At 39.9% G+C, this 121,896-nt stretch overlaps 1 protein-coding gene across 1 annotated transcript; it reads left to right on the top strand.

Annotated features, from left to right (window-relative positions):
- The first annotated feature begins 2,430 nt into the window (after positions 1-2,430).
- Positions 2,431-110,976, top strand: ntrk2a (neurotrophic tyrosine kinase, receptor, type 2a). The gene is made up of 19 exons (XM_063488961.1): positions 2,431-3,037; positions 6,031-6,105; positions 7,358-7,429; positions 7,867-7,935; positions 8,848-8,996; positions 20,380-20,513; positions 21,494-21,626; positions 21,872-21,943; positions 22,136-22,363; positions 24,358-24,384; positions 28,717-28,754; positions 29,094-29,193; positions 74,184-74,372; positions 83,175-83,305; positions 87,797-87,969; positions 88,205-88,360; positions 88,698-88,782; positions 107,872-108,030; positions 110,427-110,976. Exons 1-19 carry the CDS (start codon positions 2,778-2,780, stop codon positions 110,610-110,612), a joined length of 2,436 nt encoding a protein of 811 aa, XP_063345031.1. The 5' UTR covers positions 2,431-2,777; the 3' UTR covers positions 110,613-110,976.
- The last annotated feature ends 10,920 nt before the right edge of the window (positions 110,977-121,896 follow it).

The raw sequence follows: 121,896 nt of genomic DNA, 5'->3' as shown, positions 1-121,896 counted from the left end.
GAAGCAGGGACCAAAGCAATTATGACTCAACAACGAATGACTGTGACGATAAAATAGGCGATTGGGATTCAACAACATCTGATCTGAAAGGAACACAGGGGAGACTGTGATGATTGTATACTCGACTGTCATCACCTCGAAGTTTTACAGCATTTGATGGATATTTCCACGAGCAATCTAATCCTGTATCTAAATGGACCCATCAAGAGATTAATTGAATATTATTTGTAGCCCCAGTTTGATGGTTATTTGCAAATACTTGTAAAGATACGAAATAGTTGTGAGCATAATGAATGAAAACAGATGCAATTCACCAGTCTCCACACAGCCAGAGGCAAAGATCTTTACATTATGATGCCATGCTGCTATGGGGGGAGCTGGATGACATCATGAGAATGCGCACATACATCAGCCTCAAACAGAGTTCATCGTTTATTAATAAACAGATTTATATATTTAAATACCATCTCTGATTTTTTTTCTAGAGCTGATTCATTTATGACTCACCTACTAACATTTTGCAAATGGATGTGTTTTTTTCTTTTTTGTGAGGCAGAACTCATCCAAAAGAAAGTACTTTAAAGGAATGTCCCATCTAATTTCAATAATTAAAGTCTGACTCTAGATAAGCTGCTTATTTTATTCAAAGAAGCTCATTTTTGGCAAAGGGTTATCAAGATATGACATGGATTAAACCCTATACTAACTGCCAGAGGGGTATGGCTGCCAAATGAAACGTCCAAAGAGACACCTTTAACATATTTGAATGTCAATTTATGCGTGGACAGTTTAAATACGTTGAAAGTGGGGATTTAAACCATGAAACATGCTGATTCACAAGAAGCCAAATGTAATGTGTGCTGTGGTAGTCGCACAGTGCTGTATGGAAAACCCATTCTGAGGATGACAGACGGTTCGCCTGGTGTTATTAATATATCACAGACCTGTAACACAGGTTGCATCCTCTAAAGGAGCAGAGAGGAATCTGAATATTCTGTTTTTGTCAGACACAATATTTTTTTAATTGGTACACCCACGCTGCTCTGTGCAGAGTGCGTACACCCCAGTTTGTGAGGCAGACACCCACCAGATTGGTTTGCACACAAACAGGGCTCCATAATTACGCTCCTCTATTCAGCAGCACTGCCTGTGCGTCAGCACAAACGTCATATTAGAGCTGCACATGGGGGACGGAACATTGGAGAGGAGAGGAGAGGAGAGGAGAGGAGAGGAGAGGAGAGGAGAGGAGAGGAGAGGAGAGGAGAGGAGAGGGAGCCTCTCAGATGTGGCGTGCTGGGGCTGCTGCTGCTTGCAGGCAGATGTTCTGTCATCCTCTGTCTCTCACTTATAAGGTGAACGACTGTGGAGGAGTAGCTCTGTTCTCCAGTTGTAGAGAGCAGGGAGAGACCAACTCTTATGTTAGCAATGCATCCAGCTGAAGGAGATCTCGCCTATAGCAACAGGGTGACTGGCATACAGCCGTATAACCTGCACTCTAAGATGACATGTTATTGATTCAGGTCTGGTTTGGCTGAGAGCCTCTGATCATTATGAAATATGGCCTAATGATTTAATATGGTGACGCCAGGTGAAGTACATGCCAGCTAAAGACCTGATGATCAGTGATTGCTCACTCTTTCTCTGTACATATTACATCCAGCCTGCATCTTTAAGCATCTCTCAGCTCAGTTAGAAATAAAGCTCCGGGATATTTAAACACAGTCAGCTATTCTAACATGTCGAATGAGGATTAAATGGGAAGCGACTGCGAAAAACAGCTTTGTTTTTCATTGATTAGCTGTGTACAGTTCCAGAAGTATTACAGCCAGATGATAATCATAATGACGATGGCAACAGTGTTGATGAGAATGATTACGACAATTAGAGCCTCTAAATTGATAGCCCCTTGTATCTCATTTAGTCAACGATCTGAAGCCAGGTAGCGGATAAATTAAGTAAGCTGTTCAGAGCACAAATCTTTTCAACCCCTCTGTCTTTCTCTTTATGTCAGATAAGGACGCTCACATCTTGCTACAAGGAAACTTCAACTAAACCAAATGAGGATAAATTATTAACCAGAAAACACGCGTGGAGAGCGAGCACAGGCTTAGGTGAGGTGCCCCTTGAGCAAGAAACAGTTGTGCTCTTCCCCTGACCCTTCCCCCGGACCATCCTGAGAGCAGGGTACGAGGACCGGTTCTCTAAGAGGGCATCGGTGATGTTTATTCACGGCGTGCATTGATGCTCCTTCATCCTCTTCATTCCGGCGAAGCGCGCGGAAACAGCGGTGAGGTGCGGTGCTCACCTTCTGACTGTCATTTTGTACACCTACATCATCACCACCACTAACAACAACCGAAAATTACCCTCCACACACGACAACTCTGTCGGGAGGAGGTTCCGGTGCTTGTCAGCTGAGAGAGAGAGGGAGAGAGAGAGAGCGAGAGAGAGCGATCCTCCTTGGCACACATTGCCAGTGTGGCAGTGAGATTTTGACTAACTGGCTGACTGACTGGGGGATTCTGGAGGAATCACACGGGGAAGGGACGACACGCTCTCCGGTTTTCTCTTTTTCCCACCCCTTTCTCTCCTTCTAGTCTGTCATCGCCGGAGAGGTCGATGGTTTTCTAGCTGCGAAGCCTGCATCCATCTCAGCGGCGGATTTTGTTTTATTTCTCCTCTCCTCGATTGGCCGAACCGGGGCTGATCCCAGCCAACCTGGGCCGGGCCGTGGAGCTGTTCAGCGAGCCTTATAGCTGAAGTTGGCGGCACCCGAGATGAGCGCCTTGAGACCCGGGAGCGGGACTCTCTCCTCGCCGGGGAGACGGTTTGGGTCGTGGCGGTGCTGCTGCTGGTGGTGGTGGGTGTTGGTAGTCGGGGTGGCGGTAGGTTCGGGTGATCCGTGGATGTCCGCCGAGGCATGCCCCTCTTCTTGTTCCTGCAGCAGCACCAGGATCTCTTGCGTGGACCCGGAGCGGGGTATCAATGCCTTCCCCGTCCTGCAGACCGAGGCAGAGATGGAGAACATCACCGACATGTGAGTTTCCCTCATAAGCACCGGTTCACGGAGAGATGTGAAGCTAATGCGTCAGGGGCAAATCAGCATATTTTTCACGACTTTATCCTTTTCCAGCGGCCCACATTTCCCAGAACTTCCCAAATAAAGAAACGGCATCCTTCACCCCTATTCTGCCACTTGTATGGGGAGCTGACAGATACACAGTCAGCAAAGAAAGTGGCTCAAATGTTGTTTATTTCTGCATTGAATTTTAACCCGATGAATGAATTTTAAAGCGAATTCGCAAATCCATATCACTTCAGGTAGGATTTTAAGTAGCCGACAGCCTACACTTCTTTCCTCGTTGGCAAGGGTTTGCCTCAGAAAGGCATCAAGTGCAACACACATTGCATAACAGACTCTTTGGCATCACGGGGCACATCAGTCTTTCGGCACCAGCGAGGAAACAAGCTCATTTAGAAATGAAATGCAACTGAAGCTGATGGGCTTTATTCTGACAAATAGACAGCTCAGTCTGCGCGCGTACGTGCTCGTGTTTGTGTGGAGACGCCAGACACTACAGTCCAAATATTAGCACAGACACTTCCCAAGATGGCTTATATGAGTGTAGGCTATCTAAATGAACCACACAGGCGGAGAGAATCGATGCTGAAGAAAGGAAAAAAAAGAAAAGTGACGTTTTTCTTGTCAGACTCAACATTTTGCTGGCAGTCTCTCTAAGGCTGGTCGGGCGCAAGATGCCATAAATCTCAGTGTGTGTTTAGATGTACTGTATCCTCTCCTCTCCGGGCTGTATTTGAGCTTTTTCCACTCACATTTAATGAAACGTCACTTGGCCTGAAAATGAGCTGAGGCACCTCTGCAGCCGAGACAAATTAAACGGGAGATTAAGGTTTTTAATTGCGCCAGCATATTTCTTGGCAAAGATAAACGGCCTTGTTGGTAATGACTTATGTCGGAGACAAACAGTTTTTATCGGCGGCCTTGGAGCAGCCTTGGAAGCTCTTTGAATGAGCCAGTGTGGTGAAAAGCACTGACTGAGTGCTTGGCTAATGTAAACAGACAAATTACTGATGACCGTGTAACTGCTAATTCCGAACGACCTTGCCAAAAAAAAAAAAAAAACCCTACGCAGGGGGAGATACTGTAGGTCATCGTGCGCCCTGTCCTATGTGCCGTTTTTGGTTGGACTTAGTTTATGACAGCTGATCTGAATCCTCAACAACTGGTCAGAAATTGATGTGCTGTATGGGTGTAACAGCTCACACAGTCTGCGGTGATGTCTCTTTTGTGCCCTAACGTGTAGCCTGCAGTATGTATATGCTCAGAATCCCAAACAAATCATACTTAGTCACCATCTGTTAAGAAAATATCCTTTAGGGGGGATTCAGGGAGGTGGCTGTGGTAATGACTGGATAATACAGACAATCATAAATGGCAATATGTTTTGTTACGCACAGAAAATGCCCTCCTGAATAAATACTGAAAACATAACCACGCGTACAGAAATTTCCCAGAGTTTGTATATTCACGCGTGTACCCCTACACCGACTGACAAAGGAGGCTAACGCACATATGTGGGTATAATAATGGTTATTTAAAAGCTCAGTTAAATTCCTCACAGCTCACTAAAACAGACATTCAGCGACGGCTTCGTCAAACATGTGCACACTTGTGTTATTTGACAGCAGCGTTATTATTCATCAAGACTGCCTGCTGTTCTCCTTTAGACTCTTTTGCAGGTGTTTATTTTATTTTATTTTATTTTAAGCGCAGACACCGAGTGACTAATTGGTGATTTATTTCCGATCGCAAACGAGTTCGTTCCACTAAAATCATTTTGTCACATTGTCCATGCATCACTGCTGTCAGGCTTTAGTAGTACAGTGTGCTCCTTATTGAGAGATACATTTCATTATCACCAGATTTTTTTTCCCCTACTTTTTTTTCTAGTGGATTGTGATGGGAAATGAGGGGAAGGAAAGGATAGGTGTTGTGCAAAAAAGGTTCCCTGCAACACCCCAGACATGCAGATTGCATGGTGTACTTTTTTAAGGAATTCTATTCTTATTTAACCACTTGTATCTATGTTACTTCCCCCCCCCCCCCCCCGCGCCTTTTTTTTCAAAGGGCCAGCAAACAGGCAGCAAGACACTAAGTAATCGGAAGTAAACACAACATCCACTTTATATGCAAGCCAAACCAACTGCATTGCAATTTAGAGCAATCACACTGACCAGTGCTACTATGGTAGCAACCCCCTAAATTCACCAGGACCCCCCTGCTAAACAGGCCATGTGCTGTCCCTTCAGTCCTAACTCATTTATTTTTTCACTTGCATCAACTAAAATGTAATTATTATGGCATACATTGAGAAACATGAACTAAAAGTTACACCTGATAAATTTGCAATATTTCCCAAAAGAATTGCTCCTTCATTTCTACAGCCTTCAACAAATCAATCAATAGAGATGGTTTTTCTCACTCACTGCTTGTCTACCCCCTTGGAAAAAAACACATTATTTACTGACCTTGTGATTTAGCAAGGGAGTATGTGCAATAAGTGTGGAGGTTTGTGCAGGACAAAGGGCGGTGCTGTGACTGTTACAGTGTGTTCCCTTGATGGGAAAGACTGTCCAGAGCTTTTGTTTAGCTCTAAATGTTCTCAGAAATCCGATCCCGAAGCTGTGATATTCAAAGATCGCATATACTGCTTTCCAGCACACATTCACACTGCTAAATTCATTCACCCAAGGGAGTTGCCCACAATCATCTCCTGCTGCCTCTAGAATCAAGTGCCATGCACAAGTGCTGCTGAGGAAAAGAGGCGAGAACTGTTCCTTTTTCACTGCCCCCCCCCAATCTCCTACGTACCACCTGCACGCTTTCCAGAGTCCTTTTTTTTTCATTATTATTTTATTTTGGTCCCTCTGACTTTTTGAAATGCTTCTGTTTATGCTTCCACCTGTTAACAAATGAGCCGTCTCACCAACGCTTGGTTCTCTTGACAGTTACATCGCAAACCAGAGCAGCTTCTCCTCCATCAGCGACAAAGACCTGCACTACTACAAGAATCTCAGGAACCTGTGAGTCTTTAATGGCTTATATTACCCTTGTACCCTTTGAGGTCTGTCTGCATTATTTTAAAGTGTTCTTGTCCAATGTTGGACCCAAACAAAGTAGGCAGCATTTCTATGCACGTTCACTTATATGACCTCTGTTTACTAGTCTTATTCATTTATTTCAGCCTTGTTGTGTTTATCACTGCATCACACAGCGTTTTGTCCAATTCTACACTTCTTTATCTTAATTTGCCTCTTTAAAAGAAAAAAAAAACCTATAACCACTAGCAACCACTTTCTTGTACCCTGAAGATAAAATCTGTTAGGAAAACGCTACCTAATTTCTCAACCAGTATCCCATTTGCCAAGCAAATTAGCACAAAGCACATATCCACAGTGAGTGTGCTGTATGGTTTTAATTGTGGCTGGACTCATGGGAAAACAGCTATATATGCAGGAAGTCTTAAATGCTGTCTTTAAGCTTCTATCTGAAACAAATGTCCCGTGTGTCTAAGACATGCTGCACAAACACTTACACTCTGTGCTGTGTTAATGTAATAGTGTGTGATCTGACTAGTCATACAACAATATTTTGTTATGATTCACACTTTTAATGACTAAATGCTCAGCTCAAGTGATGCCACACCATCAGCTGCAGGAGATAACATCGCACAAAACGGCAATATTGTCTTACAGTCTCACCTTAACTGATAAAGGGCAAAGACTTTATGCATCCCGTTATAGCAGCGTTGTGTAATGCCTGTTATGTATTAATATTAATTTTTTATGTACATAAAAGCATTTCTATTGGGGTACCATTTACACTATGCCCAGCGGATCCAGTGTATTAGCTTCGATTAGCTCTGATGGATGCAGTTTTTATTGGCGTTGTTTATATAAACGTCATTTTAACAGAAAGGGAGACTGATATATCATTTTAATATGAAAAACAACCTTTGTTTGTCTCTGTCAGTTTGCATCACAGACATCCCTATATTGGACAGCCAATAACAGAGAGCATGTCCTCTTTAAAAGCCCTAAATGTTCATCATTAGATTAGTTCTTTGGACCTAAAGTGTTCTACTTTCTAAAAAAAGTGTTGTGTTAATATATATATCCTCGTTATGGTTTGTAGGTCATATAAGACAATAAGGAGAGCAGAATATGGGTTACCAGGTTCTTATTGCTGGTACATATCCTCGTCTTGGCTGGCTTGTGATGTGAGACATATGTTCATGAAGATACTGATGATGTTCTTGCTTTTGTTTTGTGCCAGAACGGTGACCAACAGCAGGCTAACATATGTATCAAAGCTGGCCTTTCAGAACAACTTTAAACTGCAGTACTTGTGAGTAAAAAGTCATGCTGTTTATTCCTTCCCTTCGATTGAAAATATGTACCTTTGCAACGCAATGTGAACAAGTCACACTCTGAAGAGAAAATTAATGAGTAAGTAAGAAGAAAAGCCAGTGAAGGCAGTGAGACTGATGAAAAACGAAGTCCGCTACAGGTTAACAAGATTTATAATTGATAGTCAAACCGTGATGCAGAGTCAATATAATTAAAGTTTAGTTTGATACTTATTATATTTAATTAATGTGACACTTAAGGTTAATTGTGACAGTCTGTGACAATGTGTGGGGGAAACTTTAAACGAGAAAAATAATACAGGCTTATTAGTGTAGATAGAAGCAGACATGTGCTATTACTCCTAACAACAATCTCCTACTTTGCTTTGGTGCTGCAAACGCAGTCTTCTTCCCTAATGTTTGATTTAATTTCTAGGAATCTGAAAGATAACAACCTGTCATCCCTGTCCTGGAGGATATTCAAACACCTCAACATCTCTTATCTGTGAGTTCAGAGGAACCTTTTCTATCAGTCTTTCTATCCGTGTGTGTCTTTGTCTGTTGGTTTACCTCCTAGTTACTATGAGAGTCTTTAGATAAACACAAATATATACAGTAGCATCTGTAATAGCATCTTGTGTTTTTAATCTCATCGGTTTATAGTTCCATTTAGTCTGTAATTTTCCTCGAGCAAGAAAATGGTTTTTAAATTTAGATGTAGCAAAGTTCTTGATTAAAGACGAGCTGACTTTTTAGTTGCATTCAGAGTCCAGTCAGAACCTAAATTGAAACAGAGATTCAGAAATAGTGACATAGTTGTTGCGGGATAGTGATTCAACTACAAACTTAGGTTTATATTGGAACGCAACGGGTTGGTTGTATAGTAAGACAAAGACCCTACAATAACCGAGTTGCCTGTTGCAAAGAAACATGTTGCAGAGCAGTCAGATTGATTGCAACTTGCTGTCAATCTGACTGTGTTTATAAATTGCATGGAAGTTATCTTTAACCCTTTGGCAATCTGTCTGAGAGTGATTGCAGTGAGTCTGAGTCAGACTGTGATTGTTTGGAGACAGGTTGGCCCCCACCAGACAACCTGTCCAGTCACTTTGCAATCAAAAGTGTTCACCCAGGAGGTTGAGGTTGTATTTTATTCTTAGATTTTTTTCCCTGTTTCTATTTTCCCCCCTGATTTTAAAGCTAAATAACAGCACAGAGAGCATGCAGAGATGTTAGTAGGATAAACCTTGTAATGTGACAAAAAAAGAAAAAACCAAATCCCAGAAACACTTAACACTAGTGGTGTCAAACAGTTACAATTCCCCTCTTTCTTAAATCTTCCAAAATGTCTGTTACTCTTTCGTGCTTTGCTACGCTCTGCTTCTCACAGATCTTCAATGTGTGTGTGTGCTTCTAGGATCCTGTCTGGAAACCCTCTCCACTGCTCCTGTGAGAACATGTGGATCAAACTGTGGTTAGGAGAGGAAGCAGACATTCAGGAGCTACGCTGCATTGAGGATGGAGGAGCACGCAAACTGCTGTCCAGACTGACATTACCTAACTGTGGTAAGGGCGTGCACACACACACACACACACACACACACACACACACACACACACACACACACACACACACACACACACACACACACACACACACACACATACACACACATAGGGCAAGGACCTGGAAAAAACATTCACAAGCTGTTGCAGAGTGTAAAGCGTTGAAGCACCTGGAGGGAAAAAAAATCAATCCTAATAGTTTCCTGTGCAAATATTTTTCCAAGCGCTTGCTTAGATTTTTTCCTGTTCTTATGTATTTTTCATATGTCTGACACATCTGTTTTTATGTGCACAGTTTGTATAAATGTGTATGTACACGTGTGCGGTATGAAACTTGATATTTGAAGACAAATGTGCTAAGTGTTTTGCCAATTCTCAGGAGGTGTGGGGGTTGAATGAATAGAGACACTGAAGTTTGCTGTTAACACCTAAGAGGATAACTGTACAAAGAGTACAATTCATGCACTGACTACAGCCTCTGCAGTAATCAGTAATATATACCTACTGGTATGTGAGTGGGTGCTGCATGGACAGCATTGCACTTACACAGAGTGTCGCTTAGCCTGTATATTGTAATTTCCCAAGACACTGTGAAGTGCAGAAAGCTACAATGTCTTATGCATGAGCAAGCAAACAAATGACCAAATAAAAGCAAGCACGCACACTTAGAGCCTCACTTTCACAGGGCTTGAACATGTTGTTTGCTCTCTGTTGTGTGTCACCAAAATGCCATCAGCGCTGCACAGACTGATTTATCTTTGTCCAGTTGGGATTTTTCCTCATGCGATGCATAGATTAGCTGCTAGATGGAGTAAAGTGAAATGACCGACACACAGGTTATGCATGTGTGTGCCGTTTGTGAGTGTGTGAGGGTTGTGTTGTCCTATAATACTAGGCGGGGTAGGCTTAGCCTTTCTGGACAGGTGTCCAGCCATCCAATCAAAAGTTACGAGTGTTCATCTTCCTGTTTGCTCTAAATTTCATACATTTATGATGTGTCATAGCGCTCTATTTCACTCCTCTGGTCAACCCAGCATGTTTAATGTGATGATGGGTTTTAAAAAATGGCTGCAAGTTCTGTTAAACCTGTCAGAGATTTTCTCTCATCAGAAGGGCAATGGGAGAGAGGCCACCACTGTGTTCATGTATTAAAATTCTAATTTGGGGAGGCTCTGTGGTCCAGGTCCTTCAGCCTGCAAGTCCAAGTATTCTTGGGCAAAAAACCAACCCCCAAATTGGTCCTGATGTATCCACCGTAGGGTGAGTGCATCCATTATAGAAAACCCTTGGCTTGTAGCAAAAAGCTCTTCAAGTACCAGTCCATCTACCAATTAGATATGCGTTAGATGGGTTCAGTATTCTTGTGTAGTTTTATAAAAGTACATGCTTGTATATTGTATCAATTAATGATCCCACGTGCATCATGAGCCTGTCGCTGGTTCACCACAGTTCCTTTTGATAGATACATACTACTGCATGCTGGGAACATTGCGCAAGAGCTGCAGTTTTGTAGATGCAGCCACAATTTGGCCCTTATTAAACTCGCTCAAATCCAGGCGCCACAATGAAGAGGTAATCAGTGTTATTCGCTTCACCTGTCAGTGGTCATAACGTTATGCCTGATCGGTGTATCCTTGTAGTAAAAAGGTCTATAAGTACCAGTCCATTTACCAATTAGATGTGTGTTATTTCCAGTATTCTTGTGTACTTCTGTGTAGGTACATGCTTGTATGGTGTATCACTGAAAGCTCTGTCATTACATTGAATGTGCTAGATTAACCAAAGGAGAGAGAGAGAGCATCACGATGTATTGTACAGTACATGCTTGTATGCTTGTAGTAAAAAGGTCCATTTACCAATTAGATGTGTGCAATGTTTAATATTCTTGTGTACTTCTGGGGAAGCATTGTATTGAACGAGCAGGTGAACAACATGAAAACAAGGCTTTTATATTTATTATTATATTTATATGTACATGTGTAACCTAGGGGAGGAGATGTTTAATGAAGCTATTACATTATGTCTCAGTGAGCCGTCCCTATTGATTATTTTCCCTTTTGCTTTTACTACAGAAACTACGAGGGTATTGATTGTAGAAGTATTCGTCCTAAGTATTTTCACACACACGTACTCACAAAACAATCTGGCCTGCTTTTATTCTGGAGGTTTGCAGAGAGCCTGACAATGTGTGCGTGTGTGTATTTGTGTATTAGCTGTGCTGCTATTTTAGAGAATAAATGCACAGATCTTGATCGTTGCCTGTAGAAACCATCATATGTCTGCTACGTATGTCAGTCGTACGCAGAGCTTACTTAGAGATTTTGTGTTGTGTTCCTTCCCTGTTCTTTTCCTCGCCACATGCAGAAAACAAAGAAACATTAGTTTAGTCAGGATTTAGTTTATTGCGCTTATCGTTATCAGAGATCATACAAAACCTGCCAAATTTGTGCATCGCCTTGCCTAAGTTGCTCATCTCTTCCTTCTTGCTGCTCACCTGCAACAGCAGCATGCTAGAACTATATGATGCTTTGTGTAATTCAGCACATAGATGACATCATTGACTCTGAAAGTTGCTGACTGTATGTATTGCAGTAAAATGAAGTGTTATAAAGACCATCTGCACTGTGTCCCATAGCACCGGTGACCTGCTGTCACGCAGCAGATTTCATTTCCTTTTCCACTGAATCATCATGTTTTGTTCTCTAGGAATAAAAAGAAGAAAAAAAACTTTTCTAGATTTATGGAAAGCTCCAATAAAATAAGCAAACCCCACAAAGATGATCACATTTTAAAAGCAAGAAAAGACGCTTTCCACAGATTTAATCAAGAAACGTTTCTTTGACCTGCCAAGAAACACAGTTAATATTATAATAAAGAATTATGTCTTTACAGTCCTCCACATGCAATTACTTACCACACAAGTGTAATGTCAGTTTAAGTACACTTCCAGGACAGGCTTCTACAAACCACAAGGCTTTTATGCTTATGGGAGTGTTTATGAAGCATGAATGTATAAATGTCAGCAGTTATCTGACACTTTATTCTTCCCTTCTTTATATCATCTGTATGAATTTTTCATGAATCATTCTATTTCGGACACTCTTCTGTTCATAAGATGTGTCAAATTACAGCTTGACCTGTCTCAGAGTCTGACCTGCTCTCATTCTCTGGATTTGTTGATTTTTTTTCCAATCGTGTGCACTGTATCTGACTCAAACTGGCATTTAGAGCTTGAGTTTGACCAGAGTAAGCAAATAAAACTTGTTTTCGCCTTTCGGATGGCGAGTGCACCCCAGTTTATTTTAGTAATGTGGCATTATAAAGGAATTTTCATGTCAGACTTAAATTTATAAGAAAAAAAACATCAGTCAAATCCGCTTTATGAGCCTAATCATGTTTTGGGGTTTTGTTTTAGCATCTTTGTTGTTCACAGAGGAATCAATCTGGTGAAAAATAGCTCTGGGCAATCCGGACGCTCAGGGCACAAACAATAAGTTAGCTTGCAGGAAGCTAACAATGTCATTGATAACTCCTATTGATCTGTCCCCTCTACCTTCCCTCCATTAGCAGAGGATATTTTTGGCATTAGCACAGTTACAGCAGGGCCTCTGGAGAGGTGGGCGGGGGACCCCCTGGCAGAGTGACATATGAGTAGGAGGACATGGTGGGGCAGGGGTGCCAAATAATGCCCCAGGGCTAACAGTGATACACCAAAAAAGACCTTTCAGTCTGGCCAAACTGCTGGCCTCGCGCTCCATGCTCATAGTTCTTCCTCTTTATTTGGCATTTTCCATCTGCCTGTCTGCTTTATGTAAAACCTTTCTGTCTGTGGGCCTGAACATTTCTGAGCGACATTATGAAGAAGGCACAAAGAGGAAATGCCCATCGATGCCCTCGGGCCGACACTGATCTCACAGGCGAGCCTCATATGATTCTCCGTCTGTGTTTCCCCATGGACTGTTTATGGTCGGAGCTCCGCCCCGAAAGGATTACAAACACAGAGCCTGTTCAATGTGCAAAATAAAAACATCAGCTGTGTCACTCAGCAAAAATGTTGGCAACGGCAGGTGTTTAACACTCCCGCTGTTTCTTAATAACGGGGTAATTAAAACAAAACAAAAGAGCCATATTTAACTCTTTATAAAGTCTTTCATTTTGCGTCCTTCCCTCAATTCCTTCTCCCTTTAATGCCACGCTTGTTAATGGTAAGAAGGGCAAGTTTAAGCTTTTTCCACCATCGCTCTTATAACACCTTTAGCTTCTGCTAAATGAATCAAATTCCATTAAAGTGAATAACTGAAACCAGCTGTCCTGAGCAAAGGGTGCTTTTTCCCGGCGCTGTAGAAATTATAGCAGATGTATTACCAGATTCCCGCTGGGCACATCACAGCACAGGTGCACTCTGCCTTCATCTGTGTCTCTCTCAGTTAGTCATTCCAGTCAAACACGCAAAATGATAGACAGTCAGTCGTTGCCCTTAATCATCTATTTTTTTGATTGCTGTTCAAAGAATTTTTGCCTCTGTCCCCGTCATTTCCTTTCTGACTTAATTGGCTTTACCATCCAATCTGTGCATAGGCTTTTGAATAGTTGTATAGTAGATAAAACTAAAATTCAGCAGCACAGACAAACTCAAAACAGACCAGATGGCCTCTGTAAGAGTTTGTGGACAGGAAATGCTAATTACATATGTGAACTTTCTTACATGTTAAATAGTAAGGAATAAAGCAAGACAAAAGATTTAGTAAGTAAATTAAGTCAGTAAAGCAGTTGGGAGGCACAACACAAAAACACATGACAGATAAGGCAGATTGTTGTATTTGTAGCTTGTAATCTTGTTTTACGAGGTAGCTGAAGTTAAAGTAACAGGCCTGTGAAGTTCAATTCAATTAAATTGTATTTATCTTTATAATGTAAGATAAAGACAATCAACAACCGCTTGTGAGCAAACTTGACACTTGGCAACAGTGGCAAGGAAAAACTTCCTTTTAACAGGAAGAAACCTTCAGCAGAACCAAGCTAGGGGTAGCCATCTGCCACGACTACTTGGGGTGAAGGGGAAAAAAAGAAAACAGAGGGAAACAAGAACCACTCAGTGCATTGTGGGAAGCCCTCTGCTGTCTAGGCCTATTGTATCGTAACTTAGAGCGGGCTCAGGGTCATCTGATTCAGCCCTAACTCAATATATTTAAAATTTTAAGCTTAATTTTAAAAGTAGAGATCGTGTCTGCCTCCCAAATCCAAACTGAAAGCTGGTTCCACAGAAGACGGGCCTGAAAGCTGAAGGCTCTGCCTCCCATTCTACTTTTAAATAGGAACCACCAGTAAGCCTGCAGTCTGAGAGCAAAGAGCTCTAATGGGGTCCCACATAGCAATATTGGTATGGCCCGGATCTGGCCCACACAATGTGCTTACACATGGCCCACATACCGCAAAGAATGACGGCCCTTTGGTGGCCCAGATCTGGTTTGCCAGAGGTAATCCACACATGGGCCAGCACAAGGCCAGTTGCAGACACACTGGTGGCCCTGTGCTGGCCCAGAACAGTTTCAGCTCTGGCCCCAGATGTCAGCCTAATGTGTACATTAATCAAGCCATGTAATAACAACATGTGCCGGAGCATAATAGTGCAAAAGTAACATGACGTAACTCTGTTCAGACAGTGAATGGACTGATTCTTATGTAGCATGCCACATTCAACTATCACACACTTACTCTAAACTGAGTGTTTCCTAACTACATTCATACACATTCACTCTCGACATTCAGACTGGAGGGGCCAGGGATCGAACCACTAACCTTTCAATCAGTAGGTGACTTGCTCTACCTCCTGAGCTACAATCACTCGGTGGCAAATATGAGTACACCGTCACTAGGTTTTGGATAAAGTGTACACTCACAAACCTGCTAAACCTGCATTTGAAACGTTGGCTACCATAGCAGTATAGTATTGCAACATGGCATTTGGGTCTTCTAACTAAAATGGGAAAATAGGAACATAAATAGTGCCATCATTGCCAGATCTGGCCCACATCTGGTTGACCTACACCCTGCCATGACACCAGTCAGTCAGAAGTGCCAGCTTGATGCCAGATCCAGTCCAGACCTGTTTTCTATGGGCCTGGGCCACATAAACCAAACCACAATCGAGCCAGATATGGCATGACAGTGCCATCTATGCCAGGCCTGGCCCATATCTGGATGACATACGTCTTGTCATGCCAGAAGTCAGCCAGCAGTGCCAGCTTGATACCACATCTGGGCCAGACCTGTCTGCTATGTGGGGTGATGTGGTACTATGAGCCCTTTAAGATAAGATGCAGCCTGATTATTCAAGACCTTGTATGTGAGGAGAAAAATTTTAAGTTTGATTCTGGATTTAACAGGGAGGCAATGAAGCGATACAAATATAGGAGAAATGTGCTCTCTCTTTCTAGTCCCTGTCAGTACTCTTGCTGCAGCATTTTGGATTAGCTGAAGGCTTTTCAGGGAGTTTTTAGGACATCCTGATAATAATGAATTACAGTAGTCCAGCCAAGAAGTAATAATGCATGAATTACATTTTCAGCATTACTCTGAGACAGGATATTTCTAATTTCAGAGATATTGAGCATATGCAAGAAAGCAGTCCTACATATATGTCCTGGTCTAAAACGACTGCAAGAGTCCTCACAGAGTTACTGGAGGCCAAGGTAATGCCATCCAGAGTAAGCATCTGGTTAGACATCATGTTTCTAACATTTTTAAGGGTCAAGCACTATAACTGCAGCCTTATCTTAATTAAGAAGCAGGAACATAGAGGTCATCCAGGCCTTAATGTCTTAAGACATGGGTCTCCTGCTTTCCTTTTAAGGACATGCTGCTGTCATTTTAAAGTTTTCATAACTGAAGGATTCAAGAGAGATTAAGAAAGACAGTTTGTGGGAAAGAGGACAGGCGGTCAAAACAATTCAATAAACAATCTTTACTAGAAATGGAAGAAAGTAAGTTCTAAGATTTTGAAATGAGCCAGAAGGATGTCTTTTTACATAGCTTAACCCTTTTATGTGGAAAGGAATTACAGCCATTTACGTCTCAGTGATTGTGTCTCGTTCCCATACAGAAGACTGTGTAGAGAGGATCTTTCTCAAAGCTAAGATGACTTTTCAACGCTATTTAACCCAAACCGCAACTTAGCCTTAATTTAATTGCCATAATAATATTCCCCTAAGAATAGTGACTGCTTTGTATTTTAATGCACAGCATTTATGGTGTGAAAAAATACATATAAAATCTTTAAACCTTTCAGAAAGGCAGTAGGACCCCTAAAAGTCTGGACCTAATCAAACAGTGCTCAAAATGGGAACAACAACTTTAAACACTGAAAACTGTGACATATAGAACATAAATCTGATTCTCCTGGTTTAAAGTTGTGTTTTCATTCTCAGTTAGATATTTTATTCTTTACACTACTGCAATTTTCTTCCTTCCTGGCAGAGAGAGCTTTTACCATCACAGAGGAAGCAGACTATGTTTGCAGGTGGTACGTGTCTAAGTAGCATCCACATGAAATACAGGACCTGTGGTTTCCCAGCAGAACATCGCCAAGAGCATAGCACTGCCTCTGTTGGCTTGAGTTCTTTCGATAGCGTATCCTGCTGTCATCTCTCCTCCAGGAAGATGATGTGCACACAACCCGATGTCCATGTGAAAATAAAAGAAAATGTGATTTGTCGACTCAGATGCTCGGATGCCCGATGTAGATGTATTCAGTAGTGGATATATGGGTCAGCATGTCTACTCTCAGCGTTCTGCAGCAAGCTGTGATGCACTGTGTTCTGACACCTTTATATCAAAGGCAGCATTAAGGTTTTTAGCCACACACCACACACAGGCCAAGCATAATGACCTTGTGACCATGTCTTTGCTGCCAGTTCACCAGTTGTCCTTCCTTGGACTCATTTGGCCAAGAATACTGAGGAACTCGGTACAATAATTTAAATGTGGCCTAATTGAAATAAAAAAAAAAAGTGTAGAGAGATTCAAAACTTTCGAATGATCTGATGCTGGAGTTAAGTGTCAGCCTGATTGACTGTAATCTCAGACAAGAGATCAGCAATCATTAACACATCCTCCTCCTCCCTTTGTCTCTGCATCATTTGTGAATCCTTCACAGTGCATGAACAGCAGAACATTCACAGGCAAACTTATGGACAGACTCTCCAGTGCTTTCCTCACCTCTCTCTGCTATACATTTTGTCAGAAAACTCTCTTTCTGCCTCTGCAGCTCCTCAAAAAACACATCATTATGATGGAGCAGAAGGAAGGTTACATAATAAATGCTAACATTTCTCTAAACATCAATACAAACATGCCTATTGTGGCCTGTAGCAAAAGCTAGCAACAATGACACTGAGAAATGCTGTCGCTGATGCCGTACTTGTAATTCATCACCCATTCATTGAACATAATCCTGGAAAATGAATGCAATATGGATTCAAGGTGTCAAGGAGTGTCAAGAGCTAGTATATGCATAGGTAATGTCATGCATCCAGGGGTCATTTGTGAAGTTTTCCCCACTTCTCTACCTGAGAGGTTGTCGTTTACAGAAAAGAAAGCTCTTTTGTGACACTAAAATATAGTCTTTAAGCAAAATTTACCAGAGCAATATCACAGTTTCTACTTAAATTGATCATTCTTGCTTATTCCAGTGCACCCTAGTAGTCAAATGATGATGCACAGTATCAGATGCACTGAACTTTGCCTCTTAACTTTTGCAAGATTCAGTCTGAATTAGTGGTAAAGTGATGCATTTTCTTTTTATCTGACCCGTCTGACGTGGGCTTTGTGACCCTTGGCTTAAAAGTCAGCTGTGCGATCCAGTTATTCAATTCGGAGTCATGGAACGGTCGGAGACAGTCCCAGCTGTCACAGGGTAAGATCCAGGTTACACCCTGGACAGATGTAATCTGTTGCAGGGTTAACACAGAGAGACAGACAACCATTCACACTCACACCTACAGTCAATCTAGATTGATCTAATTAACCTAATCCCATGCATATCTCCATACAGAGCCCCAAGATTAGAAAAATTTTTTTTTGTTGTGGAATCGTTAGACATAATTAATATTCAGTAATTTCCAAAAGACCAATCTTGATGGTACAACCACGTTATTTCCAAGGTTTTATGTGTCAATATAAGATTAATATAAAACAAGGACACGTCACGACATAGACGCTACCACTTGGATGCATGTTGGAGACGGAATAACTCCGACAGCCTGAGTGGATGAGTGAATAATGAGCTGCTTTCCAAATAAAACACCTCTATACAAGTGTGAAGGCTAGAGCAGTGTGGAAAAGACAAAAGAAAAAAATATTCAGCTGACCTTTCAGTACAAATCTAAACCCTGTTGTTACAGTGAGCGTGTGAACTTCAAGTACAGACAAGTGAGAAATTAAAAGCAGCACCTGAATGTGGAACATGGAAAACCATCGCAGTTCCAGATGCTTCTGTTGAGAGGTCAAGGGGTTTCACGAGTCCAAGATGATGTGAATCAAATGCCGTGGACACCAGCATCAGTTTTGAGCCCAGCTAAGCATCCGTGGGATATCATGTTTCAGCACTGCACTGCACTTATTTGAAAAATATCATCAAATCACAAATTGAGGCAATATAAGTACAGTAATCTATTTATATTTCTACTCATAATAGAAGAATACTTGAAATTCTGCAATGCATAACAGGAAATAACCTTAAAAATAAGAAGAAAACAAGCTGTTTGACCATATCACTCAGATTTTTGTGCTCCTTAACCTTTATTCTTCCTTAGCTCTTATTGCATGTCGTCTTTATTTGTTTAAAAGTATGTTTTGGAAAGCATTAGCTTAAACGGTGACTCTGAATTGGCCATGGTTTGAGTGGTTTGAGTGTGAGTGTGAATGGTTTTCTGCCTTTGTGTGACAGACTGTCACAATGTAAACGTCTACATCTCTCACAAGTAAACAGAGCAACCTCACTGACCACCGCAAAGTTCAGCCATGCCTTCACAAAAGAAATGGATTAACACTAGTAACAGAAACACAGCCGGGATTTTTTAGTCAAAAGACTGAATGAAAATCCACTTAGCTAGTGTCTGACTCTCTTGCATGAATATAAATGTCGTGCTTCCCTTGCAGACACCCGACTGCCAGAATTTCCTCACAAGTGGCTGCAGGTGAACTATAGCACGGGCTCAGCGCTGATACACGACACTGTTCCGTATAATTGCTGGTGTTGTCACAATTGCAGGGCGATCTACCGTCCATAATTACAATAAAACCCTTTTCAATCCCACTTGTTGATTCTGAAAACATCTAAGCAGCTAAAGATTCAGGATCACACACTGGCATGGATGATTTAACTACCATAATTGAACATGAGGTCATAACGATCCTGCTGCACTTACATCAAAATCACGGTGGTTTGCAGAGGTTTTATGCTAATTTGTTGGCTTCAGTGGGAGATGTGTGTGTGCATGTGTGTGTGTGTGTGTGTAATGTGCAGCCTGCAGATGGCTGTAGTGGCAGTAGAAAGCTGATTTACTGAGAGCCTGTTAAGATATGTCGTTCTGATATAGTAGCTGGGCTGCCACCAGTGAAATGACTGGTTTTTACGGCGTCTCACAGTGATTGAGTGGGTTGCCGTAGTGATAAGTGGGTTGCCCTGGTGATAAGCATTCTGCCGACGGACAGAAGAGGTTGGAAACGGGTGGGGAGAGGATGGGGTTTGATAAGAAATCTGTCCAGTTTTTATCTGCAGTAGCTGTCGACACTCTTCTCTTCTCTTCTCTTCTCTTCTCTCCAATGATGTTATTGGACAGGGGACAAAAGTGGCAAGACTCTGATTGAGTCTGATTGGTCATGCTCAGGTCACATCCTGGTCAGCTATGTAGACACACACACACACACATATATGCACACACACACAGTGACCAGTGTCTTTGCTTTGACAGGGGCTTTAGACTGTGTCCAATCAATTTAGTAGTTGGGCTGCTGGAGACATGCACTAGTAATCAGTGTAACCATCACTGTGTTTGAACTCTGTCTCTTTGTCTGACTGTTTGATTGGGGTGAGTGTGCTTAAATGAAAGTGAGAGAAAGAGAGCGGGAGATTGAATTCGAGCTCTTTCTTTGTGTGTCTCTGTGGTTGTGTGTGTGTGTTTGCCTGCTCTTCTCTTGTTGTTGAGGTTCTTACGTGATTTGTATTTCAACTGAGAAGAAAAAAAAACAGTGGCCTTAAACAGGCCTTAAATCCTAAGTTTGCTTCCTTTCCTACCACTTCCTGTCCTTTCCTCTCGCCATCTCCAAACTTTAAGTTCTCCTCACCCTTCTCTCCTCCTTTCTGCCCCCTTCCTGTATGCAGAAGTTCCCACGGCAACGTTAACCCCATCCAATTTGACCAAAATGGAGGGAGAGAATATGGAGCTGTTGTGTACGACCTCTGGTGTCCCATCTCCTGAGCTGTTCTGGGATATGATACGTGTCGCCAACTATGAGGTTAGGACACACACAGACAAACGCACACACACACACATTTAAGAGATTTCCCTTTACATTTTAGGTTTATAGTTTTACTGTTATTTTACAGTGTACCAGCACTGCTGTCCTACTGTTACAGAAATTATGATATTGTGCTCTATGAGCTTTACATTTCAGCATTTCAGTATTCAGACCATTTGTTGCTATGATACTGTTATTTTAATGTTCCTACTCTGATTTCCAATAAAAGGCTTATTACCATTAAATATAACTGCATTTTGGTTGTATGTGTTGAAGACTTTGTCTCTTGCAATCCCCCAAAATCAGGGAACAGGTTCCACGAAAATGTAAAGACAGACACTAGCCTGGCATTTTTGCCCACATGGCTGCCCATTACTAGCTACCTCACAAGTCTACAACAATCAAAGCCTTACATGTAAAAGATTGTAGTAGCTTGCCGTTAGAATTTCTTCCCCCAAAGACAAAAGCATGTACACTGATTGATCCCCTGCTGAATTTGTAAGCTTGCTCACTTACAAAGAAATGAACAGTCTCTGATCTTTCTGTTAGTTTCATTTTAATGGAGAGAGACAGAATATCAAAACAAAACAAATTACTAAAAAAGTTTGACATTGATTTGCATGTCCATGAGGGAAATAAGTATTTGATTTCCCCACAACCCAAGAAGAAATCTGGCTACCACAGACTGGCTGTGTCATCATAAAAACAATTAGCAATTTAGAGTATATTACTGTCAACACATATTTTTCCCTCTTGTTTAAAGTGCTATGAATGACATAACCCAGCGTTTCTAGTGTTTTATGCACATATCATGAACATTTAACAGCTTGAGCGTTATCGAGGTCCACTCTGATTTAAAAGTCAATTTTTACTTAATGTGGCTCTTGGACCTCTTAACATCACGATCTGACGTTGAAGACATTGTCTTCTACTAAGCAATCAGTTTTTGTTTGTGCGGCTGCTCTTTTCTCACGCAGATAGCGACATCGGGCCAGACTTCCAAGCTGCAACTGTTTAACCTGTCTTCCACGGATCACAACAGCAAGATCAGCTGCACAGCTGAAAACATTGTAGGAGACAAAGAGTCCTCCGTGGTGCTGAATATACTATGTAAGTTTATCCTCTGGCAAACTGCCCCAATTTAGTGAAGATTAATTTGTCAAAGCATCCCTCGATGCAGAGTAGTCTTTAAATCAGAGAATTAAAAGCTTGAGAAGACAACGGTTCTTCTCATCTTTTAATCTGTGTTCTTGCACGCTTCGCTAGTTTTTACCTTTGCCTTATCTTAGTTCTGTGTCTTCTGTTGAATTTCACACTGTTGCTCTTAAACTCTCTTTTCTCTCCGCTGCAATCAGTTCCTCCCAAAATCACAAAGCTGAGTGACGCAATTCCAGATCATCATTGGTGTATTCCCTTCAGCGTGACAGGTACGAGAGATGTCCACATGATCGTATTTAGTCATATTCTGATGTTTGATTTCTGAGATTTCACAAGGTCCCAACACAAAAGACTTTCCCTAAGTCACACCAGTACCTGTGTAAATAGGGTAATGACATCTTTTAACGTTAACTAGTTAACGTTACTGGTTCTTTTGTATTGTTTTCACTACCTCTCTTTAGGAAACCCTAAGCCAACTTTCAAGTGGTCACAGAATGGTAAGCCAGTGAAGGAGGGGCAGTACATCTTCACCAGGATCCACGACTACGCTGAGAGAGAGTACCATGGCTGCTTGCAGTTGGACAGCCCTACACACATCAACAATGGGCGTTACAAACTAGAGGTTGCAAACCCCTATGGCACAGACGAAAAAGAAGTTGATGCTCATTTCATGCACATGCCTTCCGATGGTAAGATACAACATTATTGGATGTTTTATTTTCTGTTTCTACACCACTATCATCATGATGTCTGATCTAGTTATTAAAAAATTATCAGCAAGTTCATTTTTACTATTTTTTTCAAGAACATATGATATACCACTTCTTTTTTAACTAAATTATTAATTGAGGAAAAATATTCTTCATAATTAATAATCACGAGAACTAGACTATGCAATTTCTGGAGAAACAGTAGAGTGATTAGTGCTACTGCTGGACTCGCTATGTTGTTAAGAAGTTGAAGCTAAGTAGGCTGCCCCAAAATACTTTTGATAGTTGAAACTCTGGCACCTGAAACCATTCTGATAAATTCATGTCTAGCTAAGTTTTATTTGAAATATATTATTTATTTATAAACATCCTGTTAATTTTGTAATTTTACTTTGAAAATCTCACATTATTAAAGCATCTTGACAATGTCCAATACACAATTGGAGGCTCTGATTTTGATGAACTCTGACGAATTCTTTTGAAAATCAGACAGCTTTGGTCAACCGAATAGCTTTCTGTATTTAATTAATGGCTTTTATGTTGAAAGATCTACATGTTTTAAAGCTTACTGGTCTTCCATTAACAAGCTGGAGGATTTTGTTTTGAAAATCTTACAGCAACACAGTCCCTGTTGTTAGCTGCTGGTGGGGTTTTTGGACTATTTTGTGTTTTTCATGTGTGCATATGAGAAAGAGGCACACAGGAGAAGCTTTGACTCTGAGTAACACCGTAACATATGTAAAGCCATGACTCCGTATCTGTATGGCTATGGATACAAACAGTCAGGAACACTGACAGACAAATAAATAAATTGTATGTAAATTTATTGAGCGGCCCCAAAAATTATATATATATATTTTTTCTTTTTGTTTTACTTGTGTAGACCCAGAAAAAGACGTATTTTCAGCTTTTCTCAAAAAGTCCTAGATCAAAATATAATGGATCTGTTTTGGCCAGATAGATGACACTGCTCTCATTAAGATGCCTCCAGGTCAAAGAGTGCAGATCAACTGGCATTGAGAAAAACATTGTTTGAAATGTTTGAGAAATGTTCCTACTTTGTAGTCATGCAATGATGCCTGTAAATTGAAAACCATGAGCCTAGCAACAGGTTAGAGTTAAAAATTTCAGAAGAATATTTTTCCTTTCCCTGTTTGACAGTTAATTAATGTACTCTAGTACCACACATTCCACCCACTGAGATTAATGTGTTTTTTGTGCATTAATTGTAATAGTTTGGAAGAACATCAACCAGAAGAGTGGATAAACGAGCTGCTTATTTTGGTCTTTGAACTATACTTCTGTGACAAATGGTGCAGGACTAGTTGGGTGCAAAACTTTTTTGTCCCTTTGCACCATAAATGGGATTTTTTCCTTCGCAACAATCCCACCAAATACTGCATTTTGGCATTTTTAAGCACTGTATTTGAAGCAATGCCCAAACTTTTCTAGTCTGTTTAGCCCGTACTGAATATTTTTAATTTGATCATTTTATAGCCCTTTAATCTCAAGGCAAAACCTAAGAAATCTTTCCTATCTTTGTACAATTACAATCAAATATTTCTGTTTAGTATATAGGAAATGCATGTAATTATTACCACAAATAGACTCTTTCATATACTTCTCAGTCACCATCCTGATTCATCATGACTCTGTTTCACACTTTAAATATTGCTGCAGACTGTGTATATTTTGCCATCTGGGTTATGCTCATCGATTTATAATGAGGGGTAGTTGCTGGCATGAAATCAGATAAAGGGATGGCAAACTGGCAGTGTTCTGTTTTAAATCTGCCTTTATTGATAGCAAAGGTGGAGCTGCTGAAAGAAAGAAAAAATCTTGCTGATGCTTTTATGTTATACTAGACTATATATGTACAGGTATAGCTACATACAGTGAAATAGTTTGTGTTGATGCACAAAGTTGGCTTGGTGAAACAAATGTCATCAATGTAAATGTTCTTTTTTTTGCAGCAACAGATCCGGAGCCTTACTATTATGGTAAGTGAGTATGTTTTGTGTTTTTTAAGTGCAAAATTCTTAAAAGAGGCACATCTAGTTTCCGTTTACAGGCACTGTTTTTAGATCAGTGTTTTGTTTTTATGTTTAACATCAGCATCGTGCAGGGGTTAAAGTGGGATTTGGCAGGTGGGGGTATTCAAGGTTCAAGTGTAGCAGGGCAGTGAGGGAACAACTATATTCTACAATATGTAGGCTCACATTATATTTGCCACTATGGCTGCTTTCCAACCCCCAGCCAGTAGAAAGCTGCAATTTGGCAACTGTTACTAATGAACACGAAAAGCTTAAATAAGCTTAAATTAAAATCAGTGACATTGTCTACTTAGCAGCCATATTGGAAACCCGAGCGCATAGATTTACTGTTATTTTGAAGCATTATCTAAATTATCTTTCATTTCAAACATCAACAGGACATAAAAACTTACAGGCACGTACAAAATATTTAGTAAAATCTGATACAGATCAGTTCAAAGTTTGCATGCAGTTCTAATTCGACCACTATCTAAATATCTTTTAAATTTCAATTCAGAATTGAAGGGCATATAATGTTTCTGGAGATACCGAGGACCCACCGAGCATTGAGCCAGGACACCACAGTCTGCCCTTTACAACTCCAACATAGTTCATCACTGTAAACTGACCCACAATACAGACTGCACGTGTATAGACTTTGGATAACATGAATTAATATCAATTAATTTGCTTTCAAAAACATTTTATGATGTGAAACATCCAGACAACTTTAGAAACATGTCATATAGCGATCCAATCTGATTACCAAGCTGTACACTGAACTAGAACATTACGTGTAAGCTTGAAATTTCTACCTTTATTAGAGTATTTTTCTCTGAAGTCTTCCCTCTGTTCTCCATCTCACGCATTTGCATTTTTTCTTCCCTGGGAAACACAGTCACTCTGCCCTCAGCTAGCAGACAAATTATGTGTCAAACTGCAAAGAAACTGTTTTTGTGTCATACATATTGAGCTGTTTGAAATGCTGAATTTTCAAGTACTCTCCACTTCAAAAAAGTTACTCCGATTATGCTCACTGCACTTCTGTAGCACTAGCTAGATGAAGCATCTCAAACACAGCTTTACATCTGAACTGTGGTGACTTAACTGTCTCTGCAGCCCATAAAGACTGAAATCACTTAAAAATATTGTGTATTAAACTGCCAACCTGATTTAATTACTCATTAACTGAAAGTGCCGGAAAGTTCAGGCTCACTTTTACAACTGGTGTCGTCAACAAACACAAATTACATTTCAGCAATCTTACTCTCACAAACTCTTTTGTTTTTCTTAAGATGTTGAGGGGTTACGTACCCGTACATCCCTGCAGCTAGAACGTGTGCATGTTTAGCACGTGCTGTTTGCATGTCGTGCTTGTGTAATGACTATGTTTTTGAAACAAGCTCAGAAAACAGAGTGCTTGTCTTACAGTTGAAATATGTGTGAGAACTAATTTGTTTCTGTCTGTGTCTTTCTCCAATACGCCCTCCAACCAGCAGATCAAACCACAGGTACAGCCATATCTTTTAGTTGCTCACTCTTATCCACAAGTAACACAGACAATGAATTATTTAGTTTTGTTTTCTATTTTTGCACATCTGCCACCAGATTTAAGAGACAGAAAAAAACTGCAAAAACAAAAAAAAAGCATCCATCAGTTTGTGATATACGCTCAGGTAGCTTGTTAATTAGGCTAACTTTACGTCCACAAGTTGTTGAGTTTGTATAAAGTCAGTAATTAAGGAAAACGCCACATGCTTTGCTTACATGGACAAGCAATTTGAGCTTAATTGTTTGTAATGTTAAGGTAATTTTCTCTATTTAAACAAAAAAAAGGCTTTGGGGAAGAGGTCAGATCAATATGACCGGTGTAAACCACCTAGGGTGATGAGGCTATGCTGTGAAGTTCTTTTAGTCTAACCTCTAAATCTGACCTCTTGTTGGAGCAGCTTCCACATGGTGGGATACTTCTGTATAATGATACTCTTGGTGTGCTTTTTGAAAAGAACAGATGAGTTTAAATACCTGAGGTCAACCATCAACCCTCCAGTGGGTGGAGAATAATGTCAGGGATGATTTGTGACAGAAGGATAGCAGAAAGAGTGAATGAGAAGTTTCACAAGATGTTAGTAAGACCTGCTGTGCTGTACAGTTTGGAGACTCTGGCACTGACAAAAAAGACAGAAGGCCGACCTGGAGGTGCCAAAGTTAAAGATGTTAAGATTTTCATTGGGAGTGACCAGAATGGACATGAAGGTATAGAGGATATATTGGACAAAGGATGCTGAAGATGGAGCCACCAGGAAGGAGGAACCACGAGGTTGATGGATGTAATGAAGAAGCACATGTGGAGGGTTGGTGTGACAGAAGAGGATGGTAAGGGGTAGGATGAGATGGAGGCAGATCATCTGGTGTAGCAACCTCTAAAGTGAGAAGCCAAAAGAAGAAGAAAATTTAATATTTTAGCTTATTTTGTTAGAACAACAATTTTATGCTTCAGATGAACAGTAAATCTTATTGTATCTGTTGAAAACATACAGTCAGGTCCATAAATATTGGGACATCGACACAATTCTAACATTTTTGGCTCTATACACAACCACAATGGATTCCAAATGAAACGAACAAGATGTGCTTTAACTGCAGACTGCCAGCTTTTATTTGAGGGTATTTACATCCAAATCAGGTGAACAGTATAGGAATTATGACAGTTTGTATATGTGCCTCCCACTTCTTAAGGGACCAAAAGTAATGGGACAATTGGCTTCTCAGCTGTTCCATGGCCAGGTGTGTGTTATTCCCTCATTACCCCAATTACAATGAACAAATAAAAGGTCCAGAGTTCATTTCAAGTGTGCTGTTTGCTTTTTGAACCTGTTGCTGTCAACTGCCAGGATGAGATCCAAAGAGCTGTCACTACCAGTGAAGCAAGCCATCATTAGGCTGAAAAAACAAAACAAACCCATCAGAAAGATTGCAAAAACATCAGGCGTGGCCAAAACAACTGTTTAGAACATTCCCAAAAAGAAGGAACGCACTGGTGAGCTCAGCAACACCAAAAGACCCGGAAGACCACGGAACACAACTGTGGTGGATGACCAAAGAATCCTTTCCCTGGTGAAGAAAACACCCTTCACAACAGTTGGCCAGATCAAGAACACTCTCTAGGAGGCAGGTGTATGTGCGTCAGAGTCAACAATCAAGAGAAGACTCCACCAGTGTGAATACAGAGGGTTCACCACAAGATGTAAACCTTTGGTGAGCCCCAAAAACAGGCAGGCCAGTTTAGAGTTTGCCAAACGACATCTGAAAAAGCCGTCGCAGTTCTGGAACAACATCCTATGGACAGATGAGACCAACATCAACTTGTACCAGAGTGATGGGAAGAGAAGAGTATGGAGAAGGAAAGGAACTGCTCATGATCCTAAGCATACCACCTCATCAGTGAAGCACTGGGGTGGAAGTGTCATGGCGTGGGCATGTATGGCTGCCAGTGGAACTGGTTCTCTTGTATTTATTGATGAAGTGACTGCTGACAAAAGCAGCACAATGAATTCTGAAGTGTTTCGGGCAATATTATCTGCTCATATTCAGACAAATGCTTCAAAACTCATTGGACGGCGCTTCACAGTGCAGGTGGACAACGACCCAAAGCATACTGCAAAAGCAACCAAAGAGTTTTTGAAGGGAAAGAAGTGGACTGTTTTGCAATGGCCAAGTCAATCACCTGACCTGAATCCGTTTGAGCATGTATTTCACTTGCTGAAGACAAAACTGAAGGGAAAATGCCCCAAGAACAAGCAGGAACTGAAGACTGTTGCAGTAGAGGCCTGGCAGAGCATCACCAGGGATGAAACCCGGCGTCTGGTGATGTCTATGTGTTCCAGACTTCAGGCTGTGATTGACTGTAAAGGATTTGCAACCAAGTATTAAAAAATGAATGTTTGATTTATGGTTCTTATTCTGTCCCATTACTTTTGGTCCCTCAAGAAGTGGGAGGCACATTTGCAAACTGTTGTAATTCCTACACCGTTCACCTGATTTGGATGTAAATACCCTCAAATAAAAGCTGACAGTCTGCAGTTAAAGCATGTCTTGTTCGTTTCATTTGGAATCCATTGTGGTGGTGTATGGAGCCAAAAATGTTAGAATTGTGTCGATGTCCCAATATTTATGGACCTGACTGTATCTTTGTTTGACAGTGAGTAAAAAACACTCCTTGTCCTTAAATCACATCTTGAGTTTCTCCTCTTCTCTGATTTCTCTCTCTCTCTCTCTCTTTCTCTCTTGCATCAATAGACACCCCTCCTCTGAATCCACGCGAGGACAGAGTCGCTGTAAGTCACTTCTCACTATTTTCCTACAGCTCTACGGTTTTGCTGTTTGCCACTGCAAGTTATTTATGGTTTGTGCCTGTTTCTCTTTCATTTATTTGTGTTTCCTGTCTAGAAACACCTGAGCTGGCTCTATTTTTATGTAATGCGTAATTGAATGAACCCAACACATTGAAGATAAAGCAGTCCTTAAGAAAATCTGCCTTTCTTGAGCAGTGATATAAACACAGCCTGTGGCCTATACCTTTTGTTGTGGTGGGTTTGGCATTTGGCTTTGTGTAGCTGTCAGTGTGTTTGCTCACCTCTCCAGGAGATTTATAACCCCGATTTCTCATTGTACAGGTGTACGTGGTGGTGGGCATCGCTGCTGTAGCCTTCACTGGTTTCCTTCTAATGTTGGTCATTCTCAAGTTTGGAGGAAACTCCAAGTTTGGCATCAAAGGTAAGACTTCTTGCTCTAATCTTGAGTTGTGGTATCTGAGCTCTGTGGGAGAATGAACCGGTGATTTTAGTTTGACGTGGACGGCTTCATGGATACATGAAAACATTAAAGCCTGTTATTAATTAGAGGGAGAGAAACTATGTTATGTGGTCAAAGATATTTCACTGTATGAATTAACCAAAGAACAACAACATATACTGTTGTTGTTCTTTGGTTCATATATATATATACATGATAGGATAGGTAAGGAACACCAAGCCTTAATACTAAAAGTAGGCCAAAATGCTGGACTGGATAATTTGAAGTTTAGATGTAGATTAGGTGCAGTGCTGTTACCCCACAGTAAGAAGGTTGAGGGTTTAAATCCACCTGCCGGCTTGAACCGGAGTTTCAGTGCTCTCCCAATGCCTGTGGGGTACTACAGTTTCCTCCCCACAGTCCAAAGACATGCATGTTAAGTTAACTGGTGAGCCTAAATTTGCCAGAGTGAGGGACTGCACAGCTAAACTCTGCTATATGTTGGCCGTTTGGCAGACTGGCGATTTCTTCAAGGTGTACCCAACCTCTGTCACGGCTGAGTAAGACTCCAGATTCCTTGTAACCTTGTAATATGTGGATGTATCAAACATTAATATGCCAACATCAAAAGCATACGGGCCAATCAGTGTTCGTCACTGACCACTAAAGCGTTGATTTGTGGTTCCACTTTTGAGGAGGCAAAATATACAGACATATAAAGAATACAGAGCCGAAATCTGAGTCAAAGGCAGGATGGTGGCAAATTAAAGCAATCAGAACCTGAAAATCTTTGATCATCATGATCCTAATTTAATTTGCAGGCCCTCATGTATCCACGAATTCACCCGGTTCGGATGGAAGCAGCTGCTGTTGTGATTAAGTTTCTCTGGGTCTCAGTTCTGCTGGTGCATAACATGCATGTGGACTAAAATGAACTGTAGTCTTTGTCATGTTGATGTGAAATTGCTTTGGTACTGTAGCCACTGTTGAAGCCTCCACACACACATGCTTGCACACACGCCATCTATCTTTTATGCCACATAGTTTCCCTCTTAAGTATGTTTGAAACAACTGCTTCTGCATTGGCTACAAGTGTCACTAATCTGTTTCCCTCATCTGGTATTTACTATTGACTTACTACAGCAGATTTGTCTTTTCTCATTTTTATGCTTCGCTCAGATTCTGTCCTCCTTGTAAACTAACAATAATCACTGAACCACGGTCCTTCCATTTTGCACATCGTACATGCAAAAATGGTCATGCTTCATTTTAATGCTCACATATTCCGTGTGTAGCTATAGAACTATAGGTGAACACATTAATCTTTAATTTTGAAATGATACCTTTCAGTCTTTCATTCAGTTTGGTTGAGAAAAGAAATACGCAAAATTTACATTCAGGGCAGACGGTCCATGAACTCCTCGTCTTGAGGAAGTCGTTTTTTGCTTTTTAAAGATACGTTTGTTTTTAGGAATAAAACATTTCTTGGCACCGCTTGAGCCATCACCGTTTGATGCAGCGTAGGTCCATATTTCACATTCAAATTAGCGAACCAAAAAGTGAATGCAAATGTAGTCAGAGTTACTCGATGTGCGTTGCCAAGTGTGTGCGCCTTTATGTGTGTGACTCTCAGTTACACTGTAGAAGTGCAGTATTTTGACAGTGATTGATTTATGGGCCCCCGGAGAAGGAAGGATGTGGGACAGAAGGAGCAAAAGGATACACATTGTGTTTGTGTGTGTGTGATTCCTTAGATGTCTTAGTATCATATATACAGTATATATTTGTGTGTGTGTGTATTTCTTGAACATCTAAGCATTTTTGCATCCTGTGCAGGAGGTTAGGTCACATTACAGTTTTGCCCTCTGATTGCTTCCCTTGACTCTTCACCTTCCTTCCTTTCCCCCCTTCCACCTTCCTCTTTCTGTTCACATTCCCCACACATGTAGAAATACAGTTGCATGTGCCCTGCAGCAAGTTTACGCTTCAGTAAGTTTATGGAGAGAGAAATTTGGAGAGGCCTGCATCAGTATGACCACAGATCTAGACAGGGGGTTCAACAGCTGCGAGTAATCCACAGCAGCACTGAGCCCACTGAAATTAATCTCAACAAGAGGAACACAACTGCTGATGGCAGCTCCTCACCAGTCCTAATCTAAAACAAAAACTATTTTGTCATTGCAAAATAACTAAATCACCCCCACATGATGATGGGAAACTTGTGATCAGAAAGTGTGAAGAGTGCGTGTCAGGCCTTGTACCATATTGAGCAGGTGTGCAGTGAAAAATCGTCACTCGCCTCACTGAGCTGAGGATGATTTGCTGACCGCCTCTTTTTGATAGCTGAGTAAAAAGCTGTAGCTGGTTTACATTATTTATGCCGACTGCATTATTCTGCTCCTCTCTCATCAATAACACATGGACAACGTTTGGTACAGGTTTCCTTGCATGATCTCCTCGCTGCTTCTTGACACTAGAAGGATGATTTCATTTAGTGTGTATAGTTGTTTTCTCGTGTTGGCACAAAGGAGTAGGTAATATTTAACGTAAAGTCTGCAGTAGGTTCACATGTGTGCATGCATTAGCAGCGGTGACATGTTGCAGTGTTTACTGTTGTAATCTGATCGAGCCCATCTTCATGTTGGGGATAATTTATGATCCAATGGTAATCTAATAATTGGAGCTTTGCTTGTTTTAGCTTTGGAGACACTCATGTGGAGCCTGCTGCTGTATGAAAGCTATATGCAATAATCTCAAAGCATCAGATTTAGGTTTTATAATTTTTATTGGTCACTGCTGATGCTGACATATGGAAAAAATGCAGACTACGTCCTGAGTGCAGAAACATGCATAGCAGAAGCCTAATGATTAGGGTTGTCACATTACCAGAATTTGAAACTTGAAAGCGATAGGCTGGAAAATAATTGATATGTGTTAGGATTTTCATTATTATATGGGGAAAGGGTGACAAAAATAAAGATCATATCTTATGATACAAACAACATTACAGTCATAAAGCTGTATTTGTGAATGCATGTGTGTGTGAGTGTATACAGTGCTTAACAAATATATAAATTACCTGTAAAAACAAGAAAAGGAACTATTTTAGAAATCAGTCTAAAGCTTGTTTAAAACTTTTTTTTTTGAGGCAAATAACAAACTGCAATTCACATTTTTTAATCAAAACTTGAACCAGCACAATGGACTAATCAGAGAAGTCAGAAATTAATCACACATAACATTCAGTCACTAAAACAAATTTTTCTGTTCAAGAATGCAAGTAAATAACTATAATTTAGCATCTTAATAAAAAAAAAATTGCTTTTCTATTTTTTCTGCTTTTTTGCAAAACAGTAAATTTGAAAACTCATGGATAACAACAATAATTATATTTTAGCAATAAAAACATAACTTCGATTAAACAGATTTTTTTTTTTTTTTTGCACACCGGTGGATTAACCATTACAGAAACATTTTTTTAAAATGACTTTGGTAAGTAACAAATCTTTCAAAAGACAATTTTTTAAAGTTGTGTGGTAGTGCTGTACCTCTGTTTACACTAGCGGTGTGCGGATCGATATTGAAATGTATCCATTCCTCCAATACCAGTTATTTATGTTCTAGAATCGATTCTCATATTAAAATATCAATATTTTAGTAATTTGGGGTAAATTTGTAGTTTATCATTAACAGGAACAGAGTGGAAGGAAACTATATTATTGAGATCGTCTAAATTGGAACTACTCAGAATTAGGGAGACATTCAAAAGGGCTGTTGGGGGGGGAGTGGTATACATATATATATATATATATATATACAAAAAACTTGAATTTTACAATGTTTATTTATCGGATAAAATAAGTTAAATGTCACCGTTATTATTGTCCGGCCGGAAACAGCGGGGGTGTCCAAATTCAGAGGCTGCATCCACCTGAGGACCCGGCCTTCGCGGCCTAAGTGGGCCGGGTCCTCCGAAAGCCAGGTAGGCCGGAAGTGAGTGACTGTGAAATTGGACAGTCAGAATTACGTCACAAGCTCTCTCACTGGAGTGAAACTCTGCCATCTGCTCCTTGCTATCTAAAATATAACCGGACGCTGTCGTAAATTCTCGACCATCTCACACTTCTGTTTAATCAGTTTTCTGTTTGACGTTTATTCAGTTGTATGAAAACCCCGGAGGAATCCTCCTGAGGAATTAATAAAGTTTCATTTACTCTAATCTAATCTAATAACTTTAATCTCAGCCAACCGATTTACTTACAAACAAATAAAACACAGAAAAAAGCCAAACAATTACATTTTTAAGGTATACTTATATATCATGTTTAACCTGAGTAGCGAAAGAGCGCGGGGGTCTGAAAACGATGAAGCCGGGAGTCCGCTGTTCTCGCCGGTTCGAGTGACCATTGAACCCCCCGGCTAGCTATCGAGCGGGTGGGTAACAGATGTCTCCGAAAACGTCGGAGCACTTTTGCAAATATGCGATGTCTTGATAAACCAAGCAGATATTTGAAGTTTACACGGCTACTTTCTCGCCTGAAAATATGTTAAAACGTTATTTTGTGACCCAGAAAGATTAATAAGAGTAATATTAAAACTTAGTAGTGGCCGCCATTGTTGGAAACTGAGCAGGGCCGCGCTATGAGTTCTGGGATATGGTGGGCCACGAAGGACACACCCGACCCATCTTTCAAATTCGGGGAAATGACGGACGCATTTGTCAGCCGCATTTGAAGGAGTCGACGAATTGGGACAGCCTTCGTCGCCTGGCTGTGACGCAATTGGCCTTCAAATGCGGCCTCCGAAGGATGCAGCCTACGTTTTGGGACACAGCTTCTGTCTCTCGCTAGCAAAGTTGACCCAGACAAATAAGCTAGTTCTCAGCTACGAGCCCGACACATAACCCAAGGTATTAGCCAGAGGTCCCTTTACTACGGTTTGGAGCCGCGGACCTGTTCTGTTATATACGTGCGGAATAGTTTTCTATATGAGATCGCTGCAAAAAAAGTGCAGCCTTACCTAATGTCCACCCTACTGTTACTCATTTTATATTAAGATTTAAAAATCTAGTTGGTATTGGTATGGCGAGTAGCCTTCAGTAATAGTAATAAATCACACAGCAATAGTACATTCATTATTCATCATCATTATTTTCACTCAGTCTCATTTGTTTTGACTGATAGTTATTTGAATATTTTAAAATGAAGGTGTTGAGAAACATAATTAAATGTATTTATTTAATTATGTATTTTACTGACAATTTCATTCACACAGCATTCTGTTAAAACAGCAAGTATGTAAACTATCAATTCCTTTCCCTTTAGTCTAGGCTATTTTGAGAGACTGCATACATAGCTGACTCAACATTCAATGCAGTGTACCCCTTCTTTGGTTTTGCCCTGTGTATTTTATTTTGTTTGTAGATGATTGCCCAAGAGCAGCAACACTCACGAGATGCCTTGTAGAGATGATTGTGAAGGACCTCCAGCCTCTGTCCATAGTGGAGGACCAGGGTTTCCAGGGATTTGTGAGAGCTCTTGACTCAAACTATGAACTCCCAGGAACAAAAACACTGTCAGAGCCTCATCTTGTAAATTTGTTTGATGAATGCAAAGGCAAAGTAAGAGCATCTTTGCAAAATGCTTCTGGTGTTGTACTTACACTGATATGTGGACCTCAGTGTCCACAGAGGCATATTTGACTGTAACATGCCATTTCATTGAAAAGTGGCAAATGAGAGAATTTGTCCTAGAAACCCACTCTTTCCATGGGCAGCAGATGATATCAGCTCAGCGCTTAAGCGCATCACAGAAGAATGGTGCATAACTCAGAAGGTGGTTGCAGTTGTGACAGATAATGGTGCAAATATGGTTGCTGCAGTGCACAAAGCTGGATGGAGGCATCATCCATGTTTTGCACACACACTGAATTTAATTGTAAAGGACCGTGTCAAAATCTGTCCCGGAAGTGGTGCAGGTGCTGGAAAATGCAGTGTGATTGTTTCACCACAGCACAAACGCTACAGAGAAGCTCAGGGATATTCAGCAACAGTTGAAAGTGGCAGAACACAAGCTAATTCAGTCTGTAGATACCTGCTGGAACTCTGTCTTTCACATGGTGGAGAGGCTCTGTTAGCAAAATGAAGCCGTGACCACAGCCCTCTGCCTTTTAGGGAAGAATGCATTGTGCTTAAATGTGGGAGAATTATCCCTCATCAAGCAAACAGTTGATGCACTTCAGCCATTTGAAGAAGCAACACAGGAAGTTTTATCTGAAAAACACGTTTCAGTCTCCAAAGTGATTCCACTTGTGTCACTCATTCACAGGGCTGTAGCAGCCTGTGAACATCAGGGCAGCTCCCTTGCCACACAGCTGGCACAGCAATGCCAGCACAGATTCAGTGGTATTGAGAGCATTCACTGTCTAGTGGCAAGTACATTTCTGGATGTTAGGTTTAAACACCTTGGTTTCCGAGACAAAGACAATGTTGACATATTAAAAAAACGTCTCCACACTGAAATGCAGGAAGTGTATCAGACAAGACAGTCTGCTCCCACTCTAACTGTAAGCTCAACACCTACTGTTAGCTCTGCCTCAGGGCCTTCTACTTCAGAGTCTAGTCAGAGTCCTGCACCCGCAGGTCCAGCTGCAACAAAAGGAGGGATATGGACAGATTTTGACATGCAGGTTTTGTCAGGCCAACATCACCGGTCAGCTTCCAGTGATGTACTCATTGAATTACGCCAGTACTCAGAGGAAAAACTCATTCCCCGAGATAAGGATCCACTGGTTTGGTGGCAAGAGCATGAACAAACCTTCCCATCCCTAAGCAGACTTGCAGTGAGATACCTAGGAATCGTTGCTTTGTCTGTACCTGCAGAGAGAGTCTTTTCAAAGGCAGGAGAGGTTGTGAGCAAAAAACGGAGCAGACTTGAAGGGAAAACTGTAAATATGCTGTTGTTCCTAAACAAAAACCTTTGAATAAGGGAAAGTGTTACTGTCAAATGTTTTGTTGAAGTGTCCAGGCACGTTAAACATTAAATGACATGTTAAATTACGTGTTCACATAGCACACAACTTAAGGTTTTTTATTTGTATGTGATAATTCTGCATTATTAAACAATAAGAACAAGTAGTCTGATGTCCTGTAATCATTATAAAGCTATAATTTGAAATACAATAAAACATTACGTTTTTGTGCAAAGTATCGGTATCGGATCAGTATCTTCAAATTTTACTTGGCATTGGATCGGAAGGGAAATCATTGATATCGCACATCACTACTTGGCATCACATTTTTCCTGCTCAATAAATAGAGCCGTTAAATACAAATTTTTAAATGAACAGTTTCTTAATGTTACTGACATTTGCTGCATAGCTCCCACAATAATGTTATTGTTTTATTACTAGCCATAGCTGCTAGCTGTCCAGCAACTGCTATAGTTAAACAGTTGGTGTTAGCATGTATGCCAGCCATGCTAACATTTCTGATAGCTGTTCAACAGTTAAATGTTGTTGAAATGGAAGATTTACTGACCTGGAATATTGTCTTAGAGTTTTTTCAGTGTTGTGAAGGTCAGCTACTTCAGCTGCTACCGAGGTGAGTGTGCCTCCTTGTCTGCAGCAATGCTGTATGAAGCTATGTGTCATCGGAAGAGGCGAAGACGGTAGTTTTGTACTCATTCTGTTACAAATGAGTATAAAAAAGAGCAATTATAATTTTTAGTATCGATTAGTGTATGAGTATAAATACTTTTTAAAACCCCCTCTAAAGACACAGTATGAGTAAAAGCATATTTTGCTTATTGTTTAAATTATTAAGGTTGAAAATATGTTGCGTTTAGTCCAGTTTAATCTTTTCGCAAACGTGAAACATTTTTTTTTTTTTTTTTTAACCTGTCCCGTTTGGTTCTTTTGCCATCAGAATTATTGTCTAAAGGCGAAGAAAGATGCCCAACGGATTTACTTTACCAAATGGACCATCCCAGCCTTGCCGTAATGGTCCATTTGATTCAACTTTTTATTGTTTATTTTATTTTCACTTGCTGAATATGGGACAGACTTGACTGGAGGAGAGAATGTGGAGAAAGAAAGAGGGAAAGAAAAAAACCTGAGAAGAGGGACGGGGAAAAAGGGCAAAAAACAAAAACCAACAGAATAAGCAGACAAAAAATACATATATCGATCACCTGGATCACCTGTTGAGAAAGAAAAAAGAAAGCAAGCAGAAGAAAACGAGAGTAATAGAATAAACAACATCACAATGATATATGAGAATATGACAGTAAATACTAAATATTAAACATTATTGTGCAGCACGTGAGATCGACAGCGCACAGTGTGCTTTGAGGTAGGAGCCAAAAAGGGTGTAATTTGTGTGTGTGATCACCCGTGTGTACACCTGTGAGCATGAACGCGCTTGTTTTTAAAAGGTTCCTTCATGTAATGATCTGCTAGAGGGTGTGGGGGGCCACTGCCCCGACCTCCAGGGCATGAAGCAGGTATGGAGGAGATCAAGACTCCAGACATCCAGAGGCCCCCAGCAAACGTGAAACATTAAAAAAATCCCCACCAAAAAAAGAGTCTACATGGAAATTACTGTGTCCCATTTAATCTTACCTCCATAACTTTAAATTAAACAATAACAACATTAAGGGTATGCTATTCAGAGTAACAATGACATTGTTTATGGATGAAAGCATGTCCACAGAGTCAGTAAGATCAGAGACAACACAAACGACTGTTGTGTGATAAGAGCGAGGCAGAAATGTCAAGACTGGGGAGGAAAATGATTGATTAAAAGTTTTTTAAAAAAAGTAAATATGACATGCGGAAAGTGTGAGACAGGTGGAGAAGCAGAGAGAGAGAGTGAATGTTAAAACTGACATTTGACACGAAGTCAGACTGAGAAAAACAGAGAGTCAGCAAGGAGGTGAGAAAGAGGGAGAGACATTAAAATCTAGCCTAGAGCGGGGCAAAGAGAATAAGGAAAAATTGGCAGAAAGAAAGAGGTGAAAAGAAAAGTCTTCTCTTGTCCACTTATCAATGATTCATCGTTAGTGCAGGTTTCAGTTTTCTCCTTGTTTGGTGGAGTTGCACGCCTCCACCTTTCTCTCCCTCTTTCTCTCACATGCACACACAGCGCCTCACTGTCGATCGATCGATACGACACCCTCAAGGTCAGCAGGGCTTCATTCTAGGCCCAAGTCATTACTGAGCATGCTCAGGGTACCTACCACTGCCTCCTCCTCCTCCTTTCCCTTAACTTCCTGTAGAAAAGCAGTACTGCCTTCAGTTGTTCAGCGTTTTAATAAACCAAAGCAAAATCTGAATGAGCTGAACTAAAAAGTCAAGACTCTGAAAACAGTCAGTGTACGGCAGAGTAACCTTCAATACCTTTGCAGCACTGACTGAAAGGTGTTAGCACCAAGAGCGTGTTAAAAACCAAATACAGGAATCGGGTGCCAGATCAGAGGGTCATTTTTTATGAACAAAGCAAATAATCTATAGCCATGCTAAAATGTTCTTGTGGTAATGTAACATTTACCATGTTAGCATATTTGTATATTATTTGTATATTAGCAGTAAGCTAATGGATTATAGTTCAAACTGGTAGCAGGTTTGTGTGGGATACGTTTAGCCATTAAAGAAGCAAACACAGTTTTTAGCAGTGATGCTTTGAACAAATTAAATCTGGACCAAAGTGACACCACTCCTCGAGTCATGACTGTGCTTAGACCTATGGGTACAATTTGCATCTCTAAGACAGAATTTTGTTATTTTTGTATAAAAAACAAAACCCTTTTATGAATTAGTTTGGAATAACAATAATTTAAATAGTAATGCTTAATTTTACATTTTAGGCATAATTTGTGACTAACTTATTTGATTGAGCCATTTTTTTTGAACTGCTGTAATTCTTCATGGCATATTTCCAACAAGGTGCTGGAAACATTCTCTGGGAATTTTATTGACATGATTGCATCACACAGCTGCACATCCATGATACGAAGCTTCTGCTCCAGCAAATCTCAAAAGTGGTCTATTGGATTGCGATCTGGACACCGTGGTGGCCGTTTGAGTTCAGTGAACTCACTGTCATGTTCGAGAAACCAGTTTAAGATTATTTGAGCTTTGTAACATGGTGTGTTATCCTGCGGGAAGCACTTATCAGAAGAGGGAACACTGGGTTAAAAAGGGATGGACATGGTCAGCAACAATACTCAGGCCGTGATGTTTCAGTGACGCTCAACTGGTACAATCCCCACATCATTACACCACCACTGACAGGCAGGGTGGAGCAATGCTGTCATGTTGTTTACACCAACCCATATGGAAAAGAAATAGTAAAAACTTATATGATTTACTCATGAAAGTGGCCACTTTCTCATTACTTTCATATATTTTTTTAGTAAGTATCCAAAACATACAAGTTTCATTATATAATTTTTCAAGGGATCTTATATGTGTTTTCACTCTTGTATGCTTTTCATACAAGTTTCACACAAGACAGATACAAACTTTATAAGATTTATATATATCTTTTCCATATGGGAAATTCTGACTCTAACAACTGCATGTCACAACGGAAACTGACACTTGAGACCAGGCAACATTTTTCCAAACTTCTACTGTCTATTTTTTAGTGTTGTTAGTTGAGGGGAGTGGCACCTGGTGTGGTCTTCTGCTGCTGCAGCCCATCTACTTTAAGGTTTGATGCATGTGTGTTCTAACATGCTCTTCTGCATACAGCGTAATGAGTAGTTATTTGAGTTATTGCTGCTGTCATATCAGCTCTAAGCAGTCCAATCATTCTTTTATCTAAACAAGGAGTTTTCACTCAGAGAACTGTTGCTCACTGGATATTTTCTTTTTTCCAGACAGCATAAAATTTCCCAACCGTTTAAAACTAACCTAAATCCTGTGGTGTTAATTTTATTGCTGTGGGATTGGATTCAATCCGGTCAGATCTGTTAACTGTGTTGCAGTTAACGCTTATCAAATTTTCCATCCATTAAATATCACTATGTAGTGATTGTCTGCACAATACGCAGTACTGCATTTCTGAATGACTAGGGTTATATCACTGCCTGATGCTTCAGTGTGTTCTTGAGGGTTTTTTTTTTTTCATATGGGATAGGGACATATGGAACAGAGATATTTTCCAAAACAAAAGGAGTAAAATCTTTCTAGCCTGAGCCTTTAGACTCTATGTCAATGTATTCATAAATAAGAAGGGCTCATGTAAAGGTCAGCTGGTTAAGAGTTTTTGTGGTGCCTTCCAGCGTGAAGCTGGACTTTTCTTAGCAACTTTAAAACTTGTTTGCAAGTCAGCGGGTTATTTGTGCTTAATGGCCTAAAGCTCTGCTATTCTGAAATTATAGATACTTGAACTGCCATGCAAAATTGCACACAATTATTTTCCACCTGACAAACTTTGTGCAAAATGAGCCTTGAAAAAAATGCAGATGTAATAAAAAATGCTTTAAATTGTTTTACAGCAGGTTCTTATTCAGAGAAACTGCTAAAAAAAAGGACACAGGCGTGACGTGTAACTGTGTCGTGTTTATTTCAGTTAAAGAGGGGCAGTTCAGTGAGCACAAAAACAGAACTGCACAAATAAGTTTGTTGGAGAAAGATGACTGTGACATATTCTCAAAGGAACCGGCTGTTTATTTAAATTTGGGTTTTAATTTTTGTCTGTGAGATTGTCAGTCTGCTCACGTCTGTTCTGTGCTTAGGGATGTCAGTGTGGCCCCAGATCTCCTTAAAAAAGTATCATAACTTATAGCCCCGATTGCTGAAGCTTTAACAATAAAACAGTTTGCAATAAATGGTTTTAATCCTCTTCAATGTAAAATTTATTTTAGTGAAAGTAGATATTTTTATACCTTTTAAACAAAAAATACAAACTATATTAACAACGCTAAGCAAACCCTTCTGCAATGCCTTCTGCAGGAAATGGCTTTAGCCCCATGTGACCCCTTGACATAAAGCATTGATGGATGGCTAGAACAGAAGCCACCCATCTTGGTGGTGTTTGTTTATTATGAACTTTTTGTCGTGGAAGTTTTTCAAGGAACAGTTTGGTTTGATTGAAGATTTTAATGTTGAGAGCTGGAAAAAGAAAATTCAAAATGCCTACGGCAGATCCTAAGGGCAGCGATTGCTTGAAGTGCTCTGAAAATGGAAACTGCTCTTTTCCAAAGTGAAACGTTGCCTGAAGACCGTGCCTGTGCACTTTCCTGACTGCAGCTTTTCCTTTTTGTTCACGGCGCTATATAAGTGAACATCTTTGCAGTCTTTTCCACATTCATTTCTTGCAAGTTCACCTCTGCAGACTGACATATTTGAATTTGTGTTGTTCTTTGATCAGTTGTTGAAATGCTGCAAAGTTTAACAGACACCACAGAAACGTGGCATGATACTGTAAAATGCCATCATTTTCAGGAGCTGTTTTCAAAATGTCTCATTTTTGCAGAAATTTTCGGAATCGGCTGAACACAGGAAGTGAAGTAGGCATCGGCAATGTTTATTCATTACCTAAAGTGCCTCCTGTGGTTTCATTTTCTGTTATTTTGTGCAGGATTTGAAAGCTCTCTTCTGTGAAATCAGACAAAGCGAGCAATCAGAAGCCTTGAGAAAAATGTTTCTGGTCAGATTCAAAGATGACTACCATCACTTAGTGTTTCTCTCCTCATCTCTGGTTACGCAGCTGTATATCTGTTTGCTGTCTTATATTGGTCGGCCTGACCTTTGCTAAGAGTCGGAGCTGTGAAAAATTAGATAGCTCAAACTGTGACTGTGAGAACAGGACATTGTGTATACATACTATTTAAGCAAGAACAGATGAAATTATTACAGAGCAGCTGAGCCTTTAAAATGTTCTTCCACTTTGAAATATGGAGGCTTTTTAAATTCGATCAGTCACTCTGAAATGCTCAGCGTGACCTCATTTTAGTCTTTCCACTGATGGCTACGCACATCAAAAAACATAAATGATCGTACAAGTAAAACCATGGCCTCACGATGCTTACAAAGGATATATTTATCTGCATTTTTAAGACATTAACAACGCTATAGTCTGGGACATGAGGCTCTCTGGTGGCAGCTAAAATATATTAATGCAAATCATTTTCAGTAATTTTATCTTCAGATGGATATCTGCCCCTTAGGATAGATCAGGCTGGAAATAATAACTTGACCGTCAAGTAATCACTACATAAACATGAGCATTATTTTCCTCAGAGTGAGAGTCCTATGAGTGCAGCTGTTGCTCGAGAGTATTCTGATATTCACTTGACAACACAGCAAATATAATTAGACTCTCTTTTTGCTGAACTGAACTCATTGTTCCACTATACCACAAAAAAAATCATCTGTGAGAAGAAAAATGAAAAAGCATGAAGGGAAATTGTAGAATTCAGTTTTATCAAAAACACAGAAAGGTTCTTACTCTGTTTACTTGAAGGCCAACAGTTTTATCGAAACAAATATAACATCTAACAAAGGCTAGACAGCGGTTTGTTTACCACATACACAACAGAGGTAGTCTTTTACTGGTTATGATACATGAAACCAGGAACTAAACAAGCAAACAAATAAATAAACAAAACAGAAGTATTTGTCCTTTTCTGATTTCTTTGGGGGGTTTTTTCATAGTGGTTTCATGTTTCAGATCAAACACATTTTAGTGTCAGATTAAGATTAAATATAAAATGCCGTTTTTAAATATTGATTAATTTATTAAGAAAAAAAAAGCCAGCCAAACCTACCCGACCCTATGTGAAAAAGTAATTAACCCCTAAACCTAATAACCGGTTATGCAAATCTTGGCAGCAAGACCTGCAGTTAAGTGTTTGCAATAACTGCTAATGAGTCTTTCACATCACTGTGGAGCAATTTTGGCCCACCCTTCTTTGCAAAATTGTTTAAATTCAACCACATTTGAGTTTTTTCCAACACGAACAGCCTGTTTAAGGTGATGCCAAAGCAGCTGAAACCACCTTGAACCAATCCAAATTCTTCATTTTTTTGAAATTTCAAAAGTCATTTAAAGGTGGCATGATGTGCTGCTTTATGAAAACTTTTAGCTTCTATTAAAGTGATTTTTTTGATTCAACTGGTCTGGCAGGAATCATGTCTGGGTGTGGATTGTGACATAGAGCATGAAGTAACTGTGGTTAACCACAATCACTTCATGATTTAACAAGGGGGCAATTACTTTTTTGCCACAGGGGCATGTCAGTTTGCGTAGCTTTTTCCCCCTTTAATAAATGAACTCATCATTCGTATTACTTGCTTGTATATTTGTATAACTGTGTAGTGGCAACTTGTGAAGTTTTTTTGTTATATTTTTTAAGAAGTAAAGTTCAATTTCAGAAAAAGACGTTAGAGCTAGTGTGTCATACCAACACCAGGTAGGTTGATTGCTTTCTTAGATTTGTAAAACTTTTAAAATAACATTTTAAATAATAAAAGTTACAGGTACTTAGATTACGCATACACTGTATGTATATTTTTTGTTCTCACTGATATTTTTCTCTATCAATCCAGTTTTGTATGACTTATATCAGTCTCTGGATTCATAATCATGTCACTTTTTAAAAATCCCAAATGTTCTGGCATCCCATAGGGACTCCAATCAAAAGCACCCAGTTCTGCCTAAGCAGTTTTAATAAACAGAAGTATTTATTTGGTTAATAATTGCCATGGGTCTTAAAGTAAACACAGTATCAAGTTAGGTGTGCTCTTTCAATTACTTTTAAGAAGAAAGACTCTGTTGCTGCATTGATCATCTGGAAATTATCAGAACGTTGGAGACCTTGCCAGATCTCCTGTACCTATGACAGCTGTGGCATGCCCTGGTCACACCACACATGAAAAAGAGAGCTGAAACCTCGCATGCTCTAATCCAAGAAGCAATGGCCGTGCTGGGTGTTATGTCCATCTGCTCATGTGACTGTCAAGTGCTCGCCTGGAAAATCTGCTTGGAAAAAAGTGTTACCTTTGTCCTGAAACACAGAGAGGAAGGTATCAGCTACTCTGAAATCGTGTGCTTTAACTGTGCTGTGTTTAGCTTAGTTTGTCCGGTTTCTGGTCCCTGTATATAACTGTAGTAAGAGCTTGTTTGCAATGCCAGCAAAAAGTCAAACTCATCCTTGGTGGGTCCCTGCTGGGCTGCCCTTTGTCAAAAACTCTGTTCAGAACTTTTACGGTAGGAGGTTATAGGCACAGCCAAGATGTCGAGGGTTCCCTGTTTGATTCCAGAATCTCGTCTTTGCTATTTGCAGATGATATTGTTCTATTGGTGATATCAGGTGGTGAATGTCCATTGGTTTGCTTTGCAGAATAGTGTGAAACAGTTAGAGTTAGAACATCCAGGTCTGAGGCCATGGTTCCCAACTAAAAAAGGGTCATTTGCTTACTACAGGTTCAAAATAAGGGGAGGGTGGAGCGGGAGATTAACATAAAGATCAGTTTGGTGTCTGCAGAGATCTGTGTGCTGCAATAAAGAGTGAGCTGGCTGCCAAAGCAAAGTTGACAATTTACAGTAGAGCTCAATCTGTGTTCGTACATACTTTTGGTGATGAGCGCTGGATAATGACTAGTAGAATGAGCTTGTGGATACAAGTGACAGGGTCATTTAGGACTCAAGTGTAGAGCCACTACTTCTGTAGAAAAGAACCAGCTGTGAGGTATTTTGGACATCGCATCAGGATACCTCCTAGACGCCTCCTAGGTGAAGTGTTTCTGGCATCTTGAACTGGCAGATGGCCCTGAAGCAGAGCAAGACATACTGGAAAGATGAACTCCTTGTGGCTGACTGATTGCATGTTTATTTAAATGTTTTTAGAGTCAAAGTGACCCTGACTGGTTTGGGACTCAGAGGTGCTCTACTAAACAGAGGTCAGTTGCTCAATCTGTGGCTCCTTGGACAAGATACTGAACACCAAGTTGCCTTCGATGGATGGAAGTGTGACTGTGTGAATGTTAGGTTAAAAGTGCTCATAAAACACAAATGTATAGAAAACAGCCATTTCATGAATGTGTGTGTAAATGGGTGAATGAGGCTTGTAATGAGACAGATCTCAAATTGAGCAGAAAAGCACTATATAAGCACCAAACACAACACGTAATGGTTACCTGAAATGACTGAATGATCCAAGGATAGGAAATAAGCTTTTAAGTGGTTTGTACTTCAAACTGTATTTCAGATTTTTGTTTTACAAGATATGATTATTAATTCCTAGATTGGAAAATAATAATGAAGTACCCTGGAGTAGAAGTGAAAGATACAATAATAGAGTCATAAATTAATATAGGCTACTTTGTTTAATAATTTGAGCATTTTCCTGGCTTGTGCCAGAGTGATTCACGTTGTATTTATTCTCAGGAAATTAAGACTTCAAAAATCTGAAATTATCAGTTGGAATTTTTTTCTTTTTTCAGGTTTTTAATTTTATAGTCATCAGATTTTGAGTTCACGCCATGGGTGCTTGCCTATGTAGAAGGATTTCATGTGTAAACAGGTACACCATGTCAGCGGGATGTTGTTGCTCAGACAGTATGACAGTGTCTTGCTGTTCAAGGTCCTGCTGGTTGCTTAGGACACGTCATTGCTGCCAAAGAGTGTGTACGTTGAATCACGGTTTGGCTTTTTCTTGGCAGCAGGTTGGATAGCCGTATTATAGCCTCTATGTTAATGACGTTTTAGCTATCAATCAACCCCTAGTCCTGCTGGACTAAGGCAGCTACTCAAGAGGCCAAGAGACACAGAGAGAAACACACATGGAAGTGCAAAGTTTTCTTGAATATGTATGAGAGTTGGCAAAAGGGCATGCCAGTATCGTTTACGGTGTCTGGCTGCTTTTGCGTTTCATATTTGTGCATTTGTGTAGCATTTTCTGCACAGCGGGGGCCAAAAAAGTGGTGTGAGAGAGAAAGAGAGCGTCAGTGCAGAGCAGTTGGGAACAGCACTATAACAGATAGAGGTTTATTGATGGATCAATTGATCGTTTGCCTGCCCAGAGAGAGCCAGGATGCTTCTGTCTTCTTGGCTCTGTTTTCATATAGCAGCCTAATGCTAAGGTCAGCAGCTCTGCTGAGGGGGGGTGGTGGCATGTGCAACTTGGTATGAAAAAAATAACGATGACGAGAGAGTAGAAATGTGTGTTTTGGTTACTATTTTAATGCCTATCAGAGTCACAATTTTTGGATAAATTGGTTCTGTTTTGAGTAGTTGGGCTCACCTTTGGAGACACAGCAAACCACTTCAATTTATTACCATTTCTACCATTTCCAGGTCCAGTCAATAGTCACATCCAAACTGGAGGTGGTGTATCTATTAAAAAGAAAAAAGAAAGGAAAAGAAAGATATTTCTTTTTTATATTCTTTTTTTTTTTAAAGCAAAAGTATTAAAATATCATTTGTTTTCTTTTTTGTTTTAAATTTGCAATTTCAGGTATTGCTAATAAGTTTTACCTGTCTCACGACAATTACCTGAAGTTGTATCCATATGAAAGACGGTCTAAGCAGTGCACACCACAGCACAGACTGTACTGGATGTTAGCAGCCTCTGAGAGCAGCCAGGTGGATTTATTACTGCAAGTCCAGCCCGTGGGCCAGTGCCAAGCTCTGTGCTTTTGCTGAGCATCCAATGTATTTCTAATCTGACATAAGATAACTGAGAAAACATTTGCTGAGAAAATGCTTATTGGACAGAATGAGAATGAGAATACTTTTAAAATTCTGAGGACAACATTGTTTTTGTGGATTCTGTTTTATGACCTTGCGTAACTGGAAGAGGCAGCTTGAAGCCGACACAGACAGAAAAGCAAACGTCTTTCCTAAAAAACTGATTACACTGAGTGGTAGTCAGAGTACTCTCAAAATTATGAGGAAAACATCATTTATGTGAATCCCATATGCCTGACACTGTTTTTAAAATGCTTTTAGGACAATCAGATCTGGTGTGGATGACACACCCAGTGTAAATGACCAAGAAGATGATCTGGGATGCAATTTGTTTTTCCCAGCTGGTCTGTTGTCGACTTGCTGCTGTGCTTGGAGACATTGTCATGTTGCATGATCCAGCTTGGGCCAAACTTTAGCTGTCAGACCGATGGACTCACATTTCACCCTAGAAAGTATTGTGTCCCAACAGGGCTTTGTATATCAAACGCAACTGTTTGATACTCCCTGTTAAACAAATACTTTACTGGTGACATAATAACTCTACAGAGTAGGAGCTTTGATCTTTAAGAGGAATGCAAGTAAAATATAAAAACTAGTGGTAGTTATGTTATTACACCTTCCAAAACTGAAAGACGTCTGCAAATATTCATAGTCGAGGTTCTGAAGCCTGAGAATGACTTACTAAATATCAGATTTTCACTGTAACGAGCAGCTATGATTCACAGTAATGTACAGCTCTTTGTGATAACGGTTAAATGCTCTAAATACTTGTGGGGGGAAAATAACAAGCTATTGTATTTTTTTGTTTTTCCTTACTTAGTGTGACTGTTTTTGTCATTAACAAGCAGATAGACACAGGGGAGTGTAATATTAATAAATAAATTAATATTAAATAAATAATTAAATAAATATTAAAGTTAAAAAAAATGTTTTGGGCTCTAAGGGGAAAACTAATGTATCATTGTAATGACCAAGCTGCTGAGAGTGTTACTCTGTACAGTATCTAATAAGACGAGAGGCCTTTTTTAAAAAACATTTTTACAGTTCGAAACATTTTTAACTACAGCGGTGTCTCGACACAGACACACTACCAAACTGAGGCAGTGACAGATGTCTCACAGCTGTCTCCTTGAGCCAGTTTTGAAGTTTTTCTCTTTGTCTCATTTACTGCAATACAGGATTGACATTCAGGGGAAGTGGCGGTGAAAAGGCAGTAAATAATTGTGCAGGGAGATTTTCAGTGCAGTTCATTTTTAATGTGAATAAAATGGAAACATTGATGCTGTTCAGCTCCTGGCTTTGACATATAGTGTGGTTTTTCCTAATGCATGGACCAGTGTTTGTATGTGTGTTCGTGTGAATAGTTGTCAGAAGGTCTGCAGTGTGACACGGTCAACTTCCATTGTCCATTGCATACTGTTGCCGTGGCAACCTGCGTCATTGCCAACCTGCGCCGCTCCAAAACTAAATCATTATCACTTGCTGAGTATGAAGGTAGTGATTCACTCCTCTTGCGCACACATACGCGCACAGATATACATATATATAAATGAGGACACATGAACCGACACCTGGTACCGACTAAAGTCAGCAGTTGAAGCTGAAATGAGAGCAGACAAAAGACGTCAATTTGTAAATCCCAAGTTCATTCCTGCAGCATGGTGCCTCAAGCAGAGAGATCTTTTGCTCCATTTACTGGCTTTGTTTATGAAGTGAGTCATGGCAAGAACAACATTTTTCACTCTTCCTACACGGACCGGCGATGATTGGCAGCAAAACATGAGACTGATTTGGATTTTGAAGGTTGAAATTATACCTTTAAATCTGGCTGGTGTGCTGTTTTGAGACGCAGAGTAAAGAAAGTCTGGCACATCAAGTGGCGAACTGTATTTGTTTTGAATATTGAAGAGCGAGACAAACAACAGGCAGCTGCAAACCTATTTATGAGTGCCCGTCCGTAAATAGACGTAGACAGAAGAGCATAGGATTTCCTTTTTCTCACACCATTTAAATCAGTGGTAAGGTTGCCACTCTCAGCGAGTAGAAAAATCTGAAAACCAGCCTCTATCTGAAATCAACACAACGAATCTTTAAAAAACACATCAAATTTTTAAAGAAGCCCAGACCTTCTCAACTTTTTCAGTTGAGAACCTGGATCGTGACACAGTCCTGGCTTGGCTAAAATACATAAACCATCTCATGGAAATCTTCGGAGGCACCAGTAAACACCACCCCCCGCACCTCCCATGTTACATTCCTCTGCTGTGTGCTGGGGTGCCAGCGTACTAAACATCCAATAATGATCCTCAGCTGGATTATTATTCCTTACATCTTAGTAACAAATCACAGCTTTAAAAGTGTCGCTTTTATTTGTAACATCACCACAGCAAGGAAGCTCAAGACACTTCCCTCGTGGGGGGCTAACTGGGTTTACTGTTTCCGCTGTCACTGCCTGCTGGTAGTAAAGTGAGAGTCTGTTGTTTTCTGGCATGTTTACTTTTAGTCCACTGCCAATCTGGAAAATTTTCTTTCAGTTTTTGCAAAAAAGAAATGACAAACACAGCTTAAGGAGGGGAGCCGAATGTTGTTTTTGGCTCACCTCGCCGTTTCCTTTATCATAAAGTGTCAGCTGTCTGGAATGGTTTTCTCCTTTACTTTCCTGCCCTGACAGATGCCTCAGCCATCACTTTGCTGCTGCTGCTGCCTGGGCTGACTTTATTCCCAGTGCTCGGGCTACCTAATTACACATCCTTCTTACTTGGACCTAGACACATTGTTCTAGGGACAAGGCATAACAAGCATGTTTGCAGTTACAGGATGATTACACACAATCTGGATGTACGCCTCGCTATTATAAGTTTACTCGTTAGTGCTGTTTTTCACTTTCAATAAGCGGAGATGCTAATGGGGGACGTTTATCATTACCATCCAAAACTCCCCTAACCCCTGGCTCTCATTAGTTTTTAGATTGTAGCTTCATGTTAATTATTTGTCAGTTTACAGACTTTGTCCTCAGCTCGTGCAGAATTACAACCCTAGCTGCAGAACTAAACAAAAAATGTAGTTTGCTAATTATTTTCTGTAACTAGGTAATTGATTGGGCCCCATATATTAAATGAATTATTTTCCATATTAGAATAGGTAGAAAATGACACTGATCAGATGTGGTGTTGATGTTTTTTATTCCAGACTTGTTTGCATTTGAGCACTGTTGACCTCGTGACATACTACCTCTGTTTGAGCCAGCAGTAAAAGCTACAAGCTTTTTTGGACTAATTTTTCTTCATAGCTGCAGGAGTTGGCAAAACTTCCCTCTAAAACTCAGCGGGAGATGCAAAGCCAAACAGTATGTGAAGTCCAAATAATTCGAGGCACGTTTTTTATTGTGCTAGTTGGACATTTGAAGCATTGCAGCAGAAAATCAGCTGAAATGCAGCTGAATTTGATTGAAATCACTGCTGTGACACTCCTGAAACGTGACTTTCCATCTCTTTTTCCTGTCCTTCATCTCTATATCCCTCCTCTCATCTGTTTGATGTTTTCTAAGACATGCCTCTCTCACATATCAGCTTAGGCCACGTTTTTTTTTTCCGTGACATTTCTTATTTCGTCCTAGACATTTGGCATGCATTTGAACCTTAATGCCACATCCAGCAGAGAAGTTTCATTTGTTTTGGTTGGCTCAGCCTCTGTCATAAACTGACAGGTTGGTAATATACACATAATCCTCTACCACAGATACGGCTGTTCTGTTGTGCTGGCACAGACTCCCCCAGTGACATGCCAGGTGTTGGTATCAGTCTGTAATTTTACAAAGAAACATGCAGCTGATTATCTTTAATGAATTGTGCGCGCGTGTGTGTGCACATGTCTTTGGCAGAAAGTGTAAACAGTTGGAAATGTGGAAAAGCCCATTACAGTATCTGGTGTGTGTGTGTGTGTGTGTGTGTGTGTGTATGTGTCTCCATTGATTGGATTGCAGTTGAGCACTCCAAAGCAAAGTTCAGATGTGTTTAGGATCAATGAATTTATTGTTCATGTTTGGAAAAAGGTCACTTCACCCCTACTGTGAGTAAATATTTTTTAAACAAATAAAACATTTAGCGCTTTACTAGGAAATCTCTCTGCTGTTTTTCTGTATAAAATATCGGTGACCATGACCTTTTCTTCATGCTGATGAATAAATATGGTCAACTTTATCACAAACACATGTGTACATAGATGGTGAAGAGGGTGCAAGAGCACTCTTGCACCCTCTTCACCATCTAGCCACACACCCGTGCGTGGGGCTACACGGCGCTCACGCGTTAACGAGCTAACCACGCTAATGCATTCACGCCGTGCAGCCCCTCGCACGGGGCGATCCTCGCTAACTTGCTAACGGAGATTTGCAGCGTTAATGCAGTTATGGCGTTAAATTCATGTTAACGAGATTAACGCTGACAACTGCTTAATTGTCACAGCTCAGAAAATAGACCCAATTGCGCGACATGAAAAAAAAAGAAGTAAAAAAACTGGAAAAGAACATAAAATATGGGGCAATACAGTGATACAGGCTGGCAGATGATGAGATGCTGAACTGCTGGTATGTAAGCAGCTAACGAGGTGGGGAAGATGCGGTGATTTTACTGGCAGGAGAGCAGGGCGGGTGGGAGTGGCAGGTCTGAAACAGTTTGTTGATAATGGACAATTAGAAATAATGAATCACTCTGACCCTCGATGAGGGGGCTGCACAGGCGCGCCCTCTTGTTAACTATCTACTTGATACCCACCTTGGACTTGAGTAGTGTCAGTGTGTTTTTTTTAATGAATATTTTGGGTCTGTATTAGATATCACTGTGAAGAGAGACGGGAATGCAGGCGAGACACGCAGCAGAGGGTCAGAATCAAACCCAGGCTGCTAATTTCAGCTTTTTGCCTGCTTAACTTATGAGCTAAACTGCTCCTGTGTTAGTGTTTTTTTTGTATGTATGTATTTTCTATTTAAAAAAGAATTAAGATGCTCTTATTGTTAATCATAATCCATAAACTTGCTCGACTATAACAATACGCAGCTCATTACTGGATGGTGGCTCCACCGTCGTGCTCACCATCTACACAGTTTAGCACTGCTGCCCTAGAAGGGTTTAAGTCACCATGAAAGCCTGTTTTAAATTGTATCTTGTGTGAATATTTAGTCAGAGTTTCTGGGCCTTTATTGTTCTGTAAATTGTAGATGTCCTATTACAAAACATAATGACTACAGAAAGCCTACTGCTTCTTTGTTATGAATAACTTTGAATAACAAACTCACTAAACTTCTCTGTTCTAACACCAGACTTTTCTAACCTAGAGTTAATTTTACTCACAATACATTTTTGCTATATGAAGTGTGGAGAAACAACACAAGGTAATAAATGCAGCTGTAATAGCTGCAAAGAGCACACTAGTTTCCTTAAGCCTTGGATACACAAACCTAGAGACCATTCATTGACCACCTGGTAGCCTCTGCTTACGAGACTGGATTCCCTGATTGGTTGACAAGTGCTTCCTGGAGGTTGCTGGCTGCCGCTGGGTCAAATCACTCATGAAGAGTCTTGCACCAAAAAGTTTCTTGTGTTACTTTGGTTGCTATCAGATTGCTGTGGCCATAGTTTGGATGGAAGGCCTTAACCTGTCTGCAAACACTTGCTAACTATGCACTGGAGTAAAATTGAGTAAAATTGTAAAATTTGTGGCTTATTGCTGCAACTTCTCTGCAATCAGTTTCACCTAGCAACGGCATGCAACGTCCTGCCAACCAGGTGAGAAGTAACATTTTTCTTTAGTGACCTGTGGTTACCAGGGGGTCACTGACCGGTCTCTAGGCCGGTGTGACTGAGGCTTTTAGCAACTTATTTCACAGAAACTGCTAGCAACCACCTGCAACTGGTTAGAGAATATGTGGTTATCCCTGGCCATTAACTGGTAACCAGTCTGTAGTTGTGTGTTACTGGGGTCTTAGTATTTAAATTAACAAGTAAGAGTAAGCACAGACAAAAAAGCCTTGTGAACTTTCTCCATTCTACAGTGAAGCATCACAAAAATAACTTTTATAACAAATACTAAGCAACAAAAGTCTCTGTGGTACTGACACCATCAGCAACTAGACCACCTCTCTTGTATTGCTTTATTATTATTATTATTATTATTATTGTTGTTATTATCATCATTATTATTATTATTATTATTATTGTTTTGCTTTTGTTGTTGTTGCTTATGATTTTTGTGTTTCCCTTCAGGCTGTGTGTTATTTCACAACATCCCAGTGGAGGTGGTCTCACACTAAAAGAGATGGACACACAAGAGACTGAGAGAAAAAGAGAACGATTGTTTGTCATTTTGTGTGTGTGTGTGTGTGTGTGTGTGTGTGTGTGTGTGTGTGTGTGTGTGTGTGTGTGTGTGTGTGTGTGTGTGAGAGAGAGAGAGAGAGAGCGAGAGAAAGCAGGAGAATGAAAATGGAAAATGGGGGGAGGAAGATAAAGGAGAGGTGCATTCTCATATCAAACTAACACAAGAAAACAATAGTATATATAAAAATTGAAGGGAGTAAACCCTGTAGGGGTTATAGAGTTGTGCAACAAACGAACACAGACACACACACACACATACAACACCGATGGTCAGATGGGAGGTGTCTGTTGTGTTCTCTAAAGGTAGAAGAAGCAGGTAGAGCTCTGGGATGCGGCAGCCCAATCAGCCAATCACAGAGAGCCTTTGGAGACACATAAAAGCCTCTCCTTGGATGAATTATTCACAAAAGAGGGACAGAGACAACCATTAACCTACATCTTCACCAAACACACTCACATCTCCACGCTCTCTACAGACACGCACGCACACGGCAGATTTAGGCACCGCGGCCCCTGATAGGTTACCTCGCAGCCCATTGGTGCAGCTCTAGACAAGTTCGCTGAGCTATTTCTTCTCATGCACACTATGTACAAGGCCTTCCTGTGCCCACACAAGCTGTACTTTGTAAACAACCCTGTGTTCAGGGCTCTGTCTAATTCAGACTATTTTCCATGCTTAGAAATTGTATTTTAACACAGAATTCAACCCCTCAGATATTCAGCTAGCACACTGCCCGCACTCAGAGATGCTCCTGAAATGAAAGAACAGAGAAGAACAGTTTGAAAAAGTGTCGAGGCTGGGGAGAAAAATTTGGCTTTGAAGGCAAAAAGTGATTTTATTTGAATTTGGCAGCAGCTCCCTGTTAGTGGAGACTGCACTGCCGCAAGTCACAGTTAGAACAAGTAATAAAAGTGATCAGAGATTTGGGAGTGCGTTTGAGAGAAAATGGCTTCTCTTCCAATTGCCTCGCTCTTGCACGCAACAAATGCTAAGAAGGATAACTATGCGATGAGTCGGGCAGGCTACTGAAAGTCTTTATTACAGCCTGTTAACATCAGGAGTGTCGGAGTACATGCGTAACCCGACTGTGCCGTGTAACCATCAAATTAGTTTTGCAGGTATTCAGCACACCTGTCAAAACATCGGGCACATCCGCCACAAAGTACATTTCCTGTCCTCTCGCCGCCCCTGCCAAGCCCTGTTAAGTGGAAATTGGTAGCTGTATAAATCAAAACATGTTGATTGGTGCGATTCTTTTTTCATGTTTTCAGGGTGTGTATTTGGGGGTTTTTTTTACACTGAGAGATGTTATATGTCTCATCTCTGGCTCATTAGATAACTTGCACCTTGTCAGTACTGACACATACAAGATCATAAATTAAAGTCTGGGTTAAATGAACCTTTCCTCTCTGCAAGACAGACACACTCGTGCATGCACGTTCAGTAATATAATACACAATCAGGCTGTTGCACCGACCCAAGAACATCTATGTGCATAGAAAAACTTTTCCAGTTTGGGCTGCGTTGGACTTTAATACAAATATTTAACATATCTTAGTTTTCCCTGTACAAACGTGCTGGTTGCATACATCTCAGATAGACTATGGGGAAAGATGTACTCATAAATTAATCATCACGCACATGTCAAATGCATATGTGCATCACAGCGTAGTTCATCATGTGTGCACATGTCAGGCCAGCATGTGGGATGTCTCTCTGTAACACACACACGCACATGGACACACACACTGTAGCGAGACAGAGGGGAAGACAGAGGCAGTGTTGGCTGAGATTGAGGTCAGGGCAGACGTTTGGGGAATATTTGATTAAGGGTTAAAACACAGACACTTTTTCTGGTGTGGAAGACAATTTTTGAAGTTTAATAGAGTACAGCTCTGTTTATCCTAAACCCCAGACAGCTAAACTAGTCAGCAAATTTAATCTGAAGCAAAAAAAAAAAAAAAAAAATCATATGTTTTCAGATGGATCATGTTTTTAAATTGCATTATCTTAAGAGGGTGCACTTGAGTACCCACTACATCCATTAATAAGGGGGGGGGAAAAAAGGGGGGGGGGGGGATGTGCACTTTCCCTGATGTAAAAAAAACCAAAAGTCTGCATTTCAAGTGGGGTCCAATGACCAAACTGAAATTGCAAACAGTGTTTATGCTACTTCCACAATGGCAGCGGCTTTTAAAAGGGAAGTTAAACTAGTGTTACACGCCACAGACTCCTAAAGATTTCTGAATCCTTTACAGTGTGAGGCTGAATTAAATATGAGGATTAGAATTTGTCAGCCAAAGGGAATATTCGATTGTTTGTTGACTCGTGTATTTACACACAAAACGGGATTAATTATTAGAAGAAAGCCCAACATTACCATTCCCTTTGGGCTGTGGTGAAAGAGGAGCGTAATCAAATTGTCAATGCGCTAATTAGGTGTCACAAATAAGTGAAATTTCAGAGGGATGAATGTTTTAAAAGGCAACACGCTGAATCAAAATAAATGGTAAATGCAGTCATTTCACAAAGCGCGGCGGTAATCAATAAAAATCGGTGTGACAGAAGGTGGGAGAGTGGGATGTGTATGAAAAGGAAAGGAAGTGCGACATCAAATAATCAAAAAATTGCAGCTTCATCAGCGACATGAATGTACCTTTTTTAGATGTGTATCTGTTGCTATAAATGTGAAACTTGCTCTTTAACCAGGTATATAACAGTGCAGTGCATATATATGTATATAACCGCCTGATAATTTACAGTAACAGCATTACAGTAACATAGTCATGTATTCATTGCTCTTTAGTACAGGTTTTATCAAGGTTGAGGTTTCATAAAAATTCGAGTTTCCAATGATTAGACACCCATATCAGTAGAGCAGCTACGTGAATAAAAGCAACTACCAAACGGGTCATGAGCAGCATTTGAACTTTACTACTAAAAATCAAGATTTTCCTGTTGATTAAAAGAAAACAAGTCAGGAAGACGACAGAGTGCGAGGGCCATATTGAGAGAAAAATATTAGCGTTGATTCTGAGAATAAAGTCGTCATTTCGAGTTAAAGAACTGCAATGGCTGCCACACCCTCTACAAAATGCCTCGTTTTAAAGAGTTTCTGAAATCATACTTCAGACTCAGTTTTAGTAACAAGGAAATATTTATCTTGTAGCACATAAACACAGTGTGGTGATCAGTATAAGGACGTTGAAGAGATTGTGCAAGCTGCATCTGGTGTGGAGATTAAAATACACAAAATGCAAATTTTATTTCATTTTGCACAAAATTTCATTGTGCAAGAATATCAATCTTACACCCTCGTGCAGTAAAGAGGGGGTATGATGTATCACAAGACACTATAAGATAGCTGATCAAGTTGTTTCGGTAGCTCATCTACACAAGGGATTTTGTAGGGGGTCACATGACCAAAGGAGTTATTTGACTTGAAACAACAACTTTAATCTCCACATTTGGACTTTATATAAATAATCTTTTGACTTGTATCTCAAAGTACTATTTTATGAGTTTAATCTTTATATTTCATTATTGTGAAAAAGAACAATTATATATATTTTTTCTTAATGTGGCCCTAATTTACCTTTGAATGTTATTCTGTGTTTAGATTTTGCTGCCATTTCAACAGAGCTCGGTCAGCTCTTTTCCCTGTTACCGGGATTTGTGCTGAGCTGCTGCTTAATATTTTAATTTATGTGTAAAACACATAAAATAAAATGATATCGCTCTTATAGTCTTATCTTGCTGTGGCATTTCCCCTTGTTTTAAGTTTTGCTTCGAGTTTGTCAGGAAACTTAACTTTGTTATGGAAATGTTGTCATAAATCCTTAAACTTCAATTGACTTCTTAGGATCACCTTAGGGTTGAATTTCTTTTATTTTTTGCACGTTGCACATATATTTTTTTCTTTCGTTTGAAATTTGTAAAAAGTGTGTGGTTCTTGGAAAGATATTTTAGCTAACAATGGGAAGAAAAAAACACGCTAACACTGGGAAATATGACAGTAGAATAGGCTTTTGAACTGGAAGTGAATGTTGTTTCAGATTTTATTGTTATTTTATTTGTCCTTTTTATTTCCTTGGTGGATTCTGTGATACATAAAAACTGTTGTTTTGTAACTCAATTGTTCTCAAGCGTTTGTGGCAGACAGTAATACATTACGATACCTCATTTTTCATGCATTTCCATCTGCAATGTTATGCCCACTAGCAGCTGTATAGTTCAATTTAAAAAGAAGGAGAAAAATAAATACATTAAAGGCAGGCAGTGCACAGTGATGACCTCCATACCTCTGAGCTATTAGGATGCCACTTCTTCATTTCTTTTATCAGCATCAAGGCGAATCTGAAAAGGGAAAAAAATGCTCCATGTGGAGTTGCAAAGACTTTTTAGCCATAAGCTTCTTCCATAAACTACACATGTTTTGTAGAATTAGAGCCGTGTTCGAGAAACATTTCTGTAAAGCTGTTTAAAAGTGTCATTTGAAAACGATATTTCCCCCAGAAGAAAGCTTGGGTTTTACTTTTCAATAAACAAACTCATTTATTGGTGTCCCACGTGTGTAATTGTTTGTATTTCATTTCAAAGTGAAACAGCTTTTAAGTGTGTGCTTGGGCGTCAGGGAATGTTTTGTACGGACTTTTCCTTTATTTATCCGTAAAAGAAGCCAAGTCAGTAAAAGAAGCCAAGTCAAACACAGTAAATAGAAGGGAAAATATCTGAGACCATTCTGTGAAATCAACGGCGCTTCCTCTTTCTGTTGGTCATGTTTTCCTCACTTCTCTCTTTGACTGTTGGCAGCAATAATGTTTCAAGTCATCAAGGCTTTTGCCGTTCTTACTGTCGGACTGTACGGATTTTCAGCACTTTAAGAGTGTCACTGTCAGTGATGAGCTCCCACCGGTCCTTTCTTAATTATAATGCTACCCCTTTTTTTTTCTTTTTGTACTTACGGAATTTAAGAGTTTTAATTCATTAAGATGGGTTATGCATGAACACTAAGCTTTGATGGGCTTAGGGCAGTGGTGAAGGAAGTATTCAGATCCTTTACTCAAGTACAAGTAGCAATACCAAACTGAAGGAAAGTCCCACTGAAGGAAAAGACACTTTACAGTATGTGTGAAAAATAAAATCATCTGAAAACCTTTGTGAATGCTTGCCTGCGGTATTGCATCTCATGCATGCTTTATTTCAAGAAGGGCACATTTATTAATGCAGCAGCTAAGGTATTTAAAATCAACATGATTCATAGGCTATTAATCATACTCTGGTCTTCTTTATCATCAAAGCTAAACGCCTGAGCAGGATCGGTGTTATAACCACTCACTGGCCACTTCATTAGTTACACCTTGCTAGTATTGAGTTAGACCCCCGTTTTTCCTTTAGAACTTTAATTTTTTATGCCACAGATTCAATAAAATGTTGGAAACATTGGTCAGAGATTTTGGTCCATATAGTCATGATAGCAGCACATAGTTACAGCAGATATTTCAACAGCACGTTCACGAGTGTTCGGTTCTACCACATCCCAATGGTGCTCTGTTAGATAGAGATCTGGAGACTGGGAGGTCATCTAAGTACAGCAAACGTAACGTATGGTTACATTGTAACCTTGGTTCTCTGAGTGCGAACCGTAATGGAGTGGAGAGATAGTCTCGACATGATAGAGAACGTCATGAGTAAAGAACCAAGTTTGAGATGGTCTGAGGTTTGTGACACCATGTATCCATGAGAAAATGGATAAACTATGGTCAGTACTGCCAGCAGCAATACTCAGGTAGACTGTGCTGTTTAAATAACTTCACCTCGCAGAGCACACAAAATCTGTTGTTTGTTCGATTGGCTAGTTTGTTTTTGTCAGTGAGTTTTTAAAATATTAATTCTTAATCAGGATGATGTGTTAAAGCACACGGTGGCCTTGTGTCCTCTAAGGTTAAATAAGTGTTTTGCTATCAGTGGAGTCTGATGGGTTTAATGAGAGAAATGCAATTATTTTTATATTAAAAGGGTTTTAAATGCAATACAACAATGTAAATATATAGAAATGTAACAGGCAATGTGGCTTTTGGTTTAAAAAGCTGTAATATTTTAATTTAAATTTTGCTGTTATTAACTGTATTCGTAATTGTAACTGACTTTTACTTTTGTGGATTGATGCATCTGTAGCAGCAGCATGAGAAACCTGAACCCTTCTTACACCACTGTAAATGTTATTTTATTGAGCATTATTACTGAATGATTAAAATTAATATTTTAAAATGAATTATTTTACTGTTTTAGTGTGTCAAATAGAGTAATGTAGTTTAACGATACGTTACATTTTCTAATATTCTTATAAGTGTTTGAATAAGCAGGTAAAATTCAGCATTTTGTACAGAAACTGTAATTGTCTTAATAGTCAGACACTTATTGAAATACTTGGGCTGTACTTGAGCAACATCCAAAGCAGTGAGGTCAATAGATAAAGCCACTGAATCACAATGTGCTTAAAGATTGATTTATTATAATAGTGAAGTTCCTGTTGTTATAGGCACGTTAGCATGACCAAAGGTAAATGCCACAATCGGTAGATTTATATTATGGGGTCCCAGAGTTGTGTCACATGCGCTGTGACCTCATGGGTGATGATAATAAGACCTCCCTTCACTCCAAGGACTTCATACCCAGCACTCCACGTACGCAGTGATCTACAAGCCAGGTTTGAAGACTTTAAGGTGATGGGTTGCATTGTAGGTGTAGACTCACACACACATACAGAGATTCCTTCATTTGTTATAAATTATTCATTTAAAATTTCATAAACGCACATGTGAATAAAGCATTTGCTCTTGTAATAGATTTGAAGGTTTAATATGTTCTGTTATTTTTTTTTAATTATGTTCATTTGGTCTCCTCACAATCGTTTTTTACTTATGTAACAGATGCTTGGTAATAGATTTTCTGCTCCTGAACCGAAAACACGACGCTTTATCACTTTTAATTTCTTTCGCTATCACTTCCCTCCTCGCTTCTTAATTTTCACATCTTTGACCAACGCAGACTGTTTTCAGTAGGAGGAACTGGCCTTCTAATGTGTCATATGGGAAGGTGAATGTGGGTTGAATATTATAAATAGAAAAGATCAGACTAAGGGGGGCTAGAAGGAAGGGAAAAAATGGAGAGGAAGAGAGGAGGATGTGGGAAACAAAGAAGAGGATGACGAAAGAAAGCGAGGTGGAAGACACATACATGGAGATGAGAAAGGAGATACACAACGTGACACAGATGCACAAAGAAGGAGAGAGAAGAGGAAATGTCTATTTTTACCAGTGGTTATTACAGAGAAAGAGGGAATGTGATATGCCTCTGCATTAGGCCTAAGAGGAGGAGGATTTTGGCTCAGGCAGATTCATATGGACGTTTATCTGACTGCAGCATAGAGGGAATTTTAGCTAATGTATCCATCGCCCTGTTTCTCTTTAGTTTATTTGCTGTACTCCCTCTATCTCATAATATGCGCTATTTTTTTCAATCCCCATTTAAAAAAAAATACTGTAGTTTGTTTAACCTCAATGGTTTGAGTGCTGTTGGTCCTTCTGTTGTTATCGTCATCATGAAAACCTTTAAAGTGCATGAGAACTTCATGATAATGATCATTAAAATAATATTATTGAGATGCACTGATATACTATTGAATTTCAGGGCCACTGTAAATAATCAGTCTGTTTATTTGGCAAAGACCTACATGACTGCCAATGATTTTAACCAAAATGAAAAAATCAATTAGATAAAAAAAAATGACAGAAATGTCAAAAATAAATATACAAAAGCAGCAGTAAATGAGGCAGAGTGACAGATTTTCTTTTCATACAGTCAAGTCCACAATTATTCATACCCCCTCCCTGTTTGTTATGTTTTGTGAAGCAAAGCTTCAACCTTAACTAAAACTTTCTTCCGTAGTTCTCAAATATGTTACAAATGAATAAGGAATAGCGGAATAATAAGTACTGGCACATTTTTTAGACCATTTAACTTTCTTTTTATTTTGGGAAATACACAGTTTCCCAGAAACTTCTGTTGTAATTTTTAAAATTTATATGTGGGACTATAGAGGCAGGATAAGCCACCTTCATATCAGTCAGACATTAATCATGATGAAGGTGAAGGAGCTCAGTGATGACAGTGATGTCCCCAAGGAGGCCAAAGGCCATCTCATCCCCTTATAGCCGTTGCCCTGAAAGTTCACAAGGTCACCATTGAGTCCATCTTAAAGAAGTTAAAGAACACTCAAACTGTGATCAGTTTGAAAGGTCAAGGTCAGAAGCCCAAAGTGTCACAAGCCTTGATCCGGAAGGTTGTCCAAGAAGTCAGCAGTAATCTAATAGCCACCTCTGAGGTCATCTTCAAGAACTCTGGGATACAGATTTCATGAACTACACCTTAACAAATTCTTAATATTGGTGGCCAGGAAGACTCTGGTGTTCAAGCCGATGCACCTGAAGACATGTTTGGTATTTGCAAAGCAACATTTGGAAATGTTAGAAGCGTTCTGGTTATCCGTTTTATAGTCTGATGAAGGAAAATGTTGTACAGAGGAGAAAAAGAGAGGCTGTACCCACTGTGAAATGTGGTGGTGGGAGCATCATGCAGCGGGGGTGTTTTTCGCATCATTTGGTACTGGCAGCTTGTTCAAATTCGATAGGATCATAAAATGTGAGGACGACATCAAAATCCTTGATGAAAATCTAAAACAATCCCAAACACAAAGTCAAATCTGACATGCCAGTAATCATGTGATGATTCCTGAATGATCATCTCAAAGTCTGGATATTTGTGCAGGGGGTTTAAAATCTGAGGTCTATGCTTGAATGCCTGATTATTAATACTTTTGAGTTCTTTGGCAGAGAAATTAGGTTAGGATGAAGGTTTTGCTTCACAAGACCTACATACAAGGAGGGTATATGAATAATTGTATTTAAGTGTAAAGATATCAGCTTAGATTAAATGTGCGATAATCAGATTTAGGCATAGCCATTAAAAAAGACAGTCATCACTTATTATCAGTGCTGTGGAGGTGTATTTTGATGAGACCGATCCCTCAATTGTCCCTTGTAAGTGAACAGTTGCTGAACCCTAAACCTGCACAAGAATAAGTGATATCTTTTCCAGATGATATCTCCCCTACTTTAAGAGGAAAACTCTACGTGAAATAACTTTGTTTTTATGGCGAGCGTCGCTGCTCAGGAAAAAAAAAAAAGACAGCTCTGAAAAAACACATTTTCTGCCGTCCTTTTTTTTCCCCCATCTTTCCACTAACCACTCTGTGAATCTGCAGCTCCTCTTTCCTTACCCATTAAACTTCCTCCCTTATGTCCTCTGTCTGTCTCTCTCCGCCTCATCGCTTCATCCCTCTTCCTCTTGGATCGATAGATTACTTCCTGTGTTCAGCAGGGTGACAGCACAGTTTAGAGACCATGGGGTTCATGTTACCAATCATCTGTGTGTGTGTGTGTGTGTGTGTGTGTGTGTGTGTGTGTGTGTGTGTGTGTGTGTGTGTGTGTGTGTGTGTGTTGGTGTGTTTGCACGTATTGTGAAAGGTTTAAGGGGTCACAGAGGCCTTTGGTATCAACAGTCCTATCAGTCACTCTGAAGCCTGAATGACTGATCCACTGACTGCTTGTGTAAAACATTCGAGAGAGAGTGATGAGAGGGAGAGAGAGAAAGGGGGGTTGCGTGTTATATATTTTGGACTTTTTGTCTAGTTGATTAGATGTTTTTGATCAACATGCAAATTGTAATAATGTAGTCATCAGTTTGTGCTGTCAAACTGGAGAATATTAAAAAAAGCAGAGCTGCTTTTGCTTTTGGTGCATGATCAAAAGATTAAAAAGAGTAAATACGTGAAATGGCTCTACGTGTAGAGACCCAACCTAAGCTCAACATGCTGCTTTCTGTCAATCTGTTCTCGTTGCCAACTTTTACCTCATATCTGAAACGTCCATCATCACCCTTGACGTTTGTCTGAACCCTATCCTTCAGCCAGAGTTACACGCTGACCTCACTGACTGCTGCCAGTCATTTCAAATCATGAGATCCACTGTTATCCGCAAACAACTCTTCCCGCTGTTCCTCTCAAGGCATACAACAACCAGGCTGTTTTAACAGACAGACTGACAGGCCCTGATGTCCTTAAATCCTATAACAGTCTCTCTACATCTATCGCCCTGGGCAGCATGCAGCAGTAAATGGCTTCAGTTTGTCTGAGGTGTACCCAGAGAGCCCAGGAGAGATCAATACAGTCACTCACTGTCATCGTTTTAACTCAACTATAGTCTAGACTTGTCATAAGACTCCTTCTCCACTCAAGTTCCCAAATTCTCAGGCTCCCACGGCGAGGCTGGTGTCGCTGCAGCAATGTGAAGAACTAAAGAACGTGTGCTGTCCACACGGCTGTGTAACGTTACATCTGCCTCACAATCACTGGTGTGAAGCATCTGCAGCACTACCATCACCATTTCTCTTGCAGTAACTGCAGTAACTGAATTTCTGCTGAACGCTTCAGGGCTGCATTTTGGCTGAATTACAGCTGATTTAATTTATGGCACCATTTTCCCGCTGCACTAAATCCTGCCTGCAAAGAAGGAATGAGTATCAGCTGCATTTCTTCTCCAGAAATTAGAAAACTGTAGCAATAAGATGGGAGTGGAAAAATCCAGCCCCCTGCCTTTTATATTCTATGCAGCACTTAAGTTTCTAATATCCCCCTCATACCTAAAGTGGAGAGATTTGCTTTGTTTTTTTTACTTTCACCTGAAGTTGTTGTAGCTGAGGTGTGACGACAGAACACATCTGCTCAGTTTCACCGAGCACCTGATTTCCAGCACTCAACATAAAGCTCTAATGAAGCAGGCTGTCAGGACTTGAGATCATTAATTTAACACTGTCATTATTCATGAGCTGTATTCTGATTGGACGACAAAAATGCCTAACGTCCCTTGACAGAAACAGCTGTTTAAACAGATGCAGGGCCATTTGTATTAAGTTTGATCAGGAATTAGATGAACAACAACTCTGAATCACACTTGGTGGCTTTTTAAAATCTTATTGTTTTCAGCATCAAACAGCAATGTGCACCAGTTTGGCATCTCTCACCGTTGGTAACAGTAACATTGCACTCATCGAGTTAATCACGTGTGAAAGGTGTGTTTAAGACTGTACACCAAGTCAGTCAAGGCTAATGCGAAGACGCACTTGGGCACAAATTCACCTTCAGTGGATCAACTTGAGGGAGTGTTGTGTGAGTGGAAGCTGTAAAACTACACTCGTCCCTCTAAAGACTTGCGAATGTATGAAAAGAAGCACAAAACAAACCAACAAAAAAAAACGAAGATGCCGAAACCAAGAAAAGAAAGCAGTAACGTTCCTTGTGAATTTTAAAGGTCAGTTTAATGCTAAAGTCCAGAATCCACATAGAGAGAGTTTGTTGACTTTGTAATTGTTCCAAAATTGGTTGCAGTTGACCTAGAGGCCACTTATGAGATATATTTATGATGAACGGAGCTACAAGTCTCCGCTCGCTCTGCCTTACAAGCAGTGGGATTTCTTGCCTTTCCGAACTATTTGGATTACAGCACAAACTGAAAATATTTTTAAAAAAACAAAAACAAAACAGGAATTTTGAGCAAGCAAAAATTGATCGTCCTACACAGACAGTCCTACAGTTCAGCCCAAGACCTGAAGCACAATCAGTGTTGCCACTGATGACTTAAAGAGCCACACAGCATCACCTACATAAGAAATAGCTAGTATCGGCTTTATGCTTAGAATGCAAGAGACTTGATAATGATAACAAATTCCCATCCGTTCATTTGCCTACCTACTTATCCAATTCAGGGTGAAGGGAGTTGATCCCAGCTGTCACAGGGTGAGAATCAGAGCACGCCCTGAACAGGTCGCCAGTCCATAACTGAGCTGTGACACAGACAGAAATTCAAGGTGACAATCACACTGGTGGCCAGTTTCTCTTTGGACTGTAAATTTGAAGTCAGGACCTTTTTGCTGCGAGGCGACAGCTCTGATCACCAAACAAAAAATATTCTGTTATGCCTAAAATCGTTTCCAAAAGAAGGCAAAGGCAGATACTGAAATGTGTCGTCTAAAATTGTTGGGAAGCTTAACATATATGAGCGTTCACAGATTGAATTTGGAGTTCTTCAACTTGAACCCACAGTACAGCACTAGCGCTAGTTTTGTTCTCCTGTTAGTTTTTCATGGGTGAGATAATGTAAGAAAACTGGCGACTTGATTGCTGCTTGTCTGATCGCGTGATTCTTTCTTTTTTCTTTCTGTTGTTGTTGCTGCATACCCAGATCCAGGCGAGTCTTGCAGTTAGTTTAACAATTGTAACACTTCGAGTCACAGCCAATACGACTCCCTACAATGAGACTCGAGTTGTTATAAACCAAAACTTCTGTCAGTTATATTGAACTTAACCACATTCATTTCACTGGCTTCTCAATAACCTAAACACTCACAAGACACAGACTTTACTGTGTTGCTGGGAAGACTGGAAAACAGTGACATACAGCGACCCGCAGCTTTAATGCACCCTGCCATCCACCTCTCAGTTGTGACCTCAGCTTTGAAAGCAAGGTATTGTAATTTATTGACTGTTAACCCAGGTTTTCCCCCAACACACTACAAGTAGATCGAGTCTCCATCGGTTTAAACACCAGTTCCATGTCCATTAACACTGTTGGGTCTTGACCTGACCCCACTTATACCTTCACCTCTGATGTCCATCTCTCCCTCTCTCTTCCTCCGCCTCACATCTCTACATCTTTTTATTCCCCTTTTTACCCAGTCACTCCCAGTGGACCCTCCCTCTCTCCTTGTCTCACACACAGGCTCCTGCTGGCCCTCAGCTTAACGGTTTTTATAACGATCTGACCCTGGGACCTTTCTCTCTGTTAATGATCTACAGCCCCTCCCCAACACAAACACATACACACACTGACAGACGGAAACCTGCGCCTGTGTGTGTGCGTCCTGTTATTGTCCTTTTTGTTATGCTGAGATAACGTCAGAGCAGTAAACACTAAAGGTAATTATACAATTCAAAAAGCCCCAAACTAACAGTTTCATTTCTTGAATATGAGAATTTTTCAGAAGGGACATAATTGAAAGCTTTTATTTATTTATTTATTTATTTATTCATTTTTTGACAGCCTGTGGTTTGGACTCACTGCTGTGATGAAATGGCTGCTCTACATTTAATAATGCTGCTACAATTGCAGACTCAGTTTGAGAGGAAAAAGAAGAAAATAGTAGCACCTGCCTTCATTTAATGAAATAAATAGAATTTTCTTCTGTGATGAATAGCGACAATCTACTATATGTCTTGAGATTCAAATGGAAATCAAAGATTTCATTTTGCAGCTGTGTCCTTGGAGTTTTTAATGAAACCAGATCTATTAATGTTACCTTGTTCTGAAGATTTCACTCAGATGCTGCGTCTCAAACATGCACTCACTCATATTGTACGCTTTGGTACTTGCTCTTCCTTTGAATGCATAAGTACATTAGTACTGAAGAGGTGCGGCTACATGCAGTGCACTACATTTACCAGAACAATGTACCTAAAATTAGGGTCTAAAATCTCTATAACACACAAATGTTATATCTCTCCTGGGTGATAAAATTATCAATGCACTTATCGGAGAAATGTAATTAACTTGCAGTGAAGAAGAAGAATTTTGCAAGAGGAAATTGGCGGCAGAAGGGGAAAAGCTAATCGGAGAGCTAATTAACTAAATGGACATAGCATTAAAAACGAATATTCATGATAATACGCAAAACAAGATGGACATGCAGTATGCAGTAAATAAATAATTCCTGCTTTTGTGTCATTAGAGGGATTTTTTTCTGCTCCACTGACACAGATACTCTGATACATTTTAGATTATTGTCTTGTAATTTCACAGGATCACTGGATTATAGTTACTGTGGGCATTATATTGTGATGGTAAATTAAATACTTGGATTTCCACTTACATGTGCAATACTCTATGTTTCTCAACCTCAAAAACTGGTTCCCTCTGTGGACCCAATCTTTGAATTCAGGTGTCATTAAATAAGTTTTGATTGTAATTCCATCCATACATCTATCCATCCTCTTCTGGGTTTGGTAACCACAGCAACTCAGCTACTTAAAATAAATTAATTAATAAATTAAAAGTTGAGGAAATTCAAAATATCAAAATGATGTGATCCAAAACATCTCAAATTGTGTCTGCTTTTGTTGCTTTTGCTAACAGAATTCCTGGCAATGGTCTTTTTCACTTAGTTACAATATTCCCGTGGGGTTTAACCCCTTAATGCCTAGTATAATGTATTGGATACATGCAGTTTGACTTCTTTGGTCTGAAACACCTAAATAATTTGCACAATGTATTTATAAGCAATAAATATTGAGAAAAATGCCAGATGTAGCAAAAATTATAATTTATATAAATGAAATGAATATTTAATTCATTTTCAAGAGATTAGAATTTTCTTGCAATTATTTCACGGTTCCCGGTTTAGGCTTTAAAGGGCTAAATAATACAATTCTTGCTTCTGTGGCATGTATTTTAAAAAGCAGATGGATCTGCATATTTGATTTAGCACAGATTTTTACATCAGATTCCCTTACTATTGCAAGCCTCTCATTTATCCAGGCTTGGGGTCACTCGAGGTCCTATGCTACCCTGCCATAGTTTGCTGCCAGAAGAAAACACTTTCCCAACCTCTTTGAGTCAGGATGGGCATCTGGTGTAAAAATGTGTGCCAAACCAAATATGCAGATCCATCCACTGTGGTGATCACTTGGAAAATAAAATGAACAGCTGAAAGTTGTTAATGCAGTGTTTTTGAAGATAGATACATGTTACTGAAGCTATCTTTTTTTGTAATTTTCAGGTTGCCAGAAATATTGTCCAAATGTATGAATCAGTCACATATTGAGACATACTGAATTACAGTCTCTTAATTAAAAAAAAAAAAAAAGACTATTAAGTTCCCTCAGGTTTGTGTAGTTATGGAGTTTCAAAGTTCCTCTGGCATTAAGCTAACATATAGCTGGGAGCTTCATGGAATGGGTTTCTGTGGTCAAGCTGTAGTTATACAGAGTAGGTGGTCTGGTACTTTTGTCCATATAGCGAATCTTATCATGGTAGCCTTTAAGGTAGGAGACCAACAACCCAGTCTTCAGTCATTAAGCAGAGTGCTAGTTTGCTAGTTAGCCAATATTTGTTAGCTAACTAGCAAACTAGTTTGTTAGTTGCTGTAGAGTATTTCCTGGAATAACTGTCAGAAATGGGAATGGTGAAATTTAAGTCCACTTTAAAGGAGTGGGGGAATAGCTTAAAATGGCATGTTTGTGTTAAGTCGTCTGTACAGAATACTGTATTTGTTTCCTTACTTGTTATATTGTTATGTCTTGTATTCGTTGTAACATCTGCTACCCTCTTGGCCAGGTCGCTCTTGCAAAAGAAATTTTAATCTCAAAGTGACTTTTACCTGGATAAAGAAAAACTATAAGGTATCATTGTTAGAAGGGTAACGGTGTTGTCTGGATTTGTGCATTTAAACTCAGTGTGGTATTTAATATACTATTCACTGTGTAGTTAGAAGCCTGACAAGTGGTTTGTTTTTTGCAAAATTTGCCAGGTAGCTTGACAATCAAGGCCAAATGCTGCATTGTGTTTCACACTGAATGATAGTTAAGTGTACAGTACACTGTGCAACTTAGATGTGTACTAACTGAAGTATCTGACTGACAGGATTCCTTTTAAAAGTAGATTCACAGTTACTGTTTTGAGAGTTTTGACTCTGTTTTCTGATAGTTTTATTGCCCTTTGAATGTTCTGTGTTTAAAAAAATAAATGTTTTTAGTTGGTGATTGGTAAGTTTTCAGAAATGCAGAATTAAATTAAATTAAAAAGAATCTTAATTGGTTAACATCATACCTGTTTTGCACAATTTAGATTAGAAACCCTTTAAAGAAATTTTCAAAATAAAAAATATTTTAAAAGAATTCAGTGTACCCATCTACTGATAACAATACAATTAAATTAAAGGCATAATTAGTTGACCTTTGAAGATATTTTGCACGGCAGCACTGATTTGTGCAAAAGAAAAAACATTTAATCCGAGCACACAGTCTTCAGTAATACTTCTTAATACACTCCAAATATTGCACAGCATCCATTTTCACCATTTTCACTGTCCCCCAATCACTCTTTGAGGTCTGCTTACTGAAAGTGACACATTAGCTTACAAGTCTGGATCTTGACAAAAAAAGATGCTGTCAGACATTGCAGCCAAGACACACACATTTACAGCACATATAAACTCTCCACACACAGAAAAACAAACTATTGTGCTCTTGCTCTCATTCTTTTTCTCTCTCAAGGCCTTTTCATTCTTCACGAGTCACCAACTCACACATACGCTGGTTAAGACTCACACATACACACACACAAACGAACTCTCTCAGCTTCTTCCTCTCAATCTAGCCCTGTCAACAGCACTAGAGCCTGATACGCGTCCAGGGACAGAGGAAATGAGCGATGTCAACCACTATTATAATGCAGCAGAGCCGACCACATGAGAGGGGAAAACATCTACTGTGTTTTGTGCTCGTGGGAAATCAATCTCAACTCATAATACGATGTTTTCAGGCTTGTGCTCATGTCTCAAAGAGGCCTAGAGAAGAATTACCTGTGTGTGTGTGTACGTGTGCATGTGCGCATGTAGCTGTAATCCTACCACGTCTATGATGAAACCCATGCTCTGACTTGTCTGTAGGGTTATTTTCCTTCTACTGACACAAGGTTGACGAGCTGATGAAAGACCGAGACTGCATGGAAGCATCCAATTATCCTGCTTAAGACAGTCTTATGCATACACAGTCCGTATTGTTCTTACCTGTTATTCAGTGAAAAGGCATGCATAAGATGATATTGCACAGCTAGAAGCATGACTCTGATCTCTCGCCAGCCTTTATTTCTGCATTTTCAGGACAATGCACTAAAAAGCACTAATTTACTATCCGCTTCATGTACCTGAGTGATTGGAATCATTTGCATCATTGCCTCTTAACCACCTTTGTTATATGCTAAGATGATAGCATCTGCAATTATATACAACTGAAGAAGACATTAAAGGAATGAAAAAGGGTGTGGGGGTTGTTTCCATGCAGCCATTTAAAATGTGGAAAATGTCACCACTGGGGCAAATTTTGCAACTCATGATCAGCTCCACAGCTCATGATCGGCTCCACAGTATTTAAGATTTGCGAAAACTTTTGGCACTATCCCAGAAGAATCAACTACCCAAAACAAAAAGCAGAACGCTCTTGAAGCTGGAATGAACTGCAGTAAAGTGCTCTCAGTGGGATTGCTGCTGACATAACAGGAAGTCATTGTTTCAGTGATTTAAGCAGCACTTATTTATAATTATACATTGTAAAGACTGAGAAAGACAAGCTGGTCCTAAAACGTATGTGCACTCACTGGCCACTGTGTTAGGTAGACTGTGCTAGTATTGAGTTGGACCCCTTTTTGCCTTTAGAGCTGCTTTAATTGTTCATGGCACAGATTCAGCAAGGTGCTGGAAACATTCCTCAGAGATATATATTGACATGATAGCATCACGCAGTTGCTGCAGATTTGTCAGCTGCATTTCCATGATGAGACTCCCCCATTGCACCACATCCCTAAGGTGCTCTATTGGATTAAGATCTGGTGACTGTGGAGGCCATTTGAGTACAGGGAACTCGCTGTCATGTTCAAGAAACCAGTTTGAGATGATTTGAGCTTTGTGACACGGTGTGTTATCCTGCTGGAAGCAGCCTGCAGAAGATGGGTACACTGTGGTCATGGACATGGTCGGTAACAAAACTCAGGTAGACTTAAAAATATGCTAGGTTGGTAGATCGTTGTTGCAGCAGATATTTAGACTCGTCAGATCATTGGCTGACCGAAATGGCACTGTGTGCTCTTACAGATTTGCTTCACGGACAGATTTACTGTGCCTTCAGAGATGCTCTTCCGCATAACTCTGTAACAGTCTGTAGTTATTTAAGTTACTGTTGCCTTGTTATCAGCTTGAAGCAGTCTGGCCATTCTTCTCTGACCTCTGGCATCAACGGGGCATTTTCACCCAGAGATCTGATTACTGCATATTTTCTCTTTTTAAGACAATTCTCTGTGAACACGAGAGATGGTTGTGTGGAAACATCTGAGAAGATCTATTTCTTAAGTACTCAGCCTAGCCCATCTGGTACCAACAACCATGACCATGTCTACATGCCTGAATGGGTTGAGTTGCTGCCATGTGATTGTCTGATTAGATCATCAATAAAGTAGCTGTTGAATGTATATATAATTATATGATCTTGTATGTATTTTACTGGTTGCTATACATGTTTCTTCTATACTGGTCATAAAGAAGAAATTGCTTGGAAAAGCAATTTCTTTGGTACTGTATGAGATTTGTGTCAAAATAACTGAACTACAAAGAGGCTATGGCACTCTGCCTTAGACACATCAGATGGTTTCTTACCAAATTACCGTTGTTTTAGCACAAAAATGTGGAGACTGTTTTCACCGCTGGCTGGGCTGCAGTAGAACAATAGCGGTACAAAGGGACGAATTTTGTAACTCTGCTGGAAGCGCAGAGTCGTCAGATAAACTTCAGAGCAAATATTAACACAGCATAAAGACTTGAGGTTATATTCCTGATTAGCTGAATTACAACTAAATTGCTTGTCATACTTTGTCCTAAATTCTACTTTCACAATACATTTTTAGGTATTTCAGATGGAATTGAAAGCGTATGAATTTTAGATGTACTGTATGTTAAAGGTGTGAGCTGTACTTTAATAGCCAGTTTTCTGTGTTGATTGTAAGAACAATTATTATTGTGTAGGTTTGACCTAGACTTCACAGTTGTGCTTAATAAAGTGGCCACTACATTTCTAGTGCATGGTTGTATGCAGACATATTGATTGTAAGTATTAAACGCTCCAGTAGGAGATAAGGGTGCATATGCAGGAGTCAAAGGTGAGGCAAAAAAGAAACCCAGAGTGAATATCAGTCTGTACCTGTAGGCTCTTGCAAATGCAGCTGCCATTTACTGCTACAGTCTATGTGAGAAGAAGAATAAAAAGAAGATATTGTTTGCTTTGGCACTCAGTGTATGGGTACAGAAAATTAGCAGCAATGTGATGAGGGTTTACTGTCACAGACAAACCTCCTGGACTATTTTCACGGGCCTAATTAGAAACTAATAACGCCTTCATTCTGCTGCCAAAACAAACCCTTTTGCTGTGAAAGGGATGGGCTCCGTGTCTGACTCACGCTACCCCACCTCTGCTTTGTTTTTGGTTAATTCATGTTAATGCTGCATCTTGTGCTTTTCAGAAATTTGAGTTGTGTGAAAGAGGAAGCTTATTCTCCTGAGACTTTTATTTTAACGAGATAATAGTGCCATCTCCGCGTCTGCATTTTCTACTTTTTGTGTCGCTTTGTTTTTTTCCACCAAGCTCCTAGATTGCTGCTTTTTATTGCATACACGAATTCCCTCTGTTACCTTCCTGCTCTGGAGGAATACACTTCATATTAGCCTTCTTTTCTTGACTTCATCATTAAATGCTGCAGAAGCTTACCTAAAAAAGCTTTCAAACTGACAAAAAGAAAACAGCTACTGCTGATAAAGTACCTAATGGTATTCTCCCATTTTGGCCCCCTTAATGGGGCACTTACCGGCTTAGTCACTCATTTTCTTCATGCAGAAATTTGCAAATTTGTTTTCATCCAGTCAAAATGACCCAAGTTACTACAGGAGCTGCTGCTTCTGCCCCTCATATTTCCTAGCATCTTCGCTCTTGTCAATTAACCTCATAGAGCTCTGTTGCACATTAGGATTAAAACATCTGTTGCTGACAGAGGGGAGTCATGTGGTCTGCCATTTGTACCTCCACCCTCTTTCTACCTGGATAAATACTGTTAGGCGTGGCAAGTTACTCCTGACATTGCTTACTTGCATCAGTGTCCTAGCAGGAGATGTAGTAAACAGGCTTTTTCCCCCCCTGAGGAGCTCTGTTTCAGAAAGAAGGCTGTATGAAATTCAAAATCAGTGGAGACTCAGACTGGAAATAACCCCTGCATTTAAGAATACAACTTACTGTGGTCGGGTGCTTGTTTTGGGTGTCAGTGAGACATGAAATATAATTTTAAAAATGCATTTTTTTCACATTAAAAAGAAATGTACAAAGTTTACTTATGCAGTAAGGCGAGCATCTAACACAGGTCAGCACTTGTTGGTTACAAGTGTTGATTCTGATTCACTTTGTTTCTGGAGCCTTGTGTTCATATCAGTGCAGCTACCGTTTAATTTGTGCTGAAGTCAGCTTGAACTACAGTTGTGAATAATGCTGTAATGACGGACAGAGCTACGCATGAAACAAAGGAGCTGCAATGATGTGTCGTGTAATCACATCTGAGGGCAAGCTTCTTTACTGTTGTTCTGAGCAGCCAGAACAGTCAGACACAAGGAAAAATACGGCTTTGCCTAAAGTAAGGGCTGAGACTTGATAATGGTTCAAATGGGGATAATAGTGCACACTTTGAGGCAATCTTTTCTTGAAGGCACTCATGTTGCTTGTCCACCAAGAAATAGCTGTATGAAAAACAGAAAAAGAGAGCTTGCTAGAGTTCTAATGTTCGGAAGGTTTGGGAGTCTGTGGGATTTTATCTCCTCGCTGCCTGCCAGTAACAGCTTTAATTACTCCTCTTGCATCCTCATACTGATCACATAGCTGAAATGCTTTTCAAACACCGCTTATCCCCATTTCTCTGCTACTTAGGACCATCTTCGGTGATCAGCAATGACGATGACTCTGCCTCTCCTCTTCACCACGTCTCCAATGGCAGCAACACTCCTTCGTCCTCGGAGATGGGCCCTGACGCAGTAATCATCGGCATGACCAAGATCCCAGTGATCGAAAACCCTCAATACTTCAGAAGCACAAACAGCCTGCTCAAGACTGACACATGTAAGTAAAAGAAAAATCTGACATATCTTTGACGTGGACCCGGATTAACTCTGCTTTAGAATCAAACTTTTATCAGTTGATTACAAGCTACTGTATACATCCTTCCTCGCTGTCATGTCAGTGACCTTGGAGCTACTGCTGATAAAATCTGAGGGAAGAATGGGAAATAGAAAATCTAATTATATGCATGTTTGTGTGTGGCTGTGCCCAAGCATACGTTAGGGACACATTCATAAATTCAAGACTTCCATGGATGACTCATATACATACCAGAGCTAAAGAAACCAAATGATGCTAGAGCTCATTTGCCACTGGTTTAAATTTTTTAAACCAAGTGAGAATGAGAAAGTGACAAACCCGAAGTAGAAGCTAGAAGAAGAGCAGAGGGAGAGACAAGGAGGGCCACAGACAAATAGACAGACAGAAAATGCACAAGGATATTGACCTGGTCCATCAACATGACATTATGATTATTGGCAAGTTATAAAAGCTTCTCCAGGATTTGGCCTTGTGTTGCAGTAAATTATGGACTAACGCATTTGTGTATGTGTGTGTGTGTGTTCATGTGTGCTCATTCTGTTGAGAGCAAGGTTTAGGTTGTATAATAATGGGGGACTGGAGGTCGACCTCTTCAGTCCTGCATTATAACTAAAAGACTGCCTGGGATTTACAGCCAAATGACGAAGAATGAAAGCACTTAGGATCAATGAAAGTCAATAACACACTGTGGTGTATGTGCATGTGCCTGCATGTGCGTTTTTAATATATTACAGCCATTACAACTATTACACAGTGTGTGCCTTTGACTCACAGACAGGCTGCATAAATACTGAAAGTATCTGACCGATTATTTGGCACTCCGCCTTTTCAGACCGGTACAATAGCCTTTGATGGAGACAGTTTGGCAAAGTGGCACATGGTTGAATGCCAGGAACTGAACTCTTTTTAAAGAGAGGTCTTAACCAGTTTGCATCCTGTAATATTGAATGCAGGAGGAATCAGTAGCAGGTACACGTCTCTGCTTAAATGATCGCGCAGGCCTCTTTCGCGCAGCAATAAAGCAACAATTACTCTGCTGAGATGATGGATCCACGTGTAATTATGGGAAATGTTAGTGTGCTGCAAAGCTTCGGTTGTGCAACTGTCTTTTTAAGTGAGCACCTCATTAAAAATAATGATATTAGCAGAGTTAGCATTGTTGGAAAGCAGGTCACAAACATTACAAAGGAGCTTCAGTAAAGCACACAGATTTGAAAAGGTGGTAACTGTTGTGTTTATGTTTTGCTAATCACTCACATATACATAAATTTGGGTTTACAACTAAAATAGGTATAAGAGTTATAGGTATAAGAGTATATGAGCATATTCTCCCACTACATTTACTATCATATCACACATATCTTTCCACTAAACTTCTCTGGATTTAATTTGAAGATTGAAATTTCAGGAAAACCCTTTGCAAAGTGTAATTGATTTCTTTGGACCACTAAGACTTGGGCCAGTCAGATAACCATGCACAAGCTTGTTTTGTTAAAGACCAATTCTGAATGGTTGAGACCCAGGCTGGAGTTTCTTGAAGGTGGTAACGATCTGTTGAGTTGGCTTCACTGAAAAGTGCCAGACTGACACGTTGTGGCAGACTGAGGAGAGTAAGGCAAACGGGCAGTGAACCTGAGACACAGGGGGCATACAGTTAAACATGGTTTCAAACAAGATCAAGAGAATACAAAACTAGACATGTGTTGCTACCAGGTTGGAAAAACTCTGGCAGGGACTGGAGCATAGAGTCAGTCATATGGGCTGAAGGGCTTCATAGGAGATTGGATCACAGGTGCAACTGAGGAAAGAAGTGCGAAAAGGATTCTGAGCCATGCCAAGACAAAGAGAGAGAACAAACAGGGGAGACTACAAGATACACAAAGAATGAGAGAGAGGTACACTCTAGACCATGGCAGCAAAAATTGTTTGAAATTTCAGGAATAATTGAACACTAATTCAGGCAGGCCAGGAGCCAAAACTCAGTCTGCAAAACCCAGTAAATCAGCCAAATCAACTGACTGCTAGTACTTCTAGTGGTTTCCCTGAAAGTATACACATGGAAAGGCAGGGAATCCAAAAACAGAGTCATGCTGCCACATATTAAAGATTGATGATAAATATAAAGGTGGTGTGAGTAGACTGTTAGCTTGCATTAGCATAAAAATAGGAAACAGCTAGACTGACAAAACTGTCACAGTATATAGAATACATTGACTTTATGGAAAGCTTTAATAATTGATAAATAATCCAAAAATAAACACAATTCAAGGAAGGAAGAAAAAACAACTGAGATAGAGGAGAACATAAATGTTGTAACAAAGACTAAGGGGAAGGATGGTACTATTTATACACTAAGGCAGGGGTCCCCAATCCCAGTCCATGAGGGCCGGTGTCCCTGCAGGTTTTAGATGTGTCCTTGATCCATCACAGCTGATATAAATGGATAAATTACCTTCTCAACATGTCTTGACGTTCTCCAGAGGCCTGGTAATGAACTAATCATGTGATTCAGGTGTGTTGACCCAGGGTGAGATCTAAAACCTGCAGGTACACCGGCCCTTGTGGACTGGGATTGGGGACCCCTGCACTAAGGGATGATTTGGGTGCATTTAATCAATACAGGTAAGGACAGACAGGGAGGAAGAGAAAAGTAAAGCAGGAAATGGATAGTAACAAGAATACCAAAAAAATGTAGACACTAAAACATGGAAGAAATCTAAGTATGTAGAGAAAAAAAAGTCTCACTTCTCTTTAACATGGACCCCAATCAACTCTGATGTAGAACTAAAGATTTATCAGTTGATTACAAGCTATAAAATAAATTTCTTCTTGCTCTCATGTGAATGACCTTGAAGCTGCTGCCGTAAGATCTGAGGGAAGAATGGGAAAATAGAAAGTGTAGGTTTGTGTGTGACTGTGTCCCAGCATATGTTAGGCCACTCATAAATTCAAGACTTTCGTGGATGACTCATACACATACCAGATCTAAAAGAACCAAATCATGCTAGAGCTCATGAGCCACTAGTGGCTGATTCAGTTTTTTTGATTGCAAAAGCTAAAGACAACACACAATAGACTAAGTGAGGTAAAAGGTCAAATGCTGTGGTAAAGATTATGGGGATGACAGGGCTATTTATACACCAAGGGATAATTTGGGTGTATGTAATCAATACAGGTGGTAACAGTTAGACAAGCAGGAAGAAAACACAAATCAAGCCACAAGAGAAAAGTGAAGCAGGAAATAAACAAGATTAAAACAAGCTTAGCTTACTCAGGGGCAACTATGGGAACTCGTTTCTGCCACTGGACAAAAAACAAAACCAAAAACCAAAAGCCCTTCCATATGTCAAAATTTAGGGTTAGAGGTTAATAGGGTTATTAAGAAAAACTTACAAATAAAGGCAGGAACAGTAGTTAAGGCTCAAAATCACAGAAACATAATCATCACTAGAATGACAAATCAAAACAAGAATCAGAATACAAAAATATAATAATAATAAACTCTGAAGCTAAAAAGCATGACTATAAAGCAACAAATGACAACCAACCAGGGACCCCAGAACTCATATTAGCTAAGAATATAAAACCTCAAAACAACACAAAACCCCAGGACCAAGGCAGAAACACATGCCCACCAGCACCTGCAAAACTCAATAATGTACATTTATACAAAAACTGAAATGTTAATGACTGTAAATGAGAGGCAGAGGACTGGCTGCTAGTTATTTTACCATTTTTTGCCTTTGTGCTAAGCTAAGCTGACTGAGCTCTTGCTGGATCCAACTATATGTGTAGGGTCACATGTAGGGTCATGTAGGGTCACAATAGTAAAATCATAAACACCAAAAGTGTCTAAGCTTTTCATTGTAGTGTTTAAGCTCAAATAGAGATTACAGAGGACTTGTTATTAATATCTGCAGTAGCAGTGTTGAAAAAGTGATTTTTCTTTCATCATCTTTCTTACATCATCCTCTTGGCTTTGTGTTCAGTACCTCTCAATTCTTCCACTGCTTCTATACGAGTTGGTCTTTTGGGCTTTGTATTTTTTTGTATCTAGGGAATGGGGATTAACATCACTCTGGAAAATGTTATTCACAAGTCAACATGTGCTGACTGTATTTGAAGACACCGGTTTACAAAAAAACATATGTGCATGCACGCACACACACACACACACAGGCTGACACACAAAATTTAGGTCACAATTAGCTACGCTTACTGATAGGAGGGCACAGAGTCAGGAAAAATCAGTGCCATGACATTATTGAAGAGTGTTTGATGTTTCTGGTTGTCCTCTTCTCAAAGCATCTGTCAAACATGACTGTGTCTTTGACCTATCCTGTTGCTCAGTTCAAAGTACTGAACTCAGTTTTTCCAAGCTGTTCAAGCTGTTTTATGTCTGCATTCAATGCAATGGAAAGAATTCGGGCAGATGAGACGAAGAGGAACGGAATATGAAACAGATGGCAAACGGAGAATAATTATGTCCCGAGACATTAATTTATTTGGGAGTTCATAAGATGCTGATGAAGGATAGGTGTGAGAGGGGACTCTAAATGATGTGGTGGAAAAATGAAGGCAGGAGGGCAAAAAAGGTGGAAGATGAGGGGGTCGATGGGAAATATTATTCTTCTTGATGTTAATATTGTAAGCCCTGTCATAAACAATTCATGGAAAAAGACTAATGGAGCAACAGAACGGGGGAAGAACCTGTGCCTGGATGTTAATACTTAGAGGATGCTGATTAAAAACTGATAGGTTTAGCAGCCGAGAGGAACAGCAACAGGGAGAGATAAATGGCAAAACAGAGGAACGCTAAATAAGGAAAGTGAGAGTAAGATAATGAGAATAGATGGAAGAATGCAAATGAGGGAAAATGAGTGAATATGATAAGCATGGAAAACGGGTACTAATTAGGAAAAACATCAGAGAGTAAGTGTGTTAAGTCTGGTAAATGAGGAATTATATTTTAGTAGATCTTAATTAAGGATACTGATTGAGGAGAAGGGGTGTGATATGTCGCACGGCATGTGGAGACACAGTGTAACAATGAAAGTGAGGTGGAAGACAGATTGTAAACTTGGCAAAAGGAAAGCAGCTGCAAAGCAGAATTATTTCATGACTGAAATACGGCCATTAGAAATAAAAGGACTTATTCTTCTACGCTCTTGATAGACAATAAATGCTAATGCTTGAATACATGCAAAATAGATGCGACAACACTGGAAATCTAACCAAAAAAGACACAAAAAGAAAATTGCAGGAAAAGGTTGTGCGAATAACCACATCTTCCTACCAAAGACTAAAAAAAAGAAAGAAAGAAAAAAGCGGTACGGGAAGCACTGGTCTGCAAACATCAATTTATTTGCTATTTGAGGATGTTAATTAAGGAGAAGTGGTGCAAGGCATTTTCATGGATGAATGCTTATTATACAACTGCAGTAGGAAAATGGTGCGGTGAGGTAATTAGCTGGTTAAATGGTGGGTAGCTTTCTTGTGGGGATGTGAGTTTATTGTGTGCCGTTGTTGCGAAGGGAACTGTGGTGATCAGCGACATGTTGGTTTTTTTATTTGAGATGAAGACTCAATTTTAGGAGAAATAGATGATAAAATAATTAGTAAATGATGAAATAATTTACAAATATTCTTGACTTTTATTCATGCTGATACCTCAGGATTTAGAAGGTAGAAGTTATTCACATGCTGCTGATTTGCAAAAACGAAAAAGATCCGCAGCGTCACTTTTTCATCATGTAAACACATATTCAGATGCTTACAGGACTTATTTGATCAAACCATCCTAAACTATAGCTGATGGGGTTTAGGCCCTTGCAATCTGAGTAAAATATTAAAAGATGAACTGTGTCTGCAGCACAATGCATGACTTGTTTGTTTTGAAATGAAAATCTTTCCCCAAACATGACCATGATACTTTTGCTGGGTAACCACACAGCACATGGAAGAAAGAACTTCCTTATGTGGACTTTGTTGCTCTTTCAAACAGCATCGCTAGCTCTTGGCATCTAAGATTGCTGCAAGGCACCAATACGGAAGGACACCCAGTGTGTATCCCTGTGTAAGGCACTGGTTTCTGACAGAAACCTGTATTTGAGGCCCGGGGACAAGAAAACATCTATTTAGTGTATCATAGATTCTGCATCTGGAATACTTTCCACCATCCTAACAGAAATGTTAGGATGTCGTTTTTTCTTTTTTTCATTCACCGAAAGAAGCTCACAGAAATCTTCCACACACAAGCTATCAAAATAAAAGAGAGGTTGTAGTATAGAAAACACACTGTCCTCCTTAAACCACCCACATTTTCTTTTTGTTCCTTTTAGGCTTTTTTTGAACACAGGACAGATGGGACTGAACGATCTGCAGTCTTTTTAATTAAAATGTTTTAATTCATTTTCTTATTTGACGTTTCCTTCCCATTAATTCACAAAGGTTACAAATGAAGGCCAAGACGGGATTTGACGGAGACAATATGCAGCCTTTCACGTATCATAGCAAGAACTCACGAATGTATAAATGTCTTAAGCAACAAAAAAAAATCTTATGGTCTTGACCTCATATTTGATGCTTTTGAATATCTGATGCAGACCAACTGTGTGTTTCTCTTTTCTCCGTAGGTCTGCAGTTACAGTATTGGGTTAGGGTGGACCTCAGTAGCTTACAGTGTCGATCGATGCAGCTTCTTCAGAGAGTCTAGCTGAGCTTTAATGTGATATTCTGAGTGGACAGCTTTTCTTCAAATGCACCTCTTAATCACATCACACATAAATCTCAGCTCTTGGTGTGTGTGTATGTGTGTGTGTGTGTGCGCGTGCGCGTGTGTGTCTAAAAGCGTGTGTGTATGTATGCATTTGTATTCAGGACCTAAACGAGCACAGGTATTACAGGATAACGTGTTTCTCTGCATGCAGACAGACATGGAGCACATTTGGCTGGCGATCAAAAGACGGGGCTTAACTAGGTTATTGTAAGGTCACGAGGCTGTTAATCATTCTGCATTATAAAACCTTGTACCATAACCGGCGAGATGCCAATTTTTTTATTTTATTTTATTTTTTTTGAGAAATCAGCTGGCGTGGATTCGCGAGTTACTTAGCAACAGAGAGCAGAGTTGTCGACTCTGATCCAACTGTGGATGAGCAGAAGGCAGGAAGAGGTTAGATGCATGAAGCAAGCAGAGAGACACGTTTTTCAAATTTACATTACTGTAAAAACTGTGTTGAAGTCGTAGAAGACAAAAAAGAAGGAATTTGCTTATTTACTTTTGCATTTATATGATACATAAATCAAGACATAAAATATGTATGCAGTAGAAAATGATCCCCAGATATACAGTAGATACAGTTATGAGCCTTTTTTTGGCTTCAAAATGAAACTGGATGAGGGATGAAAAGAAGAGGAATGTATCTGCATGTGGATTGTGAGTGACAGGAACCATTTATTTTAACATCCTTTTCCCTTTAGAAAAACCACGGGGTTAACATGCCCTGCAGCTGTGCTTTTTGTTCAAAAAGGAGGAAAATCCGCAGCTTCGGATTAACAGGGATAAATTGTTATAAGAGTAAAGGTTATTTTAAAAGAAAACTGACAAGTTTCAGCTGATACTCCAATGTGATACTCCAAACACAAGGTCCAGAAAACAAGAAGCAACTGGGCATTTTAGAGAAGAGTAAAAATAGATTCAATTGCTCTTGTAAATACTGGCTACTTACTGGGTAATAGTGCTGAAAGAAAGTCGGTGACGAGAACATTGCTCTTACAGTGTAATTACAGACTAATAAGTGAAGAAAAGCCACACTTTATATTACAGACCTCATGCCTCATCAAGGCTGTGTGTTATCCGCTCTGTACTTTTACTCATTAACAGACGTTACTGCAGCGTGTGGGAGAAAATACAATTTAAAAGAAGGGAGGTTTATTACAACGACGCTGCGTGGCTTTATTACCACGTGTCTTCATGTGTGATAGGAGAAAATGTTTGGATGATACTTTTTGTCCCGAACTACAGCAACTCATAGTGGGCACACTGCAAATATACCGCTCTCAAGCACAGCTACGCTAGGTCGCAATTGTTATCCAAGGTGGCAAAGGAATTTGAAAGTCATGCTATCATATGACTTCTAGAACTATGGAGCTAATTGTTTATGTCCGATAAGGTGTTTATTTTCTTTAAGGACAGAGCAAGAATAATAGTTTTGCCACATATGCACTACAAAGATGCTACCACATGATTACCACATGCTATCAAGTCAACATTCAAATGTCTTCTTTTTGTGTAAAATCAGATGTCTTATGATGCAGTTTTCTTTTCTTTGAGTGAAATCAAACACCACAAAACAAATGACACCACACTGACTCACTGCATGAGCTGAAGTCATTAAAGTATAAATGGTGTGCGATCAAAGCATCAATCCTGCTTTCCATCATCACTTCCAGCTCCATGTTTTTATTTGTGTACTTCAGCTTGATTTACAGTTTATTTTTTTCTGGGCCGAACAAGCACCTTTGGCTTGTTTTTCCCTCCCATTAAGCCAGCTTTCTTCTTATTGGCTGCCCATCACAAACGGAAGGTTTAAGCAGCAGGTTGGTGGGCTGTGAGCTAAGATTAGAAAAGCTCCTTAAAACTGAGCATTTGGGGCAATAGAAAAGAAACGAGAAAAAAAAGATTACCCCCCTCCCCAATTTATATGCATGTGTTTGTAACTTGTACTAAAAAGTTTTCCTCTTTATCTTCTCATTCTACAGTTGTCCAGCATATTAAAAGACATAACATTGTGCTGAAGAGAGAGCTGGGAGAGGGAGCCTTTGGAAAAGTCTTCCTGGCTGAGTGTTATAACCTTTCACCTGACCAGGAGAAGATACTGGTGGCCGTCAAGGTAATGTTGAAGTCCTAAAATTCCTAAGAAACATATTTATAAATCAGAGAATTAGACTAATTAATTTCATATTGACTCCAGTTTGTGAAAACACAAACTTCTTTTTGTAGCTTTTATAAACCAAAGCCCAGAAATGTAAATGAAATGTATCCTGTGTGCAGTAAAACAAACGGGTCAAGTTTCAACATGAGATATTTTTAAATTCCGCTGGTCCTACAGAACGATTGATTATGTCAACATAAAGCTCCTAAATGGCATTATTGAAGGTGAAATTATTATTTTTCTATTCCACAGTATTCAGAATTGACATCTGATACATGAAATACATTGAAAATATTGAACTGGTTCCTGAAATAGATCCATGGTATTTTGAAATAAAATCCCTCACATGGCGTCAGCACACTATTCAGAATCCATGTTGGCCTCCATTTACTGTGCTATTGTTAGAAAGTCCCTCTTTTCAAAGGCTTCTCTGCAAGAATAAGGTGGATTTACACTCAAAACCACTGACTTCCGGGGTCAAATTGAATGGTTTCCTAGGGAGCATCGCATCTATGTGTCCATCGGTCTCTCCATCTAGGATGCTTTTTCTGCTGTTCTGCAGAGAAACAGGATCTGAATGGTGAAGAACTTCTCATTAACTATACATGACCTGTGAAAGAGCCCCCTCTGCCCCTGTCCTCCTCTGCCCCTCACTTCCTCTGTCCTCCACACCTCCAGCTCTCACCTGCAGTCTTTTATTTTCTCTCTCCTCAGTCGTCATCCTGACGCTTGCCTCTTCTCAAATCCTACACCTTCTTTTCTCTTCCTACATTTCCTGTTTGCTCCCGGCTTAGCCCTGAACCACCTGCTGATGTATGCTGCCAGCTTAGCGTCGGTTTAGACTGAACACACTTCAAAACACGGACCTGGAAATCGTGGACAGCAGCACAGTTCTTGGTTGTAGAACACGATGCTTCATTTTGCTGGCTGCAAGTCAAATCTGGTCAAATGTAGGGGAAAAAAATGAACAATTCTCAGATTTCCACGTATGCAGTTACACCATTGAATGTTCTTTCTAAATGACAGCAGATTTGTTTTTAATTAACTAATTGACGACCTGCATACGTCAGCGTCAGTGATCCTGCTGCCAATACACTGCAATAACACAAAGTGCTGAAGGGTGATGAAAAGAGACTTTCAACAGTACTACCTCCATCTATCTATCCATCCATCCATCCATCCATCCATTGTTGTACATATACATATCGCATAACTTGAAACTAAAATAAAAAAACAGTCTCGTGAAGGAGATGCTTAGAGTGTAGAAATCCAAATAAAGATGTGCATAGTTTCTGTTTGCAAATAAATATGTTGTCACTTCTTACCAGCTGCTTTTAATTAAAAGAAGGAGACATCACATTAATACAGACTATTCCTCGAGGTTTTCTAGGCAAATCAAATCCCACGAGATGTTTGAACACTCAGGAGGATACACACATCTGATCTGATCACTTGAAAACAAGAGTGCTGAGAATCTGTTGTAATGACTGGATTTTAGAAACAAATTTGATTTGCCTGTGAGAGTTGTCAGTGTATTTAATTCAATCCCTGGCCAAAATTATGGAATCGCCACACTTTAATGAAGTTCATTCAGCTTTTTTCCCCTTTTTTCTTAAAATTTTCTTAGAAATAAACAAATCATCTGACATGCAACCCCATTTCATAAATGAGTATTTAAATTGTTCGCTTTAGCTCACTGTAAACAAGCTTCTCTTTCTGTGTTAGTGCTGGTTTTCTTTCAGCTTTTCAGTATGAAATCCCATTTCATTCAGCTGATTTCTCACAGTTGTATCACAAGCATGAACTCCTATTTCTGCCTATTTGTTTTTTTTGTGTTTTGTCTTTGCATTTTTTTGTTTTCCAGACATATTGATTTGAGTTTTCTGTCATTCTATGTTGTCTATATATTTGCTACAGATTTTATACAAGGCACCGTATAATCCTTTCCATTGTTTGAGTAGACACCTCTCTTGTTGGGGGCCATGCTTCCTTTCAGTCAGCCAGGTGTAGCAGCAGCTTGTTAAGGTCCTCAAACTCTTTCTTTTAACTGCAGACTATTTTGCATATTTAAATTTGCACAGGTATTTGTTTTAGAAATGCAAATTGCAAGGAGTTTCAATACTTCTTTCCTCAACACTCAGTGATTTCATCCTGCAAATGTGGTGATTCCATCATTTCTGCCAACAGTTATAATTATTGTGTCCTGTAATTCCACTGTACAGAATAAAGGGGAAAGGACATGGATTATGAGGAATGCACTTCCTTTATGATAAACCATGCCGTGCTTATATTGCTCTCTGTGAGTCACGCTACATTACAGGAACAGGTTCTCATTTGTATACCACATTACAATGACCTACACACACTAATAGAGCTTAATGGGCCTGGATTTTAGGGTTGTCTATCAATCAATCTGTCATCCATAATACAGAAGCAAGTTTTACTGTTACTGTATATTAAACACTGAGTTGCCATCGATCAGAGGATAATTGTAACAAGTGCACATAAAAAAATATGCATATGCACATGCACGCAGGCAAGCTCATGCAAACACATTTACGCTCCTGCATCCCATCAGTCATGAACTCCAAGCACTTTCAATAATGTTCCCTTCACGCATGTATATGAGTCACCACATTTGTGAGCTGGAGGTTGTTGATTGCTTTTTATTTGTCCATGGACCTGAATGTGCTCAGACTGGATGACTAACAGTGCAGTGTTATGAGTTTTAGCATGGGAATTAATGCAGCTTTCAGTACAGAAAGTCACACCGTGATTTGTAATACTCCCAGGCTCACAGGAAAGTCAGTATTTTTCCTAAACTCAACATTAATATGTTTGGCTCAATACAATGATTAATACTGGTCGCAGTGGTCATTTGATACTGATTGAGACCAGCGGTGCAGTGAATAACATTTTTTTTCCACTTTAAGTTCATTTTTCTTTTCCATTTTTTTTAAGGAGCACACAGTACAGTACATCATAGATTAGACTTCAGGGAGTCATCGTCAGTCAAACTGGGATAATGAGGAAAATTGTCCATGCTCCATGTTTTATGAGCATCTCTTAAGAAGTCACTTTTTGCAAAGATTTATAAATTGTAAAAGCTTCATTAGAAGTTAATAGATCATTACAGATAAGTTATAAACCATGCTAAGAACAAAGTCTGGGCTTTCAGCATCACATTCATCGCCTCTTATTACCTCCTGCTGGTTTCTTTCAGAGTGAGGAACAGCTGTGTTTATTTGTGGCTTTCAAACATTCAGAACTGCACTGATATGAAAAACCACACCAATAAAAATAACTGGCAACCTCAAAGCTGGTTTTAATAGCTTTTCATTGACCTACACAGCGTCAGTCTTCATTTTTAGCCATTATTAATTCTATTAATTACGAACAATAAACTGATAACATTAAATAGAACAGTGAAAGGTCCTGCAAAGACATCTCAGGAAAGTCAGTCAACTCACATATCCTATGCATATTCTCAAGTTACATGGTGAGATGGGGGCACAGGCATTCATATACACTATCTATACTATAATGATCATCCTTTTGCAGTATCACCGTACATTCTGCAGTGTACTCGACCATGCCTCTGTTTCACAGTACATTATTGGTTGAATGTAAGTGCTTAAGGTTGAAGTCTGTCTAACATTCTTCCATTTTAGTGCTTTTGATGAAAGGTCAGAGGTCGTCTCATTCTGCTTTTTCTAAGTCAGCGCTCCTGTAGACCTGTATTTGTAGTCGGAGGTTCTACCTGCAATGTGTGTGCACAGGCACACTCGCCACACGCTCATAGCTCATGTATATCTCTATCATATACTGTAGGAAGACAATCAATTATTCATGTAGGACAAGAGAAACTTTTCTATATTTTTCTTCTTATATGTGAAATTAATACACACCCTGTATCACTTTCATTTCCTGTAACTCGCCCCCAAACACACACACAGTCATTCACTTTCACTTCACATACACTCTCTGTCATGGATGCTTGTATTACACAACCTCCCTGACAGATTTCCTGATTCATGGAAGGGAGACAAAGATTAGTTTCAAAGGGAACAGGGAAACATAATGAATGTAAACAGTGCTGTACTTTGTAATGGCTAGCATTAATATAAAATGTCCCCATCCTTTTCCTGCTCTGCTGTCATATCGGTTCTTGTTTGGTGCCAGTAATTTCACACTGTTTGTGCCGTGTTGCTGTAACTCACTTTTATACGCACTTTTGTATTGTTTTTTTCACACAGTGGACCTCAGCCAAATAAATTGGAGGAGAATGAATCCACTATGAAAATGACCAATTGGCAGAAGTGTATGTGGTATAATGTGTGAGGTTTTGATTTGTCACTTTATTAAAATGTCACTTGTGTGTGTGTGTGTGTGTGTGTGTGTGTGTGTGTGTGTGTGTGTGTGTGTGTGTGTGTGTGTGTGCGCGCGCAGACACTTAAAGAGGCCAGCGAAAATGCCAGGAAGGATTTCCACCGTGAGGCTGAGCTGCTGACGAACCTTCAGCATGAGCATATTGTCACTTTCTACGGAGTGTGCGTGGAGAGCGACCCGCTCATTATGGTGTTTGAGTACATGAAACACGGTGACCTCAACAAGTTCCTCAGGCATGACTCTCTTCTTCAATATGTAAAATGGCAAATGGCAAAATGTGTTTTTCTCTAAAGAGTTTCTATGAGAAATGAGCACTCAAAGAATTAAAGATTAGGAAGCTTGCGTGTGCTAATCCAGCTTAATCTTCTACATACTCTCTATTAGAGGGACACATGTAAACATCTTACGTGGTTGATACATGGCTGAAAAGACAAATGATACATTGTTTCCCTTGTTTTTTTCTCACAGGGCTCATGGTCCAGATGCAGTTTTAATGGCAGAGGGCCAGACCACCAGACCTGTGGAGCTGACCCAGTCTCAAATGCTTCACATTGCCCAGCAGATAGCATCTGGCATGGTCTACCTGGCATCACAACACTTTGTGCACCGTGACCTGGCCACAAGGTTTGTAAAATACTCCGTTAAAGCACATCGTGTTTGCTTGTTCCTAACAGATGCCAGATGTGTCATTAAACAGGAACTTTTATTCTTATCCTTGAGGAATTTATTTAAAACTCATAATGACTGAGTACGAACAATTGCTAATACCACCTAAAAACATCTAACAAAGAGGACTGTAGCTATTAGCGGAACCAGTAAAGTAATTAGCTAGAGATAATCTGTCAAACAGTCATGGTAATAACCATATAATAAGATATATGGTTGTAGTTTAACACCCTTCATTTTAACTCAGCAATGTGAAACATCTATATTGAGTCTCACTGTGTTTGTTGTCCAAAAGGAACTGCCTGGTGGGTGAGAACCTGCTGGTAAAGATTGGAGACTTTGGCATGTCAAGAGATGTCTACAGCACTGACTACTACAGGGTAGGTGTATGTGTCGATATCTTTTCAGGCCTTTCTTTCAGCCTCCCCTCCCTCCCTGCTGCATGGGTGCCTCTCTGCTACTCCCCTGCATGGGCATGACTGATGGACGTGGGGGTTTGAGTAAGACACTCGCAGGGATAGGTTAACTCAACAGAAGGAGTTGGAAATGGTTAGCATGTTTGATTAGGTGAGTTCGTGGGGTGTTACATTTGATTTAAATAACTAAAAAAGTACAGGTGAAAGGAATGCATTTAAAAAGATCCATGTTCTGTTTTTTTGAGCATTTTTGTGTACTGCAGGGATATTTAGCTGCTTTTCTTGCTGTGCTTGGATAACTCAGGGGTACAAAACAAAACTGAAAGTGTGTGTTTTTCTTTCTGCAGATAATCTGTTACTTTTCCAAAAGGCCAAAATCTAATCAGTTGTATTGATTGATAGGTAGTTGGACTGTCCATTTTTCCTGCCCTTTCTCTCATTCTCTCTGACAAACCGACACAACTGACAGTGACAGAGCAGGAGAGCGAAAGAGGTAGAAGACTGCAGGCATTCAATGGCTAGACAATCGTTTAAAAATTCAGAAAGTCTACAAATGATGGATGTATCATTCAGTGACGGTAATTTTGCAGTAATAATTTATCTTGAACAGAAATGCTCATTGTAGTTATGAAAATCTATATTTCTAACTTGCTGGGAAACAAAGTTGTCTTTGCAGTTTGTTCTCCTTTCACACATTCCACATGCATAATTACACATATATACTTTGGTATAAATTGTAATGTATATGCACTGTATTGGCATGCTGATATAAGAAAACACAAGATATTTTTTTCTTGTTTCTCATTAAAAATATTAAAATTGTCTGCAACTACTGGGGCTAAAAAAATGAAGTCAAGTTAGAAGTGCCAGAAACTGCAGTTCCTTTAGTGGCCACTTGAGGCTGCCCACATTAAGTGAGTCTGTTCCCTATTTTCCCAACTGTATGATGATTTCTTTTTCTTTTTTTTTTAGAAAGTGCTCTACAAACCCTAACATTGTGGATAACAGGTGGATTTTGCCGTTTCAGTGCAGCTAGCCAAACAGTGAAGAACTACCTACTGCTAAAGATACAGACAGTGAAAGTGGACAATATATCCTTGGTTTTTTAACATAAAACTCGTTTACAGCCTGGGGCAGTACAAAAGTGACCCCCTTAGACTTAGTTTTAGTTTTAGAGTCCTTGTTTTCCACTGAGATATTGGCTGTCTTACGAGTTAGCAAACATAAACCAATGTAAATCAATTAGCTGCAACCAACGTCTCGTTCTGTACTGGCACAAGATGGTGCTAACCATGTTATAAAAATTGTAACTTTAAACATGTATTAAATCCAGCTTCAAAGTCATTGTTAAATCCGTGTCAGTTTTAGGGAATATGGCTAAATTTGAAAGGCTTGTGTGACTGACTGATTTGCCAGCAAAGGCAGAATTAAAAACCATTTACTTCTGAGACACTGAAAGTAAGTATGTAACTAAAGTTTATTTCTTAAGCCCTTCTCACAGACAGTCACAAAGCACTGTCCACAAAAAGAGTAATATAAATAAGAACATTAAGTGCCATAACAGCAAATAACACAACCTGTTTATTTTATTGTGTAAGACACAATAAAATAAACAGGTTCTTTGATTATGTATGGAGAACAACTAAAACAATGTGAGCGTAAGTATGAAAATGGTCATTTTTAAACAGTTAGTGCAATGCTTTTGGTAAATCACTTGAATTAAGGGTAAAACTGCAGTATTATTATCCAAATATTTATGAGCCTTGCTATATCTGTGTCTGTGGATTGCAGCTGTACGCTTTATGAGTATAACTTACTAACCAAGCTTGCTACATTCAAAATATGTTCCTTTTCTGAAGGCTTCCTGAAGACTGTGCCCATCCTTTATATACAGTCTGTGATTTCCTCACAGAAAGCTTCTGATACCCCACAAAACTATAAATGCCACACTGCCTGAATTAATCTTTTTTAAAAGAACATAAAAAATGCTCTTTTTTTGAGGTCTTTTATAATGACTGTTGAGATAAAATCAAAATAACAGGTTATAATCAAATTAAAGATTGGTTTGCTGCTGTGGCATTCTTTTGTGCTATCTCTGTGTGACGACACACAGCAAGCTCCCCGCTCCTCCTCCTTCCTTTCACCCCTCCTCAATAAAGCTAAGAGCTGTGGCTGTAGTCATGGTAACGGCAGAGGGCAGTGGCGGTGGGTCTCTTACTTGGGTCTCCAACGTTTCTCAGGAAGAAAAGTAATCAGAGAAGTTCTGTTTAGTATGCTGAGGCAGTAGTGGAGAAATAGAGGTGGAGAAGGAGTGAGATGTAAGTGTGGGAGATGGAGGCAGGAGGGTGGCAAAGCGATGAAAGGAGAGAAAGGCTTGGAAATAAGGGAGAGGGGTGGGGGGGAGTAGCAGGAGAAGAAGAGAAAGAGGGAGGAGAAGGAGTGGGATGCCAGGAAAGAAGAAAACAAGACACAAATAAATATCCAAAAAGAGAGACGAGGCAGTAATAGAGCGATACAGGGGCATACGGCACTGCTTAAGACGACCACGGAGCATTGTATCAGAGTAAAATGACAAAAAAAAGGACAGAGAGGTAGACAGACAGGAGAAAAACAAAAACCAGAATAGAGGCACAGGAGGGTGGAAGGTAAAACATAGTGATTCAGCCGTATTTCAGCATCCAGGAGAGACAGAGGTGTGTGTGTGAGTGTGGGGGGACGTGTAGAGTGTAGGGACCCAGTCATGCTCTTGCGTCAGACAAGTGAAGATGAGTCATAGAGGAATTGGAGCCCCCCCCCCCACAACCCCATGCCTGTGTGTGTGCGTGTATATGTGCAGGGAAATAGATGCAGAGGCGTAGGACTGAAGGGGCTGTGATGACGTCATTGAATCCCCTGTTACACAATGAACCTGACAGGCGCTTCAGGAGACAGACAGGATGCCTCAAATCAAACCTTGAGCCTTTCCACAGGCTCGGTGTGCGTGTGTGTGTGGGCGTATGGGTGCGTGGGTGGGGCTCGACTCCAACACTACAGCACATTTATTCATTTTCCCCTAAACTGATTTTATGGCCAAATGTGTAGGATGAAAGAAAATTAAGGTTTCATGCCTGACTGTTTTACGCTGCTGACACGGCCTGTAGAGGAACACGGGCAGTGAAGTGGAGCTGACAAATCTCTGACTAATTTTCTTGGGTAGTGGCTGTTTTTTTTTTTTCTTCAGAGACAAGCATCGACCTTGTGAAGCACCTGGAGAGGTGACAGTGAAACAGTTATCTGTGATTAAGCAAATGTGAATCAAGACAAAACTGAGAGGATGTAACACAAATTATTCAACTGTATTGCTCATGTACATGGCCTCATTGTACCTTTTATATCATCATTATTATTATATTATTATTACAAAGAAAGAGACCTAATTCACATACTGCATTGGTTACCAAGAAATTGATGGGGCAAAGTTTTTTGCCTTCGAACTTGTTGTGAAAGAGTGCACGCTAACCCAGTCCTATTTCTATAGTTGTGTAGAACTAATCGCAACACCACAGGGACTGAAAAGTCAAAAGTCAAAAGCAAGTAGAAACAAATAAAACGATGATCTAAAGTTTGCATGCTTACATAAGCTGAGACTTCATATCTTCTGGTTAAGAGATTATGTCATTAGTGGCTTGACGAGAAAGTTTACGCAATCATCACACCACCCTACTTAGTCTCTGAGGACAACAGCCAATAATTGCCCATTTATAAAACTTACTGTAATACACAAACTATTTGTTTTTGTTTGTTTCTTTGTCTGCAAATTCCCCCTGGATCATTATCTAGGAAAAATTTGAAACAAAGGTCCCTTAAGGTTCTTATCTATATCAGATGTTATGCTGTCCTCGTGTTGTCTAGCGACCACCTAGCAACAGTGACACTTTTTAGCATTTAAGCTCCTATAATGCAGTATTAAAGCATCCCATTGTTTTAAGTTCAAGATAATAACATTTCATTTATATCCACGAAGGCTAAATTATGCATGATATACTACAACACTATCATGTTGCTTAGCAACCACTTTGCAGTGGGCTAAAGTGACCCATTTTTTAACATTTAAACAACATCTATTGCCCCTTTTTTACTTTTCTCAATGTGATTAAATATATCAGTTCAGCAATAGCATGGACAAGCCAAACAATACTGTAGCATGAGTGCATATTAGTGAAGAGAAATTAAATAAAAGGCAAAATCATCGTGCCGATTTTGTCCACATGGTTTGTTTACCTGTGTGAAATCAAAGCCTGTTCAACCTGGCTGGTGAATCTAACCTGTGATGCCAAAAGTCTTGCCTTTTACTTTGGATTTTGCATATGAATATGTAGAAATCTTCTTTGCCTGATTATTTGAATGTTAACACAGACTTTTGCAGGCTTTTTTACTTCCTCATTGTTGTCCTAACAAAACGTCAGTATGTGGCCATTGGGAAGTTTTTTGACTTGACAACTGCACGTTGAAGAAGTCCTACCATCGTATTTCCTGCTGGGTTTTTACTCGACATGAGCACCATCACAAAAAATACTTAAACTGTAGCTTATACCTACATGTCACTGGCTTTACTGTATCTGAGCTGGCCAGGAGAGAACCAGCACACAAACACATACCATCACATGTACTTAGACACAAGCATTCTTGAGTTTTTTTCCATGACAGCACAGACAACGATACGGTTCCCTGTGTACGAGCGAGTGGGCGGGGTTACTCACGTAAGCTCCTCCTACATTAAAATCCCATAATGCCTTCTTTTCAACGTGCAGTTGCCATGGATACCACAGCCTCTGGGAGGTCATCACAAAGAACACACATCCCTCCTCTCTGCTGTGTTTTTTCCTCGTCTTTTTGAGGCTTTCCTGGAACACTCAGACAGTGGTCGAGGTGAAATAATGCATATTTATAAGACAGAGACGGAGGGAGACAGGCAGGCGGGCTTAGAGACAGTGAAGGAAGGTGAGAACGATTGAGGGGGAGAGAGATAAGGGAGCAGGAAAGAAGACAAAGACTGATGACGAAGCCACTGACAGCAAAGACAAAACACAGAATGAGCCGATGACAGAGAGAAATGCAGCAACTAGGCGTAGGTAAAAAATCTTAGAAAGCATGTTTGGTCTTCAGACTGATCCACTGTAAACACGACTTTCTTAATATTTGATGACCCCCTCCTCCCAGTGACAGGAAGACTCAGTCTGAGGCTTTCCTTTCCTGCTCTTTCATGGGTTTCTCTCCTCTGTTTTCTATTTAATTCAGCCCTGTTGGTGCCCTTTTGAAGTGACTGCCCTTCACTTTGTTCTTCATTGTCTCGCCAATGAACACACACAAATACACGTACGGTTAACAAACATAAAAGGAGCAATGCTGCGCGGCAGTTCAAGAGGCCCGTATTAATATTTCAGAGCATCAGGGGAAATGATCAGTCATGATGAATAACACAAAAAGACTAATGGATATAATGAAATATATAAAAACTATCAATAGAGTAGAACGGAAAAATCTCCCAGACAAAGCAAGTAATAACAACGCTGCTCGACTTAACTGCAAATCCTTTATTGATTCACGCATGAGTGATTTTTATTCACAAAAAAACAAAAATAAACTAACAAACAATAAAACATATACAGAGAAAAATGAGTTTCAGACAGTTTCCAATGAGTAGGAAATTATACAGAGCCATTATGTTCTCATTTTGTTTAATGTTGTTGGCGTAATTGTTGGTTAGTTTGCAGTACATTTATTCTAATGTTAATCTTCCAAGTGCAATAATAAATAGAGCTGTATTTGGTTAGAAATGACATTGGGTTTTTTTTTGTTGGTTTTAGTTTTTTTTAGTTCAAACAAATTATTAACACATCATGTTAGTGTTGTCGCTACTCATAAAATGCCTTCTTGGCAGTCCTCGCTTTTCTTCCATTAATGATCTACATCACCATGTAGCACATTACAGTCACTAACAAACAGTTTGGTTGTTACTTGAATACACTTTCAGAGGTAGGTGTTATATAAGCTCAGCCTACACCCTTTCAGTTTGCCATTTGAGTTCCTGTGATGAACATTAACTGAATAAAAAAAACAAGTTTGGAAGTTCCTCAGTTATCTGCATGATGGGCAAAAATTCAGAAAAAAAAATCGATTTTAGGCTGTATTCAAGAACATTCTAGATTTTTCATAATTTTTATTGCACTAAAGGGTAAGACTGTGACAGTGAAGAGCACAATGCACCAAGGTCTATGAGGGGCCTGCAAACCAAAATTCATTCTTTCACTCATGCATGCATTTTAATACTCACATGTATGCATTTTCTAACACAGGATGTTAAGCAGGAAGTCACTCTTCAAAGCGCTGGATGACTATCCAAATATATTATAATACATTGGACAAATTTGAAGAGAGACTACAGATTCTTTGTTCTTCAAAGGTTTATAAAGAACTCGGTGATCACATTCAAACCTTTACTGGAGTTTTGAACTATAGAAGCAGCGATTAAGGGCAGAGTTCAATCGAATGATGGATTAAATTTATTTAATGAGCTCCTTTAAAAAAATATTCAGTATGTTGATTTGCCATGAATTCAAAGAGCTACCAAAGAATTTCAGAACCAGCAGAATAACCATGCGCTTTCAACACGAGGAGGGGAAACCCCTCTTTAGACGTGGCAAAGGGGTATAGTCAACAATGCAGGAATGCATAACCCAGATTAGAGTGGCACTTGTGAAAGTGACTTTGGTATTGATGAATACAGACCACGGTCAGTTGGAGACAATAATGTCCTACACAGTACATATAGACAACTCTGGACATGCAAACCATCACACTGCTAATTATGCTGGCTATAATCCAGCTGTTGTTCTGATATCCAGTTTTCATTATCAAATTATTATGACCAAAAAGTTTCATTTTAATTATATCATTGTGATATCTTTTAGAGATTTTGGGAGGAAAAAAGAAAATTATTATTATTACTCAAATAAATTTTTAAGCAGAAACACTGAAGGAAGGTGTGTCACCATGTGTCACCATAACTGCCATAACTGTACAAAACGCTGTGCAAAAAGAGAACTTATTAAACTATTATGCTGCATTTGTTCACAACATGATGTCGCAATGTAAAGTAATGTAAAATTAGCTCAAATTTCCCATTTAAAAATTTCATCATCGGATCCATTCACCAGTGTTCATGTTGACAGCAAATTTAGTTTTAGTCATACATTTAGTCATTCACTAAAACATCTTATAGTTTTATTATTCTAATTTTATTCATAAATATAATAAGATAGCATTGAAAAGTATATTTTATTTGACTAAAGTATGAAGTATAAAAGCTTGTTCTGTTTTTACGCATGAGAGTTCCTCCACATGGTTTACAAAGCATCTCTTTTTCATTGACATAAGATAAGATAAGATGACCTTTATTAGTCCCACACGTGGGAAATTTGTTTTGTCACAGCAGGAAGTGGACAGTGCAAAAGTTATGAAGGACAATTAGAATAAAATAAAATAAGAATAAATACAGTACACAACTGTACAGAATAGAATAAAAATAGAATACTATATACAGTAGAATAAAATAGAATAAAATATACAATAGGATAAAAATAGAATACAAATGCTATATACAACAGAGTGAAAAATACAACGGTGCCAGAAAGATTATTGCACATTTGTGTTATTGCACATTTGTGGATGTGTGTGTTTGATCAGTTAAAGTCTTTGTTGTGGAGTCTGACAGCAGTGGGGAGGAAAGACCTGCGAAATCTCTCCGTCCCACACCGTGGGTGCCGCAGTCTCCCACTGAAGGAGCTGCTCAGTGCTGTCACAGTCTCATGCATGGGGTGGGAGATGTTGTCCAGCAGGGATGACAGCTTAGCCACCATTCTCCTGTCACTCACAACCTCCACTGGGTCCAGAGGGCATCCTAGAACAGAGCTGGCCCTTCGGATCAGCCTGTTCAGTCTCTTCCTGTCCCCAGCAGAGATGCTGCCACCCCAGCAGACCACACCATAAAAGATGGCTGAGGCCACCACAGAGTCATAGAAGGTCTTCAGGAGTGGGCCCTCCACTCCAAACGACCTGAGTCTCCGCAGCAGGTACAGCCTGCTCTGCCCTTTCCTGTAGAGGGCGTCTGAGTTATCAGTCCAGTCCAGTTTGTTGTTCAGATGAACACCAAGGTACCTGTAGCTGTCCACAGTCTCAATGTCCATACCTTGGATGTTCAGTGGTTGCAGTGGAGGATGTTTGTGCCTGCGGAAGTCCACCACCAGCTCCTTTGTTTTACTGGCATTGATCTGGAGGTAGTTCAGCTGGCACCAGTCCACAAAGTCCTGAGTCAGTCCTCTATACTCCTTGTCGTCCCCATCAGTGATGAGGCCGACTATAGCAGAGTCATCAGAGAACTTCTGCAGGAAGCACTGGGTGGAGTTGTGGGAGAAGTCTGCAGTGTAGATGGTGAAGAGGAACGGAGCCAGAACCGTTCCCTGTGGGGCCCCCGTACTGCAGACGACCCTGTCCGACACACAGCCCTGAGTCCTCACATACTGTGGTCGGTCGGTGAGGTAGTCCAAAATCCAGGTAGTGAGGTGATGGTCCACTCCAGAGTTCTCCAGCTTGTCCTTCAGAACCGAGGGAAGAATAGTGTTGAAGGCACTGGAGAAATCAAAGAACATGATTCTCACAGTGCTCCCAGCGGTCTCCAGGTGAGCGAGGGAGCGATGTAGGAGGTGAATGACGGCATCATCCGCTCCAATGCCAGGCTGGTAGGCAAACTGAAGTGGGTCCAGTGATGAGCTCACAAGGCGCCGAAGCTGAGCCAGGACCAGCCGCTCCAGGGTCTTCATCAGGTGGGATGTCAGAGCCACCGGCCTGTAGCTGTTGAGGTCCTTGGGGCGTGAAGTCTTTGGCACTGGTACAACACAGGAGGTTTTCCAGAGCTGTGGGACTCTTCCCAGCCTCAGGCTCAGGTTGAAGAGGTGAAAAAGTAGAAAAAAACTAAGAAAAATGACCAGAACTAGCACAAAACGGTAGAACATGGTTGCAGAGTCTAATTACTAATACGTTAGTTATAGAAAAATTACGAAAAGAAAAGATAAGAAAGAAAGAAACTCGGAATGAGCAGAGCTGCTGTAACAGGCTGCCGCACACGGGGGGCGCCGGAAGTTTAAATGTGACGTGGTTTCATGAGAAACAGGGACCACAGAAGCTAGTTTTACCATTTTTCCAGATCAAATGTGCGTCAAAGAGACTACTCGTGATTGGATCACTTCCCAACTTGTCTTTCCTTTTCACAAAACTTAATTAGTTCTGATCGGATCTCGTCTCTCCAGAATATTTCCATCTGGTTTATATTTTTTGACGAAAGTTTTGATACGTTTCATCAAAGGTTTTTTCCTCATGAATTAGTTTTGTTGACCAAAAATTTTGGCCAATGAAATTAAGGCTGCTTCGTACACACACTCACTGAGATCAGTCATGTAAAACTCATGTTTTCGCCTGATCTGGGCACTAAATGGAATTTGCTTTTCAGCATTTAATCTGGTTTTTTTTATATATATATTTTATTTTCTATCTCTCTCCTCCACTTTTCCTTATTGTCCAATCAACATGTTGTCTGCATTGTAGTGAGTAGGGATTGTTGACCTACATGCGTTCATTTATGTGTCATTAGCAAATACACCTGTGTGCCATGAGGATTGGAGAGTGTGTGGCTGAGAGGGTCGCGGTTTGTAAACTGTTTACTGATCAAGTTGACTTTTCACAGCAGGCCAAAACAACCCTCGTGCCACCAGGAAATATTCCAGCTTTGCTAACTGACCAGTCCACCCTGTGTGTGTCCTCATTAGGTTAAGGATTGGTACCCTGTTTGATCAAGCAGTGTTAAGTTTATATTGTTAACTATGCTTAAATTATAAGAGTACGGTTACACTAATGTATTGAAAGATATAGTGTGACAATTAATTTTATACAAAGAGTAGACAAGCAAAATAATGCATCATTTAAAAAAAACAAAAAACTAATAACAAATAATGTGTAAGATATTTCTTTGTTAAGTAATGACACCAACACTGGCTGCAAAAACAATCAGACGAGTCTCTAAGAAACTGAAGATCCAGTGATTTTTCTTTTTTCAGCAGCGCGCTCATAAAAAAGGAAAACCCTTTGCCCTTTTAACACATTGTGTAAATAAAGTAGATAGCATTAGAATTAACTTTAAAAACAGAGTTAGTCGAAACTAATTCTGAGGGTTAATCAAAGATTACGGAAACTTACATCTGTCAGTTAGTAGGAACTGGGTGATAAGTGTGTTTTCATGTGCTTTGTGCTGCTGTGTAGTGTAACCTGAACTTAGCTGGTCTTTTGTTGGCATTTCCTGAGAGGGAAAAATGAGAAACATTGCATGTAGTTTAAAAAAAATGATTCATTGTGTAGCATAGTGTCTACTGTGAGAATCAGCTATTGTGTTCTGGTGCTGGTTCAAATACTTGCATCTCCAGACTTTTGTTACCATCGCTCAGCTTCTCATTTTTGAGGGGCCAGCTGACCTATTAGAGCACGCTGGGTAGTGATGTGCGATACCACTGATTTCATTTCCGATCCGATACCAAGTAAAATTCAGGGTGGTATCGACGATACTGATCTGATACCGATACTTTGTACAAAAACGTATTTTATTTATTGTATCTCAAATTATAGCGTCATAATGATTACAGGACATCAGATTACTTGTTCTAATCACTTAATAATGCAGAGTTCCTCATATAGAATTAAAAAAACTGAAGTTGTGCGCTATTTGAACACCTTGCCTGCCCGTAGCACTAAAGGACTCCGTGAGAGACGTCTGTCTCGCCCTAGCAGCACCTGTCCCTCTCCTCCTCTTCAGTTCGCCTAAACATACGCTCATCATGTGATATGATTTACTCTGAGGTGTTTGACAAGGTTAGTGGTGTTGCCAAAACACCTCACTTTTTTGCCACATGTATCGCAAACCACGTCTCAGCTGTTTGTGGAGGTAAAATACGTCCGCACATGACTCCATTTACGCTCAGCCATTGTTGTGAGTGTGCACGCCAAGGGGCTGCGACACATTTATACAGCCATATTTCACACATGACTTGAAAGGTGGAAGAGGAAGTAGTTCCTTCGAATGTAGACAATCCGAATGTTATAGTTTTTTTTCCACTGTGTTCCTGTTAATGATAAACTACAAATTTACCCTAAATTACTAAAATATCGATATTTTAATGTGAGAAACGATTCTAGAACATAAATGATTGGTATCGGAGGAATCGATATTTCAGGATCGAGCCGCACATCACTAACGCTGGGCTTTTGGAGCCACATGCTCCAAAAGAGTAAGAGCTAAACCAAGGACTTAAGACAAAGAGTGAAACACAACTGTACCACTACTGAAATAAAAATATAAACCTGTGAATTATCATAATAGGAGCGTTTTAGGAAGAACAGGTGCTGAGGCTGACTTCAGTTCAATGTGAATGGACTATGCAGTATCTATTATGTAGGGAGGAATATAGGGGAGAGCTCTTTGAGAACACAGCATCACAATAAGACAACAATGAATGTTTTAGACTAAAATCCTGCTATATTCTGTATGTTGTACACGTCATAATAATAATTTTAAAAAAACCTAAAAGACTCAAACCTGCTGTACTGTGTAGGACTGTGTATAATATAAACATTTTTTATGTTATATTCTATATTACGATTCACATTATGCATTGTGGACCTTCTACTCTGCTTTAGCATACTGCATGCAGTTGGAGAAATGTAAATGATAAACAGAGAAACGAGGGAGAAAAAGCATCACTGCAAGAAAAATGAAGGCCTGGGTTTGAAGAGCACGAGCTGCAGAGATGGAGGCAGATATGTTTCCCCAGACGTAAACGTAAACCTGATGGCTATCTGTGTGACAGTGCACATTTTATTACTCTATTAAATAACCCCCTGACTAACACAGAACCAGGCCAAGTGTGGGTACCAAACCATTAATGACACACATAAACCTTAGAAAATGGATTGTGCTATCCGTGTAGCACAGTGGAGTGCAGATCAGTCGCTAGATTCATGTTCAGGGGAGACTAAAGTGAGCGGAGAGGTGTAGTAAGAGGAACAAATCTTGTCAGCAGGTTAGGCTTGCTTTTGATTCATTGAGAAGTTAATGAAAAAGTTAATATATTTAACAATGTTAAGTCCCTGAAATCTAAGTCAGCCGTTACAGCCGATCACCATCCTTTTACTTGCAATGTCACCAAAAGTTACATCCCATTTGGAGGACAGTAAATTTTTATAGCTTCTGGAACTCAAGTAAAAGTAAACATTATGTTGGATGGTTTTGCTGAAACGTGATGCTGTTGCTCACATGTGCAAATGCTTTCTGTTCTCAAGAATGTGCCTATGCTACTTAGTCACCAATGTACTCATTACTTAATGCTTTACTATAGCATGCTATCTATCACATTTAACTAGTGCAACTCAGTTCGATAAGTGCTTTCCCAAAGTTGCAGCGCCAATCTGTAGAGTGTAGTTACATAAAGGTCATTAAGCTACAGGAGCAACTCGATCCTGAGGTATAAATGCAGCATATTCTATCGAACTGACTTTATGAGGGAGTTGGGCTGGAAACCCGTGTAGGAATCTCTAAATCGCAGGGTTATTAATAAAAATCAAGTCATTACAAAAGAAAGTAAAACCTTAACTGTGTGGTATTGATTTGACATCAGTCATAAGTGGAACATCTTATCAAAAGGTGATAAATGTTAATCATAATTTTAATATATTTCACATGTAAAAACAAAGAAGTTACCTGAAGCCTCAGTTTAGCCCAAATATTTTGTTGTTCTGTGACTTACATGCTGTTTTTTTCACTCATGGGTAATTGGTTTGATTTAATGATGGACTTCTCTCTCTTAAAATAGTGATTATTAAAAAAAAATGGATTTGAGATGAGTTTCTTATTGATTTGATTTTATCTGGTCTTTAAGTGATGACGTGACGAATCCTGCTTCCGGGCCCAAAGTAGTCTGCGTTTAATATGGCTTTTGTGTTGTTAACATGTTTAATGTTTTGTATCTTCTTTTATTTAATTTCAAAAAGCCCCTAAAAACAGTCAGTGATCACTGTCGGCCTCTCTCGGCTTTTATTACCGCTAATCATTTTAAAGCTCAGTTTTTAAAATCTTACGATGTAACTACAGCCCAGCCCATGCAGCAGTATATGAATGACTAACCTCATATTGTGGATGGATTATCTCAGTTGTTCTCCTGGCTGAAGTTTGGTCCGTTTACAGCATCCTGCCATGCGATTACATTTGTTCCTGACCAGTGAGAATCCTCACGTTAACTTTTATCGAGTGGAAAAAAGTTAGCGTGTTTATATTATGCTCACATAGCTGTGAAGCTAGCGGTCACGTAGCACATCGTTATATACCAGCTAGCCAAATTTCAGTAACCCTACAAACGTCACTGCTGTTTAGTTTTCTGTCTTCATTTATGCCGGAAGTGATCGCAGAGCTGTACGTCTTAATTTGTTTCCAAAATCCCTCAGTCAGGACATGCTATATTGTATTTAGATGGAAGCTAGCGAGCTAACTTCCTGCTAATTTCTAACTCCGTTAAATGTCATAAATTCCATTTTCGTGGATGTCTGGATGTTAAACTTAATTGTTACACCTGGTAGAGCAGCCACACTGATCATTTTTTTACAGATGAAAGACTTTAGACAGTTTTTCAACTCTCAGTGATGCCACAATGATCGTTTGATTTATGGACCTGCAGCGGAGTTTGAGCCCAGACACGGCTAGTAAGATAAGATAAGATAAGATAAGATAAGATAAGATAAAACTTTATTAATCCCTCGGGTGGGTTCCTCTGGGAAATTCGGTTTCCAAAAGCACAGCACCGACAGAAGTTACAGAGCGTGAGCAGAATATTATATATATATACACATATATAAATACAGAGACATATATAAATAAAATATACGAAGGGGATAAATAGAATAAATAGGAATAAGAATACAAGTGAATTGCACATTTCAAGTATTGAAGTCTATTGCACCGTTGACTATTAACAAAAAGTGTTGCACAAAAGGTATTGCACAGTGAAGTGAAGAGGCACTACAGCTTAGTTGTTCCCCCCTCCTTTGTCCTCCTGTTTCCCCTCCCTCTCCCCTCCAGAGAGGAGTTAAACAGTTTGATGGCGTGTGGGACAAAGGAGTTTTTAAGTCTGTTGGTTCTTGTCTTTGGGAGAAGCAACCTGTCACTGAACAGACTCTTCTGGTTGTTTATGGCCGTGTGCAGAGGATGCCCAGCATTGTCCATAATGTCCAGCAGTTTTTTTAGTGACATCAGACTTAAAAACCGGATTGCTTAGTTGCTAAATAATTCATCTTTTTTTTCTCCTTTCGTTTTTCTCAATTTTAATGTCTTGCAAAAAAAATTGCTTGGGATCAAAATCAAAATTCTAACTTTTAGGTAGCATTGGATATCGCTGCTGCCAAACACACCTTTGGAGTTACGATTCACAGATCTCGCTTCTCTTTTGCTGACTCAGATTTAAATATACAGGGCGGGCCATTTATATGGATACACATGGGAATGGTTGGTGATATTAAAGTCCTGTTTGTGGCACATTAGTATATGTGAGGGGGCAAACTCCTCAAGATGGGTGGTGACCATGGTGGCCATTTAGAAGTCGGCCATCTTGGATACAACTTTTGTTTTTCCAATAGGAAGAGGGCCATGTGACACATCAAACTTATTGGTAATGTCACAAGAAAAACAATGGTGTGCTTGGTTTCAACGTAACTTTATTCTTTCATGAGTTATTTACAAGTTTCTGACCACTTATAAAATGTGTTCAATATGCTGCCAATTGTGTTGGATTGTCAATGCAACCCTCTTCTCCCACTCTTCACACACTGATAGCAACACCGCAGGAAAAATGCCAGCACAGGCATCCAGTATCCATAGTTTCAGGTGCTGCACATCTCGTATCTTCACACCATAGACAATTGCCTTCAGATGACCCCAAAGATAAAAGTCTAAGGGGGTCAGATCGGGAGACCTTGGGGGCCATTCAACTGGCCCACGACGACCAATCCACTTTCCAGGAAACTGTTCATCTAGGAATGCTCGGACCTGGCACCCATAATGTGGTGGTGCACCATCTTGCTGGAAAAACTCAGGGAACGTGCCAGCTTCAGTGCATAAAGAGGGAAACACATCATCATGTAGCAATTTCAAATATCCAGTTGCCTTGAGATTTCCATTGATGAAGAATGGACCCACTATCATTGTACCCCATATACCACACCAAACCATCACTTTTGTTGTTCCAACAGTCTTGGAGGGATCCATCCAATGTGGGTTAGTGTCAGACCAATAGCGGTGGTTTTGTTTGTTAACTTCACCATTCACATAAAAGTTTGCCTCATCACTGAACAAAATCTTCTGTGTGAACTCAGGGTCCTGTTCCAATTTTTGTTTTGCCCATTCTGCAAATTCTGTGCGCCGATCTGGGTCATCCTCGTTGAGATGCTGCAGTAGCTGGAGTTTGTAAGGGTGCCATTTGTAAGTAGCTAATATCCGCCGAAGGGATGTTCGACTAATGCCACTCTCCAGTGACATGTGGCGAGTGCTACGCTGTGGGCTCTTGCTGAATGAAGCTAGGACAGCCACTGATATTTCTTCATTAGTGACAGTTTTCTTGCATCCACATTTTGGCAAATCCAACACTGAACCAGTTTCACGAAACTTAGCAAGCAGTTTGCTAACTGTAGCATGGGAGATGGGTGGTCTCGTAGGGTGTCTTGCATTGAAATCTGCTGCAATGACCCGGTTACTGCGTTCACCAGATATCAACACGATTTCGATCCGCTCCTCACATGTTAACCTCATCGACATGTCAATAGCTGTGAACAAAGAGAAACTTGTAAATAACTCATGACAGAATAAAGTTAAGTTGAAACCAAGCACACCATTGTTTTTCTTGTGACATTACCAATAAGTTTGATGTGTCACATGGCCCTCTTCCTATTGGAAAAACAAAAGTTGTATCCAAGATGGCCGACTTCTAAATGGCCACCATGGTCACCACCCATCTTGAGGAGTTTGCCCCCTCACATATACTAATGTGCCACAAACAGGACTTTAATATCACCAACCATTCCCATGTGTATCCATATAAATGGCCCGCCCTGTATATTGTCTTTTATTATAGCCTTTTCGTAGGTATCCAGAGGTATCACTCGTCCATTTTTTTTCTGAAAGTCATGCTTTGCTCGCTCTCTGTGTCTTATCAGTGTGTCTGACCTCTCTGATTATTCAGTCAGAGAGTAGGTTAAGTCTGTCATCATGCTTGCTTGTGTCTTTATATTCCTCATTTTTCATTAGGATGTGGTTTCCGAGGCTCTGAAGATTTAAACTGTTACCTTGAGATTTGGGGGGGTTTTGAATCCACTTTTAGACTTCTTTTTGCTTGATGTTGGCATAAGTGAAAACGTTTTGTAACAGAAAAAAAAATCTAATAAAAAAAACCTGTTATTAGATTGAAAAAAATGTGAAAATATTTCACCTGTACACAGTGCGTAACTTTAGCCAAGAGCTGATAAAGAAAATATAATATATTACGTACGAGTTTTGTTATAAGATTATTTTTGCACCATTAAAGGAAAAAGAGAGACAAAAGAAGAGGGATTAAAGGAAGATTCATTATAATTTAATCAATTTAATTAATTTAATTTAATTAATTTAATTCATTAAACACATATGTATTCATGACACATTTTCATGTTATTCTTTTTATCTTCATTGTATCACTGTAAGTAATGAGATGTCAAAATCAGCTGTTCATACACACCAAATAAATGAATTTAGCTGTGGTTGTTTAACTGATCCATGTGATCCTTGTGTAAGCTCAGCTGTATATGTGTGCAGTCGTTGTTTAAGGGGATATGAAGCAGTTTTTTTCTCACTGGTTTACCCTTGAGAAAAATCGGTAGTGTGCTACAGTCATGGAGATAACGCTGTTTGCTGTGCCACACCATCAAATGGAATACCTCGGGCGGCATTTTGAAGACGCAAAATGTTTGTAGCATGACATTAAAATATGTTTAAATGTGTGAGCGTGTGAGAAATGCACAGGTGAAATACATGCACTCAAACAAGGAAACAAAAGAAAAACAAAGTCCTGCATCATATTTGCTGTATGAAATCCACCACACGTCCTTTACTTCTTTGGTGTTGGTTTTTTATTTTGCTCTATCCTGTCACCTTACTTACCATATTTTTCGGACCACAAGGCGCACTGGATTATAAGGCGCACTGTCGATGAATGGGTCTGTTTTTATACAGATCAGATAAGTCAAACTTTACTCAACTCATTCTTCTTGCTTCCTCCACTTCTGTACCATTGATTCATTAATGCTGAATTCTCTCACAGTTGCTCTAGTCCCATGTTGTTGCAGTATATTAATGACTAACCTCATATGGTGGATGGATTATCTCAGTTGTTCTCCTGACTGAAGTTTTGTCCGTTTACAGCATCCTACCATGCGATTGCATTTGTCCCTGACCATACTGAAGCCTCACGTTAACTTTTATCGAGTGGAAAAAGCTAGCATTCATCCTCCAGCTTCACTGTGTTTATATTATGCTAACATAGCTGTGTTGCTAGTGATCATGTAGCACATTTGTTATATACCAGCTAGTCCAACTTCAGTAACCCTACAAAAGTCACTGCTGTTTAGTTTTCTGTCTTCATTTATGTTGGAAGTGATAGCAGAGCTGTACGTTTTAATTTTTTCAGAAATCTCTCAGTCAGAACATGGTATATCATGTTTAGGTAACTAGCGAAACTAGCGAGCTAACTTCCTGCTAACTTCTAACTAATAAATTCTGTTTTCATGGATGCCTGGATGTTAAACTTAATTGTTACACCTGGTAAAGCAGCAACACTGATAATTTAATTAAAGAATTTAGACAGTTTTTAACTCTCAGTGACTGATTTTGACTGATTTTTGAGTGCCGTGTACCACATAAAATTGGTTCGAAGTCAGTAAGCACAACCAGAATTCATACATAAGGCGCACCGATTTTTGAGAAAATTAAAGGATTTTAAGTGCGCCTTATAGTGCCGAAAATACGGTACTTCACAACGTGGCAATTCTCGATTGTTGCACTGCAATAACAGAAAATTATAGATTGTGTGAAAAAGGCATGTTCTGCTTATTTTGGTATGAAATCGGGTGACCAAGACAAGCTAAGGGCACCTCATTCAGTTTGCTGGGTGTGTTCTGAAAATTCCTGAGCATGCACAAAAGGGAAAGAGAATGAGCTTGGGTTTTGGTATTCTAGTGGTACGGATGAAGCCGCAGAATCACTCTGATTGATATTTTTGGATAAAGTTCAAAACTAAAATCATCTATCTGTTACACTAACCTGCCATAAGCGACGAGACCTGTACCACATTCAGATGAATGAGTCTGATGATGTTTCGTCTCCAGATTTATGACATTTTAGTAATGAAAACTTTGAACGTCCATCGCTTTATTAACTCAGCCAGAGTTAAATGACTTAATGTAAGATTTGTTTCTGCCAAAGGAAGCGACTGACTTGTTTGGGTCTAGACTCAGTGAGAAAGCCCTCCTGGCTCCAGGAACCAAATTTTATTTTTATAGGCATCACAAGAAGGATTTTATTCCATTCTTTGAAATGGATGATGCCATTATTTGTGTTGATGGTAAAGGTCTTTTGGGGGCAATGGGTTGTCAGTACAATGCAGTTGGAGTGGAGTGTTCATCGACAAGTAGAGAAGCCAGCCTATATTAAGTAATATTATTTATTGGTATTTTTTAACTTAAATTTAAGGTAATGTCAAAAATCTTCTGGAAAACAGCAGACATTTTATTCCTTGATGCAGGGCGGGGAAACAGAATATAAGATGCTTCTCAGCTTTCACAATCCGACCGTACTTCATACTTTCTGTGTGTAACTGTGTCTCTGTGTGTGTGCTTTTAAAGGTTGGAGGTCATACCATGCTGCCCATCCGCTGGATGCCTCCTGAAAGCATCATGTACAGGAAGTTCACAACAGAAAGCGATGTTTGGAGTCTCGGAGTTGTTCTCTGGGAGATCTTCACCTATGGAAAACAACCCTGGTACCAGCTCTCCAATAATGAGGTATACAAACTTTTATTATAAGTGCAATAGTTTCTTCTGCAGGTGCACGAAGAAGTTTGTGAGTCACAATTATATAAACGACCTGGCTTAATAATTAACATACTTTTTGCAGTGTTTTTAAATTTGTTGAGTGATCACCAAGTCCTGGTAATTCCAGCATTAAAGTTAAAGTAACAAAAGTTCTGTAAAAGTTGCCTTGGAAGCACCTTTTTAATAAGTGATGCTGAACAAGATGTTGCAGCCCCGAGATATGATGAAACAGCCCTTCAGTAAAAGTAAGGCTAAATATTTGATCAGTTTTGTGTGCATGTTTCTCATAGGTATACATTGAGTGAATCTTTTGTTCTGCGTCATCTCCTCGCTCACAGAAACTCAACAAGAATGACTTCATGACATGGAGCAAGCTACTCGAAAGAAAGAGAAACAAAACCCAGAAGAAAAATCTGCCGGGGCTGTTTCTTTTTCCTGCTTTGCTCAGAGTCTAGCAGAAGTGTAGCACTTGTTAGACATCGCGCCTTTTATATTTTTTAGATATTAAGAGTATTTTCTTGATTCCTCTTATTTACTGTATAATGAAGTTGGAAATAAACGGCAGTATCTTAAAGCCACACATGCTAATATAGACTTTTTTTAAATAACATGATTTGTTTTAAACACTCAGATGTTTTGAATTTCCAGAATTGACAACTGCATCTATCAGAAAGCTGTGGAAAATTAAAATAAGGCTGAATTGTATAAATGATTCATTTTAAAATGGCTAAACAATCTACTTGCTCAAATTCAATCAGATTGTGGAAACAACAGCAACTCCCTCACACAAAGAAAATCAACCTAACCCAGAATTCGAATCAATTTTCCAGGAAACACAGCAGTGTCACAGCCTTCAACCCCTCGCCTTAACCTTAGCCTTACCAGCATGAACCCTGGGAGAGCCCTTAACTCTGGTTACATCCAAAAAATTAACCTTTAGCCCTCTCACTGTCTTCTTTTACCATTTATGTCTGTCTATCCTCTGCTGTATCACAGCTCACTCGCCGTGTGAATGAAATGTGATGCTGACATATCTTTTACACAGGATTTAAAGTTTTGATTGGGTCCTTTGTAATTTTAGATATTGAAATACTGCCTGTGCTGACTACAAACAGTACAATCACCTGACACTTTGTTAGGTACACTTATTTATGGGCTTGTTAATGTAAATATCTAATCAGCCAGTGGGCCGCTGCAGCTCAGTGCATTTTGGCATGTAGTCATGGTCAAGATGAAGTTCAAACTGAGCATCACAACTTCTGATCCACTGGAATTTTTCTAAGTGATCAAATAGAAAACCGAGTGAGCTGCACCGTTAATGCCAAAGGTTGGAGCAGAATGGCCAGAATGCTAACAACTCAAGTAAATGCTCATTACAACTAAAGTATGCAGAAGAGGCCTCACACAACACAACATATTGAACCGTGAAACAGACGGGCTATAGCAGTAGAAGACCACACCGGCTGTGTCAGCTAAGAGCAGGAAACTGAGGCTGCAATTCACATAGACTCACTAAAATTGGGCAATACAAGATTGGAAAAATGCTGCTTGTCTGATGAAGCTCGATTTGGTGCAAACTACATGAAAGCATGGACATATCCTTTGTATCAATGATTTAGGCTGCTGCTTGTCGGGTAAGGGTGTGGAGGATAATTTGTTGGCACACTTTCGGCACCTTACCATCGTATGAACACCACAGCCTCACTGAGTGTCATTGCTGACCCTGTCCATCCCTTTATGATCACAATGTGCCGATCTTCTGCCTGCTGCTCCCAGCAGATAACACATCATGTCGTAAACCTCAGATCATCTCAAACTGCTTCCTTGAACTCGACAGTGAGTTCATTGTACCCCTGGTGTCACTGACCGCCACAGTCACCAGATCACAATCCAATAGATGAACTTTGAGATGCGCTAGAACAGCGGATTCACTTCATGATTGTGCAGCTGACAACTCTGAAGCAACTGTGTGATGCTGTCATGTCAAAATGGACCAAACTCTTTGAGGAATGTTTACAGCACCTTGTTGAATCTGTGCCATGAACAATTAAAGCAGTTCTGAAGGTAAAAACAAGGTGCATCTAATGAGTAGGTGTTTTTACACATGCATGTTGTAAATCCGACTTTCCCCTCACGCTGGTGTAGAGAAATTGCAGACTTTGTCTTGAAGACTTCTCTGGCATATTATTTCTCGAGTTCAGTAAATAATTTATTCACTGTGACATTTTCACTTGGCAGAGCAGATGCTCCATCATCTTAACTGGAGTTTGAACACTGAATTTATTTTTTCTGCTTTGTTCTTTACCAAATGGAACGGGGCTTCTTCTCACAATTAACTTGATGCTTGTCTTTCTTTCGCTCTGTAGGTGATAGAGTGTATAACCCAGGGCAGGGTGCTGCAGCGCCCTAGGACCTGTCCTAAAGAAGTGTATGACCTGATGCTGGGCTGCTGGCAGAGAGAGCCACACATGCGTCTCAACATTAAAGAAATCCACAGTCTGCTCCTCAACCTGGCCAAGGCCTCGCCTGTGTACCTGGATATACTGGGCTGAACGCAGAAGGAGGCTGAAGAAGGGTTTTAGCTGTGTGTGTGCGACGTGTGTGCATTTATGTGGGGATGGTCGCAGAATGTGAACGTGAATGCATATTTGTGGTTGCGTGCATGTGTGTGCGAGCTGCAGCGTGCAAAGCTCATGCAGGTGTGCGTGTGTGCAAGGTGCCGCTGTACAGGATGTGAAGCTATTATTAAACTCTCAAAGGCAATCAAAAAATTCCTCAACTGATCCCCGATCGCCTCTTTCTTCCCTGCCGATGTTCTCTCCTTTATGCATTTCCATCCCCCTTCCTTCCCGAAGAGACATTTAAGAGTAATTTAACTTTGGAGTAAAAAGAAAAAAGAAAAAAAAAAAAAAAAAACCAACAGCATCTCACTTATTTTCAAATGCTTTAAACTGACTGGGGCTAAACTGATGAAACCTAATTTAAAGGACTTTTAAATGACTCATTCCCTGCTGCCTGTTGGACAACAGGACTCGTTTGAACATCCGGAAATTTCGAGGAGACGTGGCGAGGGGAGGATTTCCGGAAGCTTCGATCTTTTGCGTGTAAATATGAGACTGGCGAAGGAAATGGCTCTGAGAGATGTCGAGCCATAAAGACACTGTGTTTTCCCCTCCCACCCTGTCGGTTTGTCTGTCTTTTTGTCTGTCTCTCAGAAATGCATATCAGTATTAATGTCTGCATTCATCCAACAAGACTACACAGGCAATGATTAACACGTTGGTACACATACAGTAAATTGCGTGTGACCAAATAATGACTGGAGAAAAAAAACAGTAAACAGAATCTGCCTTTCTGTCATTCAAAATTAGGAGATGTGATGAAAAGATCATTTCTGGTTGGCCAATTTTGCTGATGCAAAATAACCCCAAAACAGCGGCAGCTGAGGCTGATCTGAACTGCTGTGGTGACGGAATAATTCAGGAGTATGGCGGAGGAATTGTGCGATATTTAATCGTGAGTAATACAAATGTAAAAAAAAAAGTGTCTGATCTACATTATCTGCTCATTATCCGCCCTTGTTCTGTTGTTTTACTCAGGCCTGTACTGCACTGTCATACAGCACAGGGTAACATGAGGACTACTCCCCCAACCCCCTAAAGTGACAGATGCTTCACCTTGTGATGTCAAGCGCTCATGTCAGAGGTCAATTGATTCATTTGTCCACAGCTGTCCAACAATCGCGAGATCATGGCGTCGGGGAGGAAGGCGTAAAGGTTGCCTGGGGAGGCTCGGGGTTTGAGTGGTCAGATGATGGTCAGATGTGTGGGTGGCGGCGTTGTAGAAGGTGTGGTTCATTTGGTCAACCCATATTAAATCATCAAAGCTCTCAGCACTTAGACATCCTTGAAAACCACATCTGCGCTACAGGGGATGCACACGAGAACACACACACACAGTGTATACTTTATCCCGTCATCCTTCCATCTCTACACCCGCACACGCACACACTCACACACACACACACTGAAAGTCACTCAAAACTGTCCAAGAAGGAAATTGAATTGTGCATGTTTTATTATTTGAGCGGTGCAGTGCTTTAGCCAGGCCCCGTGCACTGTAATGGTGTAATGTATATTTCATTACAGCCTAATGGGCTCCATTAGCACAGTCTCCTCACAGACATTCAAGACTTATTGTTTTACGGCCGAGAAGCAAGGGTGGAAGGATGGAGAGGATAGAAGAGGTGAAGGAGAAGAAAACAAAAGTAAGGGGCCCGGAATGAGGAGCAGCAGAGGGGAGAAATGGGAGGAGAGGTAATAACGCATGGTGGGAAGAAATGGAGAGGAAGGGAGAGAGTTCAGATCGGAAGCAATGGGGTAGAAAGGAGAAGACGATGGGAGTGTGACGGTACGGATGGGTCATGTGGAGAAAGATGAAGGAGGAAGAGGAGACAGTTGAGCGGAAAGGCGGAGGGAGAGAGTGGCGGAAAGAGAGGTGTAAATGTCCCCGGGGAGAAGGTGAGCGCGAACATCCCTCATTACTGTAGCCTGCAGATGTTCTGTAAGCCACAACTTCAACTTCACGCTCTCCTCACATTCCTACAGCTGCCCTCAACCACATTTTACACACATGCACACTTCCCCACACACATTTTACTGGCAGTCCACCAACAGCTTAAACCGAAAATAAACTCAATAATGTACCACACATCCCCATTATTGAGAACCACTTCACTCACTTACAGTACAGCTCACATATCTGAAAGCTTACAGACGCACTGTATATACAGCATCTCGTGCATGCAAGGAGACACATTCTGTGTTTGTTTTTTTGCATTTTACTGGGGCATATTTATCCTTTACACATATATGAGGTACAAAAAAAACCAAAAAAAAAAAAAAAACAGTCATAATCACTGCGGTTTCACTTACAGCCATTTTTAATTCGATGTCTTCTTGTTTATTAACAACAGCACTTGATGGTATTGGTGTTTGTGGATTTTGAAAATGTTGATTTTATTGATTTCTAGTATTATTATTTATAAATTAAGAAGCATTTTGTACATTTCTTTCTATAACTGAAGTTGCCTTTTGCAACTACAACTTGACTGAAGTTGAACACTGGTTTAGTTGATTACATTTTAGCAAGATAATCTTGAGTGTATATGTATTTTTTATGTCAGGCTCCCTCTAAACAGTTACTATGCCTGTCCTCTTCTTGCAGCCCGCTGCACAACAGGGATGGATGTTTCGTCAGTCCGTCACTTTTCTAGATTTAGCTCGACATATTGCGAAATTATTGTCACCTGTCAGCGCTAAGTGTGAGGCTTAATGGAAGAAGCATTGACAGTACGCACTAACAAGGCTCTCAGAATCCATCCCTGCTGTACAGTCAAGTAGAGTTTGCACTGAGTGAGCACACTCGCAAACACGTTCAAAAACTTGCCACACAATAACTCTGTGCAATAACAGAGGGCACGGTGTGTGAGCTGGAAATAAAAAAAACTAACTGTGAGAAACCAATGCAGCGCGTATGAGAACGCCTCTGGTGTCAAAAGAGTAGCGTACGTTGAAGAAACAAGCTCAGCTGGCTGCACCGCGTGTGCACGTACCTGCTGTGTTTCCTTTTCTTTCTTTTTTTAACAAAGTAATGAACTGTGTCAAGTTGGACAGCGGTGATGTTTTGATAGTTGCTGTGAGAGGAAGAGGCTGTGAGAGAGGTGTTTGCTAAGACGAAGACTGGTCAGCAAAGATCGATTCTGTGTCTTCGCATTGATGCCTCACATCACAGAGATTTCAGCAAAGGGGAGACGATAAAAAAATAAAGGGAAAAACAACAACTGCTGTATGACCAGACACCTCAGACGAGGAGGGACTGACAATCACAGACTTCTTTCTCTCTCTTATTCAAGTGACCTACTGTAAAATAGACTATTCAACCAACTTTCCTCTTCTATGCTGCCTATACTGTATGTGATAGTCTTAAACTTTGGTCTTTAGAAGTGCTACTTTTCCTTTTTTCTTTCTTTCTTTCGTTCTTCCTTTCTTTTTTTGTAAAATGAAATAACAGCAAGAGGAATGAACAAAAATACAAATGTACAAATGTGAATAAGCTGCTGAAAGAAATAAGCATCGCTAACTACTGTGTCCCAGACTGTGTCGGTATCTAGATTGTACTATTTTCTTCCTTTGTTTTCGAAGTAGAGGGCAGAGAAATGGGAAGCTGCACTGGACTCACAAATACACAAGATGACATACAGCAGCCCCCGGGATTCAGAGTGATGCTTGCTCATTCTCTCGGGGGGGGTGTTTGCGTGCGTGTCTGTGTGTGTGTGTTTGTGTTTGTGTCTGTGTGTGTGTGTGTGTGAAGAAGGCTGATTGATGCCAGAGTGAGTCAGGAGGGATCTGGAGGCTGGGTTTTAGACTCAAGCCAAATCCTAGTTCAAATGCAATGAGATTCAAGACAAGAATCACCGATTGATTTGTTGTCGCTGTTCACCAATTCATGATAAATGGCTTTCCCCAGTCGTGTAGGACTGTGGTGTGTATTATGGCAGCTAAGATTTATGGAATCAGTCAATTGCTTTATTTATGACTCCAAAATCAGCCTTCTTCTCTACGCAACTTACTAAAGCCTGGTTTTCACACAGGTGTATCAGCAATAGTAACTGATATTTTCCTTTACCGCTTCTCCTCACTTTTACGTAGTTTGCGCTGAGTTTGGGCTAAACCACGTGACTCAGTGGACCAAAGCATATATCTCATACAGTAGATACACATCGCAACTTTGAGTATGCTTTGATCCGTATCGCATTTAATCCCTTCTCTCTCTCTCTCTCTCTCTCTCACAACCCCAGGATCACAGTCTAAGCTAATAGAGCTAAAATATCTTAAAGGTCATCTCTGAGATTACTTTTGTGCTTGGATGCTTCTGGAGCCCGTACGCCCTGAAAAACATAATACCACAAAAACTGCTTTGCTGCATAGAAAAAAATAGCATTGAGGAAAAAAACTGTGATTTGCTATATGCAGTATTTTTTTTTTTTTTTTGGTATAATTTTTTGGGTTCTGTGCCGTTTGTTTCTTGTGTTCAGGAAGGTTTAACCACTGCTATTGCGGCAGGAGTGGAAGAAAAAGAGGATGTTTTTTGGATTGTAAGAATTTTTAAATGGGATGGTGGACAAAATGTGTATGGAAGATGTGTTAAAATGTTACTTGTTTGCCTACAGATGCTCTTCAAAATGTAAGAAACATGTGTATTGCAAAGCACACAATGTTATTAAAGCTGGAAATGTTCTGTCTGATCGAGATCACGAACGTTTATCTTTGCAAGCAGTGTTTTGGTTTTTTTTTATTGGTACTGGAAAGAAAACGTCTGGATGTCCACATCGGTGCCCTGCTGGTTCAAACACACACACACATTAAATTTGCACACACACATACAGACACAGAAACACACATAGAAACACAGACCAGAGGGAACTTGTACAGTCATACAGTTGCGTGGTGAAAATGGTCATAGTGACTCATGATGGTGATGATGGTGATAATATGACTTCTCTCTGAAGGTGGACCAGTCTGTTGTGATACAGTGTAATTAATAAAGAGTGTTATGTCACATCAAAGTTCCTGCAAGTGATTATATGGACATGTTATACATATATGTGTGTGTGAGAGAGATGAATTCAGAAGTACTCAGGCATGCTCAAGGCAGTGTAAGAAAAGCAGAAAAATATGCCCAATTGAATTGAGTGATAGAGCTCGAGTGTCCGAGTGGTGCTTCATCTCTCTTGTTCTATTAATCCCAACATAAATCCAGCGTCTTTTAAGGGAGAAAAAAAAACTTGCTTGGTTTGCAGATTAGAAGCAAGCCGAAGGCTTTTGCGGGGAATTGTGCTAGCAAATTGGACAGGAGCGTGTGCCTAAATCCCTGATGCAATTAGGCAACAGCTGAATTAATATCTCCTTTTTACACAGAGCTCTGTCTACAATTTATCTTTTAATAAAAATGTCGTTGGGAAGGAAATAAGAAATGCAAAAATTCACCTTAGTGTAAGTGTGTGTGTGAACTGTGTGTGGGAGATACTTAGACTTAGCATACTGCCTGGGTAAGCAACAGCCAGGTGCTGCTGATCAAATGAGGTTGATTAATTAATCAGCAGAAGGTGTGAGCACCTCTATAAAAGCAGAGGTATTTCTGCTTTTCTAGTCTGGAGCATTCAGGTACTCAATGCAACAATTTTCGCAGGAGTGGCTGTCCCAACACAGTTGCTGTAAAGTCAGACTATGAAACTATAGAAAAGCCCAAAAGCTACATCTCAGACTATACATGCCCCAGCTAGCATGTTAAAGTTCATGATGCTACAAAAAAAAAAAAAGACTTGTTTGGAAGGATTATAGGAAAAAACATCTTCTTTCTAAGAAGAACATGGCAACTTTGCATGCTTAAGGTTTGCACAATTGCATCTAAACAAACAAAAACAGGTCTTTGGACAGCTCAGACCAAGCTAGACGTGTTTGGTCATAATGCACAGAACCATATTTGGCGAAAACCGCACACAAACACCTCATACTAACTGTCAAGCACGATGATGGAGAGGTGATGATTTGGGCTTGATTTGGGGCCACAGGACTTGTGCGACCTGCAGTCATTGAGTGAACACATTTGACTCTAGAATAATTTGGTATTTCAGAGTCAGCAGCAGATAAAACTTCCCCTAATCAGGTCGTGTAGCAGGACACTGTAAATCCAACAAATCTACAACATAATGGGTGAAAAAGAAAAGAATCAAGGTGTTGAGATGGAACACTGTAGGTTTGTGTGAGTATAAAGAAAGCAGCTTGTAGTTTTGGTCTCCTTGATGTTCCGTAGAGATCAAGTACTACCAATTCATAAATTCAATAGGCTGGTCTCCATGTCAGTAAAAGGTGATGTTTGGGATTAAAAACACTGTTTTTGGTAAAATAAAATCACATTTACTTCTTGATGTGACAGGCCGGCTCATAGTCAATGAAAAATAGGCAAGATGAGAACTTCATCCTGTAATACGTGTGTTTTTTGAGGAATTAAACCATTAGTATTGGCAGTTAATTGATAAGGTGAGTTCAATTCAAGGTAAATATTAGAGAGAGAACCCCAGTCATCAGGAAATCCCCTATAGGCAAAACTTTGTGACAGTGGAGAGGACAAACTTCCTTTTTAACAGGAAGAGACCTCCGGCAGAACCAGGCGCGGGGAGGGTCAGCGACTCATTGGTTGGAGATGAGGGGGAAGAGAGAAGTGGAGCGCATAAAGAGACCACAACCCCCAAAAGGATGCAAAATAAAGAAGAGAGGACAAAGGTTAAGGGCATGCAATAGTGTCAAATTAATGCATTGGAAGGGGGGGGAGGAAAACTAACTTCACTGCATCATGGGAAGTCCCCCAGCAGCTTGAGCCTGTAGCAAGAAAACTACAGGATCTTACATGAGAGAGGGTATCTGTCATTCTGCCTTGCATTTTTCATTTTGAAACTGGGAACCACAAGAAGTGTATGCTAATGTCGTCTAGGGCAAAATAAATAAACCAAAACCAGGAGCGGTGGATCCAACACCTTCCCAAGCATGTTACTGCAGTCTTGGTAACCTCTCACAATGGAAGGGTGAGAGCTCATGATGCCTAACAATCAACAAGTCAGGAAACCACCCAGATTATTAGCCACTGGGGGAAAAAAGGCAGAAGCTCTCCACAACCCAAATGGCTTGACTACATATGAGTACAGACTGGAGAGTGGTGTTGCCAAATGCCCAAATCCCCTATGCCCTTTTTGTGAGTGGCACTTGCCAGTAACCTTTCAAAAGATCAAATTTACCCACATGCTAACCTGATCAATACCATCTTCCATTGTAAGAAACCAACACGAGTCAGCCTACGATTCTGAGCAAACTTTTCAAACCTTTATAACTCAAAGACAAGTTCAGGGCCATCTCAGTGTGCACCATTATTAAATATGTACTGAGCTTCAGCTTCCAACTGCCTTTTCTTTTCCTCAGAATAAAAAATCTCTGCTTGATGGGGTCAGCACCTTCGACATCCACGTCCTGCTGTAAGTGGGTTGATACCAGCTAGCAGAGCGGGATAGCTCCAAATAACCAGCACCTCACATTTCCTCATATCTAAATGTTGTTACAAGGTATCCAAGTACTGCAATGCTTCTGAATTTTTAAAATGACCCTGTAGCACTACATCAGACGCCAAATCCCTCTCTCCACCACCTCACAATCAGAATCAGCAGACAAGGCAACAGGAGCAGCAGCAGCCACTGTTGGCTAGATCACTCTAGTGCCAGGATACTTTAAGCTCTCTGAGTCACAGCTTTAAGGGTCTGGCTTTAAGAGATTTTTAATTTAGTTGATATCTTATGGCTTGGATTTCAAATAAATAGCTTAGGCCAGACACTCGGAGCACCACAGTGCACCTGCTACTGTACTTTCCAAAATTGCTAAGATAACAAGGGGCAAAAGCGCAAGGACACATTCGCCGGGACTGAACTAATGCTAACTGCCTGTCAAATCATCATTTTTCTTCACTTTTTTTCCCCTTTGGGATCGCTAATTTTTCCTAATCCAGTTCACCTGGTCTTTCCCCAGGTTAAATTTAGAGATATTTAAATAGTCAAATAGGTAAATGTAATAGAATTAAATCTGAAATCACTTCTAGGGGAGATAGTATTTTAATTTATATGTATTCATGCTGTTTTCTTCATTTGTTTGTTTTTAAACATACTTTGTGCCATAAAAACTAAATTAAAAAAATGCAAAGAGCAGATCTTTGTTATTGGCCCTGTCAATAAAAAAAAAAATCTTGTGACACTCATTATGGGAGAAACTCAAAAGAACTGCTATGTGATGTCTGTCTTTATTGTACAAATGTGTATTAATCACCACTAGAAAATTGATAATGATAACTGTTTCTCACATGAACCTGTCACTATACAGTACCTTGTTCCTCGCAGCTTTATGACCGCATTACAGACAAACCTCAGGCCTTCGGCAGAAGAATTCACTTTCCAGTATTAAATGTGTTCTGCACAGTGAAGGTGAAATATTTAAGAGAGTGATGAACACATATTTTTGAGCAGAGGATGCTGGGAACACAGCAACCCTCAAAGGGATCAATCAAAAGAAGAAGCAGATGTCATTATCATAATCATAATTACATTTGATTGGATGTAAAGTAGTATTTATCTGTGTCAAGCACTCAAAATTTCTGTAAGTGTGTAAAAGCAACACATCTTATTAGAAAAGCCGATGTACTCCTACAAAATCTCATTATAGAACAGACATCTTGCCAAGGCTGCACTGGCAGAGATCCCACTTTCAGCATGTCAAGGCATACTTGACATGATGTGTGAACAAAGAATAAATATTGATAACAAATAAATGAGAAACATAAACAAAACAGAGTAAGTGCAGTTACAGTGTCAACTGAATTAAGAGCAATGCAGAAACTTTGTTCGACACAGCAGATCAGTGCTAATAAAATAAGCACCACCAATTAGTTCTGTGAAAAGTGGCATCGCCAGTCCAAGAGGTCACCATGAAAGTTGGTGCACAGATAACGAGAAGGTATCTGAAGAATCTAAGAGTTTTTTGAGACCTCTAACTTTCCCTGACAAGCATCCATATTAGAGATATAGATCTAAGTGAACAGAGCCATTTATCTTTGTCACCTTTGTGGCTTTTGACCTTATAGGATTTGCAAGTTATCCGATTTTATAATGTTTTAAATTTCTTTTTTACCTCTCCCAATTTTTAATGCCACGAGGGTTGCAATTATAGTCTCTGGTCTGCTCTTGTTTTATTGATGGGGCAGTGATACTGATATTATCATTCAGTAAGTAAAATGTATTCATGAAGCACTTTTTACAGATTAAAATTACAAAGTGCTTAACAGTAAAATAAGAAATAAAATCATACTACAAAACAAGGTAAAGCAACAGAATAATACATAAAACAACAAATAAATTAAAAGCTTTTTTCTGTATGAAGATGTTTGCAGCTGTTTTTAAAAGAGTCGGTGGAGTCTGAAGGAAAAACCCTGAATTTTAAATGCATCTGCAGACAGTTTTGTGTTCGAAACATTTAATTTTGAAATGTGCTCAAATTGATATGAAATTATATCAAATATAATTTTGATAGCTACAGTTGTCTGAAAATTCAAAGTCTGAACCTCGACATATTTTCCACTGAAAATGAGCTCAATCATTCTCAGAGGTCAGCTCCAGTCATTTCCCAGCTCATCCCATCAGGATCCAATTTGTTTCTATTCATAGTGGCAACCTGTATTCCTTATTTAAAATGTCTCATCCCTTCAAAACTATGTTGAAATGTTTAAAATCTAGATGACCAACATGCAAATAACTCTATAAAAACAGACATTTATTATAACATGTTTCCTTTTACCAATAAAACCTATGTTTAATTAAAGATTACATATCCATGCTATGGTCAGGAGAAACGCATGAGCAAAGATTAACTTGGCAGGAATACACACAGAATGATTAGCATGAGAAAGCAAACTGGTCTGTTTGCCATGCTGAGTAAGCTGATAATCTGACGACGTGTTGATGGCACTGCTGGTCCTTTTGGACAGTGTTTGATTAGGCTGCAGGCTGATTGCTCACAGGTGGTTCAGTCAGGAGGAGCAAGAGGCTCCAGAATCACAGCTGTGGCTTTGAAGCACTCTGGGAAAACAAACATTATGGACCAAAGGCTTATTATGACAATACAGTTACTATTACTGAACTTTGGCTATTAACTGTAACTCAGTTAAAAATTCTCCGCTGGGCTGTAAACGAGCCATTTATTTCTCAGTAAAGACTGATATCAGATTAGAAAATGATAAACTGGAAACATTAAAGCAGAGTTTGTGTCTAAATCTCATGAATTTATTTATCCAGTAATGGCAGAAATAATGAAATTTGCTATAAAACAGGGGAGATTGACTCCAAATGGAATATGTCCTGCACATCCATTGCTGAGACTGCTGTAAGGACCTGCATCTGCAAGGTGGTTGGTGCCTGCCATGTTGGTAACCCCCTAACCAGATGGTGGACACTGAAGGTTAAGGGAGCAATCAACCTGAAGAAGTCCTATCAAGTTTGGTTAGCCTGTGGGACTTCGGAGGCAACTGATGAGCACTAGCAGGCCAATCAGAGTGCAGCTTGGGCATTAGCTGAAGCCAAAACTCAGGCATGGACGGAGTTCAGTGAGGCCATGAAAAAAGATTTTTGGTCTGCCTCAAAGTGACTCTGTCTAACCATCAGGTGACTCAGCATAAAGAAAGTGGTGCTCTACTCGCATGGTGTATAGTACAGGTGTGTTGCTGCTGACTTCAGCTGAGGATATAGTCAGGTGGTGGAAGGAATACTTTGAGGATCTCCTTAATTCTACTAACACATCTTCTGTAGAGGAAGCAGAGTCTGGGGATGAGGTGGATGACTCGCACATCTCTGGGGGGGAGGTCACTGAGACAGTTAAACAGCTTCTTGACGGCAGGGCCCCAGGGAAGGAAATTTGGGAAAAGAAGACATAGACAAACGACTTGAAAATTGTTCCCAAAAACATCTGCATTGAGTTCAAAGTCTGACAAAATGAGTCAAGTGAGTGATGACACATGTAAACGCGATGTATCACTAGAACTAAGTGACTGAAACCACACAAACACAACATCTTCTTCGTCTTTTCTCAGTTTTGAAGCTAAAGATAAAATGCTAGCCAAGCTAGGGCTTAGAGTCTTATGCTGTACATCAAAGCCTCAGTAATGCTGTTACTAACTATAGACAGGATGTAC

Source organism: Pelmatolapia mariae, linkage group LG12 (assembly GCF_036321145.2).
Source record: "Pelmatolapia mariae isolate MD_Pm_ZW linkage group LG12, Pm_UMD_F_2, whole genome shotgun sequence".
NCBI classification, from domain to species: domain Eukaryota; kingdom Metazoa; phylum Chordata; class Actinopteri; order Cichliformes; family Cichlidae; genus Pelmatolapia; species Pelmatolapia mariae.
The sequence above is the reverse complement of the archived record's forward strand: the minus strand, read 5'-3'. Positions and strand labels throughout refer to the sequence as shown.

What these genes read in the sequence shown, in the direction of transcription:
- ntrk2a (XM_063488961.1), top strand. Translation starts at nt 2,778, where the DNA reads ATGAGCGCCTTGAGACCCGGGAGCGGGACTCTCTCCTCGCCGGGGAGA. An exon ending in AACTTTAAACTGCAGTACTT is followed by an intron (nt 7,430 to 7,866) that starts GTGAGTAAAAAG and finishes TTTAATTTCTAG; the next exon opens with GAATCTGAAAGATAACAACC. An exon ending in CACGCGAGGACAGAGTCGCT is followed by an intron (nt 28,755 to 29,093) that starts GTAAGTCACTTC and finishes CTCATTGTACAG; the next exon opens with GTGTACGTGGTGGTGGGCAT.